Raw genomic sequence first — 144,179 nt, forward strand, 5'->3', positions numbered from 1 at the left:
TTCAATGAACGAAATACTTCTACTCAGTACTTGTTATAAAGATATGATAAACCTTTCTTGCATTAAGTGAGAGAAAAGTTTGTCTCACTAACTTCACTGTGCAAATTGTAAGCTTAATGTAAGCACAGATTTGTCAAAATTAATACGAGATAAATAAAGGTTGCTTCTTGAATTATAAGTTCTCTTCTAATAAGACTTGACATAACATTTAACTTGTATTAAACAGAGTAATCTATTCTTCCTTGAACAAATACTTTACTTCAGGTGTGATTAGAGCGACAGTTTAGATTAATAGTTGCACCCATTATAATGATTCTTGGAAATATACGAGGTCTATTCATAAAAGTATTGGAAATGAATATTTTTTATTTAGTTGTAGAATAGTCCATGGTGTTTCTTCTTTCGCAGGTGAATTATCCTTAAGCGTTTCTAATGTTAAACACATAAAGCACAGCAGCAACTGCGAATTTCTCATTTTGTAAAGAAACTATTAATGAGGTAAGTAATAGTGAGCATCCAAATTTGTCATCACTTTATACTTCTCGATACAGCACTTTGTTAATTATTATGCAGTAATTATAAGTCTTATATATAAGGATTAACAAAGTGTGCAGTTTTTCCTGATCAGCTTGATCTTCAGAAACAGTTTTGTTAGTTCCACGAAACTTTACCACGAATGCTAACTTAAAGTTAATTTACTTCGAATTAACTGTTAAATTAAACAGTTAATTCGAAGATAGTTTACCGAATGGAAATTCATCGAAAAAGCAATTCGTCTAATAAACAATTAATCGAACGAAAATTTAACGAATGGCAATTTATTGAATGAACAATTCGTTGAACCACAGTTCATCGCACGACACGTTGCAAATGCAACCGATCGAAAAAACAATTCACCAATAAATTTTCGATCAATTCTTTCATAATTCATTGAAAAAGTAATTTTCTTACGAACTATTGTTTAAAAGTGTTCTATAACAATACCTAACGTTACTCAAAATACAGACAAACATACTGAGAAGTAATAATTATTTTCTTATATTTCAGAACAAAATTTTCTGTAAGTATACATACTGCTTAATTGGGTTCATGGTAATTTATCTCTAGATGAGAAATTTGATTCTACCTAATTTTTTCACATTGGTCAGCATGAAATCAAAACTGATAAATTTTAATTAACTAATGCCTTTTTATTCCCATATAGGGAGTAGGCAAGGCCATTTTAGACATTTCTAACTTTTGGAGGCTGTGTGGGAAAGAAAAAAAGTATTCAGAATTAATACACTTTTTAGCACAATTTCATATATATATATAAAAATTGACTGGCATATTTTATTAAAAATCAACTAATTAATTAATCCCAAAATCCTAAATTAACTTATTTCAGTTTAAAAGCAAAAAAATCACAAAACTAACAAGTAAAATATTATTAAATTACATACACTTACTTTTTAAAAATGTATTTTCTTTTTACATTTGTTTCACTATAAATTTACAATTTACACTTCACTCAGTGACTCAGTAGACACAGAGGGCAAATGTACTGGTCTCGCTGTTCACAAATCAGAAAAAGATGAACCAAAACAGGAACATATGTTTTATTGCTGCAATAAAACACATATTCTATGGCTACCCTGCCATGGGCCGAAACAGGGCAACTCATAATAAAATTTTAAGACAGACAGAGCTTTCCATGGTCGACGGTTTAAGGTTACATATCTCAATCACTTTTATGATTAGAATTTGGGAATTTTTTACTCGAGCAAGGGGGAAGTTCCCCATTCCCTCCCTCCTTATGCAGATGCCCATGACCGTATGATTGCATTTTATCGAGGTATGAAAGTTTTGAGAGTGCATAGTGCATCAGCACTCATCTTAATTGGTCCAATGCAATTAATTGCAGGATAACTTTGTATACTTCTGCATAGTGTGGGAGAACAATCTGTTTGTTTTAAGATTTAGAAAAAACAATGAAGGAGAATGCTATAGTTGGTTGGTATATTTGAAATACTCAAAGATGAAAATATGTGAACCATCATTTATAAGACATGTTAGAATAGGAAATGAAAAGAAAGAATAAGTGTGAGTAGGCAAGGCCATTTTAGACATTTCTAACTTTTGGAGGCTGTGTGGGAAAGAAAAAAAGTTTACCATTAATGAAATACTTTCATTAATGGTAAACGAATTATTAATAATTAACATTTGGGATATGTGTGTCTTATAAGTTGTTGAGTAGAGAGAATAGCTTGATCCTATAAAGTCTAGACATGAATAAGTGAATTTATGATGGCATAATTAAAAAAAAAAACTAATGAGGAGACAGAGAATGGCAGGAATAAATATCGTTTGATGAAGCAGCAAATCATCTCATAAAATTTGTTGCCAATGTTGTGTGTATTTCTCTGGTTTGTGTATATTTTGTCCGTTTTCCAAGAAACTTCTTTTGTTTACTGAGACTCAGCATACATAACATCTGATCATTATCGGAATTATGCACACTTTCGAGAATCCTACATTCATCAGTTGTTGTTTTTTTTTAGTATCAGGGGTTCTTCTGTCTTATCAATCTCACACATGCTGGTATTTTGTTGTAGATGAACAATGTCTTATAATACACAGAATGTTCATTTTTATTCAGGAATAGATATTTTTTTACTGTCTATTGTTTCTGAAAAATAGAATAAAAATGTGTCTATACCATTAAAAAACTTTGCAACCTCAATACTGCATAGCAAGAGAAACATTTTGGTTTTTTCTCCTAACATCCACTTTCAAATTTTCAGTTCCAGAAAACATGTGTACCAGCTGTTTGTAATACAGCCATCGGATACAGTAAGCACTCAACGCATGACAAATGACAACATTCAATTGAATTGGGTGACACAATAACCAATCAGAGCAGCTAGGTGATGGGTGAGCTCAAAATGTTAGCTCACCCAGCCTTGCCTTCTCAGCAGTTTAAAAATATTACAATGCCAAGAATTTGATCACCTGCACCCTCTTTACATCTTTTTGAAGGGCTCAAAGGTGTATGCATTTTGAAAGCACACCCGGGCTATTAACGCGAATGTGACACGACGTTTATGTGTCGAAAAGTGCGCTCTTCATGAAGCACTAATGCTTTATTACTCTCGTGAAGAGGACAATGAAGCATTAGTATATTGTGTTCGATTTTAGGAACCGCACGAAATCTGCAAGCAATTGGGGGAATAAATGCAAATAATTTAACGGGAATAAATGCAAAAATATAATATCACTGATACTGATATTTCATGGATGAGCACCGCACACCTGGAATATTCGCCCCTGATATATATATATATATATATATATATATATATATATATATATATATATATATATATATATATATATATATATATATATATATATATATATATATATATAGTATACCCAAGGTAAAAACTTTCTACATCTTTCTCTCATCCTGAGATTTTTATTTAATAATATCAAAGCACCTTGTGCCAACTTGTTTAGGTAAAATGTATAAGCTCTGCATTACTACAGCATTACTGCATTACTCTGCATTGGCATTTTGGGGTCTGGCTCCCACTGATGAGACCTCAATAAAGGTCGAAACCGGTCTGGGTAGTGGCCCTTACGTTTAATGCATAGCATCATACATCTCCACGAGGGGATGTGCTTTTCATTAGGGGAAAGTGATTAGAGCTTACCCAACCTTTACTTTACCACGAGTTGCCTCAGAACTGAAACTACAGGGTGTTCGGGATAAATTTGACATATTTATAATTAATTATATTTTTCCGTAAGTTACATGTATTAACACACACTTCTCTTCATTTAAAAGTTTGGACCCTTCTTCATTCATATACAAGATGTCAGAAAGGATGGATAGCTGGAACCCACCTGAATCATGGAAGAGAATAACTTGTATCATGATGATTCGTGCCCGCCATCAAAATAAGGATATTACGACTGCTGCCCAATGCTCCCTGAATACAGTAAAAACAATCAGGCATGAACTAGAGACTTGCAATGGTGACTACGAGGATGTAGCAAGAAGAAAGATCCCTAGCAGACGATCTGATTGCGTTCGTACAGCAGAATTCCTCGCAAATCTGCAGGAACAGGTGTTGAAGAACCCTGGCATTGGAATTCGGGCTTTGTTCGTGGAGTTGCTAACTGTAGTCAAGCCCTGGATAACAAGGGTAGCCAATGGTAGGCCGTATGTATGGCAGCAGGATTCGGCCCCTTGCCACACCTCTGGGAAAAGTCAAAAATGGTTGTCTGAAAATTTCTACGACTTCACCAGTCCAAATGTTTGGCCTCCAAACTCCCCAGACCTTAACCCCATGGATTATTTTGTATGGGGCGCAGTTGAAAAAGACACCAATCGCACTTCCAGTAATACAAAAGCCCAGTTAATGGATAAAATTAAAACAGTTTTTGCGGCCCTTCCCAGGGAGACTGTAGCATCAGCTTGTTCGAGGTTCCGAAGCAGAATTGAAGCTGTGATCGATGCTAATGGTGGTTATTTTAAGTAAATCTTGTTGATAGTATTGTAATTAACTCTGCCTGTAATGTTTTTTTGTCAATTCATTAAATTTAATAGATACAAAGAAGATTTTCTTTTTCCTTACGAAACTGTCAAATTTATCCCGAACACCCTGTATGTTCAGGCGCAAACTTGACTTTCTTGTCTTTTTGTTTACTTGGGAAAAAGGATTAAAACTAAGTTTAAAAACTTGCTTGGTGTCTTTAACACACACACACACACACACACACACACACACACACACACACACACACACACACACACACACACACACACACACACACACACACACACACACACATATATATAATGGATGTGTAGGGAAAAGAAATCATAACTGGGAAAAACTTGATACGTCATGAAAAAGCGACAAAATATCTATATCTTCATCTCTATACAGAGAGCCTTCGTGTAACTCCGTTGGTTTCGGCGATACCCGTTGATTAGAAAGATGTGGGTTCGAATTTCCCGTCTAGGACGCGAAGAACCTTTATGAACTTTTTTCCAACTTAAGAAGTGTTAACAGGTCTCATACAGAGAGAGCAGTTTTTTTTTTCTCCCGGAAACTCTTTTTTTTTTTTTTTTTATCCCGCAGAGCAAGCAAACCTGCCATTAAATCAAACGCAATTTAAACCAAACTTCTGTACTCAAGCTACGAATGTTTAAGGTAAAAGGGAAGTGAAAAAAATAGGATGATTCGCATGTGTGGATAAAAGCAACTGACACTGGCGTCATGAGTGGCACTGGCATCCCACATGCAGACACCCACACAAACCTGATGAGTGCATATGTTATACATCCAAAATAGCCTTCATATGATATTTATCGTTTACCTCACACAATGTAGGTCACGAACATCGGTATCCCTCTGCTTCTCTTTTTCAGTTGTCTGGCAAATGAACTTTTTACAAAAAGGAATATACTTCAGCCCCCCCCCCCCATAAGGACTGATATTCGTTTGTTATACTAAGACCTTCATCATGGCATGCTTACTAGCTTAACAAAGAGAGAGCATCTTGCAAAACAGGTTCCATTTTCCCGGTATGCTATTCATTTGACGTTTTATTTAAATTGTTTATATATATTTCTTTAATTTCCTTGAAAATAGCGAGGTTTTCACTTGAGCTGAACATTGCAGATTCCATGTCACATTCAGGTAATACACCTTTAAAAATGAACGTTTTTATTTTATTGTTAAATTGTTTAGCTTAACATTCTGTAAATTTTGATTGCTTACTCAGTTTTCATGATCCATTTGGATTATGTTTGCATTGCTGTATTTCTCGTATCTGAAGTTTCATAGTTTACAGTATTTCAATTTTGGGAAGTCTTTAAATTTTCCGATATATTAACCATTATCACGGCGCTAACGATAACATACGTAGAATGCATCTTGTAGTACGGATATGAATTTGTTTTTTGATTGTTTTATTACTTTCTTTCCCTCGTTTATAGGAAATGTGTTAAAAAATAATAATCGGGCTTCTTTATAGCATGTGCTGCCCACCAAGTTTAATGTTTTCTTTGTATAGTATGAAATGATAGTATGATATGATCGGGACATTTTCATGATTACATTTATTGAAATTTATGTAGTCAGGTTATTCCTTGGTATGTTTTAACAATATGGGTACGTATCTATTATATTCGTTTTGTCCGTCAATCCGTCCATATGTATGTTATACTTTATTTCGGATCTTGATGAAAAATGAAAACTAAAAATAAATAAAAAAAAAAAGATGTTAACTCATCTAAATTTTTGCTTCCTCGAACCATTTTCAGAGGCATAACGTTTCGAACATTAAGAAAGTAATTCACATAGAAAAATATTGATATGACATGCTTGAGAGTTGATTTTCACATGACTGAATTAAAAAAAAAAAATACGCAACCGAAAAGTAATTTTTTTTTTTTAAACATGAAACAAATAGAAAGCAGAAGTTTCTTTCTACTCTCAAAGAAAATCCCGAAGATAAAATAATAATGATAACCGTCGAAGGATGGTATATAGAGGATCTTGAGTAATTGGTTGTTTCATTATACTATACAAGATTTATGTTCTTGTCTAACTTTGTAATCAAGCGAAAAAAAAAATTTTTTTTTCGGCTGCTGGTTGTTTCATTTTAACTAACGTACTTCGATAAGTCTGCATAATAATAAAAGTGAAATCTGATAAATATCAAATATATAAACCTTCAAAAAATCTAATGGCAGAGTTTTCAGACAACAGAAGAAAGGAAAAAAAATCCAAATATCTTAAGAAGAAAAACTCGAAAATTCCTCGAAAAATGCATTCACTTGCACCTTTCTGGGAATGCACGAATTCAGCTAGAATACAAGAGATAAATGAAAACTTCGTAGCCAAGTATAAAGAACTGCACAGAACTAAATAATAACCTGTCATGTTTCGGCTTAGAATCAACGAGCTAACTGTAACTGTACGAGTTAACTGTAAAGTTCCAATTAACTGTAAAGTTCCAATTGGCAGGTGGGCCAGTGACTCGTGAGATGTGTTGTGATCAAACAATGCCCTTCCCTTCCGGAGCTTCCAACGGCATTTTCTTTACAACGCTACAACACTGACAACATACATAGTAGTCAATCGTCTATCTGATAAAATAGAGGACTTTGTCCACCATTTTTCTCCGGTTATAGCAGTTGACGGACGACCGAAACGAAGGTCATTTTCGGAGTAGTAACGGCCACGACAGAATTTGGCTTCTTATTTGCTGCATTTGATTTTCCTGTAATATCTGTAATAACTGTGCCATTTAATGGATGGCCTTTAATACAGGGTTCTTTTTCTTCAGGCATTGAATGATGAGAAATTGTCCATTCTCGAATATCACCACTCTTAGTCACTTTCAGGATCTGGAGAAAATAAATAAATAAATAAAAGAACTTCGAAGTTTATGCGATTATTTGATACTAATAAGAATTTCATCCTTTATGGATGGAATTCTTATTAATGAGTTTTCTAAAATTACAAAAATATCTTCTGTATGAATTCACAATTTGGGAAATTTTCGTATAAGTTATATTTTTAAAAGAATGAAAATTTAAGCGATAAGTTAATGCAATATGAACAAAATATTGATATCTGGAATATGCAACTTATCTTGTTGCTGACTTAGAAACAAAACTGTGCGATAACTTTAAACTAACGAATATTAGTTACACACTAAGCAACTGTGCCTACATTCAGAGAGCGTTGTATTTTTACTAGTCACCTGTAAAACAATTTAGTTGAGAAATATATCAGCATTTTAAAAGCAAAGTTTGAGAGGAAATCTCCTAATTCGATGTACTTGATTAATGTTAAGATTAAATTTCGGATACTTTTGTTTAATAACTACAGTCAGTGCTTCGTTATGGTTAATTATTATGAAATTTCAGAAATAAACTATCATAAAAAATAAGTATCATATTTGTAGAAATAAAAATGACGCTTCTTGTTTCAGAATGGATGTGTAGCTTATGATACACACATCGGAAACAGCATTATAATTGCGAGTAAAAAAAGTATGGTCAAATACATCATAAAATAGTCTTTACGAACCAGTTGATAACAAGAAAGCATGCAATTTTCCTTTTGACAGAAGAAAAAAAGAAAAAAAAGACTGATATCAAATACCAACAGATGGTATATGACACCACTGTTAACAAACAACTTCTTCGCTTTCATTTATGGGGAAATCCATCCTCAATGGAAGACAACTTTCCCATCTGCTACGTGTCGACCTGAGCATTCAGCGTCGTTTATTTCTTTACTCGATCACGTGAAAGCCTGATATGTTCACATGTTCAATGAGTTCCTGACGGCGGCTCTTGTAACCACACAAAGCACTCTACGAAAACTTTATCAAGAAAACGTTTTTTCGACTTACAAGTTGGGTGGAGCTTTACGACATCGGGATGACGATGTGAAATTTGAGCTGTGACCTCGATTTGCTTTAGTTTGCTCTTCTTTCACGTGCGCAAATGCACATATATATTCGGCTTGAGACATCAAGGGCCTCCTTTAGCAACCAATTCGCGAGAGCGAAGGTTATCTAGGCTCGTATATAAAAACGACCGCAGGTCTTTCACCGCCGTTTAGCGACAGCAGCCAGCTGGTGATCTGAATGTTCCTGTAGACTGTAGGCAACGGATTATTCTGAACATCTTAGGCTTTTTATCGAATTATAGCATTGCTTTGCTAATTTGAAAACCGTGGCGAGAATTAATTTTATGCCATTTTCCTCTTCAAAGTTGTCATCGTTGCCAACCTATGCGAAGTGCGACGGGACTTAGTTGGAACTTGGAGTTCGTGAGCCGTTTCCTGGATAATTTGAATACCTCTAAAGGCAGTCGACTAGGTAATAGCGGTAACGTTTTAGAACTCCGAGTACTCACACAACTTCATCACGTTCCCTGAAGTGAGTAACGTTTATTTTGAGATTTTATCTATTAGATCTTGTTTATTGTCCTGCATACCTTATCATTAACAAATCAAACAATATAAAAATAGCAAACGAAATGTTGCAATTATTCAATTACTTTGGCATTTAATAGATGTTAATTACATACCTCTATTTTTATCAGAAAATTATCAATAGATTAAATGAAATAAAAATCTCTTTAAGTGGGTAAAGTAACAAATTTATTATGCATTTCAAACGGTCACTCGTCACCTGAAGACACAAAAATTCAGAGGAAAACGCAGAAAGCCCTCTATCTGGAAAAGCCTACCCACCATATGATAACGAACTATACTTACTACCAGATATACGTTATTAAAATAGAGCGGAGAAATACATGGCAGGCAAACCAATCAATAAACTTCTCGTGCGCTCGCTTATCAAATATTTTTGAAATACATGTACTTTAGTAGAAACTTTCCATTAAAGTACATGTATTTCAAAAAAAAAAAAAATAATAATAATAATAAATTATAAACCGTGTTGTCCCTGCAGCAAATTACATACAACACATTTTTGTTCGAGATTAGATCAAACATACTTGATTAGATCAAGTTAACGCATAGGCGATGTGGCACACGCGCTTACAAAGGAGGAAAGGAAATCTGAAGTCTTGGTAGGAAACATCCAGGAGAAATGCAAAGAAAAGTATATAATAATAGTTAAGATAGAAAATTCCATCAATTAATTTAAATGTGAGATTCGACGCGAAATGTTGAAATAAAATATGGCGGTATAAAGTTATACACTACTTCACTGTATACATCAAAAGATTAGTCACAAGGTCGAATCGAATTATTAGAATTCTTTTAAGTCACTTTATAAGAAAGGGGAGAGAGAGAGAGAGAGAGAGGGGGGGATTATCTAGGAATGATATCTAGGAATTTCTTAAAAGATGCAAGTATACTGAAGTGATAAAAATTATAAAAAAATAAACATTGTTGAAGAGAAAATCTGTGATGAACAGGCAGGATTCAAGCCAAATATAATTGCTAGAATTCTCACAACGTCTGTTTAGTTGCCAGATGCAGAACCCACCTTGTTATACAATTTCTCCTAGAGTATATACACACTTTTTTTTTTACTTTAAACTAATTCAGGCATCCAATTAGTAGAATGGTAGTTTTATTCTGGAGAGTAAAGTTCATTTATTACACAAAATGACATTTAGAAAGATTAATGATACAGTGTGTCTCAAACTCGCTACTTACATGATGGAAAGCGAAGATGCTACCTACTTGGCGAACCATGTCAGCATATGAGCATTCAATCTTAAAGAGAAAGATGGAGAAATATTGTAGATGAATGCACAGAGTCATTGGATATCCTGACATTGAACAACCAGAGAGGAAGTTGGCGGTTAATCACAAATGGTAAAAAACAGATCATAAGTTGAGAATAAGCACGTAAATTGACCTCTATGCTAACTTGATGGAATGGCCAGGAAATGTCAAGAATTTCATCTTTTCTAGCAAAGCCTATCACGTGGAAGGTATGACATGCACACCAAGCCAAACTCCTCCCATTATTTGTAGTACTTGATGTGCTTCTCTGCGAATCTCTCTAACTGGTCAACGTAAGATAAAACACAGGCATACACGGATCTTATAAACACCAGCTGCTTGCTCCACTAATTAAGTTTGAGTTTTGAGAAGAACAAGCTACCTCCATCTTCTTGAGAAGTTGAAGATAGAATAGCTTTATACTTGTGTATGACCTTGTTGACGATGATATCACTGAACTCATTAAATAGAAAAGTAGTTTTATTTCTTGTTTATAGAAAATAGTGGACTAAAGTGAGGTTAATGGATGAATCCTTAATGTGCCAGAATTTCATGTGCTTGATAGTTAACTGGAGCATAAATATAGCATCCCATGTGTCTTATTTCGAAAAATGTAAGACCTTAAGGCCTCTTTGTTGGAGAGGAACAAGAATGTCTAAGAGAAGAGATGTACTTGTTCTCTTCACTTTCAAGTATAAGGCTGCATTGTTGAAATGCATTAATTTTCTTTACACCAATTATTGGAGCACTGCTCCAATATTTGGAGCACTGTTCCAATATTTGAAGAAATGGAAGTCTTGTTTAAATAAAATTAGGGAATACACTAACCGTATGTTAGTAAATAATGAAGCAATATCTCAGCTAATTATAATATTTCTGCATACATGACAAAGTATAGCAGTTAAAGTGCAATATAAAATGCTTGATATATGATAGAAATTTACCAATAAAAGAGAATGATAATATCCATTACATTTTGCAAAATCCTGTGATGTTTGGATTTCGAAGCCTTAATAGCTCAGTCTGTAACGACGATGCTTTATTTTGGGGTCTGAATACCGATTAGAATGCGAAGAGCCGTTTTTTCACCCATAAGGCTGAAAAGCCTGATGAAATCAGCTAATTCACCTGACAAAGGCAAATCAGCTGCTTTCATACGGAGGTGGAGGGTTCCCCTATAATGCGAAACACTCAAAAGAAAACATTCAAATTAAGAGACATAACACTAACTAAAGTTTCTTCGGCTGTAATTCAACGCAGCTCATCACAACCGAACTCCTTTTGAAGTCTGCAAGCAATCTGCTGACTTCATAATGATATCTGTTCAGTTTATTAATCCGACTTTGTGTGGAATCGTTGGTTCTTCTATATGCTAAGAATTACCATAAACATCCTGTAGCACTGATTTTGATGTTGAGCTACGTCTTCTGTTATCAGTTTCACAGGCTCCACTAAAAAAAAAAAAAAAAAAACTTAAAAAAAGCACTAAATTTTAGACAATTAGACAATATTATTTATTTATTTATTTTATTTTATTTATTTATTATTATTATTTTTTTTTTTTGTGTGGAAAAACTGTATAAAGAAGGTTCCTAAGTTTTATTACATCGTTCGAATTTGAAAGAATCCAATGAAATACACATCCATACTGCGGGAAATATTTAACATTCATAATTTTTTTTTTAATTATTTATTTTTGTACGATGTAGCCCATGCTTTACACCTACAATATCGTCATAGTATACCTCCCTTGAGCCTCCGTAGCTCAGTCAGTACAGATGAAGCGTTTTAGTCGGAAAGACCTGGGTTCGATTCCCATCAGTGACGTGGGGAACATTTATCTAGGCTCTTTCGAGGTGAGTTAGCCGGTCTCGTACGGAGGTAGGGTTTTTTCACCCGGATACTTGGGTTTTTCGTTCCCAAGAACAGGCAAACCGACTCCGTGAACACACATGGATACATTAAATTAAGGGAATAAAAATCTCTTATTATTTTACAGCCAGTACGCAAAACTCTGAGATCGAAAACTACGATATAAGAGTTTCATGCCTAAGAACTATCAGCGAATCCAAGCGTAAGTGAACACCTGGTAGTACAACACCAAGGTAACTCAAAGCAAAGGTGGAGCAAGCTCCCTCACTATCCTTGATATTTTCTCATAATGTAAAACACAGCTCCTAGGATTCACATACTGGCTGTAAAATAATAAGGGATTTTTATCCCCTGAATTTAATTAACTTCCCCAGAAAAAATAGCCTTTAACACATGTGTTAAAAAGCCTTTAGTAGCTTTTTAACACATGGATACGGTCATGAATACATTCCAGCCATATGCCGGTCACGAGCCCCGATAAAATTGGGGGGTTGGGGAAAGCAATGGTGAACTACCCTGTAAAAATCTCACCAGAAATACTTTGTGGGCAATGCCTTCAAAAGTCACCTACTGTCGGAAACGACTGAATGGGAAAACCAGTAACCAGTAGTTTTGTGCCATGCAGGCGGATGAAAAGAAATCCGAGAGAATAGGAATAAGTATTGCATGTGTTATTCTGGCGCATTTGCCTGTTTTGCGGGACGAACCCGAGTTTCCAGAAGAATCCCCTCTGTGAGAGACTGTCTAAGTCAGCTTCCTTTGAAAAGTCCTGACAAAGGTTCTTCGCACGTTAGACGGGATTCGAATTCAGTGTTTCCAACCAAAGGGAATCTTCGGGAACCCGATTGAGCTACAAAGATCCACACCATACTTTCATTGCTAATTCTATACTGCTGATTCATTACTATTCCACCATTTAAATCATAATAAAGGTTCCATGAAACGATGCACGGAAATGAAGATAATTGATTTTTATTAGTTATCCTAGTTTTAGAACTAGATGTGCTGTTACTGATAATGCAATAATAAAGTTGTAATGGATAATGTGCTATATATAAGTATTATATTACAAACGCACTTCTTATGATAGCTTAAAAGCATATCCATATTTGTTAATATAAATAAAAATATTGTCGTAATATAAGAATTTTCTTTAGGGTGGATCTTATGGCCTTCCCATAAGACCCACTATAAAGAACCTTCAATAATAAGAGATTAATTTCCAAGTGAGCTACGAAGTGTCGTTCCATTTTACAAATGTTCCACCTGATGATACACTGGTACTTCTTTCCTTAATCCCCCCCCTGCATTTGAGAATTCTTTAGCACTGCCTTGCCTTAAATAACGGTAGTAGTAGGGGTGTCACTATGAACAAGATCAAGATCAAGATAAAATAAGGATCTGTGACGTCTTGGCTGATAAGATCATTGACGTCATTGTGTATGATTCGTTGCATGACGTCATGAGTGTGGAATCTTTGGAATTTGGGTGGGGAATGCATCTGTGTGTGTGACGTCATGTCGTGTCTTTTTGTTCGCATATGGGATTGTGGGTGATGGTAAGAGATAAGACAGAGTATGGAATTCTTGAAATTTTGCAAAATAAAATTCAGCAAAATAAAATATGCAAATTGTAAACCTAAATGAACAATGTTTGGTGTTGGATATTTTCCATATTTAAATTACACTACAGTGAAATATTTACTCAGTTATTCTGTTTAGAAGTTGATATATAAATCCAAAATTTTTTATATCTAATAATCGGTTAAGAATTTAAACTTAACAACTGTCCGAAAGTAGGTCACCATATTTCTTGAACAATATACCCTACTTTCAGACACTTGTTAAAGTCTTAATTTCTGCTTAGTTATGAATGAGAAAGAAACAACTCATTTCACTTGTCAGAATTCCATACTCTAACCATCACCCATAATTCCAAACACAGGAAGTCACACATACGACAAACACATCATACTGCCACTTCAAATCAATGATGTCAGTTTGAACAGAAACTTAAAAGGAACCTAGCAAATAACGTAACTGTGGGTTTTGTAGAAAAATATTTTCCAAGACTTCCACAATTGAACCAAAGACTCCAACACATGACCAAATATTCCCCAGAATTCCATACTCTAAACATCATTCGAACCAAAGACACAATGTGACATCAATAACGGATGTGTCACCCTGCGAAATTCCAAGGATTCCATACTCTATCTTATCTCTAACTATCACCCACAATCCCTACATGAACAAAGCATACAATGTGATGTCACACACAGATGGGTCCCCCACCCAAATTCCAAACATTCCACTCATGACATCATGCAACGAATCACACAATGAAGTCACGAATCCTTATCTTATCTTGATTTTGTTCATAGTGACACCCCTACTATTAAAGGTACCAAAAGTTCACAGAATTTGACCATTTAAAAAAAGTCATCCCAGCAGCTTTTCCATGATTCGATGCGCCCTGGAAATCCTCAAGGTGACTACATCCAGCATCTCCTGCGATTCTGACTAGATCTCTTCGATCGTGTCAAAACGACGCCCTTTCGACCGGTCTGGGTAGTGGCCCTTCCCATTATGCATTGCATCATGCACGGCTGAAAGGGGGTGTACTTTGCATTATGGGATACATACTAAGGCAAGTGATATGAAGTCATTTGCCTCTCTATACACGTAGCTCAGACATGAATATATTTCACATGCAAAACTTCGTTTTGCTTACTTGGGAAAAGGATTAAAACCAAGTATATAAAATTTCTTAGTATCTTTAATGTATATTACATCCAAGGTAAAAAACTTTCTACACACACACACACACACACACACATATATATATATATATAATTTTTATATGAATTTCATACCTGGTGATGAAAGTCATCTGTCATCTAAAGATAATCAGACATCCATTCTTAGGATGGGAATCGAACCTGTAGTCTATTGGTTGGAGTGTGGATATGCTACTCACTTGACCAACAGGACTAGGCATTTCTTTATTTATTTCGTTTCCTCATGAAGTGTACCATAATGTACAGTATGTACTGTACATAATGTGCATAATACATAATGTACTGTATGTAAAACTAGCTCCTTCAGAACTAGTTTCAGCTCTTTTTAGTTGTTCATATAACTTACTGTTAAATAAATTGTTTTAAACGTTTTCCAGATATTCGCATTTGATAAGGAATTGTATTGTACATTTGGTGCGAGCATCGCACATGTTTCAAATGCATGATCACATCAGTCTATCACGTGGCCCGACAGGCTGCCATTTTGTCACCTTAAAGTTGATGGCACCGTTACAAGTTAGTCTTTGCAGAGTGTTCTGGTTGGTAGTTACGATAGCGTAACTACCAACTCTTTACTTACAGTAAAGAGTTGTATACCCTTCTTCAAAAATGTGCAAAGAGAAAAATAAAGCTTACAAGGAAAAATTTAGGAGGAAGTGATTGCAAATAGGAATGTTTAGTAAATGGTTGTGTGAAGTTCCTGGTTATGCTACAAAAGGCCACTGTAAGTTTTGCAGATGTGATATAACTGCTAAATATTGTCAGCTTACAAAGCATAGCGAAACTAAGAAACATCTTGCTGCAGTTCCATATAATGCTGTTACTATTACAAATATTAAAAAAAAAGAAAATCAGCTAACGCCTATTAATTCTCGTATAGGGAGTAGGCGGGGCCGTTTACCCTATCTAACTTTTTTTTGGAGACTGAGTGGGCAGTTCAATCTCCACTGGTAGTCAATCAGGGAGATAGCTGGCCCAAGGCTATCACTGATTCATCGGTACGTAGTGAAGAAGGCGGCAAGCTAGTACCGTCATCTCGTGGTCCCTAACCCTAACTCAATATTTTTAATGCTTGAAAATAGTGTGGGTTCGACGGTCGATTTTCTTGAGTTTACGGGACGAAAAACCCGAGTTTCCAGTAGAAAAAACCCGCTAGCCCGTGCCAGAGATCGATTATGCCAGAGATCGATTATCTCGGGAACCGGCAGAAAAAAGGCTCAGAAGAATTTCCTCAAGTCGGCGACTAGATTCGAACTACCAAATCCTTTCTTCATGCGGTCAAGCGCTAGAGTTCAAACGCCACTTCTAAAAATGCTACACAGGCTCTTATATGCTTGTGATAAAGTCTGATGAGAACGCGAACTTTGAATGTAGGTTAGCATTATTTCTTTGTCGTCACTAATCATTCAACAGTTGTGATCATTTAGTAGATCTTTGCGAAAATATCATCACAGACAGTCATTTATGCCAAAGGTAAAAATGCACTAAGTGCTCTGCAATTGTAAAGTGAGCATTTTGAAGAAGATCTAATTGCGGACATTGGAGATGAAAATTTCAGCTTGCTAATAGACGAATCGAATGATGTCACAGTGAATAAGATTTTAGGAATGGCCATCATTTATTATAGCAAGAAATTCAACAAAATTATGCATACATTTCTGAGCATGGTTGTTCTAGGAAAGTATGACGCTAGCGGTATTGTGGCTACACTGAAAAAAGAGCTCTTGACCAAAAAACTGGACATTAAAAATTTCATTGCAATTGGTACAGACAACGCCAGCGTTATGGTTGGTGTCAATAATGGCGTTTATGAACAACTGAAGGCATATATTCCCTCCTTAATTTTAATTAGATGTGTATGCCATTCATTACAACTGGCAATGTCTCACACTTGTGCAGAATCTCTCCCAAGAATTAGAATTTTTAGTTGCCGAAACGTATAAGTGGTTTTCACATTCTTCTTCAAGACAAGCAGCATACAAAGGGCTGTATCAAACTATCAACGAAAATGATGCTCCTCTGAAAATTGTAAGCAACTGTGCAACAAAGTGGCTCTCTCCATTGAACTTGCAGTAAACAGAATTCTCAGCCAGTGGTTGGAATTAGAAACTCACTTCGAAGTCGTGAGTGTGACTGAGAAATGTTACAAAGCTCAAATTTTGTGGGAGATGTACAAAGATCAAAGGAATCTGTTGTACCTTTTATTTTTGCATCCTGTTCTAGTTCAAGTTCAGCAAGTTAACAAAATTTTCGAATCTAACAGTGCGGATAAGATGAGATTATTTCAAGACCTTTCTCGTTTGATTCGCACTATTGCTAATATGTTAGTGCTACCATCATCCACAGTCGATCACGTAGAGTCAGAGATTGATGACTATTTGGATCCCAATCCAAATCTTGGTTACAGATTTGAAAGAAAAATTTCAGAGTTGATGATACAAAAGAAAATAACACAAAATGATGAACAAAATCTTAGAAGTAGAGCAAGACAGTTTCTTCTTGGTGTCTTCAAACAGCTTAAGCAAAGGTTGCCTAAAAACTTGAATATTTTAAGAATGATATCTTCTTTTTATGTTGACAATACTCTAAAACATATAAAAGAACCTATTACTCCCATCTTAGAAATAATGCTGAAAGCAGAAAAAGATATTGATGCTGCTGAATACCAGTACATTACTATCCACTTAAATAAATGAACACATATGCAAAACACTGAGGTATTCTGGACTGAAGTACGATAATATAAAGATATATCTGGAATGAATCCATTTAAACTAGGTGTGCAATAAATTTATTTTGAAAACAATTCAGCTAACGCCTTTTTTTATTCCTGTATATATAGGGAGTAGCTGAGGCCGTTTTTAGTCCTGCCTAAAAACGGCCTCAGTTCAATCTCCACTGGTACCCCATCAGAGATATCTGGCCCAAGGCTATCACTAATTAAGTGGCACGCAGTGAAGAGTGACGGCTCAACAAGTGCAGCCATCTAGTGGTCCCTAACCCTAACATTCGTATTTAATGTCTGAAATAATGTGGGTTCCACGGTCGATTTTCTTGAGTTTACGGGACGAAAAACCCGAGTTTCTGGGAGAGAAAACCCGCTTGCCCGTGCCAGAGATCGACTAACTCGGGAACCGGTCGAAAAAAGGCTTAGAAAAATTTCATCTAGTCGACGACTAGACTGTAAATCAAGTCTTCCTTCGTGCAGCCAAGCGCCATGGTGTGCAAACGCCACATCCACTGAGCTACACAGGCTCCAAATTTATTAATACTGCCAAATTGTAATGCGGAAATTGAACGACTTTTTAGTTCCATGAATGTAGTTAAAACTAAATTAAGAAACAAGATGGAATTCCCAATGCTGACAGCTATTTTGTTGGTCAAGTATGGCTTCAGGTGTAACAACAAGTGCTGAACAGGCTATCATTTACCAGCATCTACACTGAGTAATATTGGAACGATGGCCACATAATAAAGCTGAAAATCTAAGTGAAAACGTGGATGAATTAAGCATCCACGTGGAAGATGTATTTAGCCATTTATATGCAAGTATCACTTCAACTTGAATAAAGTAAGTAACTTAAAAGTATCAGCTACTACTTTTAAAATTTTAGCTTCAAATTTTTATTTTTAAATCCTTATTAGCTCTTTTTTTTAAAAGATTTAGTTGTTTTTAGTAATTTTCATTTGACAACACTAATAGTAGGTGTCCTCTTACGATGATTCTTCGGATTTCTTGGAGGTGTCACGAATAAGAATAAGAATAAGAATAAAACAGTACCAACTCCTCATGAGACTTGGCTAACTTCTCTTCAGTGAAAAGTCTTTATGAAGGTCATTCGCGTCCAACGCGTTGTCCAAAATTTCTTTCCATGCTACGACATGAAAGACATTTATGAAAGACAGGTTTTAGATTCCGCTGTTTCGGAAATATGTATAATAAATTTTCACATAAATGAGTTGGCAACAGGTGAACCCAAAAATACTTCGCAATGCACTTGCTTATGTATTGGGTTGGGTGAGATTTCAAAAGATCCTGCCGTTGATGATTAGCTGCAAATATGACGCTAACGGATATCACTTTAAAATAATAATACTAATAATTGTTATCTAAAGCAGTGGCGGCCGGTGAAAATTTTAAGTGGGGATGCTGCATATCCAAAAAAAAAAAAAAAATCTAATCAGTAACAAATTTATTAATAAATAAATTTACATATTAAAAATTGCTTTATTAAAAATATTTCATCCTCACCACGAACAAACACCAATAATAAAAGTTTCGTATCAATAGCAATCAAGTAGGAATTAAATGGATGAATAACACCATTAAGCTTGAGCTGCAAAAAAAGAAAAAACTGTGGAGGGAATTTAAGGTGAAAGGTGACCTGCAGGTACATGAACGGCATAAAGCCCAGGCCAGAAGGGTAACAAGTGTGGTAAGAAAAGCAAAGGCGGATTATGAAAGAACATTAGCCATGCAGGCTAAAGAGAATCCCAAACAGTTTTTTCGATATGTTGCAAGTAAAACAAAAATGTATATGGTAGATTGATTTTAAAGAATGCCAATGGTAGGGAGGTAACCGAATCAGTTGATATAGTAGAATTACTGAGCACTTTGCAAGAGTATATCATCCAGGTGGTGACATTTCAGCAATGTCACCACCTGGATGATATACTGGTGGTGACATTGGCGAAATGGAAGAACCAACAGCTTATACGGGAATTGTGGTGAATGAAGTGGTGGTGAATAGTCTATTACAAAACCTCAATGTCAATTCATCTGTGGGATTGGATGGTATACCAGCTCGTGTCATAAGCGGCTAAAGAATTGTCAGTGCCTCTGACCATTTTGTTTAATTTGAGTCTCTGGTCTGGGTTAGTCCCAAAGGGGTGGAAAGAGGGGAAAATAGTTCCACTGCATAAAGGAGGTTCCAAGACTGCTGTTGAAAATTACCAGCTGATCAGCATATCAGGAATTGTTGTCAAGGTCTTGGAGAAAATAGTCAATAGGAAAATACAAGATTAGACAGATGAAAATGGGTACCGTATGGGGGACAGCATGGTTTGGTGAAGAGTTCATCATGACTCAGTAACTTGCTCACGTTCTATAACACAGCGATGGCTGAACTAGATAAGGGTAACAGGTTTACAGTGATTCTACTGGACCTTGCTAAAGCGTTTGATAAGATACCACATGGAATTCTAATCAGTAAACTGCAGCATATGAGAATGGATATAGGGTTGGTGAGATGGATAGGAGTGTGGTTGATGGAGAGATATCAGAGAGTGGTTTATTCAGGAATAGAGTCCAAAAGACGGCCTGTGACTAGTGGTGTGCCACAGGGTACTGTTCTTGGACCACTACTGTTTAATTTGTTCTTTAATAATGATATAGGAAATGATCTGAGAGGAACTGTGCATCTGTTTGTGTATGATGCAAATTTAGGTAGAGCAATAGTGAATGCTCAGGATATCAAATTTTTGCAGGATGATTTGGATATTCTGAAGGACTGGGCTAAGGAGAATGGATGTCAATTTAATTTGGAAAAATGTAAGGTTTTGCATTTTGGGGTGAAATGTTTAGCAGCAGTATATCACATTGGTGGAACTGTACTCCAGGAGATTTGGGATTTGGGAGTGTTGGTGGACAGGGAGTTGAAGTTTAGGGGGACACATCGCAAAAGTGACAAAATTAGCTCATCAAATCACTTGGTTGCTGAAAAATACTTTAACGAGCAGAGACAAACAGGTTATTGTTCCTCTGTATTGAGCCTTGATAAGACCCCATCTAGACTACTGTGCCCAGATATGGGTGCCAGGGTTTCTTCTCGATGGGGAGGAGGTGGAGAGATCCACAGACAAGTGATCAAGATAATAGCAGGACTATGGAATGAACCTTATGAGAACTGGTTGAAGATTTGTGGTCTGCAGAAATTGGTTGATAGGCGGAAAAGGGGTGATATGATTAAGACCTTCAAATTACTGAATGGTTTCTATAAGATTAATTTTGAGAATAGGACTGATAGTAGGAGGAGTAGGGGCCATCCATGGAAGCTTGGTAAGAGCGTGGTTAGGTTTTTTACTTGGAGAGTGGTAAATGAGTGGAATAAGCTGCCAGTCTGTTGTGGGTGCCATGACTGTAAATGAGTTCAAGGTGAAGTATGATAGATACTGTGTGAATGTTGAATAGTTGTTCCTGATATGATGTTGGGCCTCCCTCGGTGAGTCTAAGGACTCCTTGGAGCTGCCCATAATAATAATAATAATAATAATAATAATAATAATAATAATAATAATAATAATAATAATAATAATAATAGAAATCAGCTAACGCCTTTTTGTTCCCATAGAGGGAGTAGGCGAGGCCGTTTTTTTATTTATTTTTTAGCCATAATAATAATAATAATAATAATAATAATAATAATAATAGCAATGACAAGTGCAAATGAATATCGGCATTAGATCGCAGTGCATTTGTTTCGTGTAATGATAATTGAAAAAATATAATTCTTTTCATATTTTCAACAGTGACACTCGTCATAATTCAGCCTTGTATCTATAATAAATAAATAATTATATGTTATTTTAACAAAAGACAAAGAATGTCTTTTTTAACGTGAAAAAGAATGTCTCGAAATGAAATTCCGAAATTAGCAAGTCGTGCTATTTCTTACCTTTCAGTAGGAATAGTGCAACTGACGAAAATTTCCGCTCGTTTCAGGTTTGGGAATTAATCCATTTCGAAAATCGGACTCCTTCCCTTCCAACGGCCGGTTCTTTAACATGGTAGCCTATGGGAGACCGCAGCGGACGCACTAATGCGTGAATTGGTACCTCGTCTTCGTTCGCGACCGGAAGAGACATCACCGGAAGGGGGATGAAACGGAAGTTACATCAGAGATGTCACTGTGACGTTTGGCTCTCTCTCCTGCTGCAAGTAAGATAGCGGCCGTGGTTTCCGTATGTCTCTGGTTACGATACGGTCGCTTGCGCGAATATGCGGTCGACCACACGCGGCTTGTTTACCGAGGCTCCCTATCTTGCTTTGGACGGTGTTTGACTCCTTTGGAAAATTGCAAGACACATTGCAGGTTTAGGTTAGGTTAGGTTCTTCACTAATAGGTTTTATATGTGGTGACATCCAGCAAAAATGCTTCTGATTTGTGTTATAGCTGTTTTCTTTATATCCTACGTACGTTCAGTTCCGCTGGTAAAGGAATATATATTTCAAAATCGGCAGGCACCATTATTCCAGAGAAGATTCCACTATTATTGTAGAGAAGACTAGCTTTGTGCTAGTCTTCTCTACATATCGGTGCTTGTGTGACGTCTGCCTGATGTAAAATCCGGTTGATCCCCCTCACATCCGCTTGCGGATGAGGCTAGGCGCTTGCTAACGCATCGCGACGTGCAAAGCTGTCTTCCATAGACTTCAATGTTAAAAAACAGACCATTGAGTCCCTTGAGAAAAAAAATAATATTCTAAAAGGATATTTGAATGGCATTGGGAATAAGGTAGAAAGAAAATACTGTATTTGAGCACGAGATTATTAATTAATTCATAACGACCCATAGGCGAGCCCCGAGCGACTACTGGAGATTTGACATCTTATGTTAAAATTCAATACTGATAAATAAGTTTTTATTGATTTGCACGTGTAGAATTTATATTAAAATAATTAAATTGTAGAATAATTTTCAAATAGTTAAATATAGTTCAAATAGGTTAAATTAATTATTACCATAAATATTTATGTAAAGCTTGCCTGTCACCTACTCGCAATGGGGAATAAAAGACGGATTGATTTATTTTATTTGCTTCCGAAGTATAAATGTGGCAAACGTTTAAAATTCGGTTTCCATATGACTTCCACTTATCTTCTTTCACCCATCCTTAGGACAAGTAGAGTCCCCTGATTAGGGGACACGCTGAATTAATGTAGCCAGTATATCACTCCTCTACTGCATCTCGTAAGGGTATTTTTTGGTTATAGATTTGTGTGTGTTCATGGAGTCGGTTTGCCTGTCCTGAGGGACGAAAAACCCTCTACCTCCGTATGAGACCTATTTGATTGAAAAGACCGATAAAAGCTCCTCACGTCAAAAACTGGATTTGGACCAGGTATTTTCCAAACAAAGGGCCCATCTATACAGAGGATCTATGACTTTGCAAAAGGAACTCCATTCATTCTGTCATAAAAGTTCTGTATGAATTTCGAAACAGTTTTGTCTTATTTTCATTTGATGTTATAAACAATAATTTTTACTTGCTTTTTCTTGTTCTTATTAGAATAATTTGTTATTATTATTATTATTATGTGATACCCCCCCCCCCCCCCCAGGGAGTCCAAAGACTCATTGAGGGAGAGTGTGCCAACAGCATCGAATGATTGAACTCCTTCCAACTACTAACCACGCTCAAACTTGCTTAACTTTTTTTGCATGAGCCATTAGTAGCAGAGGCTCTACCAATCGACTAACCTTTGCTGGCTAATTAAAAAAATTTCAGAGTTGACTGGCTGTGGCCCATTTAGACAATGCATATTACTCTGCAGTCTACTAGGCCCATACCATTACCTTTACTGATAGGTTATTATTATTATTAACAGACCTCCATGGAGTCAAGAGACTCATCATGTGAGGGCCCCACTCTCACATGCACAGCTCATCATACCTTGAATTAAATGTGTTCACTGTCCCTGCACTCACCACACTCTCAGGCAACACATTTCAGTCACCCATGACTCTCCATGCAAAACAATATACTCCCCATCCCCTTGCTCACATCCATCTTGTACAGCTTTCATGGATGGCCTCTTGTTCTCCCCATCTCCAGAGGCTTATGAAAAATCTCATCCATGGTACTCTGGTAATTATCCTTCACCAACTTATGTCTTAATGATGTCTTCTTCCCCTCTTCCTTCTATCCACTAGGATCTGTAATTTGCATTCTCTCAATCTGTCCTCGCATTCCAGAGACCAGAAACTAAGTTAGTCAATCATCTTTAGACCCTCTCCGACATCCCATCATACTTTTGAAACCAATCAACAAAATCTGTGCACAGCAGTCCATATTCAGCCTAATCAAAGTCTTGTACAATGGAATCAAAAGTCTTACTTTTACACGTCAGTGTTCTCTGCATCATTCCCATAATACACTGTGTCGTACTCACTGTTTTAGCATATCCACAAAATTTCAAGTCACTAACCCCCACAACTCCAAATCCTTCATTTCCTCCAAAATATTCCCACTAATCCTATACTCTGTATCTGATTTTTGCCTCTCTAATTTTAAAATCTTACACATTGCAACATTAAACTGAAATTCCCACATGTTCACCTATTCAGACAGTCTATTTAGGTCCTCTTGCAAAGTTATAACATCTGCTCTACTTCTCATAACTTGTCCCAACTTTGCATCATCTATAAACAACTGTATATCACCATTTAAGATCTTTCTAATGTCATTTTCATACAAATTAAACAACAATGACCCCAAAACAGACTCCTAGGGTACACCACTAGTGACTATCCTCTTCCAGGATATCACTCCCTCATACACAGCCTATTGATACCTATCAGGAAGCCAATTTCCAATCTAATCTACTATTCAACCTCATCTGTTACAATTTAACTACTAGTTTGTAATGTGGCAGTCTATCGAAAGCCTTTTAAAAATCTAAGGTAATATTTTACTATCAGATGTGAGCTTTCATATGTTATTCCTAAGTGCAGAATTGTGAAGTAGTTGATATAACATACACAACCTTAATATTTTTCAGTGGAAAATCAAGTTAAATTCAAGATTTTAAAAATTAAGATTAGCTTTCTCAGTGTAAGATGACAAAGCTGTGGCCAACTTAATGCACCACAACACATTTGTTATGTTGAGGTATGCAGCGTGTGGTAAAATATTATTATACTAAAAACAAATTATGTAAAAGTACTCTTTCAGTTAATACATTCTAAAAACTGTATCTGAAAATCTCTAAACTAAGATATATATATATATATATATATATATATTATCATTCATATTTACTCGGTAGATAATGTTATAAAAAATTAGTTTGAATGACTATATACCGAGAATGAAAAAGAAAAGGTTTAATGTTAAGATACTACTAGTTTCATTGATTTATTCAACGAAATTTATTCTTGGTATATAGTCATTCAAACTTATTTTATATATATATATATAATAAAATTCTGTCCTGGCTTTCTCACCAGAAAACTGTGAGGCCCACCACTGGTCTGTCAATCACACTTTGAGAAACACTGGCATGATGCTCTATTTTTTTGTTAATCCTGTTATACAGAGTAATTATTGACTCTATCTACAACATAGTGCTAAGGCCTTAGCACTATGTTTCAGTACCAATCAGGGACAGATTTAAAGTTGCTGTGATCCCTAAGCTATAACTTTTAAGAGACTCTCCTCTGTTAAGTGACTTTTAGGTTTTAGTTTTTTGGAGATCCTTGTAATGATGTGAAGCTGGATTTATGCATAAATTCAGTCATGGTACTGATTAAAAATGGCTTAATTTTGAAAAATACAAGTCTTTTTTTTTTTTTGGTAATATCCACAATTTGTATAGGTCAACGTTATATATTACTCACAAGCAAATTGAAATTTAAAACAAGTAAAAAGAGGTTATATCAATAGGTAAATCATTGCCCACTGCCTTGTTTGCAATGCATCTTAAAACAAGACAAGCAGCTTGTTCTGAGCTCGATTTTTGTCATAAGTGAGGAATTTGTATGTATATGTTTTTATACATGCAGATTACAAATGAATATTCATTTATATAGTCAGTCCTTGACTTATAACAGAGGAGTTGCCAACCTCATATGGGAGTGGCAGGGTTTTTCATCCTGAAAAGGAGCCACACCAACCATTAATTCACACGCAATTAAGAGACATAATATATGCCTCTCATAGCCTGAGTTGCTTTGGCCATAAATCCAAATAAATCAAACCAAACTTATGACAGGGTTCCATTCCGACTATCCTGTCATGTGTTGAAAAGGACATAAGTAAGTTGGAAATCACTATATGACCTCATACGGATATGTTAACAGTTAACATGTCTGAATTCTAAGAGTGTATCCATTTTGGTATAGTTTTAAGATATATTTTTACTCTTTGTTTATATTAAATTAATACAGTGTACAAATTATTACATATAATTATTGTATACAGTACTGTACTGTAATAAATGAAACATAAGTGTACAGGACTTCTGTGCACTTAACAGTAAAATAATTATTTGGGAACGAATGGAGTAAGAGCAGTTCTTTGAAGCTGTGGTTGCTTTATTAACTGGATGATTCATTTGAAAAAGTAGAGGAAAGCCAAGTAATCAACAACAAATTCTTCTGATTCAGAAACTGCAACAAACAAATCAGTCTGAGTTTGGTTCACCAGATGCATAAAAAAGCCTAGGCTCATCTTCAGAGATGAGGGTGACAGCAGAAGTGGGCTTTCTATAAAATTTGTATATTATGTCCAACTTACAAGCAAATTGATAATTGCCTTATTAACAGAGGCTTATGCCAATTTTTTCACTGTAAACCTTTTAGGGAATCAGCTTCTTGTTTTTTTACTCTCATTCTTCTTTTTTTTTTATGCAAACTTTCTGTGCTTGCATTTCTGTAAGGTCATCATTAGTTAGCAGCATTATGTCATCTCTTGTAAGGTTTTGTTTTTCAAATCCTATGAATATATGGACATATTGTTTCAGCAGCTTTCACCGTTTATAACTTCGCTCTCACCTGTCCATGATGCATCTACATTTCATGCACAGTGCAAAATATTGTATTTCTTCCAAAAGTGTCCTCTCAGGGTTTTCTACCCCCACCCCCAATAGTAGCAACAGCCTAAGAAAAAACAGTTCTTAAAAATGCCTTGAAGGCAGTAACATCCTGATCTGCAACCCACAGATCAGGGTGTTGTTACTGCCTTCAAGACATATTTAAGAAATGTTTTTTCTTAGGCTGTTGCTACTACTGGAGGCTGGGGTAGAAAACCCTGAAATGAGACTTTTTTGTGATGTCTTATTTGGTGAAAGTATCAATGAGATGTACAAGTGTACATGTGATCATAAGTTGCATTCCTATGAAAATGTGCTGGCACTACACCATGCATGAACTACATGCACCAGTGTATTGTAATGACATGTCCTCCAACAATGTTGATAGTTCCTCCTTCAAGAAGTGCTGGTACTGCTGGATGTTGAATATTTGTAGCAAGAGAAGTGGACAAATAACGTAGTCTTCAGTGATGCTAATTCAAGCATTCACATGGAATCTTTGCATGTCAAGACTGCCTAATTTCATGTGGCATGCAAACAATGTTTGTTTTCATAGTGTCATGCTTAATGCACAATTGTTTATACACAAGGATGGCAGTTTGCTCCACTTTGTACTCTGACACATGCTATATCTCTGTAAGAGAAAAAAAAAAGGTTCTAGCCCTGACTTTTTTGTCATCAGAGTTGGTGCTGTAGAACATTGATGCAGAATTCTATCATTTTAGAAATATCCTTCTATAATTGAATGTGAGCTAGCTGGTCTTAAATGGCAGTCACAAAAAAAAGGCCAACTGGCCAGAATACACATGCAGTTAATAGACAAAAATAAATTTGCAGCCTCCTGTGTTGAGTTCTGCCTCCTCAGAGTTACCATGGAATAATAATATGACAGTAATAATAATAGTAGTAGCAGCAGCAGCAGCTCAAAATGTCTGCTTTTTCATGGATACATATTTATGTGTGTAGTAATCCTCTGTGTTGTTCTTTCAATTGTTGGTTGGTCTTTTCAAATGTAATCTGCAGTTTGCTAACCTTTATAATGCAATGTACTCCAATCATTTACCTTTTGGAAGTACACGCAACACTGTAGCAGCCTCCAAAAGATCCAGTAACTCATACTGCAAAATAAAATAATATGAAATAAATAAAATAATAAATAAATAAGGCAGATTTCACTACTGAGGTAATTGTTGAGCATGTTTCAATTAATTGACTCCAATAAGTCCATACCATGCATTTACCGAAAATACATTGTAAATTCATTTTGACCATTGCATACAAGGACTTATAACTAATGAGAACTGGTTGCCATTATATTCACAGTCAGGCAGTAGTTACTTATCAGCCAAAGATAAGTAACTGTATGACTGTATCTTCCCACATGTCTGAAATCAGACTGAAATGAATTGACATAATTTTTTTTTTCTTTTGCAACTTCCTCTTGGGACATCCCGTACATAACACTCAAAAGCTCTTGTACTGCATGATTTATAGAATTTTTCAAAATTATACTGTTATCAATTGTGTCAAGCAACAGGACCTTTCATCAATTTAAACATGTGATTAAAAATCATGGAGTCACTCATAACAGAGTAGATTTTAAGAGAATTTTGAGATAGCAGTTGTGCCACTGGCCACTAGATCCATAAGGTGAGAAATTACTCCACAGTTTCTCCATCTTGTAGTAGTTGCACAGGACACTAGAGAGATCTAATAACTGATGTAATAAGTTATTATATTGCAGATAGTATGTAATAATGCAGAGCTTATAAATTTTACCTAAACAAGTTGCCACAAGGTGCTTTGACCTTATTAATTAAAAATCTCAGATTAGAGATAGAGGGCTGCTTAAGGGTCAAGCTGTATAACTGAGAGGAGACCTCCACATAGCCTTTAAAGGAATGCGGAGAACCGACCAGGGCTTCTGACCTGGTCGGTTCTCCGCATTCCTTTGGATCTAATGGACCTAATGTCCAATCCTCACCTTCTCGTAGTGCACCCTGTGGGTATCTACTTTGATACTGAACGAACGAGGATGGGCTGGCAATTTGGAATTTAGCCGACCAAATTGTATTCTTATTGGTTAAACCAAAATAAAAAATGATGGTACAACATGACAAAATTTCATGCCGGCTGGGGCGTCGCCCAGTTAAACAAGGCCCCGTTTTTTTCGCCAGGGAACCAGGGCGAACAGCGAAAAGACAGCTACTGGAACAAATCTGAAAACAAACCCCAACTCAACATCACCAGAGTTAAAGATCGGTACTATCAACGTAAGAAGCCTGAATGGCAAAGAAATGGAGCTAGCTGAGGAATTAGATAAGTACCAGATCGACATAATAGGGGTGACTGAAACAAAAAAGACCAAAACTGGTGAGATCTTTCTGAGCAATAAATACAAAATGTTATATTCAGGCAATGACAATCAAGGAAAAGAAGGAGTAGCCATAGTATTCAACACAAAATACAAGGCTAATCTTCTTGAATGGCAGTCAGTCTCAAGTAGAGTAATGTGGGCAAATATGAGAATGGGGAACTGGACAATGAGACTTATTTGTGCCTATGGTCCCACAGAAGGTTCTACTAAGATAGAAGTGGAGGAATTTTTTGATGCTCTAGAAAAAGCAACTGACACAATGAAAAAGGAAAAGTTGGGGATCTAAATAGCAGAGTAGGAAATGATTGTGAGACATACAAAAATATTTTGGGAAAATTTGGAGAAAAGAGCAAAGCTAATAATAATGGCAAATATCTGTTGGATTTCTGCTCAGGACTGGTTATTACTAACACCATGTTCCAACATAAAAATGTGCACAAATTCACATGGAGAGAAGAGGCTAGGAATACGAAAAGTCTCATTGACTATGTTATTGTTGATAGTGATGTTTTCTCCCTGGTGCAGGACACCAGAGTGTACAGAGGATTTGAAATTGGAAGAGATCACTATTTAGTCTTGCGCAGGATAAAATTGAATTTCATATTGAAAAGAATAACATGTAAGAAAGTTTTAAAGTGAATAAAAGTTGAGCAGCTCTCAGATGTGAACTGTAGACTGAAATACAGAAAGATTATTGAAAAGAAAGTGAAAGAGTTTGAGAACAGGAATCAAACCTTGGAGATTCCGTGGCAAACTCTGAAGAAAACATTGATTGATTCTGCCAGAGAGGCATGTGGTGAGGTTGTGTGCAAGGATAAAAAAATCAGAACTCCCTGGTGGACTCAGGAAGTTAAAGAGGCAGTGAAGAAAAAGAAGAAAGCATATCAAAAGTTCCTGGCAAATGAGTCAGCTTTTATTCTTACAGAATACAGAGACAAATGTAAGAAAGCTAAACAGTGTGTAAAACTAGCTAAACAAAAGTCATGGGAGGACTTGGGCAAGAATATAGAAAATAAATATCAAGAAGGTGGCAAAATATTCTGGAGGTTGTTGAAGAAGTTTAGGAATGGAGGAAAGAGTGCTGTAAAAGGAGTTAGAGATGATAAAGGTGACATGAAAACAGGAGAAAAAGATATCCTTGAAGTATGGAGTACTTACTTTGAAAAACTGCTAAATGAAACAAGCAGTGATGACAGCACAGTGATAAAAAACACTGACCAGGCATGCAGTTAGGAATACATATCCATACTTGAAGTAGAAAAAGCCATCAAAGGCTTGAAATGTGGAAAGGCAGCAGGAGTAGATGATATTCGACCAGAAATGCTGAAGTATGGTGGTATAAAAGTCTTACAGTGGCTGCACTGCATAGTTCAGAAGGCCTGGACAGAGGGAGGAATTCCCGATGATTGGACTAGAGCTCTCATAGTACCCATATATAAAAAGAGAAATAAAACTGAATGTGAGAATTACAGTGGTATTTCCCTGCTGAGTGTTCCTGGCAAAATCTATGCAGGTATACTTGAGAAACGGCTGAGAAGAGTTGTGGAAGAAAAGCTTGGGGAAGAATAAGCTGGATTCAGGCCAAATAGAGGCTGTCAGGATCAGATCTTCACTTTACGACAAATAGTCAAGAAAGCCTGGGAATATAACAAAGATCTGTATTTAAGTTTTGTTGATTTGGAAAAGGCATATGACAAGGTGCCAAGAGAGAAGCTATTCAATACGCTGCAGTTATACGGTGTCAATGGGGCATTATATCAAGCAATACTTAGTCTTTATTTGAGTTGTAAGTCAGCAGTTAGAATTGAAGGAAGTACAGGAAGACGGTTTAATGTTAAATCTGGTGTGAGACAAGGATGTACATTATCCCCTCTGTTATTCATTATCTATATGGATCACATTATGAAGGAAAGTGGTATTAAACCTGATATCAAAATTGGAGATGTTAATGTCAGCTCTTTGCTTTATGCGGATGATGTTATACTTCTAAATAAATCTGCTACAAGTCTGCAAGATTCTCTGACTAAATTGAATAGTTGTTGTAATAGATATGATGTGAAGGTCAGCAATAAAAAGACAAAGACATTGAAAATAGGCAGAATCATTGAAAATGTCAGCTGTGTTGTGAATGGAGAACCTGTGGAACAAGTAAAACATTTCAGCTACTTAGGCACGATTTTTAGTGAAGATGGTAAATTAAATATAGAAATAGACAACAGAATCAGCAAAGCTGGTATGGTGGGAAGTCAATTGAATAAATTCATATGGAATAAGAGAGAAATTAGTCGGAACACTAAATTAGCTGTATACAAGACGGAGTTCAAACCATTTTTAACTTATGGATCTGAGAGCTGGGTCAGAAGTAAAACACTTGACCAAAGACTAGAGACCGCAGATATGAGAGTCCTGAGAAAGATTAGAGGCGTGAACAGATGGCATCAATGGCAATATCATATTAAAAATGAGGATATTAGGAAAGAACTTGACATTGTCAGCATCCAGGAATGGTTTAGCAGAGCTAATCTCAGGTGGTATGGTCACTTAAATAGAATGGGAGAGGAAAGATTAGCAAAACAAGTGTTCATTGCCAGGTTGTTCTCTGCAGGAAAACGACCCAGAGGAAGACCAAGATATAGGTGGATTGATACGGTACAAAGTGCCTTAGACGATAGAAATATAATATCTGATAATGTTGGAGTCTTGACAAGTAACAGACTGATTTGGAGGAAAATTGTAGATAGGAAGTTAGTAATGATGTAATTTTTTCATGTAGTACTGTCATATCCTGTACACCCCTTGAGGGTACATGGCAGGAATTTGATGATGATGATGATGAGATTAGAGATAGATGTAGAAAGTTTTTTACCTTGGGTATGTTATATATTAAAGATACCAAGCAATTTTAAATAAAACTTGGTTTTAATCCCATTTCCCAAGTAAGCAAACAGACAAGTAAGCCAAATTTGTGCCTGCACTTAGTGCAAGTCAGGGCAACTCTGCTATAACATAACCAAGGTAAAAAACTTTCTTCATCTATCTCTCATCCTGAGATTTTTAATTAATAAGGTCAAAGCACCTTGTGGCAACTTGTTTAGGTAAAATTTATAAGCTCTGTATTACTTAAACCTTGGCATTTCTTAAGCCTGGCTCCCACTGATGAGACCTGAATAAAGGTCGAAACCGGTCTGGGTAGTGGCCATTGCCTTTAATGTATAGCATCATACATCTCCGCTAGGGGATATGCTTTGCATAATGGGTAGTGATCACCACGGATAGTGAGCAAAGCTTATTCCACCTTTACCACGAGTTGCCTGGACTTGCACAACGTGCAGAGTTGCCCTGACTGGCACTACGTGCAGGAACAAAGTCGAATTATTTGTCTGTTTGCTTACTTGGGAAATAGGATTAAAACCAAGTTTTATTTAAAATTGCTCGGTATGTTTAATATACAACATACCCAAAGTAAAAAAACTAGCTTCAAAAAAATAGATTTTGCTAGTTACCTAATACTTAGCACATCTAGAGTATTAACATACTGCAGGTGAGTTAGATAATCCACTGTTAATGCATTTCAGCTGTGCAACCTACTGTGCATATGTTTACAGTGACAAAGGAAAAAAAAGAAGTTACATAGTTAAAAGAGAAAGTAAATGGAACAGAAACTCAGTGTTTTGGCCACCTGGAATTTAACTATCAACAATGAGGCAGCAATGCTCAGTGAAGCCAAGACCTTGTGTCAAGTTCAAAAGGCATAATGCGGCTGTAGTTTTGTGAGAAAAAGTATGGAAGTTTAGCACCTCTTCAGGACTATTTAACTACCTAAAGCTAACTCAGACGGTAGTAGATCTATAAATGAAGTATGCATTTGTCAGAGCCTGCCACATGCTAAATGTGGCAAGAGCTTACTCTGAAAATGTCTATTACATTTGCAAATGCTTCACTCAGATCCACTACAAGAGTCAGTTGAGCACTGGTACTCTAATTGTAAGAGGAGAGTATTGAGAATTGAGAAAGAGTGTATATTTTAAGCCATGCTATCTGCATGTATTACAGTAACCATCATCTGCCACAAGATGAAACTGGTAATGTTCTATGGGGAATGGTTTTGACTGAAACTGATTAAGCAGTCTCAATCTGAACTTGATGTGACCACCTCATTTTCAGTGATGAGGCTACTTTTCATTTCTCTGAAGACAAAAGCAAGTTTTGTTTTAATTGAATTCTTTGGCCAGAATTTAATTATCATACTGCATCGGAAATCAAAAGTAAATAAATTATAATAAACCTGAATTTATATAGTTTGATGTGTAATTAACAGACTCCTATATATTGATTTAAAGTTAACATTTTATGTTTTTTTTTTCTTAATATAGGAATTAGTTAAGACATTCAGAGTTCCTCTGTTGTCAATTAAGCTGAATCAAGAACCAGGTTATTTACCTTCCGTGAAGGTTCACCAGAAAATTAGACACAACTTTTCATTGCAAGCGGCTCACAAATCTCCAAGTTTCAGGTGTGTTTCAGAAAACATTCTGTTCTCCTATTCAGTTGCCTAGATTTTGAAATTGAAGTCAAAATTTAGTAACATCAAAATGAGAGGCATGGGATATGACTCAGTTGCTAAAAAATCTGATGAACAGAATACTGACAGGTAAGTATACAATCAGGTGAACAATACCAGAATTAATTTGAGTGTACTTACTGTACTACCTTTTGAATTGTCAGAACAAAGTATCTAGTTATTTAGATTAGTAATAAACTTTCTTATGTCTATGTTTTCATATAATCTGTGTGTGTGTGTATGTGTGTGTGTGTGATAATATATTGTGCATGCGCACGCACACACACAATATATTAGAGTTCTTTGTAAGAAGCACTGTCTTTTTGAGTCTTTATCCCAATATTTTAAGTCTGTGATATGTAGATGTGCAGAGACATTGTCAAGAATCAGAAGTACCATTATCTGGTCATCTAAAATTTTTTAACACTTCTTTCTGATTCTTCTGAATTTAAGAATAAAGTGCTCATGGAACCAGTCCTTTGTAATCTCTTACATGATCTAGGAATTTTGCAAGTTGTAGTAGACAAAATGCAATATTCTCTATCCATGAATTCTTAAAATGGCCTTTCCATCACTTCAATCAATGGAATCTGCAGTGAAAAAAGAAGTGCAATTTTCCATTGTCTTTTCTGCCTTGGTATTGAATGTTCTCTGCTACTGGCATGTGTATTCTCTGGAAAAAAGGACTTTTTGAGTTCAATTCTAGTTGACAACTTTTTTTTTTGCACATGAAAGGATTTTTTTTCTTCCAGACTCAGACTTTTAACCTCATAACACAAAAAAATCAACCACAGAAATCACTCTTTTAGACAATAATAATGCTAGGGAATGTGAGAAGGCAGCAGTTATTTGTCATACTCTTTCCCGGATAGTCTGAAATCATTGGTGGCCCAATGCATGCTATCACTTTAGGCAAAGGCCAGAATTTGGCTGTCCACTTCAGAAAGTTATCTATAAATGGCTTTGTTCCTTTTGGGGATTAAAATGTGTTTAGATCGTTTATTATTTTTTTAAATAAATTGTCTTATTATTTCATTAATTTTTTTAAAATTAATGAATAATAAAGGATTTTTTTTATTATTGTGTGACACCTCCAGGGAGTCCAAGGACTCATCAAGGTAGGGCACTGCTCTACAGCCCTGTCTCCTCCACTCAACTACAACAAACCATCATCATCCATACCAGTGCCATCTACTGCTCATCACCATCGCTAGGGTTTTCAGTGACAATCACAAACATCCATGCCCACGTCAGGATTCGAACCCGCAGCCTTTTGGCTGGAGAGCGGATACGCTAACCACTCGGCCAACCAGGTTGGCAACATTCAAAATTTTACAACATTCTGTTTTTTTATTATTATTTATTATTAACTATACTGTCCTTTGTCTAAACTGCCACAGTTACCTGAAGTATAGTACAATTTCCCAGTTCAAAAGGTTTTACAAATTTGTCTGATGTTGAGTCCAGCTAAAGCATACATGCTAAAACCATTAAGTCATTTATGCATATACTACTTCTTCAAGCAACACTTCTTTTGGCCTCTAATAATTATTATTATATGGCATTCTACACCACACAACCCTATGCCTCTGCTACTAATGATTCGCAAAAAAGTTAAACAAGTTTGAGCGCAGTTAGTAGTTAGAAGGGGTCAATTGTTCGATGCTGTTGGCACACTCTCTCTCGATGAGTCTTTGGACCCCATGGAGGTGTCACATAATAATAATAATAACTACTACCCATAATTAGTACTTTTGTTTTATAATTGCATAATTGTTTTTCTCTGGAAAAAAACCAAAGTTTCTGGGTTTTATTATTATTATTATTATGTGACACCTCCAGGGAGTCCAAAGACTCATTGAGGGAGGGCACCTACTCTACAACTCTGTCTTTATCACTCAATACATCAACTACATCATCATCTACACCATCGCTATCTACTTTCCACCACCACTAGTATTTTTCACAGACAATCACAAACATCCATGCCCATGCTTGGATTCGAACCACGCAGTATTTTGGCTGGAGAGCGGATACGCTAACCACTCGGCCAACTAGGGTTGGGGGAGACTACTACCCCTGTATGAAATTAGTCAATTCAACTTCAGTTGAATACAGCTGACATAAATATTCCTTTCATCATATCACAAGAATCAAATTTTTCCATTATTATTATCCAGAACTCAATGGAGTAAAAAGAGTCATCATGGGAGGTTGTTTCTAGGAAACACAAAGTTTATCATACCACTCCTTGAACCCATTGACTGTTCCTGCTCCAACCCCTCTCTCAGGCAATGCATTCAAAGGTTCAGCCACCCTCCAAGCAAAGAAACCACTCCTCACCCTCTTGTTCACGGCCTCCTTTCGTAACTTCCAGGGATGGCCTCTTGTTATCGCTCATTCCACCAAGTGAAAGAACTCTCCAATGTCTACCCTGTAACTGCCTCTCAGCAGTTTAAAAGTCTAGATCATATCACCTCTCCTTCTATCCACCAAACTCTGCAGTTCACATTCCCTCAATCGATCCTCATAACTCATATTGTACAGTTCTCAAACCATCTTTGTTATCTGCCTCTGTACCCTTTCCACAGTCAATTTATCTCCTTCAAATCCTGAGGACCAAACTGAGAACAATAGCCTAAGTCTGCTCTGATCTGCTATGATCTGATTTGATCATACAACAGAATGATAACTCTTTTATCTCTGCAGGTCAGCGTCCTTCGCAGTATTGCATCAATCCTCTGAGTTACCCTCACCACCTTTGTAATATGCTACCTGAATTTCAGTTTTCTATCAATCATAACCCCCAAATCTCTTTCCTCCCCGACCTCCTCCAATTGAGTATGCATCCTCCCATCGATGGATCCCAAACCTCAAGACTTTACATTTTGCTGCATTGAACCGACACCCCATTCATTTGTCCATTTGTCTAGTTTATTCAAATCCTCTTGCAGGGCTGCCACATCTGCACTATTACTGATAATCCTTCCTAGCTTCACATCATCTGCAAACAACTGAATGTCCCCTTGCAATCCATTGACAATATCATTGATATAAAGGTTGAACAATACAGGTCCCAGTACTGAGCCCTGTGGAACCCCACTTGTAATCTTCTGCTTCCTTGATATTGCCCCACCATACACAACTCTGATACCTATCAGTCAGCCAATCCTGAATCCATTTGACTAACCCAACATTTAAACCCATATGCTGCAACCAAATATCAGCTTATCATGTGGCACCCTGTCAAATGTCTTTGCAAAATAAAAAAAAATGACAATGTATGCCTTTCCCTCATCAACTGCTCTTGTCACTTTATTATAAAAGGCAATCATTTTACTAAAGCAAGAGCGCCCCTTAACAAATCCATGCTGATTCTCACAGATAACATTACCCTCATCTGCCCAATGCTGTATATAGACACTCACTAATTTCTCCAAGACCTTAACAACTACTGATGACACACACACATTCAATTCAAGAATCAAACATCTTTTCCATTTAAAAGGCAACTGTTCCATCATTCTTCCAACTGTACTGTGGATGCAGTAATGTCTTCCTATTTTATACCCTGTTCTTATCAATCATTACATAACATTTTAAAACAAATATCCTTATTGCTTATTTTTGTTTCTTTATTTTTTTAATTAATTTTGTTCCTTATTTTTTGTGACAGTGTCTGTGGTCTTATCCCTAATTCTTCAGTAATTTTTTTCAGAAGAAAAAAAAAAACTTTTTTCGTGTTGTTCTGTTTCAACTTACAAATGAGTGCTAATGTATTTTCTTTTTACCCCACTTTTTGACTATTTAAGATCCATAATTAGTTTAAAATACTTTTAATTTAACTTTTAACTAAATAACACAACACAAATGCACACTGACTACTTTGATGTGCATTTGTATGTCACAAAGCTAGCAGCAATACCAGTAAGGCTAAGAGGTAAAGCCATCATGTTATTGCAAGTTATAAAGTTACTCTTCTCACTCTGCACAGTAAGCCATAATGTCTGTCTACTGATTTACTTATTATTTATTTATTATTATTCAGGCCTCCATGGAGTCAAAAGACTCATTGTGGGAGGTCCTTCCTAGGAAACACAGTCTATCATGCGCTCCTTGAACTCATTGACCGTTCTTGCTCTCACCGCCCTATCAGGCAATGCATTCCACAGTTTAACCACCCTCTGTGCAAAGAAACCACTCCTCACCCTATTCCTCATAGCTTCCTTTCATAACTTCCAGGGATAGCCCCTTGTCATCGCTTCTTCCCACTGTTCCACCAAGCAAAAGAACTTCCCAGTGTCATCCCTGTAACTACCTCTCAACAGTTTAAAAGTCTCAATCATATTACCTCTCCTTCTTCTATCAACCAAACTCTGCAGTCCACATTCCCTCAGCTGATTGTCATAACTAACATTGTACAGTCCTGAAACCATCTGCGTTATTTGCCTCTGTACCCTTTCCACAGTTAATTTATCTCCTCCAAATCCTGTCTACTAAATTGATGAAGATTAGCTATGTACAAGACTGGCAAGGGTTTATGAGTAGCACTTTTTTCTCTTTCATTTGTAAATTTTTTAACTTAAAGAAATTCACACACTTATTCCAAAGTCAAACTAAAATGGTTCCAAAATTAAAATATATTGCTAGAATAGGTGAGATTGAAATACATCTTCTGTTGAATTTTTGAACTGAGTGAGAAACCAACTAATTGCATGAAAAGTGGTGAGTAAGTGGAATGGATAGCTAGAATTGGATGCAAGTTTCCTGATGGTGAATGGATTCAAGGAGAGGTACGAGAGGAGTGTGTGTGTGTGTGTGTGTGTGTGTGTGTGTGTGTGTGTGTGTGTGTGTGTGTGTGTGTGTGTGTGTGTGTGTGTGTGTGTGTGATGGTTGATTTCAGTCTCCCACAGTGAGCATCCAAACTCCAAGGAGATGCCGTAAACTAATAATAAGATTTTTTGAAATATACCACGAGAGAATTTGAGAAGTATTGATTTGATTTTTTTCATCTTCTGGATAGGACAGTTAATTCTATCTTTATACATTTTCTCTCTCTCTCACTCTCTGCAATTTATATAATTTCATGTGTACAAAACTACAAAACAAGCAAATAAAAATCTTAAATGAAATAAAACTATATATTTATGGGGTGATTGCCTGATAGACAGAAATTCATAGTGATCTGATTGATAGCAATATAACTGCTTTAGTAAGAATCACCACCACTGATTAAAATTCTTCTTTTTTAGGTCTTCTGCCTTTTCATCCTGGACGAATAAATCTACTTCTGAAAAACAGACCTTTAACTGGTCTGATTGGAAAAAGGAAAGTGAAAAAAAAGCCAGCAGTACAAGCAGTGCAACCAACGATAGTGGTAGCGGAAATCCATGGGGACCAGTTTTCAAAAGCCGCGAGAAATTTGTAGAAATGCATTTTCATTAAAAGGCTTTCTTTCTGTGTGTTGAATATTAATGAAATGTTATGTATTGGAATAAGTTCATATATTTTTGTTACCTTCATAACAATGAAAATTAGTCCCCACATTATTGTGATTGAAACATAAATAAAAACAATGCAAATAATTTTATTTCTGAATTTGTCACATATGAAAAATAAATTGATTATCTAACAATTGGCATTTGCTTGGATTTTACTAAAACATCTGATTTTGCATTTATCTTCTCTTTTAATATTAACTTATTTTATTAAAATAATAATCAACATGTGTTGTTTAACTAAGTGGAACTTTGGCATACTGTATTAATAACAATAACTACAGAAGAATTAAATTATGAAAGATGTCTGATATTAAGCAGTAAAGTTTAACAGAATTATAAACATTAACATCTGATTCTAAATTTCAAGTTAATACCAAATCTGTTTTGTGGTAATGCAACTAGAGAAGTGAATTAAATTCGAAGGAAACACTATTTCATTAAATACATAACAGATTCACTTCTTTTTGTGGGTATGAATTAAATTATACTTGACAAGAAATTATATTCAGATTTTCATCCTTCCATATCATCTTGTAGTATTTTAGTGACTAGGCTACTTGCACATGGCATAGTTGATTTACATCAAATTGCCCTAGTATACCATAAGGCATGGCTCACCACCCAGAATGTGTAGGTATGAATGTGCAAATGTGTTGTAAACAGAATGATATTTCAATTAGGTCTTCCACAAAGGGGAGTGGATATGCAGATATCAGTGAGACAGTTGAGTGTAAGAATGTATATAATGTACCCGAGACAGTACTAAGGACAAAAAATTGGAATGGGATAGTTAGAATAACGCATCAAGATAGGGGTGGGACAAAGGGTCCACTGCATTTCATGTATACTAATACCAGGAGTATTAGGAACAAGAAGTAAGAATTTTTGGCCTTGATTGGCTCTTCCTGGCCACAGGTTATTGGCATTAGTGAAACATGGCTGACGGAAGATGATATAGTTAGTGGGATAGAATGTGTAGGTTATAGTGGTGTGTTTAGGAGGGACAGAGAGAATAAAATGGGGGGAGGGGTGTTATTGATGATAGCTGATTAACTGCAGCCAAGGAGAATTGAAGTTGTATCACAGGATAGTGAAAAGAGCTCATTTGACGCTATTTGGTGTGAGATTGAGACTGGCAGAATAAAATATACAGTTGGATGCTACTATAGACCAGGTGATGGAATAGATGGTGGAGATAGTATGCATAAACAAATTGATGACATGAGTGGAAGGAGGGTAATTATTATAGGAGATTTCAACTATGGTAATATTGATTGGAAGGAGGAGAGGGCACATGTGAGGAAGAAAATGGATTTTATTCAAATATTAAGGGATAACTATCTGAGACAGCATGTAATTGAAAATACTAGGAGTGTGAGAGTGCTTGCCCTGGTAATAGCATCTGAGAATTTGACTGTAATGAATATGACCATGTTGCCACCTATTGGTGAGAGTGATCATAAGGTCTTGACCTGGGAGGTGGCTAAAGGTGTGGAATTTTTGATTAAGACAGGGTATATGTGGAATTACTGTGCTGGCAAGTATGACAAGCTTAGGAGATTGCTTGGATCAGTGCCATGGCAAGTACAACTGCAAGGGCTGGATGTCGATAGAGCATAGGAAGTGGTCAAGGAGCATTTACAGGAGGTTATGGCTGATTGTATACCTAGGGTCCGAATAGTATAAAACAAGTAGGGGTTAAATGGATGAATAACACCATTAAGCTTCAGCTGCAAAAAAAAAGAAACAACTGTGGAGGGAATTTAAAGAAAGAGGTGACCTGCAGGCACACGAACAGTATAAAGTGCAGGCCAGAAGGATAACGAGTGTGGTAAAAAAAAGCAAAAGCGGATTATGAAAGGAAACTAGCTATGCAAGCTAAAGAGAATCCCAAACAGTTCTTTCAATATGCGGCAAACAAGAAAAACACTGTAGATGGCAAAATGATTTTAAGGAATGACGATGGTAAGGAGGTCACTGAATCAGTCGATATAATGGGGTTACTGAGCGAACACTTTGCAAAAGTATATCACCCAGGTGGTGACATTGAAAAAATGAAGGAACCATTAGTTTATACGGGAATTGTGATGAATGAAGTGGAGGTGAATAGTCTATTACAGAACTTTAATGTGAATACATCTGTGGGATTGGATGGTATACCGGCATGGGTGTTGCGTGAAGCGGCCAAAGAATTATCAGTGCCCTTGACCGTGTCGTTTAATCTGAGTCTCGGGTCTGGTTTAGTCCCAAAGGTGTGGAAAGAGGAGAAAATAGTTCCACTGCATAAAGGAGGATCCAAGACTACGGTTGCGAATTACTGACCGATCAGCATATCAGGAGTCGTCGTCAAGGTCTTGGAGAAAGTAGTCAAAGGAAAAATACAGGAATGGATTGATGAAAATGAGATACTGTACGGAAGACAGCATGGCTTTGTGAAGGGTAGATCATGTCTCAGTAACTTGCTCACAGTGATACTGCTGGACCACTTACAGTGATACTGCTGGACCTAGCTAAGGCATTTGACAGGATACCACATGGAATTCTAATCCGTAAACTACAACATATGGGAATGGATATATAGGGTTGGTGAGATGGATAGGTGGGTGGTTGATGGAGAGATCTCAAGGAGTAGAGTCCAAAAGATGGCCTGTGACTAGTGGTGTGCCACATGGTTCTGTTCTTGGACCACTGCTGTTTAATTTGTTCATTAATGATATAGGGAAGGATCTGAGAGGAACAGTTCATTTATTTGCTGATGATGCAAAGTTGAGTAGAGCGATGGTGAATGCAGAAGATGTGAAAATCCTGCAGGATGACTGGGATAGATTGGAGTTCTGGGCTAAGGAGAATGGATGTCAATTTAATGTGACAAAATGTAAGGTTATGCATTTTGGGGTGAAAAGATTAGCAGCAGTATACCACATTGGTGGAACTGTACTCTAGGAGATTGATGAGGCCAGGGACCTGGGAGTGTTAGTGGATAGTGAGATGAAGTTTAGGGGGCACATTGCAAAAATAGCTATATCAGCTCATCAACTCACTTGGTTGTTGAAAAATGCCTTGACAAGCAGAGACAAGCAAGTTATTGTACCTCTGTACCGAGCCTCGATAAGACCTCATCTCGACTACTGTGCCCAGATTTGGTCACCTCGGTTCCTTTTTGATAGTGAGGAGGTGGAGAGGATACAGAGGCGAGTGACTAAGATGATAGCGGGTCTATGGAATGAACCATATGAGAACAGGTTGAAGATTTGTGGGTTGCAGAAATTAGTTGATAGGGAGATATGATTGAGACATTCAAATTGCTAAAGGGATTCTATAGGATTAATTCAGAGGATATTTTTGAGATCAGGAGTGGTGGTGGGAGAACTAGGGGACACCTATGGAAGCTTGGTAAGAGTGTGGTTAGCAGGGATGTTAGAGCTGTGTTCTTTACTTTTAGAGTGGTAAATGAGTGGAATAAGCTGCCAGAGTCTGTTGTGCGTGCTATGACAGTGAGTGAGTTTAAGGCAAGGTATAATAGATACTGTGAGAGTGTCGTATTGTTGTGTGGACATGATGTTTAGGGCCTAGTAATTATGTCCATTTCTTTGTTGTCATTTCACAAAAGCAGAGTTGTATACGGTACACGAAAGCTGGCAAATATCTTTAGCTCATTCTTTTAAATAGCATGCAGTTTTAAAATATTGACTGAGATGAAATTTAAATTATAATTACATAATAAATTCTGTAATAATAAATTTTAGTGAATATTATTTTATAAATAACATAATTTTTATATCTGTAAATGAATCAATCGTGGTCCTACAGAAGTTAAAACCATTGTGGAGAGATAATAGAATGGTAATCACAACCAGACCAAGTCTAATTGACACTTGGGTGAATTCTGTCCTCTTGTATTGTTGTGAGCCTGGACTTTATTGAGGGAAGATGAAAGGGGACTTCTGTCTTTTGAAATGAAAACTTACAGATGAATTTTGAGAATTCCCTATACCGCTCACAAAACCAATGAAAATATCTGAAAACTGATTGATTCAATAGACAGGAAAGACAGGTGAAATGGTTCAAACATGTGGAGAGGGCTATTGGCATTCCAAAGCAAGCACTAGAAGGAACCGTTCTTCTGGGATCAAGGGTTAGGGGCCGACCATGATTAAAATGGACATAACATCAAAAAATGGACAAATTCCTCCCTTTCTCAATTGACATCTAGAACAAGAGACCGAGATGATTGGAGGAGGCTGACAAAGAATATCATCTACCAGCCATAAGAGATCCAATAGTCCATTTAGGACTATGGGAGAGAAGAAGAAGAAATGAAATAAAAGAGCCTCAAAAATAGCCATAGGTATCATAACTTAGAAATTCAGTCCTGAGAAAACCATCAAAATCACCATATTAGCATATGCAATAAATGACATTTTTTTCTTTTAAAGAAAAAAAATCATAATGCAGATGACAACAAAAACAAACTACTAAATCCACATTATCCTAAAATGATTTCAATCAAATCTCTCCTCAAGGCCAGGATAGTGTTAATGCTTGGGAAATGGTTAAGGAATATTTGGTAGCAGTAGTAAGCTGTGTTCCACGAGTGCAGAAATGGACACAATTTGGTGTAAAGTGGGTGACAAACAATATCAAACAGGAACTGCAGGTGAAAAAGAGATTATGAAAGAGATATAAGGAGAGGGTGGAGTGCAGATGTATGAAGAATATAAGACTCAGGCCAGGAGAGTGACTAGTATGGTGAGGAAGGCAAAACTGGAATATGAGAAGAGACTGGCACTAAGATCCAAAGGAAATCCTAGGGAAATTTTTAGCTATGTGGCAGGAAAAATAATTGTGCAATAATGATATTGTGGGATAAAAATGGGAATAGAGTGACTGATGCAGTAGACATAGTGGAGTTGTTCAATGAGCACTTTGTTGGAGTATTTCATCCTGGAGAAGAAAGTTTTAATACTACAGAGGTAGAGCAGGTTTGAGGTTTAGAGGAGAATGTGTTCCAAATACTGAGTACTCTAGATGTCAGTAAAGCAGTGGGACTTACTGACATGGTGATGGTATTTCACCACAGGTTTTGAGAGAATGTGTTAAAGAACTGACTGCTCCATTGACCTGGCTTTTCAATGAAAGTCCATGGCTATCAGAGTACCCAAGGAATGGAAGGAAGGTAACATTGTGCCATTGCATAAGGGTGGTAGCAGACTGGAAGTGTCTAATTATAGGCCAGTTTGTGTGTCATCAGTAGTTAAGGTGAAATTGGATAAATAGTGAGGGACTATATACAGCATTGTGCAGATGACAGTAATGTTATCTGTGAGAATCAACATGGATTTGTTAAGGGGTGCTCCTGCTTAAGTAATATGATTGCCTTTTATAATAAAGTGACAAGAGCAGTTGATGAGGGAAACACATACACTGCCATGGATTTTTTTTGGATTTTGCAAAGGCATTTGACAGGGTGCCACATGATAAGCTGATATTTAAATTGCAGCATATGGGTTTCGATGTCGGGTTAGTCATCTGGATTCAGGATTGGCTGTCTGATATATATCAGAGAGTTGTGTATGGTGGGACAATATCAAGGAAGCAGAAGGTTACAAGTTGGGTTCCACAGGGTTCAGTACAGGAATCTGTATTGTTTAACCTTTATATCAATGACATTGTCAATGGATTGCAAGGAGATATTCAGTTGTTTGCAGGTGATGTGAAACTGGGAAGGGTTATTAGTATTAGTACAGATGTGGCAGCCCTGCAAGAGGATTTGAATAAACTAGACCAATTATGGCAAATGAATGGGGGTTTTGGTTTAATGCAGCAAAATGTAAAGTCTTGAAGTTTTGGATACATTGATGGGAGGCTGCATACTTGATTGGAAGAGCTGTACTGGAGGAAGTAGGGGAGACAAGAGATCTGGAGGTGATGATCGATAGAAAACTGAAATTCAGGGGGCATATATTGCAAAGGTGGTGAAGGTAGCCCAGAGGATTGCTGCAGTACTGAGAAGGATGCTGACCTGCAAAGATAGAAGAGTGATGGTTCTGTTGTATAAGACCCTAATCAGACCACACTTAGACTATTGTTCTCAAATTTGGTCCCCAGGATTTGAAGGGGATAAATTAACTGTGGAAAGGGTGCAGAGGCAAATAACAAAGATGGTTTAAGGATGTTCAGTGTTAATTATGAGGATCAGCTGAGGGAATGTGGACTGCAGAGTTTGGTGGATAGAAGAAGGAGAGGTGATATGATCGAGACTTAAACTGTTAAGAGGCAGTTACAGGATGGACATTGGGGAGTTCTTTCATTTGGTGGAGTAGTAATGGGAAGAAGCGAACAAGCGGCCATCCCTGGAAAGTACGATAGGAAGCTGTGAGCAAGAAGTGAGGAGTGGTTTCTTTGCATGGAGTGGTAGTTGAACCATGGAATGCATTGCCTGATAGAGTGGTGGGAGCAAGAACGGTCAATGAGTTCAAGGAGTGGAATGATAGACTTTGTATTTCCTAGGAAAAACAAGGAAGGACCTCCCGCGATGAGTCTCTTGACTCCATGGTGGCCTGAATAATAATAATAATAATAATAATAATAATATCTGATTTCTGACTTCTTAATCAGCAGAAATATGAATTGACATGCTGTGTGGAATGAGATGTACAGCTCCATAACAAAAGGTAAACAGTTAATTTTTCTGCATCATATTTTACATCGAATATTTGCATAAAAAGCTGTATAAATATTTTTGTTCATGATACATCACGTGATAAATTTAATCACTCACTCTGCATTGAAATCTGAGGATTTCATCTGAATAACCTCAGTAATAAATTTAAAGTAATTTGTTCCTTTCAATAATTCTTCCAAAGAAGAGAGAGCAGTAAATTCTGTTATTGTGCCATCTCGAATGGCAGATGACCGAGTTCTTTTAGTCCACACCCCCATGGACACTATAAGAGAATTAACTGGAGAAATACCAAATTCATTTTTGCAGTCTCTTGATGCCTTCTCAAAGGTGGAGCCAGCAGATACAACTTTATTAAACTGAATTCGATTGTATGGACCCATTACAGCTACCATATCACATTGATTAGCTGTTTCCTTGAAGATATTGAAACATTCTCCTGTATTATCAATAAAGACAGCAAGGGCCTCATTTTTCATGTCTGAGAACACTGTCTGAAAAGAGAAAAGTAACTATTAATTATGTTGAATTTTTTCTTGACAATTATTCATAAGACTATTACACTTTTTTATAAAATCTTTATCAAGTAGCTTTATTTTTATCCTACTACATGTTTCGCCAATCTGTTTCTATTGGCATCCTCAGGGAATACAAATCAGTAAGCACAAAATGAAGGTTACAGACTAGGTTATAACCGATGGTTCTAAATCATACAAAAATTGGTATTGTGCGTGTCTCGTTAACGTGATTTATTCGTGATGACTCATGACGTAATTGTTATGAAAGTTCATTTCTTTGATATTTAATGATCTGATAAAAGATGAAAGAAAGAACACATAGGATATGTCAGAAATAACAGACAAGACATTTCAGGCCTTTCATGCCACTTTGCCTCTACTAACCATACATAGAAGATAACTACCATTCAAGAATCTTTAAAGAAGCAGCTACAGTCGTCCGTAAAACTGAAAACTTAAACAAGAATCAAGGTCTAATTTTACCAGAAATTTGGAAATCTTTTATCAGATCATTAAATATCAAAGAAATTAACTTTCATAACAATTACGTCATGAGTCATCACGAATAAATCACGTTAACGAGACACGCACATTGTCACGCACAATACCAATTTTTGTATGATTTAGAACCATCGGTTATAACCTAGTGTGTAACCTTCATTTTGTGCTTACTGATTTGTATTCCCTGAGGATGCCAATAGAAACAGATTGGCGAAACATGTAGGAGGATAAAAATAAAGCTACTTGATAAAGATTTTATAAAAAAGTGTAATAGTCTTATGTAACTATTAATTGTTGTAAAAAGGAGTGAGAAAATTATTGTTCAGCCCTATGAAGTTTATCATATAAAGAGAAGGATTTATTAGTTCCTTGATAAAGATAAATTATGAAGGTAAACAAAAAAAGATACTTCGTTGCACTTTATTCTGCAATTTTATGCAGTTCACACAATTTTGTCAATACTTAGGTATTGATGGAATCATTAATGATTTCGCAACTGTAGAAATGACTATCCCTGTTAAAAGAATGATCTATTCATAGTCTTGTCTTCTCATTTGTATCATGGAAAATGGTGTAAATGATGAAAAAAATAAAAAAAAAAACTTTTTGCAATTTCAAATGACAGAATTCTAAAACTGCTTGCCAATGTGTATGTATGTATGCGGGTTTTTCATCCCGCATACATACATACAAATCGGCCCTTCAGAACACACGCAATTTACAGACAAAAATTACTAGTTGTGGTGGTGTTGGAGGTGGGCGGTAGATGGCGTTGATGGAGATGATTCGTAGTAGAGGTTAGGTGTAGAGACAGTTGTTGGTGTCCTCCCGCGATGAGTCTTCAGACTCCTTGGAGGTATCAGGAATAATAATAATAATAATAAAAATTCCATGAATGAGTGCAGTTTAGCAGACTACAAAGTTGAAAAATATTATACAGTTCTCTTGCATTACTGGATTTGATTACATAAAAAAAAAAGAATAACATAATTATAATTTAATTTAAGACAGTTACTTTGTAGTATGAGTGATAAAGCTGATGCTTTTTTGTACATTAACTTTTACAGACACCTGTATATTTAAATATACTATGTACCTCTAAGGTAATTGATCATACAGTTGCTTATCTGAAGAAGCCAATTTGTTATGCTCTCAACACTTTTATCAGTCTTATCTTGTTGATTAGCTACCAGACATTATTAATGACATTTTTCAAACACTATTTAAATTTTTCTGTGCATATCAGTGATGTAACTATAATTTAAATCCTCCCCTCCTTGGAATATGCAATTCTCTCTCTCTCTCTCCCTCTCTCTCCCTCTCCCTGTGTATTAACATTAGTACAAACTCTATCATGGCTTACTCGAATCACCAATCCACCTACTTAGGGACATTGTCTTAACTTCTACTGCAACATGCTCATTACATCAATAAGAATTTTGTGTATTAAGAGTTTTTGAGTACATTTTCAAGTACTACACTAAAAGACCACAGTAAGTGTATATATATTTGTTATGTCCAGCTATCTTGATGTCTTTTTTTTTTTATTCAAATAGTCTGTATTTCTTTTTTTTTTTATTCAAATAGCCTGTATTTCTTTTTCTGTATGTTTTTTGATATTCACATTATTATTATTGCAGTAACCCCCATGGAGTTAGTAGGCACATCATGGGAGGCTCACTCAACCAGCAAAATGTATTGAACTTTGAAAAAATCTACTCCTCACATCCTTCTTTACTACATCTTTATGCAGTTTCCAGGGGATGACTTCTCATTCTTCCCATCTTACCATCCACTATTTTCATAAATCCTTCTGAATTAATTTGATAAAAATCCCATAACCAACTTGAAGATCTGCAGAGTTTGTTAGTTAGGAGGAAAAGAGGAAATCTAAATCTCCTCTTTTCCTCCTAACTAACAAACTCTGCAATCTACATTCCCTCATTAATGGACATACTTAGATCTTCTAGTGTTTCCAAATCACAATGAAAATTAGATGACCAAATCTGAGTGCAGTAGTCCCTATGTGATCTAACCAATGCCTTATACAAAAGTAGAGGCACCACTACCTCCTTATCCCTACATTTCTATGTCTTCTTATCATAGCAGCAATAAATGTTCAGTCTTTGCAATAGTTGCAATGTGCCCTCAGAACTTCAATCCACTGTCTATCATCACCCAAAGATCGCAAATCTCATCCACTTCTTAAAGAACAGCTCCACCAATACAGTAAGCAGTCTTATATATGCACTTCACACTGCAACACCTTGCATTTATTAATATTAAAACTACACTAACCAACTCATCTATCCAAGCTAAAAGTTATTCAGATTTTCCTGTGGAGAATTAACATCCTCTGATAATGCCTTATACAAAGGGAGGGTTCATATTTTTACTAATCTTCATCAGCAAAAATATGAAGATCTCCAGTCAGTCTAAATGAAATATCATTAATAAATACATTATAAACAGTAGTGGCCAAACAGCAGAATCCTGAGGCATGCCACTGCTCACCTTCCTTTTTTGAGCCACTGATCCATCAAGAATCAATTGACATGGATGATAACCACTTGTGTTACATTGTGGTCACACAGCAAAACTGTGGGCAGATGGTAGGGGGAGGAAACATCTCATTCATTTTGCTGATAATGACAATAAATATAAAGGAGTGCTTTTCAACCTTTTAAAAATGCCTTGCATGCATAAGTTTTTTTTTTTTAAATTATGAAAAACAATTACTAATTTTTATTGGTAATTGTTACCCTGGCTACATCAGGGTAAAAGATGTATAAAAATGCTAAAAACTGTTAACACTAAAACTATAAAATAAACCGAATACAATTGTATTTTTTATAAAAGCAGAAGAACGCGTACATCACACGCATAACGCATGTATGATCTGCTAGTTGTTCTGGCATGTTGAAAGATCTAATAAGGGTCTTCCAGATCTCGGACAGAATCAGTCCTTGGTTTCTATTAAGGTTTTGTTCTGAGCAGAGCACCATTGTGGCTTCTTTTATAATTTGGGAGCGGAAGTCCTCCTTGAAGTAGGGCAATGAGCTTTTATCCCATTCTATAATGTGATCAGTCCTAGAAAAATGAAAGGCTAACCCCGATTTGTCTTCTCTATTATTATTGACGTCTCCTACGTGCTCCTTCCTGATTTCAAAACTTCTTGAAGTCTGGCCAATATAATTCAAGCCGCACAAGCAGGGTATGTTGTAAACTCTGGCATATTTAAAAAATGGATGACGTCTTTTGGAGATCGTAAAAATTGGCGAATGGTCTGTGCAGGTTTAAAAGCTACTCATATACCATGTGGCTTGAGGAGTCTGGCAATTTTATTAGAAATTGTCCCTACAAACAGAATCCCAATGGTAGAATTATAATGTATATCTTCAGGTTGTCTTTGTTGGGGGTTCACAGAAAGGTATCTTGTGGATCAATTTCTTATGATAACCATTCTTTGTAAGGTCATTTCATATCTGGGAAAGTTCAGCTTGGAAGTCTTTATCATCTGTAGTAATGAGAGAGGTTCTATTTTTTAACATGCGTACAATGCTGAGTTTCCGAGAAATATGGTGTGAAGAAGTGAAGTCAGTGGCGTAGCTAGGGGGGTGGGGTGCGGTCCGCCACGGGTGGCACTTTTCACGTGAGAATTTTATTTTTCGATTATTCTTCTATTTATGTTAACTTAGTAATTTTATTACTTAATTAATAATTACTTTTCAACAACTATACTTACAACTAAAATAAACATAAACATATAGTGTTTCTGAGCAATAATTTCTTTCCCTACGTCGTTTTGACTTTTTGTAATCATATTTTTGGTATGTATTAAGAGGGGCGACAAACTCAGTGACCTCCCAGGGCAAATAAAGCTCTAGCTACGCCACTGAGTGAAGTGCAAGTATCTACCTGTATTGGTGGGTTTGCGATAAACTATAAGGTTGATACGTCCATCTATTGATTTCTTGATTAAAATGTCCAGAAATGGTAATTGATTATCTTTCTCAAGCTCTAGAGTGAATTTAATTTTTTGATGCAAAGAGTTAATCTTGCCTAGAAAATCGAGAAATCCTTTTCCGTATTTTTCCAAACAATAAAATTATCAACGTATCTCCACCAAACTGTGGGTTTAGGATCTAGTTGAGATAAAATTATCAAAAAAAAAAAAAAAAATCAGCTAACGCCTTTATATTCCCGTATACGGGGAGTAGGCGAGGCCATTTAGCCCTATCTAACTTTTGGAGACTGAGTGGTCAGTTCAATCTCCACTGGTACCCAATCAGAGACAGATGGCCCAAGGCTATCACTAATTAAGCGGTACGCAGTGAAGAGAGACGGCTCAAATGTGCCGCCATCTCGTGGTCCCTAACCCTAACACAATATATTTAATGTCTGAAATAATGTGGGTTCTACGGTCGATTTTCTTGAGTTTACAGGACGAAAAACCCGAGTTTCCGGGAGGAAAAACCTGCTTGCCCGTGCCAGAGATCGACTAACTCGGGAACCGGTCGAAAAAAGGCTTAGAAAAATTTCCTATAGTCGCCGACTAGACTCGAAACCAAGTCTTCCTTCGTGCGGCCAAGCGCGGTGGTGTGCAAACGCCACATTCACTGAGCTACACAGGCTCGTGAGATAAAATTATACTTTCAAATTTCTCCATAAAGAGATCGGCATAGGGTGGTGAAATTATATATATATATTATTATTAGACACCTCCAGGGAGTCCAAGGACTCATCGAGGGAGAGTGTGCCAACAGCATCGAACGATTGGTCATCTTCCAACTACTAACCGTGCTCAAACTTACTTGACTGAGCCATTAGTAGCAGAGGCTCTACCAATCGACCAACCTTAGCTGGCAAGAGGAGTTCCCCTTGAAAGACCTGTTAATTGCTGATAAATAGTTGTGTTCCATAGGAAAAAGTTAGATGTTAAACAATGATGGTACGAAGAAGTGATGTCTTGAGAGAATAAGCTTCTTAAACGTCGATCACTTCTTCTACTGGAATGTTGGTGAATAAAGACGTAACATCCAGGATTGCCAGAAGATCTGTATTGGAGATCGAGATGTTTTGTAATTTCTCCACGAAATGTTGTGAATTTCGTATATAAGTATCAGAATTGGGATGTGTGCTTTGAGGAGACCTGCAAAAGTATTTTGATAATAAATAGGTAGGCGAATTAATACCATCAACAATTGGGCGTAACGGTATACCATTTTTTTGAACCTTTGGAAAGCCATATAGTCTCGGTGTCAGTGGATGCATAGACTTCAATCGTCGTTTTAATTCTGTTTGCCAGCTATCCATATTACGTAATAAATCGTTGTTATCATTATGATTCTTTAAACTGTGGTCCGAATTTAGAACACGGTAAGTGTTCTAGATTCGGATGTATTAGAAAGTAAGTTGGCAATCTTATCTTTGTAATCACTGGTGTTTAAGATAACCGTACAGTTACTTTTATCAGCTTTTAATATGATGATTTCTTTATCTTTCTTTAACCTGAACATGGCTTTTTTCTATGGAAGAGTGATGTTTTGATGGGGAGCTCTTGAAGAAGAGAGAATGATACTGCTTTTAAGTCTGAGATCATTAGCTATGGGCTCCGGTAGTGACAAAACGGCCTTTTCTACACTGCATAATATGTCCACTTTAGGAATTAGATCGGGGGTAATAGAAAAATTGAAGCCTCTTTTGGGAATACTCATTTTCGGTTTAGATAGAACGCAATCAGAGTAATTACATATCACCGTGTTGTCTGGTAAAGCAGGTTTTGACTGAAAATGTTTATCATAAAGAATGATGGTTTACCCCCGATTTGTTTGTCCATGCTTTTGTTTTCCATCCAATCTGTTGTGCATGGAGATAAGCAGGGCCGTCTGAGAGTATCTGGTGACCCTAGGCAAAGAAAATTTAGGCGCCCCTATACATTGTCTCTCTCTATATATTTTGTCATACTCACACCAAGCACATGTACACAAGTCTTAGCGCCCCTAGGTGATTGCCTAGATTTGCCTTATGATAAAACTGGCCCTAGAGATAAGCTTCAATTTCTGGGAGGATAAAACGCTACCATATCAGTACGTATCTAGAAAACTCACCTTCAGTTAGATGGAAAAACTGTGGTAAAAAAAACAAAACACTATCAAATTTTAGTATTCAATTTAAAATTAAACTTTAACATTTCCTTTAAAATTCCATTTCATTCTCTTTAAGAAAGTAAGCAGTTCTCTTAGTCCTATAATCACAGCCTTTCTAATTAAAAGATTAAGACTAAATTTAAAATAAAACTGTAACATTTTCTCTAAAATCATTTCATTCTATTTAACAACCAAACAACCTAATCACCATGGTTTAGTCCTAATTTTGGAAATCTGTAGGCAGTTAGCGATTTTCAAAATTTAGCATGCTGCAGGAATATATTAATACAACTTAATGTATTCCTGCAGCACGCTATATTAACAAGAATATTGCAGACAACTGCCACTATTTCATGTACTTAACTGTAACTAGCATTAATTGTGTTTACTTCTTAATATGAATTTTAGGCCAGGTGACATGTTCTGGCCTCATGCCATTCTTCCTTGGTCCGATTCTTCTTTTACCACTTATTTTATATTTTTATAATATTTTCAGTAGTCTGCCGTCGTCCATTCGATTTAAATGTTCTATCCATTTTTGTTTATGCATGTTTACTTATTAATTTAAATAATTACCGTCGATTTTCGCTATAACAAACATGTACAAACTATAAGTTAACTTGTTTTAGCCAGCAATAATTTTACCAATTCTCTCTCTCTCATTAAAGTTGAAGGTTTAAATCCCATTATAGGCATAGAAGTTTGTGATTGTTTTTAGATGAGATATGAATTTCATTGCCCAGTGGGAGACCACCACTACTATCCCACTTGTTAGATGCCTAAAGTAGTATGGAAAAAAAAGCCCATGTTTGGTGTTTATAAACACCAAAATAAAATTTTAAACAAATAAAAGAAAAAAACATTACAAAATAGCAAAAAGTTGTTATAGCAAATTTTCCTTAACTAGCGTTGTGATAGCGAGTGAGTGAGTCTGCTGTTTGTTATAGTATGAATTGACTAAAAAATATAAATCCTCTATGCCTTTTTATTCTCCAAATGGAACAGAGAACAATGGAAGATTAATGCAACTTCCAACAGTCATATACATAACTTGTACATATTTGGTCTGATGTATTACAATAAATAACTTTTATTATTAAAAGACCAGAAGATAAATGATAAAATATATATACAAAGAGCCAACAAGTTTCACTAGCCACTGTCTAGCATTTTCAAGGCTGAACTGGCATTGAGTTACATTTCAAAAAACATGCACTTTAGTAACTGTTAGGCCGTTACATTTGATCATTTTGTTTGAAGGCGAGTCATATACATAAACAAAAGTAGCATAACAATATGTGTAAACTGTAGCATCTCATGTTCCTAAATGACATATTACATATTACCATCTTAGTGTATTTTATTTTCAGCTGTCTAAAGCAAAAGTGTTGTCTGTATCCCTTGAAATGGATAAAATTGAGTATCGTGCAGTTATAAAATTCTTTGTAAAAGAAGGTTTAATGCCAAAAGAAATTCATTCAAAGTTCATAAAAGTTTATGGGCACTCTTCTTCGTTTTCGACAATTAAGAAATGGGCTGCCGAGTTTAAACATGTCCGTACCAGTCTTGACCATGAAGGATATCCAAAAAGGGTAACAACACTAGAAATCATTGATCAAGTGCACGATATGGTATTGGATGACCGGCGATTAAACGTTCGTGAAATTGCTGAGACTATAGGCATTTCAAAAGAACGTGTAGAATATATTTTGCATGAAGAATTGCAAATGAAAAAGCTTTGCGCAAGATAGGTTCCTCGCTTGCTCACACCAGATCAAAAACGCACTCGCATGAAAATCTCTGAATAGTGTTTGGAACATTTTAACAAGATTAAAACTGAATTTGTGTGTCAATTTATTACTATGGATGAGACTTGGATTCACTATTACACACCAGAATCCAAACAGCAGTCAAAACAGTGGACAGAAGCCGGTTGTTCAGCGTCAAAGATGACAAAGTCGGTTCCATCAGCAGGAAAGGTCATGGCATCGGTGTTTTGGGATGCTAAAGGCAATTTGTTTATTAATTATCTTGAAAAGGGTAAAACAATAACGGGGGAGTATTATTCCGATCTTTTAACAAGACTAGACGAAAAAATTCGTGAGAATTTTTTGTTTTGGCAATTGGAAAATTAAGGGATCTGCACTATGAATTGTTGGAACATCTCCGTGATATTCACCAGATTTGGCTCCTCCCAAAACTAAAACTCATTCTCGCTGTTCAGCGTTTTTCTTCGAATCAACAGGTGATTGCAGCTGTAGAGGGGTATTTTGTGGATCTTACTGAGAACCACTACAGGGACAGGATAATAGCGCTAGAGCATCGTTGGAATAAATGTACAGTATTAGTCTTAAGGGAGATTATTTTGATAAATAAAAATAATTCTGAAATTATAAATTCGTTTATTCATTGTTAGGCCGAGAACTTTTCAGACCACCCTCGTATTACATTTTTATTCACTTCCATTTTATTCTCAGGCTGTACTATTCAAAATGCTACCCTTTTCACGGTGTGTTCAATGGCAGAATGCATTTGTTCAGAAATGATGTTGCGTGCATGCATTATTCTTTATTTCAGCACTGGCAAGTTATCAGGATGATCCCTATAAACCTTATCTTTGAGAAATCCCGAGATCTGACCGCAGAGACAGAAGTCTGAGGTAAACGAGGCTGCCATGCAGTGGGAAATGCATGGCTGATCACTCTCGCTCCTGTGAAATGTTCTTGCAGAACCTCCTGTATGTATGGACGATGTGTGAAGGGATCCCATCCTGCATGAAAATTACTGAATGTATTGAATTCATGCACAAGTGCTGTTGTAACTGTGACACAACAAAACTGTTTATCACATCGCGAAACCTCTGGATAGTAACTGAGCAGGTCACAGGATATGATGGTGAATGTTCTCAAAGATAAATCTGATAGAAAAATCTGATAAACAAAGATGTAAACCAGCATAAGACAGTAATTTTGAGCGAATGTAAAGGAATTTGTTGGTTTGAATGCGGATTTCGCATAGTCCATAGCACAATTTTGGGTATTTACAGCTCTGTTCGAGTGAAACCTCATCTCTGCGCAAAATCATCCAGGACCAAGCAATGTCCAACTTCAATCGAGCAAAGAATGTTAGTCAACTTTCCAAGTTCTGCAGGCGCAACTCCTGTGTCAGGGTTATTCAGACAGTTGTGGAAAGAACATTCGTGTCTTGATACAGCACGTGCGCTGCAGGGACCAACATAACGGGACCACAACTGCTCCACAACGGCAGTAGCAACTTCATTCATTTGTTGTATGATTGATTTGCTACCTCTGCCAGGTCTAACTCCCAACGATCCTGTTTCTTTAAAACGACAAGAGCATTGCAATTGTTTAGTTAGTACAGCTTCACGAGTAATGCATGTTGGGGCAAGGTTAGTGTCATCATTTATGGTGGTATTTACAACCAGAATAAAAAAAAAATCTTGTGTTCATCTTTTTAAACCCTCCCGGCACCCCCATTTGCGTGATATGCAAATTCCATGCATTTGCTGTTTACAACAACATCCCCTGGTAGTGAATTTTGGAACAATTCCCCCCCCCCCCCCCCCAGAGATATAGCTTCTGTATAATGCAATGCATTCTTGCAAAGTTTTGCAAAAACTGGATGATAACTGGATGCGCTGCACAAGGCCTTAAACAGGGATACTTTAATTTTGATCACCTTGTACATTAATTTCATTACTATTCAGTAACTGTGAATGAAATTGGCATGTACCAAATTGTCTGAGCTTTCAAAAGTGGAGTGTGTATGTGCGTGCGTGTGCGTGCACGCACGTACGCACGCACGCACACTCCAAAAGGTATTATTATAAATAATAATAATAACATATAGCGTAATAATTTGAACAAATGTAATAATTTGAACAAATGTAATAATTTGAACAAATGTAATAATTTCAAATAGTTTCCTATCAATTTTTAATCATAAATATATAGTAAATGCCTCAACAAATATTATATTGAATTAATATTATGTCTAAATAATGCGTGGGTCTTGGCGATGACCTGGGCTCCATGTTCTCAGATACCCAGTTACACAACAATAATAATAAATTGCTTACACTACACCGCTACGCCGATGGGCGATACCAATTTAAATCCATTTTAAATTGTACTTGTCCTTTTTTATTTATTTATTTAGCCATAGTTTGCTGAGAAAGGCTATATGAGAATGAATTCAAAGATCATCAAGCAGGATCAAATATTTATAGTTTGACGGGTCGGAAATAGACGAGATCAATGAAATATACGTTCAGGGTTAACAACGTTGCGGAGTGGTGCCACTGATCGCTCGAAGTCTAAAGTATAAAGTATTTATGGAATGTTATTTTCGAGTACCAAGCAGTGACCTTTGTTTCAAAGTGGGTTTGAAATGAATATCGTAAGACATAACAAGTAATTAACAGATTGTTATCAAGCTATAAGGCGCTCCTCGATAACCCTAGAGTACTATTTTCCACTAAGTAGTTTAAAATGTTGGCTTTTGATGGAGTTACGGTTCGTTAGTTGGTGGATTAATTGGTGGAGATACAGTTGTCGAGTAGGTGCCCTCATTCGATGAGTCTTTGGACTCCCTGGAGGTATCATGTAATAATAATAATAATAATAATGACTAGTGCATTAAACAAAACTTTTAATGAAAAGAATAAGAATACAATGCTTTTTTTTTTCATGATTGCCATTCGGTCAATGTGACTATTATCGTTGCGCCCCCCCCCCCCCCCAAGACTAAACGTTGTCATCTCTTGTTTCGAACCATCACTACGTCCAAAATAATTTTTTTTTTTTATTAAGCATATCTAATTTGCAACGGTTTTCCTCTCCATGCACTTCAACTTCGTGGGTTTAAGGACCCATGACAGTTTAGAATGTCTATAATTTAGTAAGAATTGCAGAACTCATCCAAACGTTATATGATGGTTGTATATGTGTACACACATAACAGTGGCGGCTCGTGGCTTGAAATCGTGGGTGTGCTGCAACTTTCGAAATATACATACACACTTTAAGTACAGTGTATATGTGTTTTGATAAAATATCAAAATTATGGTAAAAATTTAAAAAAAAATTAAACATGCAAAAAATATTGTTTATTATCGATAAAATTAAACAGTTTAGTATTATTCAAAATTACTTAAAAATAAAATCCATTATTATAACCCCAATAATGTCCTAAAATAAAAACTATAACAAATGTTATGTCTTTAATACTGGCACAAACTGCATATAAACAAACAGTGGAACTGCGCGAAGGACAGTGCTCATTACGCTAATAGCTCGCATCTCACTATGACGTGGATATGCTTGCACGAGTAGCAAATACTAGCAATATGACACTGTGGTAAACACAGTAGAGTGCAGTACAGTACAGTCATCATTAGAGATAGGGATTCGTGTCGTGATTGGTGGAGCACTTTGAACAAGATCAAGATCAAGATAAGATAAGGAATCGTGTCGTGGATCTGTATTGTTATCAAATGAAGATAAGTGACGTCATTTGTTAGTTGTAAATAAGTGACGTTATTGTATTGATTAGAAAAGGTTAGAGATAAGGAATCGTGTCATGATTCGTAGGGCAGTTTAAACCAAATAGGGTAGGGTGAATGGGGGAATGGATGTTAGTGTTGTGGATGTGTGTTGTTATCAGATGAAGATAAGAAACGTTATTTGTTGTAAATAAATGACGTTATTGTTTTGAAGGAAAAGGGAAGATGGAGGAAGCGACATCCGTGTTGTTATGAGTTGTAGATAAGTAAATGGTTTGTGTATGGCATTATGGGTGATGATTAGTGATAAGATATCTTGGAATTTCCAAGGGTGACAAACTTCAGTCATTGTCATCAAGTTTTATGTTTGGTTGTCTATAGATGGCGGTACTAATTTTCCAATATATTTTGGGGTATTTCTTTCATGCTAAAGGCTATGGGAATTCTTAGAGTATAGTAGAATGGATATGGCGGCAGCGTTTAGGATTTTCTGAATAATTTAATTATGTGCCGGAGTCCCTCAAACACACTTTTTTTTCCATAGCTCTGACATATTTTATTCTATATTCATATTCTAATTCAAATTCATATTTTATTCATAATTCATCCGAATATTTTGATTTGTCTACAATTAAGATCTTAAAATTCAATAAATAAACAAATCATATACGAATTAACTGTGATTTCAAAAGTGAACTTACTTAAATATGCATGACACATCAACGACACTGTTTGTTCATTTAAGTTTACACATTTATTTCACAGATATTACTTACATTTCTTTCCAGAATGGGATATCTTGGAACTATCGAGATTTTCTGAGTATTCCAAATTGCTGAATTTAAACATATATTCATTGCACAAAACACACAAACACAAGATCTGAAATGCAGTTGACTCTTTTTTTTTTCATTATAGGTTACTGGGGCATTTCGTTTTTCCTTCACTCATGGGTATGTTTTTTTTTTTTCCCCACACACTTCTGGAGTTTCTTTGCTTACCGAGAACTTTTGCATGTAGACTAGAAATTCTGATGATAATTTACATTTACTTAGTCTTTCCAGAATGACTCTTCTTAATGGAAATAGATATTCCAAAACTAGTTGAATTAAAGCATATATCCACACCACAGCACAACACACACACACACAAGTTTGAATGAACGAAATTTCTGTATAATGACCTGAAAAGCTATTTGACTTTTGTTCCCTCATATTTTCTGTCCATTTGGCAGTCCGTTAATTCCTTCACATTGGGATCATACTCTGTTTTTGTTCCCACGGTGGTGAATGTAAACTCAAACTATCTATTCCTGACTAATATATCTGCCAGCGATCTGTAATTATGCATCTCTCAATGCAGATTTTTTTATGTTTTTTTTTTCAAACGATTGGTTGTTTTTCTATTTTACTTTTAAAAGTCAGTTAACTACTTATTATTACCTCGATAAATGAGTAAAATAAATAAATAATTGTGTGTGTGAAGTTATTTTCCCCAATTATAGATATTTCATGTGTTATCTTAACTTGACTCATTTCCTGTTGCAATTTGTTGTACCTAAGCGAGAAATCGTGTGTTTAAGTTGGAACTCTTCGTTCCCATGGGTAATTGTTATGGTATAATTAATGCTTACATTTTATTTTTTTAAACTAATACATATAATTCTAATCAGAATAACTGAGCAAAAATAAATAAATAAATAAATAACTGATTGTCCTTTGCTGACCACTAATTTTAACTATGATTCCTTGTGCTCTTAATCTATTTCTATAACTGAAATTTATTTTATTTATTTATTTTTCTTTAACATTAGTAAGTTAAGTGACAGATTTTGAGACAAACAAGGTTTTGAACTCTCTATTAGCGTTTTCTTTAGAAACTTTTTTTCCCAGCACAACAAATAAATAGTTATTTCTTATTATTTCAAATGAATATTAGCCCAGTAGTAGTCTGTACTTTGTAAATAGTTTCATTTTCATGTTACAAATTTTCAACCATTTAAAACTTTACACTATGATATGTTTACATGAGCGTAAATGTATATTCCATTTTGATGTTTTGCGTGGTGCGTTCTTATGATGACACCATCATTCTATTAGAGATTATCAATTAGGGGTTTGAGCATGTGAACGAAATGTTTACAGATAACTCAAACAAGGTCAGTAGGTAGCATTAGACAATTTTCTAATCACCAAATGCTAACAGTCACACTTAAATTCAAAACGATGATCCAATATACTAGTCTGTTGGAGACATCTACAGATATTGTCACTATTTAATTCATTTATACTTTATTCATTTCCAAAGACACAATTACATTATTAGCTATCACACTGTCATTTTTATTTTCTACACCAAACTTTTTTTATGAGTTTGGGAAACGTGAGGGGTTTAACTATCTGCTGTCTCTCTGTAAAATAACCAAATTCTAACAGTCATACTTTAAGTACCACTGTTTTTTTCTAGTCTGGTGGAGGTATCTAGAGATATAGTAGCAAATTGTCACTTTTCAGGAGAAATCTTCTCCGCTAAAATTCTAGCTATTAATTTAATACCCAATTCCTTTTGCTTGCAAGAGTTGATACAGTTTCTTGAAACATTTGACATGAACAAATAACACTTTTAATTCACTGAGTCGATTTTCAAAAAAAAAAAAGAGTGTCTGGTTAGTTTGTTTCAAGAAATTTTACAAGAAAAAAAAATTAAGCGAGACCATATGTGTATATATATATATGTTATGGTTAAAGTGATAAATCCAGTTATTATTAATAATTACTGGTTAAAGTGAATAATTAGAAATAATTACTTTAACTGGTTAAAGTGAATAATTCCTAGAGGAGTCTGGTAAATGTAATAAAAACATGTTTATAGGTTTTCATTCTCAATAGAAATTATAACAGCTTAGGTTAATTTAGGTTAGATTAGTTTATAATGAAAAAAAGTAAGGAAAGTATTTCTTTTGTACTCAATGAAATCAGAAATCATTATAAACTAATCTAACCTAACCTAACTTAAACTAACCTGGATGTTGCATGTTGAACCAGAGTGTAGTTATAGTTTGTCATGAGTAGATTAATGGGGATGAAAAATAAATGTTGTTGTGGGCCGAGCTTAATGATTGCAGGCGGATAAATGGGGATAACGAATAAAAGTTGTAGTGGGCAGATGAATGAGGATAATTGGTAAACGTTATTGCAATACCTCTTTCCTTGTCAATGGATAAAACCACTGACCAGTTCCTCTGATTTATCTATAATCCCCATTCATCTGCCCACAACTTTTATTTTTTATCCCCATTTATCTGCCCGCAATAATTAAGCATGGCCCGCAATAACGTTCATCTTTCATTCCGATTAATCTGTCCATGGCAAACTACGACTGCACTCTGGTTCGACATGTGACATTGTTTGAGTAAGGAAAATCTGAAAACATTACAAAGATTTGTGCTTTTGTTGTGTTTTTCCACAGTGAAGATTTTACTCAGTTATTCTAATTATAATTTGATATTTAAATCTATAACTTTATAGCTTATTGCAATTCTGCAAGTCAATTATTAATAATAATAATAATAATAATAATAGTAATAATTAACTATTTATTTATTTAATTATTGTAAAAAAATCACTGGTGTGAAATTAATGCCAGGAATGGGGGAAAAGTGGTGAAAACTTATATCAATGTAATTGATTATTTTAGAAATTGTCTAATGCTACCTATTGACATTGTTTGAGTTATCTGAAAACATTTCGTTCACATAATCGAAAATCTGAACTGTTAGAATTTGGTGGTTTTACAGAGAGACAGCAGATAATTTAACCGAAAAATGTGATTAATCTCTTAAAATTTGGTGTAGAAAAAATGTTTGTACTCTCCAGATAACACAAATACAAATTTTACCTTTCCCCACACAAAGTAAGATAAAAACACACCAACAGTATTTCCAGCAGCATGCAAAAAAGATGTCATTGAGTCATCTGCACAGTCAGGGTAGGGCATGGTAAGGGTAAACAGTACTATAAGAAAAAACCACAGTCAAGTGACTTTGGACTTAAGGTAATCGTTCATCCACTGCAGTTGCTGTATTGTGTTGTGGTGTTTTGTGTCCTTTAATGTAAAAATAATGGGTAGCCACAAAATTCTTTAAAAGTTTCTTTGTGAAAAGTTGTAATTGTAACAGAAAGACTTTTGTAACAGAAAGTTAACATAAAATATAAGATCAGAGGTAATAATCAGTGCAATAATAATAATAATGATAATAATAATTAGCTATTTATTTATGGTGCCTAATGAAGTAATGTAAGAAGAATGAAGGAAAATTATTATGAAAAATCGACAGCAGGTAAAAAACAGAATTTTCAGTTATCATTGGTATAATTGATTGTCAATTTCTTTTAAATAAGAGTGCAAATTTATTTCCTAAAGAAATTTGTACTTCTCATGGAATTATTTTAAGATATTCATTGACAAAATCACCTTGTAGTTTGAAGGAATTACCTGAAACAGTTAAAAAACAGAATTCTTGATTAATAAAATATAACCATTAGCTGAAGTGAGAAATTGGTTCACTATCTCTGGACACACTAAGAACTTGGATGATAGAATCAACATGCAAATATCAAATATTACTTACCAAAGGAAGAGAAAAATCAAAAACATTAACCAGGTTAATAGGGAGGCCTGTTCTTGATTTAAATGAAATTGGATTTCCAAAACGTTAAAACATAATGTGTACTTTTAAATGCTTTTGGAAACATAGAAAACGTGTCTGTGCTTTTAATAATGCTCAAAAATATATGTATTGGTTTCAAAAAAATAAAAATGTGACCCTTAATTTTACTACAGTAATAAATTTCCAATGACCACAAATGAAGAAACGTTCAGATGATGGTCACATTGTCGAAAACCACATGATGGAAATTCCTCAACCATGCAAAGAACCTTTGAACAACAGCTCAAAATTAACAACAAGCAGATTAAGGACCAAAAAATAAGAATGTATTTTCCACTTTTTTATTTTCTGTATGTTGTTAATTATTGTATTACATTAATTCTGTATGTTGTTAATTATTGTATTATATATACTGAATACATTGTGTTATTTACAATGTATTGAGTAAATACATTGTAAATAATATTTCACTCAAATAAAATTTGTAAATTAAAATGAGCAAAAGGTTGTCGTTGATGTGTCATGCATTTTTAAGTAACACCTTGGTTTGATATGTTTTTAGTGATTTATATTTTTGCTTATTCATTAGTAATAGTAGTTAATTGCTTGCTACCATAAACAGTCACTTTATTTTCCATAGTGCTTTATCCAGATAAGTCATTTGTAATTACAAGGGCGATTCGCTAGGCCTACAACCGCTAGTATCACCTTTGTTTGTTTCTTATAGTGACATTTTATTGCTGATAGACACCTAAGAGTGTCTATGGAATTTGCTAGTGGACCCTCAAAAGTCCACAGGATTATCTTTACCTGCTCAGGACACCTGAGAAATCTCTACTCTTTCTCCATCTGTGTCTTGAAATGGCTAAACTTGTGAATGAAACCAAATTCGATGAAGTATATAAGGAATTTCTCAGACTGGGAAAGCTACTGAGTGATAATTGGCTGGGAAAAGTGAAATTGTATGACACATTTCCCCCCGAATGTGTCTCAGACGTTGCTGCTGAAGATCATTTAGAATCAGTGCCTTCGATTTCTTCAGACTTTGTAGAAGTGCATGCACGCAAAAAGCGAAGAACAACAGATGAACCACAAAATGACAATAGTGAAATGGAACAGGATTCTCAGGGTTTGGACGCCGCTATTTCTCCCAAAGAAAAGGTGCCTCCGATCATCCTTAGAGAAAAGCATAAGTGGGCAGCTTGATCGACAATGTCCAATTTGCATATTGGCATCATTAAGGCCAAAAACATGGATGAAGGCATAAAGATCCAGCCAGCAACAGTGACAGACTATAGAAGGTTGTCCAAAGAACTGGACGACAGAGGCATCCAGTATCATACCTTTGCGCTCAGCTCCAAAAAAAAATTAAAAGTAGTCCTTTGTGGTGTCTGTGAAGACATTGACACAGCAGAAATAGCTGCTGACCTGAATTCTCAGGATCTGCTCCAGTCAAAGTGAGCAGAATGTACAAAGCTGACAAGACTCCCATGCCATTGGTCCTTGTTGAGATTCATAAAATAAAAAAGGATATTTACAACTTAAAAACAGTCTGTGGTCTCATCATCACACTGGAACCACTCCCTAAAAGATCATCTTCTGGGCAGTGCCACAGGTGCCAGAAGTTTGGCCATGCCCAGAATGTATGCAGAGCAGAATATAGATTTTTAAAATGTGGAGACAGCCACCCAACCAATACCTGCACAAAGCCGAGGACTACCTCGGCCAAATGTGCCAACTGCAGTGGCTCTCATCCTGCGAACTACAAAGGATGTACTCAGCACCCAAAGAACAGATGGATGGAAGCAATCAATCAGACCTCCTCCTTCAGCACAAGAACACCAGAAGCCCAGACACCAAAACTGGAGACTCAGCAGCCACAGTCAGAGACCTCCAATAATAGAGACACCCGAAAGCAAACAAGAAGCTATGCTGATGTGACCCGTACAACTAGACCAAATCCAGAACAAAATCAACCAACAGCACCTAAAAACCTAACAGCTGTTATTATGGCCTCACTAGCAAACATGCTACAAAATTTCAGCCTATCAAACCCTACTGAAACCTCCACTAAAAGATTTCTTTGTGAAACACAGGTCATCCTCACAGCTCTCATAAATGAATAGTAACAAACTCATTCCAGCATCTCTTCAGATAGTTGCGTGGAACGCAAATGGCCCTAAAAACAAAATTCTGGAACTCCGACACTTCACATCTAGGTATCAACCAGATGTTATTTTAATCAGTGAAACTCATTTAAAACCCTCAGACAATCCTACAATAAGGGGCTATCACCTATACAGAAATGACAGACTACTCTACAGAGGCGGTGGCACTGCCATCTTTATAAAAAACTACATTGAGCACCACTCTGTGAGTATTCCTTCAACCACTAACCTTGAGATCACAGGACTGGAAGTAGTCACCAGCTCCACTGGCAAACTGAAAATCTACTCAGCTTACAACCCTCCCCAAATATCTCTACTTCACTCTGATCTAAATGCCATCTTATGCACCAGAGAGCCCACCATTATTGCCGGGGATCTGAATTCCAAGCATCCTGCGTGGAATTGTACAACCACAAACAAGAATAGTTGCATTCTTTACAATTACTTAGGATCAAGCAACACTGTTGTGGCAGGCCCCACCGAACCACCTCATTTTGGTACGTTCAGCACTGCTGACATCCTGGATATAGCTATCCTTCAGGATATTAAACTTCAATTCAGCATCATATCTATGGATGAAATATCATCCGATCACAATCCAATTCTACCACAGCTGGGAAATCAAGAATACCTATGTCCTCCTTCTCACTCCTACATTGCATGGGAAAGACTATCAGCAGCACTGAAGGATTATATTGGACATGTTCCTCACATATGCACAAAAGAAGAAGAAGAAACTGCAGTTACAAATCTCACACAACAAATTAATTCTGCTATAAAGGTAGCTTCCTCCTACAAATCTGCCCGCAAGCCAGATCGTTTGCCTGAAGACATCATGAACTTGATCAGAGACAAAAACAGAGCTAGGAAATGATACCATAACACGTGTGCACCACAAGATAAAATACATCTAAACAGATTAAATGGGGCAGTAAGAGATGCAATCAAAGCCCATAGAGTGATAACTTTTCATCCCAAGTATGGAATGAAAAGTTATCCTCCATTTCACCTACTGATCACTCCATCTGGGGACTACTGAAAAATATCAAAAACAAAGACAGATCCCTTCCCCCAATATTCTCTGACCAGGGCCTTGCACACACAGATGTAGACAAAGCAGAAGTTATAGCACACAACTTAGAGGAGCAATGCAGGCCTTCGTATGGAAACCTTGACTTTGACCACTTATATAAGATTCACAGCAAGGTCAGACACTCACTCAAACTTCCTATCTCCAGCACTGACCATATTGCACCAACATCACCTGCTGAGTTATATGACATTATTAAAAAATTAAAGAACAAAAAAGCTCCTGGGCCAGACGGCATTACTAATCGGGTGATTAAACTTCTGCCCCGAAAAGCAGTAGTGCACCTGACCAGTATAATAAATGCAATTTTAAGATTTAACTATTTTCCTTCCACCTGGAAACTGGCTGATGTAATTCCTATACATAAGCCAGGCAAAGATCCACACCTACCGCAAAATTATCGTTCAATCAGTCTTATCTCAAATCTGGGTAAGGTTGCAGAAAAGGTCATCCTCTCACGACTCCAAATCTCAGTAAATGACCTAAACATCCTGCCTAAAGAACAGTTTGGTTTCAGGCAACACCATCGTACTACCCAGCAAATCCACAGAATTGTGGAATACATCACCACCAGCTACAACTGGCACCAGTGCACAGGCACTGTTTTCCTAGACTTATCCAAAGCATTTGACAAAATCTGGCATTTTGGACTCCTGCACAAACTTATCTCAGCCGGTACCTCACTAAAAATGGCTCACTTAATCCATTCATATCTTCAGAATAGATCAATGCAAGTAAAAATCAACATTTCTACATCCTCCCAGTGCCACATCTTTGCTGGAGTGCTGCAGGGATCTCTACTGGCTCCATTGCTGTTCTCTATATACATGTCAGACATCCCACACAATCCAATGACTTCCGTTTTGGCCCTGTATGCAGACGATACAGCAATACTAACCAGATCTCTCAAACCCCATTTCATTACCAGAAAGCTTCAAGAAAACATTCTAAAGCTGTAGGGTTGGTTCTCTAAGTGGAGATTGGAAGTCAACCCCCAGAAAAGCTCATCCGTTCTTTTCTCAAAAAGGCCAATGTCTCCTGTAGGAGATGTGTTACTATGCAATACTAAAATTCCCTGGCAGACAGAAGCAAATTACCTGAGTGTGATTCTCAACAAAAAGCTATATTTCAATCAGCACACTAAGTCTGCATGCACAAAGGCATCTAAAGCCATAGCTCAGATCTATCTGCTAATTAATAGAAATAGCAAGCTCAGCAACAGAATCAAATTGCAACTATACCTGATGACAATTCATCCTATAATCACCTATGCCTCTCCGGCCTGGAGCCACACCTCTAATGCTAACATTATCAAAATACAGCGAGTGCAGAACAAGTGCTTGAGAATGATTCTGAATGCCCCGTGGTATGTTAGAAACAATCAACTCCACAGAGACACAAATATTACCTATATTTTCTCTTTTCTACAATCCTTAGCATCCAAGTTTTTCCTAAAGACGTCCACACATCCTAACGATTTGGTTCAGCAAGCTGCAGCATACGATCCAACTGACATATTCAAATATAGAAGACCAAATGCTATATTAGCCTCCTCTAGTGATGCATAATCTCCATGCCCTTTTAGGTCGAGCAATCTGCTCATAAATTTTACCTTCACTCTAACCACAACAGATAGCAGGGAATATGAAAAGCATCTTACTTCACCCCTAAAGTCATAAATGTCAATTGTCAATTGTCAAATTTATTAATTTTTATTGTGAAATTTTTGCCACAAAGTAATGAGACTTTTTTTTGAAAATCCACTCAGTGAATTAGAAGTCTTATTTGTTCATGCAAGCTTTCAAATATTTCAAGAAACTGTTCAACTCTTGCAGCCAAAAGAAATCAGGTACTAAATTAATAGTTAGAATTTTAATGGAGAAGATTTCAGCTGAAAAGTGACAATTTGTTAATATATCTTTAGATACCTCTACCAGACTAGAAAAAAACAGTCATATTGAAAGTACGACTCTTAGAATTTGGTTATTTTACAGAGAGACAGTAAATAGTTAAATCCATCACATTTCCCAAACTCTTAAAAAAAGGCTGGTGTAGAAAAAAAAGACAGATGCGATAGCTAATAATGTAATTGTGTGTATTTGGAAATGAATAAAGTGCAAATGAATTAAATAGTGACAATATCTGTAGATGTCTCCAACAGACTAGTATATTGGATCATCGTTTGGAATTAAAGTGTGAATGGTAGCATTTGGTGATTAGAAAATTGTCTAATGCTACCTATTGACCTAGTTTGAGTTATCTGTAAACATTTCGTTCACATACTCAAACCCCAAACTGATAATCTCTAATAGAATGATGGTGTCATCATAAGAATACCCCGTGCAAACATCAAAAGGGAGTACATGTAAATATCTCATATAGTCTAAAGTTTTAAATGATTGGAAATTGGTAACATGGAAATTAAACTAATTACAATGTACAGAATACTACTGAGCTAATATTCATTTGAAATTATAAGAAATAACTATATATTTTTTGTGCTGGCAAAAAAAGTTTCTAAAAAAACGCTAATGAAGAGAAAGAAAAACACTAATGCTAATGAAAAATAAATAAATAAAATAAATTTAAGTTGCAGAAATAGATTAAGAGTACAAGGAATCGAAGGTAAAATTAATAGTCAGAGAAGGAGAATCAGTTATTTATTTTTTTATTTTTGCTCAGTTATTATGATTAGAATTATATGTATTGGTTTTAAAAAAAAATAAAACGTAAGCATTAATTATGATAGTAACAATTACTCACGATAATGAAGAGTTCCAACTTAAACACACGATTTCTCACCTAGGTACAACAAATTGTGACAGGAAATGAGTCATGTTAAGATAGCACATGAAATGTGTACATAAAATAACACATGAAATTCAGGCACACACATTTATTTATTTATTTTACTTATTTTTCTGGTAATAATATATAGTTAACTGAATTTTAAAAGCAAAAGAGAAAAACAACCAATCATTTGAAAAAAAAGAACCATATAAAAAAAATCTGCAGAGATGCGAAATTAGCGATCGCTGGTAGATATATTAGTCAGGAAAAGACAGTTTGAGCTGACACTCACCACTGTGGGAATAAAAACAAAGTATGACCCCAATGTGAAGGAATTAATGGACTACCAAACAGACAGAAAATCTAAGGGAACAAAAATCAAATAGCTTTTCAGGTTATATACAGAAATTTCATTCTTTCAAGCTTGTGTATGTGTTGTGCTGTGGTGTGGATATATGCTTTAATTCACTAATTTTGGAATATCTATTAAGAAGAGTCATTCTGGAAAAACTGTAAGTAAATTTAAATTATCATTAGAATTTCTAGACTACATACAAAAGTTCTCGGTAAACGAAGAAACTCCAGAAGTGTGTGTAAAAAAACATACCCATGAGTGAAGGAAAAACGAAATTCCCCAGTAACCGATAATGAAAAAAAAAGAAGAGTCAACTGCATTTCAGTTCTTGTGTTTGTGTGCATTGTGCTGTGAATATATGTTTAAAAACAGCAATTTAAATATTCAGAAAACCACAAGAGTTCCAAGATGTCCCATTCTGGAAAGAGATGTAAGTAATATCTGTGAAATAAATGTGCAAACTTAAAAGAACAAACAGTGTCATTGATGTGTTATGCATATTTAAGTTTTAAGTAAGTTCACTTTTGAAATCACTGTGAATTCAAACACGATTTGTTTATTTATTTATTTATTTATTTATTGAACTTTAAGATCTTAATTTTAGACAAATAAATATCAATATATTTGGATGAATTATGAATAAAATATGAATTAGAATTAGAATATGAATATAGAATAAAATATGTGAGATATGGAAAAAAAAGTGTGTGTTTGAGGGACTCCAGCATGTGATTAAATTATTCAGAAAAGCCTAAACGTTGCCACCACTAGACTTGACTATACTCTAAGAATTCCCATAGTCTATTAACAGGAAAGAAAAACCCCAAACTGTATTGGAAAATTAGTACTGCCATCTATAGACAACCAAACACAAAACTTGATGACAATGATGGACGAATTATGAATAAAATATGAATTTGAATTAGAATATGAATATAGAATAAAATATATATGAGATATTGAAAAAAAATTGTGTGTTTGAGGGACTGCAGCATCTAATTAAATTATTCAGAAAAGCCTAAACGTTTCTACCACTAGACTCTACTATACTCTAAGAATTCCCATAGTCTGTTAACAGGAAAGAAATACCCCAAACTGTACTGGAAAATTACTACTGCCATCTACAGACAACCAAACACAAAACTTGATGACAATGATGGATGTTTGCCACCCTGGGAAATTCCAAGATATCTTATCACTAATCATCACCCATAATGCCATATGCAAACCATTTACTTATCTACAACTCATAACAACACACATCCACAACACGGATGTCGCTTCCTCCATCTTTCTTTTCCATTCAAAACAATAATGTCAATAATCAAAATAATAACGTCACTTATTTACAACAAATAATGTTACTTATTTTCATCTGATAACAACACACATCCACAACACTAGCATCACTTCCCCCATTCACCCTATCCCTATTTGGTTTAAACTGCCCTACCAATCATGACACAAAACTTTATCTCTAACCTTTTCCATTCAAAACAATAACGTCACTTATTTACAATTAACAAATGATCTCACATCTTCATCCGATAACAACACACATCCATGAGACGATTCGTTATCTTAGCGTGATCTTTTCAAAGTGCCCCGCCAATCACGACATGAATCCTTATCTCTAATTCTCACCCATAATACGATATGCCAACAAAACAAACAACGTGATGTCACACACACAGATGGTCCTAGAAAAATTCCAAACATTCCAAACTCGTAAGGCATGCACACAATGACGTCATCATCTCAACAACCAATCACGTAACGATTCCTTATCTTGTCTTGATCTTGATCTTGTCAGAAGCGACCGGCATACTACTAAGGTGTTCTACTTTTGTCACGTCGTCTGATAGTAACGCTGACTGCAATATTAAACGCAACATAATACAGTAGTATATTATTTTAAATGATTATGATTTTTAGAGCCCCCCCCATAGCGCAGTCAGTATAGACAATTAAGACTGATAGCGGAAGAAGAAGGAAAGATAACAATAACACCTATAAAGGAACCTCCTCAGACTTTAAAGAGAGAGAGAGAGAGGAAAAAAAAAAAAAAACTGGCCCACCCCAACACAGCATACGTGTAAAATAATGAAATTAAAGTCACGAGTTAAAATACATTATATATGTGAACACATTGTATTCTAATAAATTACAGACCATATAATCTTTAATATGAATTTTAATATGAATTTGTATGCCATTCATTATCAATGAAAATGAATGCCATACAAAACAATGTGTAGTGTACATATAGTATGCACAAATTGTTCAATAATATCTGGTATAACAAGTCTTATATTGTCACGCATATCATAATGTATATATATTATAATTAATAATATATTATACTATGTAATATACTAGATAAATGTTGTATGTTATATGTATCATATTACATTGGGTGTGCATGTTCTATGTATAAGATAAGAGAAGAAAAAAATGTTAATATAACACATGCAGCAAGAAATGTATATACCATAAAACAATGTATAGTATAGGATATATATATGTGTGTGTGTGTGAATGTAGGTATATATAAATATATGTGCATGTAGATTATACCTACATATTATAGAGAAAAACTCAATGATTAAATAACAAAGAGCTGTTTCAATAACGCAATACATATTGGAGATATGGAACGAATGTCTGCAAGTTAGAAAGAAGATGTAAATATTTAATCCACCCCAAGTGTATAGCTGTCGGAATAGAAATGACTGATGTAAAACAATGTATAATATATATGTATATATGCGTATATATGGGTATATAGAAATATAATGGTATGTGTATGGATATATATGAATGTATATGGTAAGGATATATTATTAAATATGCCATTAGCAAAGATTTGTTACAATAACGCAATGTATATTAATGGTATAAATGAATGCCTGCATATTCGAATGTAGATGTAAATATGTAACTCACCAGCTGTATAGCTGTGGGAATAGAAATGAATGATGTAAAGAGTAAAAATAACATCCAAATACAAAAAATAGTAGAAATATAGAACTAATGTAATTGGTTAGTAACATATATGAAAATAGATATATCTAAAATATTATTGTATTATTATTAAATATTATTAATATATATATATTATTGTAAAAAAAGGGAAAAAATGTTAAGTGACATGTTAATATGAAGTAAAAAAAATAAAATAATAATGTACTTGCAAACTGATATTGTCAGTATTGACGAAGCCCTTTGGTCGGAAAGACGTGGGTTTGATTCCCGTGAGTGATGTAAGGAACCTTTATCTGGTGTTTTTCGACTAAAGGTGAGTTAACCAGTCTCATACGGAAGTAGGTTTTTCCCACCTGAAACTCGGGTTTTTCGTTCCCCAGAACAGGCAAACCGGCCCCATGATCACACATGGATTACAGTCATGAATACGTTCCATCCATATGCCGGTCACGAGCCCTGATAAAATTGGAGGGAGGAGGGAGTCGGGGAAAGCAATCGTGAACTACCCTGTAAAAATCTCACCAGGAATACTTTGTGGGTAACGTCTACAAAATCACCTACGGTCGGAAACGACTGAAAGGGAAAATCGGATCAGATTTAAAAATATATATACAGTACAACAATGAAGTTTTATGTAAAAATTTAACTAGCGACATCCCGAAGTCTGGTTTCAAGAGAGAAGGAATAAATGACTTTTTTACTATTTATTTTTCGCATAGTTTAGGCCAATTTGCCTCCCCAAAAAACTTGTCACCCGTGCAAATGCATGTGCTGCACCATCGGTAGACCTGAGTCTGAGAACAATGCATATCGGAGTGACTTTTTTTTTTTTAAAAAAAAATAGTTCATTTCTGGACTCTAGAGCATGATCAGCGTACTAAATGTTCTAGATTTATAATCTCTCACGCACCGGATTGACCAGAAAAAAGGGGGAAAAAAATCACAGCAGCATATTGAAAACAGTGTCACATTTAGATGTCGCGATATAATTTATATTATATCACGACACTGATAATATGATGACGGTTGGCCAAGTAGTTAACGTTTCTTCTCGTCACCAACCAACAGGCTGTGGCTTCGAATCCCGCCATGCCAGTGGCGGGATTCGAGGCAACATGTTTGTGAATGTGTTAGGTAGTAGATTAATTTCATCACCCAGAAAAAAAGTTTCATATTTATCAACAAATGAGGTTCCCAGATTACTGAACTCTTACTATACCCGAAATTCTATAAAATAAAATAAATAAATAAATATAAATAAACATATAACAGAGTTTTGCGATTTTTCGTGTGTTGTGAATTCATATTGTATACATCTTCATAATACTCAACTCGCAAATTTCAGATCTCTATTTCCATAGATTTCTTAAATCAGGATGTTCGTGTTTGAGTTTCTGAAGTTGATGCTTAAAGATATGTGCATAGTTGTATTTATTTTGCTTACACATAAAGGATTAGTGGAACGAAAATATATTCTGCATAGTAACTTCCAAAATAACGCTTTCAGCATGATCTTCATAGCAGACTCATGTTTGTCCAAAGATTAATTGTTTGTTTAGGCGCACGTGAACACCCAAATGAGAAAACCCTACCACAGCAGAAGATTATTTATACAGTAATCCCTCGATTAATGCGCCCCCGATTAGTGCGTTTTTCATTAGTGCGTCATTTTTTTTTTCGATACCCAAATTCGATTAGTGCGCCTCTAAAATTCGATTAGTGCGCCTCTAAAATTCGATTATTGCGCCTATACACATCTTAAAAATAAATGTTAGAGATTTTAAAAATTTCCAATCTGTACATTTTTATGGCTAACTATTTTAAAAAATCACTCACAAGAATGAAATAATTTAGTTACCGATTTAAAACATTTTACAAATTTATTTTTAATGGCATACTACACTACTTCCATGTACACTATGTATACTATGTTCCAATTTTTTACCGCAAAAATTTATGTCGTCTGCTACAATACACCCACAGATTCGAGACCCTTCGACACTTCTGCACATGTCACAAAAAGGAGAATCCATTCCGATAATAGGGTAATCAATCCGTCTTCTGGGATCAGTTGTTTATTATTACACGTCGGAAAATTAACTTTTCTTTTATGATCAGTGTAGTTTTTAAAGTGGTAACTATTTTGCTTGTATAGCAGTTGGGAAAATTTATCTATAAAGCACGTGATTTCGTGTGTTGGCGACCAATTCGTACGTCCTTCATTTCTTTCTCCCTTTCAATGATAACGTCCAACAGTTAATTAAATCTCATTTTGAAGAATTAAGTGATTCCGATCTGCTAAATTTAGATGCACGGTGGGAAGATCCCGAAGAATATGAAGAAAATTTAACCACTGATAGTCAGCCAAAAGAGATTTCACAGAAACAATTTTAAAATATTTTTCGCACAATGGAAGTTTTCAAGCAACAATGCTTAGAGCCTGACCCTGATGAAGAGAGAAGCAGAAAAATTTGCAGAAGAGTTGAAGAGGCAATAGGGCCATACCGGGTCCCTATTGCCCGCCAAACTATGTTGGTGCAATCCTTTGTTAAGAAGTAGAATAATAAATTTATATTCTGAACATGTTTTATTGTCTTTCATCTTCATGGTTTTCCTTTAACTAGACACCGAAACATATTCTATTCTTTTATATAAAAGAAAGCAAGGATCAAAAAACAAATCCGAGGAACGAATTATACATTTTCCCATAGGTTATTATATTCGATTAGTGCGTTTTCGATTAATGCGCCGTTTTAAAGAACGCATTAGGCGCACTAATCGAGGGATTGCTTTATTACCCAGTTCTGATTCTTTAGCATGCATCATCATTTTTATGAACTCATTCATTCACACATTTCAAGGATATCTTTTTAAAAGTGAAGAAAAATATCACATGAATTCCAGGAACCAGTGAATTAAGTTTATTATTATTATTTAAGAAAACCTTCTGAACAGGCGTGAATACATATACAGTATATCATCATCATTAGTGTTCTGTCTCTTGACAGGTCCAATGGTATAACTCAGCAGATTCTCTTCTCCCAGTTTCCTCTGTGTCTTGCTTCCTCCTTAATTTCCTGATATCATCTTGTTCCCATTATATAATCAAGCATCGTTAGTCGTCTTCTTCCTCTTGGTCGCTTTCCTTCAATTTTCCCTTCTATCATTCTTTTCAGTAGGCTGTCTCCTCTTAATACATGTCCTATCCAGTTATGCTTTCTTCTTCTTATGGTTTGTAGTAAATTCCTTTCTTCTTACATTTAGAAAGATATTTAATGACTAAAACACCGAGAATTAATTAAAACCTTCAATGATAAAAAAACACAACTAGTTTTGGCTTTTAACAGACTTCATCAGGTATCTTTTTAGGAAGAGGAAGCAATAATAAAAACTGAAGATTCTAAAAAACTGAGAAGCACAGATAAATTGCAGTACATAAACGTTGTATTAACATTCAAGTTGTTCTATTTTACGTGCCATTGTTTGTTGTATGCGTGGTAGCAGACTCTCGGAACGCCAGTATTGAATAACATCAGTATGGCTATCAGGAATGTTATAGCTTAAATTGTTGTTTAAATGTTCAGGATTAAGGACGATCTCCCTGGACTATCTTTCTTTCAAATTCATAATGGCAGTGGAAAATGTTTTCAGATCTATCCCAGGAAATTGAGTGACCTTGAAAATCATCATGAGGATTGTTAGAGAATAGAATATGGCTGGATAAGGCACTGGCATGTGATCTTTTATAGGAGATGTCTCTTTTATGTTCCTCCATACGAAGTTCAATAGACTTATTAGTTTGACCATAATAAGGAACGTTACAGTCACACCATAGTTTATATACGCCAAGATATTTCAGATTGTGATGCTTAGGATGGCTTATAAGAGATCGGTTTTTGGAAGTGTAGCGAACAACGTCCTGATGTACTTCTTAAGGATTTTAGCCAATTTTTGGAAGATGGAACTGATGTATGGGATTGAGATGCCATCTTTAAAATTGGTAGTTTCTGTATTGCGGTGCCTAGGAGGATCTATAAGAAATTTCTTAATGGGTTTTTTATAATATCCATTTTGTTCAAAGACATATGTAAGGTGATTAATTTCTTTTTTAAGTTCATCTGGATCGTTTAAAAGAGAGCGTACTCTGTGTCCCAAGGTGGAAATAGTTCCGAGTTTTTGTGGTGGAATGATGTCAAATATTGTGAAGATATCTATTAGTATGCGTTGGTTTTATGTACATAGAGATTCTAAATTTTCCAGAGCAGCATGCGAGTTTTATATCCAGGAATGGTAGGGAGTTTTCATTTTCTAATTCTGCTGTGAATTTTATATTTGAATGTTGGTTATTGAGATGATGAAGAAAATCCATGAGAGTGTTTTTGCAACATGTTTTTATTACATGTTTTTGACTCCATGTAATAAAAATGTCATCTACATAACGCTTCCAAACTTTTGGTTTAAACGAAAAGGACGATATAGCTCTTGTTTCGAAGTCCTCAAGGTAAATATTCGCCAGAATAGGGGATAAAGGGTTCCCCATCGGCAAGCGCTGGTTCTGTTTATAGATGGTGTCTTGATATAGGAAGACGAATAAAACGACTGCCAGGAGACGAATGAAACGACTGCCGTGTAAAAATGCAAACCTTTCTTGCTAATATAGCTCCAGTAATGCTATGTATGGATCTGAGTGGTTAATTTCGATGCTGACTGCGGCATAGGTTTACCTTCGAATGTCTGCAGAATACAAAATCTAAAGCGATTGTATTTTAATTAACTGTTTGCAAAGCAACGAAGTACATTAAAATTAACTTTGGTTCACTGTATGCCCCTTGAAGAAGACTCGGATGTACGCCAGACATCATCGTTGGCATGAGTAATCGATAACTAAGAGAAGTGAGATAATAAAACACCAGATTAAAAGAGAAAAAGAACAATGATAATATACTTCGACAGCTAGATTAAATTATATATTTGAGTTATATAGATTCCGTGCTGAGAATAATGGCATTCAAAATTCACTTTAAAAAATTCAAACGGATTTCAGTATAGATCTTTATTTAAATATTTAAATAAATAACAAAAAATTCAGAATTTAAATGTTTTACTTTGTTTAAGGATGATTTTAAATCACAGTTACATTTTACTGCATAACTCAGGAGTTATATTATTATTATTATTATTATTATTATTATTATTATTATTATTATTATTATTATTATTATTATTATTCATCTTCGTTCGTTTATTATTGGTGCAAAATCGGTAGTAGCCAATACGTACAAATAGATTTTTAAAAGTTAATCGGGAAGCTCTTTCAGAATAATAATAATAATAAAAAAAAAAAAGAGATTAATTTGAACAGATGAAAACTATTTGTAAATGAAATCATTTGATATTCATTTTTAAACAAGAAGTATTTACTAAATGGACTTTTGCTAACATAACATTGCATGTTAACAATGATTTTTGAAACCTGACTGGGTATGAACATTTCTTGGTCAAAACTTCTTACGTGCAGAATATTTTTGTACCACGCATACAATGCTAAAAGCCTATGGTACATGATTAGATAAAACGGGAAATCCTGCTCTTGAGACCAAACATCGACTTTTTCAAGCCACTTCAGGTCACTAATGAGCAAGGTAGTTCACCCGGCAAAGCAATATATAAAGCAGAACAGAAGCTCCAAACTGTACACTAGTTTATATTACTTGTTTGGTTAAGATTTTGGAGAAATTAGAAATTTCTGTATACAAGACAGAGCTTGTTGACACTTGGAGAGCTTTTTTTTTTTTTTTTTTTTTTGTAGAACAATAGGTGGCGGTACGCATTCTTTGCTAGCAGAAAAGTTGAAGGTTTATGATGTTACCGAATGGATACGAGAGAGATTTTTCGGATAGTGAAAAATAAGGAAGGAGCAAGAACTTGGGGCCATCCTTGGAAATTGTGCAAGGGAGTGGTGAATGAATGGAATGCATTGCCTGAGTATTTTGTGAATGAGTTTAATCTTCGATATGATAGATATGTTGCGGTAGGAGAAAATTTCCGTAAGTCTGTGGACTTTGTAATATATGTATACTTATTTCACATTGTAATGTAATACAATGCATACTTCTTATACACATACCAGCCACTGAATTAGAAACTTTTATTTAATACTGTGGTGGACCTCTTTTAGCTCCAATTGAAGCAGATATGCAGTTTCGCATATATTCCATAAGGTTTTAGATTGCACCTACGTCTACAACATGCCAGGCGTTGACCAGACAGTCAGGGGCGGATTAAGCCAGTGTGAGACCCTGGCAGTAAAATTTAAGGGGCCTCTAAAATTTTTACATTTGGAAAAGTTGACATTTCTCTTTCAGCATAGTATACTTCTGTGGCAATATTGAATTTGTCTTTATCTTATTTTAAAAATAGTAGAAACTATTCCAATTCATCATTAAAATGCGTAATATCTGTAATTCTTGTAGATCTCTTTTAAATTTTCCACATAGCTCGGGGCTGCTGGCTGCCGCCAGGTTCGACACCCGCTTGATCCTCCTCTGCAGACAGCCCTTTAAATGGCTCAGATTTGACAGAAGAGAAAGAGGAATGGAACCACTCCTGAACAATTCTTGCTCGATGGACAGTAGCATTGTCGTTCATGAAACAACCGCCACCTACTGGATAAAAAGTCAACATTACAGGATAGACTTGATCAGCAGTAAAAAATAAAAATAAATTAGCTAGCGCCTTTTATTCCATTATAGGAATTAGGCGAGGCCTTTTAACCCTATCTAGCTTTTGGAGACTGAATGGGCAGTTTCATCTCCAACGGTAGCCAATCAGAGAGATAGCTGGCCAATGACTATAACTAATTGTAAGCGACAACTGATGAAGAGACTGACAAACAAGTGCTGTCATCTCTTGGTACATCTAATGTTACCAAGAGATGACATTAGATATACTTGGTATAATAATGTCATCTAATGCTAAAAGGATACGTTACAGGATATATGAAATAATGAGGGTTCTACGGTCGAGTTTCATGAGTTTACGGTACGAAAAACCCGAGTTTTTCGTCCGGTTTTGTTAAAATAAAACCGTATCATTTTAACAAAATAATCCAGCATGATACACACAAAAACACGTTCTTATTCCTTATTACAGAAGATCTCAATTATCTGGATACTAAATGTTCTCCATCGAAGTAATATAACCATTGAATACTGCTGAAACGACATGGATATGAAACAGTAATTACAGTCGCATGGTAGGAGACAGACCGCAGGATGTTTTAATGGATTACGTTTAGACTTAGTAAAGCAAAACAAGGTTATAGTATAATAGTTTGAATTTATACTCGTTGAGGAAATTCATGCTGTTTTGATATGGACGGGGTTTATGACGATAACAGTGTGTATACACACATACATATTATATACTATATAATCTTGTTTGTTCGAAACAAATGTAGGTATGGTTTTTTCGTTTATAAATGATATTTAGTTTCGCATTTTAACTGTTCAAAAGAATGTGCAGAATTCAAATACTCACCATAAACAAATAGATAAGTAAAGAATTAAGCTATATATATATATATATATATATATATATATACAGGGTGTTCGGGATAAATTTGACAGTTTCGTAAGGAAAAAGAAAATCTTCTTTGTATCTATTAAATTTAATGAATTGACAAAAAAACATTACAGGCAGAGTTAATTACAATACTATCAACAAGATTTACTCAAAATAACCACCATTAGCATCGATCACAGCTTCAATTCTGCTTCGGAACCTCGAACAAGCTGATGCTACAGTCTCCCTGGGAAGGGCCGCAAAAACTGTTTTAATTTTATCCATTAACTGGGCTTTTGTATTACTGGAAGTGCGATTGGTGTCTTTTTCAACTGCGCCCCATACAAAATAATCCATGGGGTTAAGGTCTGGGGAGTTTGGAGGCCAAACATTTGGACTGGTGAAGTCGTAGAAATTTTCAGACAACCATTTTTAACTTTTCCCAGAGGTGTGGCAAGGGGCCGAATCCTGCTGCCATACATTATTATTATTATTATTATTATTATTATTCCTGATACCTCCAATACATACGGCCTACCATTGGCTACCCTTGTTATCCAGGGCTTGACTACAGTTAGCAACTCCACGAACAAAGCCCGAATTCCAATGCCAGGGTTCTTCAACACCTGTTCCTGCAGATTTGCGAGGAATTCTGCTGTACGAACGCAATCAGATCGTCTGCTAGGGATCTTTCTTCTTGCTACATCCTCGTAGTCACCATTGCAAGTCTCTAGTTCATGCCTGATTGTTTTTACTGTATTCAGGGAGCATTGGGCAGCAGTCGTAATATCCTTATTTTGATGGCGGGCACGAATCATCATGATACAAGTTATTCTCTTCCATGATTCAGGTGGGTTCCAGCTATCCATCCTTTCTGACATCTTGTATATGAATGAAGAAGGGTCCAAACTTTTAAATGAAGAGAAGTGTGTGTTAATACATGTAACTTACGGAAAAATATAATTAATTATAAATATGTCAAATATATCCCGAACACCCTGTATATATATATATATATATATATATATATATATATATATATATTAGGATAACCAAGCAATTTTATATGCTTGGTTATTTTAGCTCCTAATCCCAAGTATGCAAACAATTAAGTTTGCGCCTGAAACAAATTTCAAGTCTAAAGATGGTACAACACCTGTGCAACTCATTGTAAAGGTGGGTAAAGCTCTGATCACTATTCTTAGTATTTTCCCATAATGTAAAGCACATCTCACTAGAAGATTTGAGGTCTCCTCAAAAAAGGTTGAAACCGGTCTGGGTAGTGACCCCACCCATAATGCATTGCAGTATACATCTTCTAGTGAGATGTGCTTTACATTATGGGAAAATACTAAGAATAGTGATCAGAACTTTACCCACCTTTACAATGAGTTGCACAGGTGTTGTACCATCTTTAGACTTGAACTTTGTTTCAGGCGCAAACTTAATTGTTTGCATACTTGGGATTAGGAGCTAAAATAACCAAGCATATAAAATTGCTTGGTTATCCTAATATACAATATACCCAAGTTAAAAATTTATTCCCATCAATATCTCCTCCAGAGATTTTTATTAAAGCTTAATACACCTTATTGCAACTTATATAGGTAAAGTTGATAAGGCTCTGTATTACTAAAACCTTGGTATTTAGGGTCTAGCTACTCACTGAGGAGACCTCAAAAAAGGTTGAAACCGGTCTGGGTAGTGACCCCACCCATAATGCATTGCAGTATACATCTTCTAGTGAGATGTGCTTTACATTATGGGAAAATACTAAGAATAGTGATCAGAGCTTTACCCACCTTTACAATGAGTTGCACAGGTGTTGTACCATCTTTAGACTTGAACTTTGTTTCAGGCGCAAACATACATGTGTTTATGTTTATATATATATATATATATATATATATATATAAACACATGTATGCACCGTTGACTCAATTTCTAATTTTCTTAAATTCTGTCATCAGCAAAGTTTCAGTTTTGGGTATATCAGCACTTTTCTCGATTCCTCAAATATAGGATCACGTTTTGTGACGGTGTTTGCAAGATAAAACTTGAATGTTCCGTGAATTTTATTATTTATCTGTTTATGGAAAAATTAGATTCTCCAACATTGGAGAACTTAAGTATACCAGGACGCCAGAGGGAGGGAATTTTAAAGCATTTTATATATAACACTATATTTCTTTTAAGAACAATTTGTAGAGTATTGATTCATTTAAGAATAACTATTTAAACTTGACAAAGACCATGAATTTTTTGAATAAAACAATACAGAAACACTTTCGAAAACATTAAACAAGGAGTTGGTTTTTTCGCGGACTAACGAATTTGCCTATCAGTTCAGGTCCGTGAAATGCTACTGCTGTGTAGAGAAAATTATGAATTTCTTTAATAATTTTTAACAACTTTAATAACAATAATAAATAATAATAATAATAATAATAATAATAATAATAATAATAATAATAATAATAATAATAATAATAGTACGCACTGCGAGTAGTACGCTGAAATATCACGAAGATCTCGTGTTCTTTTCGTGCGGCAGGCTGTAAAAGAATTTACTGTTGCCACGGAAACACAAAAGTATAACATCATGTTCATTTTTGCTAAACTAAAATGGTGACTAAATATGGTGACTGGACGTACGCTGTTTCGCTTCAAATTTTCTCAATATTTTATATGTTTACGCATATTTCTAACATTCTCGGTTGCCTTACATAAATCAGTCCTCGACTTACGACGAAGTTACATTGCGAGTGTCGGAAATCACTATATACAGGGTGATTCAAAATTCCACGTACAAACTTTGAGGAGAGGTAGAGAACATCAAAACCAACCATATTCACATAGGAAAGCATGACCGGAAACGCCACCGGACGGTACTAACAGGGACACAAAGATACAGAAATAACAGAAGGCAGTAAGTAGTGTAAAAAACATTATCAGGCTTTATTTAAGTTAAGGGGTATTATATCCCATATTGTGTCTTAGCCGAATAAGAAAGTCAAAGAGTTTCATGCCGAATATAGAAACTGTATGAAGTTCGACGATTCCAAGCGTAAGCAAATACCTGGATAGAGCAGCAACTGACCCTCGAAGGTAGTACAAGCTGAGGCAACTCATAGAAAGGGTGGAGCAAGCTCCGATCTCTATTCTCGATATTTTCCCATAATGTGAACTTAACTCCTAGGAGCTGTATTATTGTTCAACATTATGAGAGAAGGTCACTACCCAGACCGGTTTCGACCTTTTTTGAGGTCTCATCAGTGAGTAGGTAGACCAAGTTAATACCAAGTTTGTAGCGAACAGAACTTACATCCCTTCTATGAGAAATAAGTTCATGTCGCCGAATTGAAGCCTTTGGCTCTCCATTATAATTAATTATTAGGCGTAACTGAACAGTTAAATAGTACTTGGATACATAATATGGTTTCACGTCAGGTGCTCAAAGTTACGACTTTGAGCACCTGACGTGAAATTCTTAATTCATGCTGCTAATACATTTTCGATAATACTCATTATGATTTCGTATTGGTATTGGTTCAGATTAAAGAAATCATAATTTCTCTTTTTTTCTAAATACCAACCTCTTTTAACGCAGGAGCTGAAATAAATAGAGAACTAAATGCCTACAATATGCATCACAGAAGTCAATCCAACGGTTAGTTAGGTTGGTTGGAATTCTGTTCGAAGCAGTTAAGGCTGTGAAGTCAAATGTAGGATATCTATTAATTGAAAATGTGTTCCCGGCCGATTGGTTTGCTTTGCTGGGAGAAAAATGTTTCTGAGAAGAAATGCCTGCCATCCTTGCTCGCCTTCAGTTGAAGACGTTCTTCAGATTGAAACTCAGTTCTTTCTAACTGAGCGGACCAACATTGCTACTTCCTCGCTATTGCATACTTGTCTAAACAAATACATATGGTTTTAATATTGGATCCAGTTCGAGGATACATTGTGATTGGTAGGTGAATTTAGCGCTCCTGAAAAATTGGTGGTTTTTGTCTATTTTATTGATTTTAGATTTTAGTGTTTTATAGCGTATTTAGTATTTTATCACAACTTTTTATTAAGATATGTCAATATTTAATATATGTTTAAAATGGCGCCAAAAAGAACAAGAAATGTACTGCTAAAAAAGTGCAGCAGACGAGAACAAGAAGATTATTAGCAAAATTGAAGCAGATCATCAAAGAGACCACGCGGGAATTGCAAAAATTCGAAAGGCGTTTAAATGAGTATAGGGAGAAAAAGAAAATTATGCAGGAAAATAAGAAACAACAAAGCACGGAAACAGGTAAGTCAGGAAAAAACCGAAATCAGGTAAGTGATGTTGTTCATAAAAGGAAAGAAGTTATTTGGTGTGGTGACTCTGTAATAAAACATGCTATTGATGAGAGAGTTATAACTTCCAGTTTTCCTGTTGCGAAAATTAAGAATATAAAGGAAACATTTCAAAAACAGAAAAGAAAAGTAAACGAAATCGTATTTATCGTAGGTACTAACTAGTGATAAGTTCAGTATGAGAGAGGATATGAAAGGGTTGTAGGAAGAGGCGAGAGTGAAGAGTGAGAAAGTGAAAATCGTCAGTATTTTATCTCGCTATGATAACAATGAATTAAGAAGAATGGCTATGATGGCAAACGATTCGATGCAAACGATTCGATGATTCGATGTGGAAGGAATGGATGCGAGTTTTTGGATGTTTGGATGTTTGAGGACGGCCTGTATCAGGAGTCTGGAAAAACTAATGATTGGTATGAGACCTAACACGGAGAATCAGGGAAACTGCTCGTAAATTATACAGGGAGGAATGGTGAGAATGTGAGTGTAAGAATGGCAATCGTTAGAGGTGAGACCTATGATTGTAGTCCTTCTACTAACAGTATTTCATGTGGCAATAAGTTTGACGCCTGTGAGAGGAGGAAACTAACAAGATCAATTACATAGTGGGGTGTTGTTACAGACCTGGTGGATCGATTGCTAGTGATGAAGAAATGAATTGCCAACTAGAAAAGATGACCGTGAAAAGAGTAATCATAATGGGAGACTTTAATTATCCATATATTGATTGGGTAACAGTAGAATGAAAATGAGAAGAATGAAAATTCGTTTATTGAGCTGTTGCGGGACAACTTCCTCAAGCAGCATGTGACAGAAGGAACTCGAGGTCAAAGAGTGTTGTTAGATTTGATTATATTGTCAGAGGGCGTTTCAGTTAAAGACGTAACTATTCTGCCTCCGGTGATCATGCGGCACTCACTGGGGAAGTGACTAAGTTTATGAATGTTCCATTCAGAAAAGGTTACATGCTGAACTACAAAGCATGAAATGATGACCAACGGGGTATACCGAGTAAGGTGGAATGGGATTTGGGTGGAAAGAATATCGGCAGTGCATGGAAAGCATTTAAAAAACACTTAAATGATGCGATATCAGAATGTGTCCTGAGAGTTCGAAGAATAAATAGGGTAGGAGTCAAATGATGTGTAATCTTATTAAGCAAGAAATTCGTAAGAAACGGATGATGTGGAAGGAATACCGTATGCATAAGGAAGATGCCCGTTATGAAAGTTATAAGCAGCAGGCTAGAATAGTAACAACTGTTGAAAGCAAACTCTGAGAATGAAAAGAAACTGACTCTGAGTGCTAAAGACAACCAACAAGAATTCTATCGATATGCTGCAAAAATAAAAGAAAGAATGAACTTGAAAGAATAACTCTTCTAAATGCAGATAGCGTGAGAGTTACAAAAGAGGTTGTTCAACTAATGAGTGCCCATTTTGTTAAAAGCTATCAACCTGGTGATGACAACATTGTGCTCACTGCTACCTCTTCACTGGATGAAGAAACTCACATGTATGAGGACGAGTTATTAGAACTGTTGCACAATCTGAATAAGAATTCAGATAGGGACTGATGGGATATCAGCACGTAATAAAAGAGTGTTCAGCTTAACAGGCTATTCCTTTGACTAAGGTGTTTAATATGAGTCTCAGAACAGGAAAGATTCCGCAGGAATGGAAAGAATATGGTAATTCCATTAAACAAGGTTGGTGCAAAGACCGATGTATCCAACTATCAATCAACTGATATCTCAGGGGTAGTGGTGAAGATTTTGAAAAAAATGGGTTAGGGCTTGCATTTAGAAATGGGTTGACAGTGAATCTCTACTTTGCAATGAGCAACATGGGGGAATGGATACACCATGATACTTTTGGATTTTGCTAAGGCTTTTGACAGAATACAGCATAGTAGACTGTTGCATAAATTGGAGAATATGGGTTTAGATTATAGAATATTAGCGTGGATAAGAGGATGGCTGACTGATAGATATCAAAAATGGTATATGGGGATGTGAGTCGGCAAGATTTAAGGTAACCAGTGGTGTACTACAAGGAACAGTGCTTGGTCCACTGTTATTCAATCTATACATTAATGATATTGGGAAGGATTTGACAAGCAACATACAGCTATTTGCTGATGATACCATTGATCCGGCCTGGTTGGCCAAGTGGTCAGCATATCCGCTCTCCAGCCAAAAGGCTGCAGGTTCGAATACCGCTGTAGCATGGTTGTTTGTGATTGTCTGTGAAAATACATGCTGGTGGTGGTGGTGTTAGTGGGCGGTAGATGGCGTTGGTATAGATGATGATGATGGTAGTTGCGGTTCGTTGTAATTGATGGACTGAGTGGTGGAAACAAACTGTAAAGTAGGTGCCCTCCCTCGATGAGTATTTTGACTCCCTGGAGGGAACATGTAATAATAATAATAATAATAATAATAATAATACAAAGATTGGTAGGATAATCAGGAATGCTGCTGATATGCAGTACTTGCAGAATGATTTGAATATGCTGTAACTGTGGGCATGGGAAAATAGATGTCAGTTCAATGTCAGTAAATGTAAAGTCATTCACTTCGGCGTTATTAGATATCCAATGTCGTATTATATTGGTGGGAATTTGCTAAAAGAAACTGATGAGGGTAGGGTTCTTGGAGTGTTAGTAGATAGGAAGTTAAAGTTCAGGAGCCAGGTAGCGAAGATTGCAAATACAACTCAAAAGATAATTGCAATGCTGAAAAGAACATTCACATATAAAGATAACGATGTCATTTTGTCTCTTTACAAGGCCTTGATAAGACCTCACTTGGATTATTCCTCACAAGTCTCTCCTGGTTTCCGTTATGATTCTGATATACTGGAGAGAGTGCAAAGGAGACAAAAGACATCAGGATTATGGAATGCTGATCATGAAGACAGATTGAGAATTTGTAGACTTCAGACACTAGCAAACAGGGGAAATAGAGGTGATATGATTGAGAACTTTTGATAGGTCATACAGAATTTCAATTGATGGAATTTTTCAATTTATGGAAGGTGGGGAAAGGATAAGAGGGCATCCTTGGAAGCTAGGAATGAATATCGCTAAGAAGGGGATAATGGCTAGATCCTTCTCTCATAAGGAGGTCCCTGATTTGAATGGATTGCAGTGGATGTTGTGAGTGCAAGCAGTGTGTATGAATTCAAGAATAAGTATAATAGCTAGTGTGTGTAGTATGTGGCCTCCCTCGATGAGTCCCTGACTCTCTGGAAGTCTCTCTTAATAATAATAATAATCCATCTATCTAAATGTTCACTGGACATCCACAGATGCCGTATGGTCACGTCGATGCTCAGCGATGTAGCACATCAAGCCTCGCCATGTAGTACTGTTGTTTGCTTTTCTGGAGACATCAATTCACTGAAGATTACTTGCCCCCCCCCACACACCATCCATCCATCTCATTGATAGTCTACCCCTTTCTCTTTTCCCAGGAACTTTGCCTTCTATTACTGTTCTGAGAAATCCTTCTTCCATCCTTTCAATGTGTCCAAAGTATTTTAACTTTCTTTTGTCAATATCCTTAAGGAGCCTTTAAGCTCTACTGTTCTTTTCTAATACCCATTCATTTGTACGCTTTTCAGTATATGATATCCTCAACAGCCTTCTGTAGCACCACATCTCAAAAGCAGATATCCTTTTCTTATCTGACTTCTTTTGGTTCCAAGTCTCACATCCATAAGTCGCTGTTGGAAAAACAACTGCATTAAAATTCCCCAACTTTGTTCCCATGGAGATAGATCAATCCCTCCAGATTTTAGACAATTCTCTGACTGTTGTTTTAGCCATTCCTTCTGAATTGCAATTCTTCGCATTAATAATGGATCCCAGGTACTCAAACTTGCTGACTTCCTCAATTCTTTTTCCCATTAAGGTAAACCTGTTTCTCAGAGAGCTTCCCTGTTTGTATTTCCTTTGAGAATAATAATCTTTGTCTTGCTAGGATTTAGTTGAAGTCCTCTGTTATTACTGATCTTGTTAATTATCTCAAGAATTTGTCCTAGTTCTTCCATGTCATTACAAAGTCATTACATAATAATAATAATAATAATTTTAGTCTTTGCATTTGAAATTAATTTAGATGAAGCTTCGTTTAGCAACAGTTTCGTTGCTTAACAGTAAGGCAAAACCCTTCCATACCTCTCACACATGCAAGTGTGAAGCAGACCTTTGATCAAAAAATGTCCAAGTTGATTGAAATCAGGACTACATTGGATTATTTATAACGATTTAAAAGAATGGTATTACTAGGAGGTTCTACCAAAACATTATGGTAATGATACAGGGTAAGTAGAATGCTGGTATGATGGGAGAAGACGTTGGTTCTTCAAAGAGATGAGCGAATAATGCGTACAAGAAGAAAAAATACGTATAAACACATTTAAGTTTGAGTTTATTTCTAACATAATTTTTCCCCATTATACTGTAAATATAGTAAAACATGCAAGTGTTTGCTATTTTGGCTGTTCATGTTAATTCTAAAATATAATACCTTACATTCCCTAACTGGCAATCTTTCTTTCTCTCTCTCTCTCTCTGTGTGTGTGTGTGTGTGTGTGTGTGTGTGTGTGTGTGTGTGTGTGTGTGTGTGTGTGTGTGTGTGTGTGTGTGTGTGTGTGTGTGTGTGTGTGTGTGTGTGTGTGTGTGTGTGTGTGTGTGTGTGTGTGTGTGTGTGTGTGTGTGTGTGTGTGTGCATTTTCCTCCCAAAAGTAACCCTACCAGGAGGTAATTTATTCCTACATGCTCCATTGCATACAATGTTTATATTATGTAGCTTACAAGTACTGATTAACATTTATATTTATCTTTTTGTATCAATATTCATATTTGCATATATATTTTTATATCAATATTCATATTTACATTTATATTTTTATATATCCATATATTAAGACAATATAATTCACACAATATCAGTAATTTATGCTAGATTACAAGCACTGGAAGTTGATCTTATTGGCAAATTTAATTAATTCTGAGTAATACTTTTCGATAAGTCTCTGTTTTGATACTGGCCACTTGTCTCCGGAAGTGATGACATGTTGTATTAGCGGCATTCGGGTGGAGTCCAGTAGCTGACAGTCGTAGAGTATGTGGTCAACTGCCTAATGAAGGCGTGGACTACAAGTGCATGATGGCGATTCCAGGATATGGAATCTGTGTAGGTAGTGTCTTAGTTTTCCATGTCCCGTTAGTAGCGTGATTAAATCTGGAGAAATGGCGTGTCTTTTCAGCCGGAGTGTCTTTTCTGCTTCTGATGCTTGGCAAGAATTCTTTTGTTGTTGATCCGTTTTTTGATATCTTCCATTCTTCTTTCCACAAGTCTAGGCTTTTCTCTTCTGCAAGTGTTTTTATATCAGATTTTAAGTACTTTTTTAACTTATTTCTAGCCGTTCGTTACTAGCTGATTCTTTAGCCAACTGATCCGTTCTCTCGTTTCCTTCTACCCCAGTATGAGCGTTCATGTGTGTGTGTGTGGCCTAGCCATGCTTATGTTTTGGGTTGCTTGAAATTAGTGCTTTTTTTTTTCCCTCTATTTTTTTCTTTTCCTTTTTTTTTTTTTTTTTTTGTAAAAAAAAAAATAGGTACTGGTACCAATTCTTTTTAATTTCTTTGCAAGGAATAAAAGAAACTAGTAATTCTTTTCATTAAAAAATATTTTTATAGTTCAGACATTTCTTATTACTTCTTAAATGAATATGCGCAGAACGAAAGCTGATAAAACCTAGTAAAATCATTTAATTAACACGTTCGTGAGGCGCAGCGACATACCGTCTCGTGCTGTGCTGTCCTGTATTAGAGAGGAAAACAAGAATTTGTCCGGCGATTCTTGTTTGCGAATCCGATATACTGTACATTAATAGCTTAATACAGGAATGAAAATTATCCTATATAGAAAATTACCCTATACAGACCTATATAGTTTAAATATATCATACACCTGCAGACACCATACTTTTTGTTTGTCTTTTATGTTGTGCCCATACACGAGACCAACCTACATGTTGGTCAACCTATAGTATACGTTAGTACCGTGTACGGGAAATACTGCACAGATGCAAGCAAAACAAAGTAAAGTTTTAATGTGGCACTAAAAATCGACCATAGACGCAGTCAGTGTATATTGTATTCAGCGTACTTTAGAGATAACTCAAAAGAAAATTACCCTATATAGTGAAAAACATCATTCTCCAATGAATACCATAATGGCAAACCAAACACAGCAAAAGTTTTACAGTAGCACGAAATAAGGGTTCCGCATGAGGCGCAACTCGCGTGAGGTAAAGTTTAATGTGAACGTGTTAATATATAAACGTGAAAGTAATTTAACACTTTCATTGCCAAGCTGAAAATTGGAATTTCGTGTGGTGGCCAAAGTTTTTTTTATTTGTTTATTTAGTTAGCGACGTCCACGCGATAACGCGTGATCGGCCGTTTGGTGAAAGCTCGCATCCGCGCGATATCGTTCATTGCCAAGCTGAAAATTAGAATTTCGTGTGGTGGCCAAATTTTTCAAATTAGTTAGCGGCGTCCACGCGATAACGCGTGATCGGCCGTTTGGTGAGAGCTCGCATCGCGCGATATCGCGTGATTGGCAATGAACGTGTTAAGCAATATCGTAAAAGTTTTATATAACAAACATCTTAACAATAATGATATAATCAAGAAGTTAAAGAACAAAAAGGCTCCTGGACCTGACGGAATCACCAACAAGGTGATAAAACTATTGTACATCTGACTAACATAATAAACTCTATCCTCCACTTTTTCCCTTCCCACTGGAAGCTCGCGGACATAATGCCAATCCTTAAGTCTGGAAAAGATCCCCGATTACCTCAAAGTTACAGACCAATCAGCCTCATCTCAAATCTGGACAAAATTGCCGAGAATGTTATTCTTATCAGACTCCAAGTATTAGTATACAAGCTAAACATTCTTCCTGAGGAGCAGTTTGGGTTCCGTCAATTTCAAAGTACCACACAATAGATATACAGATTAGTGGAATATGTCACCACGGGATTCAACTGGCGTCAATGCACTGGGGCTGTTTTCCTTGACATAACCAGTGCATTAGATAAGGTTTGGCATTATAGTTTGCTATACAAACTAATATCAACTGGAATACCAATGAGAATGATTCAACTAATCAAGTCATACCTCTACGATAGGTGCATGCAAATTAAGGTAAACAGTACAATTTCAACACAAAAACGCATCTTGGCTGGAGTCCCCACAAAGATCATTACTGGCACCGATTCTGTTTTCCATATACATGTATGATATCCCGCACAACCCACTGACATGATACAGCGATATTAGCCAGATCTTTAAAGCCACACCTAGCCATCAAGAAACTGCAGGAAAACCTACTGCTAATCGAACAATATTTCTCCAAATGGCGACTCCAAGTGAATCCTCAGAAGAGCGTAGCAGTGCTATTCTCCAGAAGATCTATGCTTTCTAAAGGAGACATCCTCCTATTTAACATAAAAATCCCATGGCTAAAACTGAGATCAAATATCTTGGCGAACTACTATACAGAAAGCTGACTTTCAGCTCCCATATCAAGACTCTCTGCCTAAAGACATCAAAAACCATAGCCTAGCTCTATCCTCTAATCAACAGGAACAGCAAACTGAACACCAGAATTAAACTACTTATATATAAATTGATGATTTGTCCTATACTCACCTCCGCTTCTCCGGCTTGGAGCCATACTGCTAATAGAAATTTACTCAAGTTACAACGTGTGCAAAATAAATGTCTAAGAATGATCCTCAACGCACCATAGTTCTTATGAACTATTCAACTTCATCGGGACACAAATGTCCCCTATATTCACACCTTCATGCAGTACTATAGCAACTGAGTTCTTTTTAAAAACATCTGTGCACCCTAACAAACTGATTCAACTAGCGGCAAATTACGACACAACAGACTACTTCAAGCATAAAAGACCAAAAGCTATGTTAAACTGCAACTTCAATGATTAATACTCAAGCCCGCTCATGGCGATCAACAGGCTCATAAATTTTTCCCACTCACAGTTTCCTCATCAAATAGCGGGGAATATGAAAAGCATCTGCTTTTCATATTCCCCACTATTTGATGAGGAAACCCTTCAGGTCAGTAACGTTGTTGTTATAAGCGTAGTAGTGAACATGAAAATTTCAATAAGTTCTTATATATATATGAAGTATTTTACCTTCGGTATAATAAATGTTAAAGATACCAAGCTATTGTAAACATGGTTTTACTCCATTTCCCAAGTAAGCAAATAGACAAACAAGTCAAGCTTGCACCTGCACGTCGTATTGGAAGTCTAGCTGACCCTCAAAGTAGTGCAAGTCAAGGCAACTCATGGTAAAAGTAGAAAAAGCTCTGATCACTATTCTTAATATTTACCCTGAATGCACAGCCCATCTCCTTGAGGAGATGCATTAAAGGAAGGGGCCACTACCCAGACCGGTTTCGACCTTATGAATAAGTAAAGCCGTCTCTAAAAATTCGGACGATCCCTAGGCCACTCAATTGTGGGCGAAAGACCGTCCATCTCAGCGTTGGCTCCACTCAGTGATGGCCTTCTACCCACCACCACCACCGAGCAGAACCGCTCATATTCCAAAGAAAAGCTTTCACCGACAAAGCCCCTCACCGGGCCGGGCCGGAAAACACTTACTCCAGAGACTCAAATTGCTCCCTTAAGACAAAAACCTTAAGAGAGCGAACTCATAATAGCCCCCAACCGGTTTCGACCTTTATTGAGGTGTAGAGCTAGGTGTAGAGTAAAGACCTCTCTAAAAATTAGGACGATCCCTAGACCACTCCATAGTGGCCGAAAGACCGTCCAACTCAGCGTTGTTCCACTCGGTGACAGGCTCACCCCGTCACTGAGAAGAACTTCTCAGCGTTGGCTCTACCCAGTGGCAGGCTCACTCCACTACCAACCAGAGCCATAATCTCAGCGGTGGCCCTACTCAGAGACAGGCAAAAACCTATCCCCAAGCAGAGCCTCTCAAAGCCAGCCCCCACCAGTTCCGACCCCTATCGAGGTCTCATCAGTGGAAGCCAGGCTAGAAATACCAAGATTTTAGTAATACAGAGCTCATAAGTATTTTACCCGAACAAGTTACCATAAGATGTTTTAACCTTATTAAATAAAAATCTCTGGATGAGATATAAATGTAGAAATTATTTTACCTTGGGTATAATAAATGTTAAAGATACCAAGCCATTTTAAACATGGTTTTACTCCCAAGGTAAAATACTTTCTACATTTATATCTCATCGAGAGATTTAAAACACCTTATGGTAACTTGTTCTGGTAAAATACTTATAAGCTCTGTATTACTAAAATCTTGGTATTTCTAGCCTGGCTACCACTGATGAGACCTCAATAAAGGTCGAAACCGGTCTGGGTAGTGGCCCCTTGCCTTTAATGCATAGCATCATATATCTCCTCAAGGGGATGGGCTGTGCATTAAAGGCAAGGGGCCACTACCCAGACCGGTATCGACCTTTATTGAGGTCTCATACAGAGCTTATTCTACTTTTACCATGAGTTGCCTGGACCTGCACTACTTTGAGGGTCAGCTAGACTTCCAATACGTGTAGGCGCAAACTTGACTTGTTTGTCTGTTTGCTTACTTGGGAAATGAAGTAAAACTATGTTTAAAATAGCTTGGTATCTTTAACATATATATAATATATATATAAAATAGCTTGGTATCTTTAACATATATATAATATATATATAAAATAGCTTGGTATCTTTAACATATATATTTTATATTTTTCATTTATTTCTTAATAGTCCAGAAACCGTGCTCTAGAGACCAAACGTGGTACTTTTTCAAGCCGCTTCAGACCTCCAATTAGCTGAGCGGTGGTCTCACACTGAGAGATGAAATCCATCTCCCATCTAAAAGGGTATGGTGACAAATCGTCTCGTACTGTACTGTACCAGAAATGGGGAACAAGAGTTTCACAGCCATGGCTCATACATGCACAAAAGAGAAAGCACGCTCTTGCAATTTTCGTAGATAAACATTAACAATAAAATGGAAAGAAATGAAAAGTTATTGTCCAGGTTTACTACCCAACAGATCTGTCCTGTATATAGAAATATAAGGAAGCAAATTACTACTACATAAAGGCACATCACCAATAAAGCACACGCACAACTAACTACAGGCACAACTAACTGGCAATCTATTACGTTCATTCACCACTCTCCAAGCAAATAATCCAATTCTTATTCCTTGCTAACCATAATCTCACTCGATTTCCATGGATGACCTCTAGTTTTCCTCACATTATTCACGTACTGAAATATTTCGTCCACATCAATACTGTAAGCTCCCTTCCCCCCTAAAGCACCGTATATGTATCTCTTATATATTCCCTTATCCGCCGATCAACCAGCTTCTGTAACCCACAAATCTTAAATCTCTCGGAGCAGCACACAATCCTGCCACCATCATAATTATTCACCACTGAATCTGTTCCACTTCATCCACATCTCTAAAAAACCTAAGCGACCAAATCTGTGCGCAGTAATCCAGATGAGGCCTTATCAAAACCTTATAAGGAGGGATAATAACCTTATCTCTGCATGTCAGTGTGTTTTTTAATAACCAAATATCCCTATGAGCTATTTAACCACTTTTACAATGTGCCCTCTGAATTTCAACTCCCTATCCACCAATATTCCCAAATCCTTAGCTTCATCAAGTTCCTGAAGTACAGTCCCATCAATCTGATGCACAGCTGGTAATCTTTTCTCTTCAAAATGCTAAAATGCATAATCTTACACTTTGTCACATTAAATCGGGATCCATTCTGTTTTTCCCATACTGCCAATCTGTTTAACTCATCCTGCAAAATATCAATATCGCCTTTATTGACTATTACTCTACCTAATTTTGCATAATCTGCAAACAACGTGCTGTATTCCCTGAGATTATTTCCTATACAGTAGCCCCCCCCCCCCCCCCCGCTGCTAGTACCGAACCGTATATACAGTACTATGTTTATTTATTTTCTGTACATACATACTTATGATAATTTATATATTAGGTGCATTAAGAAATTAACAGAGCAATTATAACAACATACTGTAATAAAAGCTATCTGAATATGAATGGAATCTTAGCAACCTCAGCATGCGTTTTCTTTATTATTTATTTTATGAAGTCGAGAACTTTCACCTTTTCACTTAAAAGGAAGCACTTTACGACTTCTCTTTGGTATATTCGAGTTGCCAGCATCACTACGTTTCGCTTTTGGGCCATTATTAAGTAAAGTAAGGGTTTACTTGAATAAAAGCACTGCGATACCGCGACAGTCGATCTGATAAGCGAGAACTACTCAGAACGGCGGGAATTTAAACTTATGAAACGTTCGTTTCTGGAATTTTCCATTTAATATTTTCGGACGGCTACTAAGTGACTAACGGGCGGATAGCATATATGAGACAGAGTGAATACGCTAGACAAAGGGGTGATTCACGTCCCGGGCGTGACGGCGCGAGATTTCATCACGCTACCCAAAAGGGCGCGCAATTTAAAACTTATAAATTGTTTATTACTAAAAGAAAGAGTCACAAGGCTTCATTTTGGCGATGTAAAATTATATAGGCAAAGTGGATATTAGATCCAACATTATTTCAAAGCGGATGATTGTAGAAACTATGAACGTTTCCTAAGTTAACCTGAGAGCTTACGAGAATACAATGCTTGGTATACCCGAGTTGCCTTAGCTAATTAAGTACTGCAAGCTAAGGCATCTCGGGGATGCTTAGTAGTATTCTCGTAAACTCTCAGGTCAACTTAGGAAACCTTCATAATTTCTACAAACATTCGGCTGTGAAATTATGTTGGATCTAATATCCACTTTGCCTATATAATTATAATAAATAATAATAACATTTATTTCCAGAATTTTCCATTTAATATTTTCGGACCAGGGTTGACTGCGGATAAGGGGGGACTACAGTATCGTTATTAAAGAAATTAAATAGTTGTGGTCCAAGTACAGGATCCTGTAGACGCCACTAGTCACAGGTCTTCCACATGACTGTGCACCTGCATAAACTACTGTCTAGTACCTCTCCATCAACCACTCTCCTATCCACATCACTAGCTTCATCCATACCCATTGGATATAATTTATGCATCAGGATTCCATGTGGTATCCTATCGGATGCCTTTGCGAAGTCCAACACTATGACGTGTTAACCATTACCTTTATCCAACTCAGCTCTCACCTTACTATGCAAGTAAGTTACTGAAGACCAACCCTTCACAAAGTCATGCTGTTCCCCATGCCATATCCCATCCCTGAATTTTGTCTTTAACCAACTTCTCCAATACTTTGACCACCACTCCTGAAATGCTAATTGGTTTGTAGATAGCTACTTCGGTCTTGGAACCACCTTTATGCAATGGAACTATTTCTACTTCTTTCCGTTCCCGTGGGATTCTACACGAGCTGAGAACCAGATTAAATAACTTAGTCAAAAGGATGACCAATTCCCTAGCACAATGTGGTAAAACACGAGCTGATATTCCGTCCAAACTCATAGATGCATTAACATTCAGATTCTGCAATATTCTTTGTACCTCGACTTCCTTACTTGCACATCAATCCCTGTCATATCGACAGTTTTACTGTAATATCATCACCTGGATGATACTCTCTTACAAAATGATTGCTCAATAATTCAATTAATTCATCAGAAATTATTCTGCTGTGGTCGTTCTTTCTTTTGCTTACCACATGCTGAGAGAACTCTTTCGAATTATTCTTGGCTCGTTCAGCTAATCTCCTCTTATACTTCGATTTTGCTTTCCTTACGATACCACTCACTCTTCTGGCCTGTCTTTAAACTCCTCGACCACTCCCCATGCACTACCAACATCTAATCCTGAAGTGTATATTCTTCCATGGCACAGCTCCAAGCAAATTTCTAAGTTTCGCAGCATTATAATTCCATTTGAGTTCTTTACTGGAAATTCCACATGCTTAGCCACCTACCAGGTCAAAATTGAATGATCGTTCTCGCAGATTGAAGATAATAAATCCACCTTAGTTATATACATGGTGACATCTTAGTTATATACATATCCTCAGATATAATCGCAACATTGAACACCCTCAATCCCCTTATACCTTCCATTACATGCTGCCTTAAGTAATTATCCCTGAGAAGCTGCATAAATTCCATTTCCTTCCGCCCATACTCCTTCTGATCTATATCCCCATAATTAAAATCATCCATAATAATTACCCACCATCTACTTACTGAATTTATTTAATGATACGCATTGTCCACATCATCCCTTGCATTCCCTAGAAACTGAACACATGCTAAAAAAAAAAGAAGAAAAAAAGCGTGTTTAATTCTTCTATTAGTAGTAATAGTAGTAGCAGGATGAGGAGAAATTGTGATGGAATGAAAGCTGGAAAGAAAATTTTTATATTATGATCAGTTTTAGTCACATTTAGTAAAATAAGTGAAACGTACAAAAATAAGTACAAAAATGTTAATAATTGTACTGATTAAATATCGCATTCATTAGAAGAATAAAGATATAAACGGTTGTATTTTTTATTATTATTAAAATCAATAAATTGTATTTAAGGTTTTCTCTTGTTGTTTTAATGTGTATAAATTATTGTTATTATTTTAAATTGCTATAATGTGAAGTAACGCCGCATTCTTTTGTGCACCAGAGAGAGAGAGAGAGAGAGAGAGAATGAAAGGTGGGGGAGAAGGAGGGGATTCCCTAAAGCGAGTTTTGGCCCTCCAACAACAAAAAAGTTTTTTCAACTTCTGGATTAGAAAGACCTGCCCGAGCTACCTTTATTTTTCGAAGTGGGAGTTTGTACTCTCTCTCTCTCTCTCTCTCTCTCTCTCACACCCTACATCGACATTCTTCATGCTTCATCTGATTATAAAATCAGTTCCTCGAAGGGATTTTGCCATTTAATAGTCCCATTCATTTTACCTCTCATATTCTCTTTTAGAAGAAAGCACCGTTAGCTTTAGAAGTTTAGGATAGAGTTAACTTAACTGAGTATGGGTTCTGTCCATTGTTGAAAAGGGAGAGGAACTATTCTTGTCCTCCTGCTTCAGGGTTAGTTTGTATTATTATTATTATTATTATTATTATTATTATTATTATAAAAACCTCCATGGAGTCAAAGACTCATCGTGGGAGGTCCACTGTTATACACACGTTAATACAAACATCATTGTATTAACGTCCTTATTTGAATACGCGTATTTAAATTTGAGTTTTCCAAATACACAATTCATTTCTCCATATTTCTCTATCGTTAGTAATAAATTCCACATTTTTTTTTTTTTAGTCTATTGAGACGTTTCCATTTAATGCATATACAATTCGTCTATCAGCTTCAATTCTCGGTTGTTTTGTGGATACTTAAGGTGATTTACATGACGGAAATATGTGATGAGACTTGAATAAAGAAACATGATATAACCGGATTACCATTAGCCTGTTTGAGCAGACAAGGCTTAGCATCCGTCAAGATCAAATTAATATTACGGAGACGACAACAAACAAACAAACAAACAAAAAAAAAAGGCAAGGGAGAACGTACAGAATGCGTCGCTTGTGTTATGAAGAGTTCGTATTAAGTTATTGTCACATGTCTGGAAGCCATAACTATAAAAATTCATCCAAAAGAAACGATATGTGACACTAAATAAGTAAACATCATTATTATTAATTCCTTACTTTAACAGTAAGCATTAATTTCTTTGCATGTCTTTTCTTTTGATATCTTCACACCTCATGCAGGAGTCGAACTTTTCATGCAGAGCTTATCTTAATTTTCATGCTCCTCACTATTTAATAATTACGACTTTTTATAATGAAAAGTATTTAAATAAAGATAATGAATTATGAAAATATTTATTGTAAAACAAAATTTTATAATTAAATTTATAATTTAAAATTATTTTATAGTTTTAAAAGTATGAAATTATAATTTTAAATATAATTTAAAAGTATATTTAAAATTGTGAGATGCTGGAGGAGAGTACAGCAATCCCTCGATTAGTGCGCCTAATGCGTTCTTTAAAACAGGCGCATTAATCGAAAACGCGCTAATCGAGTATAATAACCTATTGTAAAAAGTATAATTGGTTCCTCAAGTTTCTTTTTTTACCCTTGTTTTTTTTATAAAAGAATTAGGGTATGTCTCAGGGCCTAGTTAAAGGTAAACCATGAAGCTGAAACGCTATAAAACATATTCAAAATATAAATCTATTATTCTGGGGGGCATTCTGTTTCTTTTTTCTTTTCTTTTTTTTTTTTTTTTTTTTCATACAACTGATGGTATGGCTCTATTTTCCTGCTTCTCTCTTCACAAGGGCCAGTCTCTAAGCATTGCTACTTAAAAGTTTCGGTTGCACGAAAAATATTTAAATTTGTTTCTGTGAAATCTCTTTGGGTTTGTCAGTGATTAAATTTTCTTCATATTCTTCATATTCTTCAAATCATTCAGTTTCTCAGAATGAGATTAATTAACTTAGATTCATTTGAAAAGCCTCTTAAAATCATTTGCACAATGTGGAAGAATGTGCTTCCAAATGGATCGCATAATGCTAGCAGTAATTTCATTCGCCTTTGCGACTTTATAAGCAGGCTGAGATTTCTCTGATTAGAAAAGTCTTGGAAGGCATTCGCTTCGAAAAAAGGCCAGTTTAATCGACATTTAACATTTGTTGGTCACAATAACACCCTTATACAATTTTCTTCAAATCTGTGGATAATTTGGGCCCACCACCTTATCGGCACTTGCAGCTTCGCCTGTGATTAGAATATTATGTAGGCTATTTCTCAAACCACCCAGCACTAACGTGGAATTCTTCTTTTCGATCACTGATAGCCCTTTCTTTCAAGGTTGCAAAGAGACTTAATGCTTTTAATTTAATAAGGTCAGTTCTTAGCAGGATCCGTTTTTGGTTACAATCGTCGATCCGTGTACAAAGAAGTCTCTCTAATTCAATCATTATAATACTTTGTATTCAGCAGCTTTGCTTAAAATTGCTCTTATAGTTGATTCACCCATTTTTATGTTCTTGTCTTATTTTTGCTCTGGACTCGCTTTGTTCACTTTCTTTATTATTTAAAGTTTTTGTTCCAATGAGATTATTTTTCGAATCATTTTCAAACTTTCGCTTTTTTGCTCATTAATTCTTTTACTCATGATGAAAGGTTGGGAAAATACTTTAAGATAAAATAAAATAAATGTAAAGAATATAATTGCAAAGGAGGTACGAGATATGATCAGGAAAATGTTGTGTAATTAGTAGACGACATAAATTTTGGCGGTAAAAATTTGGATTATAGTATACATGGAAAGAGTGTGGTATGGCATTAAAAAATAACTGTAAAATGATTTTTAAATCGGTAACTAAATTATTTCATCCTGGTGAGTGATTTATTAAGATAGTTAGCCATAAAAAATGTATAAATCGAAAATTTGTAAAATCTGTAACATTTATTTTTAAGATATATACAGTATATAGGCGCACTAATCGAATTTTACAGGAGCACTAATCGAATTTGGGTATCGACAAAAAATAACGCACTAATCGAGGGATTATTGTATCTTGTTGAGCAATGACACCATTTTCTCTAGAAACATTTGTTTTTAGTTTTTATTTTGTTTTTTAAATGCAAAAGTTTTGGCTTGATGTATGCTACAGATATATCTTGAGGCATACTAAGATTGTCCTCCTGTTCTTTACCTGATTTTTTTTTCCTTCCACTATTTATTGGCTACACACTTCAGATTTTCTTTTCACTCTGTCAAAATTCTATGATTTACTGTTGTTCACAGCAAGAAACGAAAACGTACTACACTATTTCAAGATTCACCAATAAGCTGAATTTGGAATACATGCTCAATAATTCGCGGTTAAATTTGTCAGAGAAAAATCAAAGGAATACCTAACTTTAATATCTTGCAATAAGAAGCGTATGTATATATATATATATATATATATATATATGAGAGGATTTCCTTGGGAGATAGAATAAAAGGGCAAATATTATTTTTCTGTTCTCGCCCTTCCTTTCTTCACAGATAAAAATACATCATGACCAATTGCACTTAATGGCTATAGACTGAGGAAGAAAGTCACTGTGGAAAGATATGTATCCCCAGCAGTTTTATTATTATTATTATTATCCCTCCCACACCCCCTCCCACCACCACAAAAGTCGACAAAACTGGATCATACTAAAGAGCATTGTCGATAACCAAGTAAAAAATACAGACTGGAATTCCCTACTTAAAATAAACGATCCTGTAGCATTACACGAGAATTTTCAACTAAAATTCACAGAAATATACAAAAAAAAGCAACAAAACCTACACAAACGAGGCGACAAACAGACAACAATCCATGGATAAATGACGACATACTAAATACTATCACTGTAAAAGAAAATCTATGGAAAAAACTTAACTAAATTAAGGAGGCTACTACTTCCAAAAATTCATGGAATATAACAACATTAAGCAAACATGAGCTACACTCAACGAATTAACAAACCGAAAAAAGAAAACTTCCGCACAAGATTTTATTGCAAAAAGCTTCGGTCAGGACACAAACCAAGAGGAACCAGCAGACTCATTCAACCATGCTTTCGCAAACAACATCACACAACTCAAAAAAGACAAACTACCAACGATCAACAAAAAACTACCGACACAAAATCAATAACGAACGATGTATTTTCCACCCACAACAAAACAGGAACTGAAAGAAGCAATCCTACAACTAAAACCAATGACCACTCCAGGAATAGACAAAATAAGACTCACAAACTTTATAACACACTTTGAACAAATAAATCTAATACTTTTGAAACTCGTGAACATAATATTCGACACAGGCATTATTCCACAACAACTAAAAACTGCAGTAATTACGCTAATATACAAACACGGCAAAAGAAACGATACTCAGAACTACAGACCAATAGCTACACTACCAGTCATCTGAAAAATTCTAGAATAAATAACACACACCAGACTACAGAACTATTTACAGTACAACATCATCTCACAAAACCAATACGGCTTTCAGTAAACAAAAAGCACCATTACTTTATTAGAAAACATCGCCGACACAATAAACAAAGCTCTCGACAAAATCCAGTACGCCGTCCTTATACTGCTAGACCTAACCAAAGCATTTGACACACTTGAACATGACATACTACTCACCAAACTATACTCAATAGGTATAAGAGGAATACTGCATACATGGTTCAAGAACTACCTCTCAAACAGAACACAAGTAACAAAAATAGGTACATGTCACAGTCGGAGTATACAAGTAAAACACGGTGTACCTCAAGGTGCCATATTATCACCCACTATATTCAACATATACATTAACGATGTTCATAACATATAGATAAGAAGTCAAATATTTCAATACGCAGATGACACTGCACTATTAGCAATCCACACAGACATTAACACAGCTCTCTGCAAAGCACAACAAGACCTAAACGAAATCGCAACATACTTCCAACAAAACGCAATTCTAATCAACGGCACCAAAACACATATGTTGATAATACACAACCCAAGAATCATACGCCCAGCATCACTAGCGATACATTGTCACACATACCGCTGCATTAACAACAAAAATACCTGCCAATGTTCCGAAATCAAACCTGTAACACACGCAAAATGCCTCGGTCTCTACATAGATTCCCACCTTAAATGAACAAAACATATAGAATACCTACACACCAAATTCCGGATCATCACAGCAAAACTCTTCCAAGTTAAAGACATTATTCCACCAACATAAAAAACTCCTATACCACGGTATCTGCGAATCCCTACTCAGATAAGGACTAACAGTTTATGCAAATACATCAAACAGCCACCTAACAAAATTAGAAACACTACACAGGAAAATCGTGTCAAGCGTGATCTGGACACCTTACACGCAACAACCAATATCCGACAAGCACATGGCGATAGACAGAATTCTGAGCATTAAAAACCTGAAAGACTACATGACATTAACAAGGAATTACTTTAACATCACCTATCGAAACAACAGAGATACATATCGTATAACACGACCTACAACAACTCTCTACATCCCCATACTCTTCAACAACTCATACGGTTCTTTTGTGAGATTGCATGAGATACCCACGCAATTCAACAACCTACCAAGAAAGTTAAAACACGTAGATTACTAAAGAACATTGAAAAACAAACTCTGTAAAATATACCAACAAAGTTAAGAAACCATCAGAACTAATATATACATCACAAATCACTAGCATCCACTGCCTACATATCATACATAAACAGTAGCAACAACACAAATAGTGAAGGCTAAATCCTACTCTCTTCATAAAAGCTAACCCAAGCTTCGAAGTAGGAGGGATTAACTGCCTCACTCATCTACAAGTAATCCTTATAAGCAAATGCAGAAATTCGTATCTATAATCACTCTTTCTCAAACCTTAAAAAAAATAAAATAAAAAATTATTATTATTATTCTCCTCAGATAAGCTCTGCTAAGCTTTGAGGAAGAAAATTATTAACTTGCAAGTATCTGTTATTCACAATTGTAACGTGTTATAAATATTATATATATACATAATTATTACAGCATCTAAGTATGGAATTTATCTGAGACATAATAAAAATAAATAATAATAATTATTATTATTATGTATATTCTATATTCAAAGATTCTGTATAACCTTTATTGTTATTAGAAGAACATGTGTTGAAAATACATAATATAGAGGCAAAAAGGTATTTTTAAAAATTTTAATTGAAATCCAATGTAGAAAATGTAGCACTTTGTGCTGAATTCTGTAAAATTATAAGTTGCAATGTCACTCAAGATGTTTAATGTATGTGTAAATATTCTAGCAGATCAATAAAAATATTACCATATAAAAAATATTCTTCTTCTTCTTCTTCTTCTTCTTATTATTATTAAGCATTTTCCTTTAATTTAACTTAATATTTTCCTTAATATTTTCAAGGTGTTGTGATCAAACTATTCTATTGGTAACAGCTTCATTTTTTTCTTCAGTAAAGAGAAATCTCCCCTTAAATAAATCTGTAAAATGTTTTAAAAATTCTCCAAAGGGAATATCGGAATCTTTTTTTTGGCCCTGACTTTTGGAAATCGGTAGGCAGCCAGCTTAATTATCACCAATAGTTGAGTTTACGACTCCAGATATTTTGAAGACTCATGGGAGAAAGTAAGACAGGCATCTGTTGTCGCTTCTAAACCTTAATTTGTGTTACACCCTGATACCTTAAGAATGTAGAATTCCCAGTTATCATGGTGTAACATGAAGAGAAAATAAAATAAAACCCCTGTATAAAAGCTAATAGATGAATTATTTAAAAGAAAGAAATATATTTTTGCATCCAAGTAAAATATATAACAAAAAAAAAGTGTTTGTTGAACTAACTAATAAAAGAAGGAATATATTAGTGTTGTGATATAAAAAAAAATAGCTAAGTAAGACAGAAAGGATTAGTCATAAGAAATTGTATGTGATAGGCTAGAGATTAAAATATTAAGTAAATTCTTAAAAATATGGAAGGGGGGGGATTAATTTAGAGGCGAGCAAAAATAAAAAACAATAGACTATCGCTTAGGGTCAATTCCCAGATTTGAGACATCGCGATGGGCTCGTCGACCAAAGGATGTTTGGCAGAAAAACACCACCCTAATTGGTCGGTGAAGTCGAATCAAGTAAGGGGCAGAGAAAAGAAATTAAAGGTGCCGTTAAGAGTCAAGGTATAAAAAGGTTAGAAACGCCCCCCCCCCCCAAGAGGCTTTTTCCCGGATAGTTTCTTCACGAGCTCACGGATAGTTTCTTCGTATTGGTTTCACGTCGTTTTCTTGAGTGGCGGGATTGGAGTTAATCTCCATCGTCACAACAAGGAAACAAAAAGTGAGCGGGATTTCGATTCCGTATTTCCTATGGTAAGAAATGAGGAATGCCATTTAGCCAAAGGAAAGAAGGTATTATCTATGTGTTTCATCATCCAGTGACAACTACGAAAAAGGGAAATCTGTAAAGAAGTCGGTGCCCACATGGTGAGTTTCACAGCCATAGTATAGATGATTCTAAAGTGTGTTCCTAATTCAAGTACGAAAAGTAAAGATCGCATAAGCACAGTTTAATACCAAAAGAACTTAGGAGTGACCGATTAGAGGAGAGATCATACCAGGATAGTTCAATCGGAAAAAGGTAGAGGCCGATATAGAAAACTCAAGAGAAAAAGGTACTGTAAAATCTCGTGTTAACTGAAAATCGTCTGTAATTGTAATCATTATTCTATTACTGAACTTTGAAGAGACTAAGGAAATTTATACTAGGACTTTAGTACATGACTGATTATAATGAAAGTATGCTTGTTAATGTTAATATTATATAAGTAGTTATGTGTCCTGAGATTTAGGCATGTGTATTGTAACTTATAGGAAAGTTTTAAATGTCAAAGTTATGTGTTAACACAGTGAAAGGATAATTTAATTTACATAGTTTTAGATAGTAAAATAGAGTAAGTTGATCATATATGTCCATGTGCTACAGCATATAGCGTATATTCAGACTAATATAGGGTTAACTAAGGTGTTAATTAGATCTGCAATTATACATATGATTGGATGTGTTGAATTTGTCATGGCGGCATGATCGCAATACCCATATAGGGTCACAGCCAAATTATTTGTGATTAGCTAATGTTATTTTGTAAATATTTTCTTAGTTTTGAATTGAATTATATTAGAAATTGAATTGTACCATGCTAATGAGTTTAATAAACCTTTGTTAATTGATAAAACAGTTGTCTGAAATTGCTGCCCAATGCACCACGTGAAAAACGTACGAACCTAATCACGCGGGAAATTAATGTGTTAAGAAACGAGATAAAGTGTCACGACTGCAATATTGTTTCACATTCAGACATATTTTAGTAATTGCTCCTTGTTTTTGTATTTAATAGCTCAAACTAAATGTCCCAAAAGGCACAGTATAATATAAACATTAGGGACACTGAGGGGAGAAATTGCTTAAATAATAGTTGCATAGATAATAGTTGAATATAGATAAGTAGAATTTCACTAGATAGAATAATAATCATAAATTGGGACACAACACTTGGCATTGTTGATCTTTAAATGTGTAGGTGCTATGGTCGATTTTTTATTTATTTAATTTTCAATTTTTTAATTTTTTATTTTTTGTTAAAAACTTGAGTTTTCAGGAGCGAAACCCTGTTTGCCTCCATAACTGTTGCTATGTGATTTCACTAGCAACAATTATGACAGCCCAAAAATGCTGGTTCTTCCTCATCAAAATATCAGGCTGTTTGGAAACTAACAAAGACGTCACACCCACTACTACAATTAGAAAAATCAGTTTATACTACAAATCATTAAAGTAATTTTAATAATAATAATAATAATAATAATAATAATAATAATAATAATAATAATAATAATAATAATAAAAAGGACATATGGAGCCAGTCGTTAACAGAACGTAACATTTTATAGTCTGAGAGTTCAACTTTTGTGACAGCAGACCAAATCTCCCTCCTCCATATCAGATTGTAATAAGGGGAAATAAAATTGGAAGAACATTACTGTTTTACGAAACCCCAATAAATTTCGTCTTTAAACGATGTACAGGAAAATTACAGGCATAGATTGACACTTTAATATCTGTTATTATTTTTTTATTTTATTTTTAATGGTTAAATTAATAGAATTATTAACCTAGAATCAGCTTACTTTAATTAATAATAATTGGATGATTCAAGTTAGTACTGACTTACTTATATATAGACATTATATTGTTGATCGATACGTATCTGATCAGGAATTTGATGCCATGGAATTTGACTGAATATAAAAAGAGTGAGCATTTTTAATTATATGACAATAAAAGACCAGAAGAGTCATGCAAGTGTGAAATAATAAGCGTTGTATTTACAATTGGTAGAAAAATGTAAAAATCCTTTATATAAACTGTATTGCTACATCTCTTACCTTTAACATACTAATGCTTTCATCTTTCCTCCACATGACAGCTGACAGAATTTTCAGGAAAGTAACTATATCACTCTCTTTTATTTCTCTACGTAAATCTTCTGACAGTGGTTCGAGTAGATCGGCATGAATAAAATTCTTTCTAAGTAAGCATTTCAGTTCTGTAATGCTAACAAAGGCTTCAGTTAAGACATTGCTGTTGGTAATTTCCCAACCATTGTTTCCATCAACGGTCACGATATCTAACAGCACATCCTTAAGACTTTTGCTAACTGAGTTGAAAGCCTGCAGCAAACCAACGATATCAGAACCTGGTCCACCGCCTAAGGCACTTATTTTAAGTCGACCATTTGCCTTCGCTAACTTGAACCACTGTAAAAAATGTGTCCGATTTTCATTCCAAAATTTCAGCATGCAACGTTCAATTAACCTCGCATGTGAAACAGCATACAGCAGAAGATAAGCACACCGGTAAACTGCAAAACTGTAGTTACAGTACAATTGCCCTCGTGCGATTGCTGAAGTCGAATACGTTTGTCTTACACCTTCACCGGCTAACGGAATAACAATACGGGCATATTCTCTTTCTCCGACATGTGAGCATTCAATTTCAGCGCTTAACCGGAATATTTTGAACGTCGCAGCCATCCTAAACAAATTCGTTGTGTCGATAAAGTAACTGCTGAAACCAAAAGTTTCCTGCTAATAAAGCATTTGTTATCTTGACACCACGTGAACTAGGGGATTCCCGAGTCAACTGTAAACAGGAAGTCACTATTACCATAGAAACTGTGGCTGCTTGCGCCATCTAATGAGAGATAAATTGCGAAAAATATCCACCTATCAATCGCTTTAGATAATAGCCGAATGAAAATTATTTTTATTAACTTTCTCATCATAAAATCAAAAGTATATTTAATTTTAAAGCTTTCACTTTCATTTTCGATATATGTATTCCTTTTCTTTTATAATGAAATTCCTTTTAAAAAGCAAAACTAATAATTATTTTTAAATGTATACAAAACTTTTGTTAATATTGCAAGAAAAGCATCCCGATATAAAAGTAGTTTTGAAGATTTTAGTGCTGGATTAGAAATAGAGCAGGCAATCGAAGACTAGAGATAGCAGATATGGAAGATTAAGAAAAAATAGAGGAGTGAACAAATGGCATCACTGATAGAATCATATTAAAAATTAAGACACTTTATTATTATTATTATTATTATTATTATTATTATTATTATTATTATTATTATTATTATTATTATTATTATTATTTTGGTAACCTCCTTGGAGTCAATAGACTCATCGCGGGAGGCCCACTCCACATCAACATATCTATCATAATGAACTTTGAAGTTATTTACACTCCGAACATTCACAATGCACTCTGGTAATGCGTTCCACTCACCAAGTCTCCATATAAAAAATAAAATAAATAAATAAATAAATAAATAAATAAATAAATAAAATATTCCTTACACCCTTCTTCACCACATCTTCATCACTCTGGAAGTGATGAAGATGTGGTGACTCGTACTTCCCAACATCAAAAATTTAAGAATAATAGTCCATGTGTGGTCTGACCTTATATGTAGGCACCAGCACCACCTCCTTATCCCTACATATTAATGTACTTTTTATCATGGCAGTAATATGAACGATGTGCAGTCTTTGCAATGTGCTATCGGAACTTCAGTCCACTGTCTATACCATCACTTCGAGATCTCGAATCTCATCCACTTCCTGATGTGCAGCTCCACCAATATAGAACGTAGTCTTATATCTCTATATTCCAAAGTGTAACTTTGGGATACAGAGATATAAGACTACGTTCTGTATTGGAGATATACACACTTTGCATTTATTAATATTAAAACTGTATTCCCACTCATTTGTCCAAGCTATAAGTCAATTCAAATCTCCCTATAGAGAATTAACATCGATACCACACCTGGTAATTTTACCTAACTTTGCATCATCGGCAAAGATTTGAAGATTCCCAGTCAATCCACATGAAATATCATTAACAAATAAGTTAACCAGTAGGGACTCAAGAACAGAACCCTGAGACACTCCACTGGTCACCTTTTTTCTAAGACTCTGCTCAATCATACACAACTATCTTTCAGAAAGACAATCGTCAGTCCATCTAACCCATATACTAACTAATCCCATCTTCTACAACTTATACCCTACTGTCATCTGGTAATTTATCAAATTCCTTTTCATAGTTCAGGAAAATCACTGTACCTGAATCTTCCTTATCCAACACGTTCATAACCTTATCATAAAACGTGAGTAGATTGCTAAAACAAGACCTGCCCTTCACAAACCCATTCTGGCCATCATAGAGAATTTCATGTCCATCAACCCAATTCTGTAATCTGTTGCTAACCAATTTTTCCAATACTTTGGTCGAAACTCCAGACATACAGACCGGTCTATAATTGAAACTTCTGTTCTCGAACCATGCGAGTGAAGCGGTATTATTTTGGAACCTTATGAACTTTCCTCGCTACAAGACTATCATTAAAAAACCAAGTCAAGGCCATGGCTAACTGCTTTGCACATTAAAAAAAATATTTGATAATATGTCATCTATTCCCACAGCCTTATTAACATCTAACCCAAACAACACTTGATATACTTCTGATTCTTTCACCTTTAACTCTCCTATTCTTTGCTTCTCTTCTACATGTTGCAAAGCATCCTTCACACCACTGTGATATACGTTGATGAAGTGTTAAAACTAAAAGACTAAGTAAAAACTCCACTATATTATTTGCTGTGGTTACTCTGCTACCACAACTAGCCACCAGTGTCAACCTGCCATAATTATTTTCCCTATTACTTGCCCCATAGTCCAAGCAGAAAAACTTCGTTGGATTAGTTTTGACGTGACTGGCCAAACTCCTCTTATATTCTACTTTTTCTTTTTAAACCATGATCGTCACTTTTCTAGCCTGAAGTTTACATTTTTTATATATCTGTTCACTACTGTCTTGCACTTCCTCCTAAACTTATTTTGTACCACTGCTTGCTTGATTTCACTGTTCATCCATCTCACTCTTACTCTATTTATTCTCTTAACTCTTAGTATTAACACTGCTTGTGTTAGATATTGCTTTATCATTTCTCATGCACTATCAACATCTTTTCTACACTATTCATCAACCCAATGTATTGATGCTAGTTGACTATGGAGCTTATGATAATCACCCACCTTATAGTTTCACATATAGACCTTTTTGAAAACAACGTTTCCTGTTTGACTACTTTCCAAACCAATAGCTCATGATCACTTTCATCAACAGGCGGCAGTGTCGATACCTCATTCACAACCACATCATGTGAGGGTAATCACCGAATCCAACACTGATAAACCTCGTGTTGCTTCCATCACATGTTGTTTTATTTAGTTATTCCGTAGAAACTCAACAAATTCACGCTCTTTGTTACAATACGCTATCTCTTCTTTCCAACCTACATTCCAATAAATAAAATTTCTCATATAATCATCTTCCTTTTACTTGCCCAACTAATTTGGATAAAAATTTCACCATCGATACTCTCCACATTCACTGGACTATAACAACATCCTATCAGATATACTGTTCTATTGATATCAACTTTCGCCAAACAGCTTCAAAATCTTCATACGTACTACTACTATTTTGCACTTTTGTTTTGTATTTTGCTCTTGAAGCAATTCCTCTGTTACCGTTAACAATACTCCCTCTCCTCTCTCGATCTTCCTATCCTTTCGGAAAATTCTACATATTGCCATTTCATATCTCAACAGTATCATCAGTCAATCAAGTTTCATTTATGCGAACTATCTTTGGGCGTATTGATTCGATTAATGCTTCAAACTCAGCCTCTTTATTTCTGATACTCCATTCATTAGTCTACAAACATGACAATTTGGATAAAAATTTCCTTCAATTTTTGAGGCCACCCCCATCAACACATCACTCTGTACTCTCTCTCTCTCTCTCTCTCTCTCTCTCTCTCTCTTCGTTCTAACCATCCCGTTTTCCCGAATCCTCACTCTGATTCTTATTCATATCTTTACGTTTTGCACTGCATCACTCTCATCATTAGACACTCGCTTCTTCCTATTAACCTTCTTGTCATTTACATCAGTTATTCTTCTTTAAACGTTCAATTTCATCCTCCATACGTTTAACCTGGCTCTTCATTTTCATTAACTCTTGCCTAAACTCTTCCACTTCACTTTTCTTATTACCATTCTCATTTTTGTAACTCCCTAACCTTTCATCGCACTTCTCGCACACTATAATACCTTCCTTTTTATCATTTCATCTAACATTCCATAAATCATTAATGTTTTTTTGTGCGCATACATAAAACAATTGTTTTATGTATGCGCACAAAACAGAGAAGAAATGAATTTGGGAAAAAATTGTGCATAGGAATTTAATGATAATATAAACTTAATCACGCAGAAGTTCATAGTATGTTAAGTTCATATAATAAGTTCATACTTATCAGATATGATAAATAGAAGAATAAATGGATAAAAAAAGTTAAATTCGTTCCCGAAAATTCTTTTTTCTCCTAATGTTTTCAATGGTTCCTATAGAACAAACTTCACATCTACTCTATTTGAGAGCTGTTTCTAAGAAAAGTCTTGCATTAAGCAGGAAACGATGTCTAACATTAAACACAGACGGCCTGCTGACGATAAAGTTCTATCGTCCAGAAATATTTCATGGAAAGAATCGCTATTAAAATAGAATACCGCTCAAAGATAAGAGTAAAAAATATAATTACTATAAGCAGAACTGAGCAAAATATTCCAAACGTTTAGCTCAGTAACAAATACTCGATTTCAAGATGAGTTGCAATTGAGTACTTATTTACTTTGCATAGTTACATTTCAGTTATTTACATAAGAATAGTTTCAAATACTGTAAAAATCATTTGATTTTTACAGTATTTGAAAACTATAAAAATCATTTGATTTTTATAGTATTTTACAACTGCGTGGCAGATAGAAATATTAAAGAGAATGGGATTCTTAATTGATTTGAAAGTTGATTAATAGACTGATCACAAAAACAAAATAAATAGCAGAGCTGCTTCCTTAAACGAAATTTGAGTTTTATTCGTCGGCGATACGTGATACGCTGTACTGAGCTTCACTTCCAATTCTGCAAACGAAAAACAAACTATTGAAATTAAATAAAGTACTTAGTATAGTGGCAAACTGTTTTCTCGTTCCTCGTCTAAATTTATTCCCAGTAACACAAAACTAAATGTATTCTGCTAAATGAAGATCAACTTTTAGTCAGTACCTGTTTCATTAGATGAATTGCAAAATTATTTAAATTGCATCTAAAGATATTAAAAATATGAAGGCCGTTAGTCATTTCAGTGGCTTGCTCTACTGAAAATCAGAGACAATAATATCTCAGCAATTCAAGATTTTCTTCCCCAAAATTTTTCATTTCCGCCTCTGTTTCCTCCAGATAAATATTCCCCCCCCCTCTTAGTTAATACATAAATGTCCCAGTTTTAATGTAAATTTTAAGCCTAATTCAGCCAATTAATTTTTTGTTCACTTTCCATTATTCGAAGGCACTTCTGTTTTGCCAACTGCCGCTGTCATCGCATTGTTTTTTATATTCATAACTGTCTGAGATCTTAGTAAAGATATTAATTAATATCCGAGTAGCATTACCAGATATCACATTGCGCTACAGTCCTGAGAATATCCATGATTAATTTCTACAGGGTTGCAATAAAGTCATGTAGACGTTTGTGACCTCTCGTTGCCTAACCACTGACTGCTCTGACGTAAAGTATTAAATAAATCATATTCATATAAATTCTATACTGCACACTTTAAGAGTTTTTAAAACATGTGGTCTGTCGCAGTCAATGTAATTTCACCCAGTCTCTGTCAAACAGTGATCTCCAATAATTTCGATTAATTTTGATCTGAGAAACAAATTCATTTCGTTAAAATGAACTGAGTTAAAAATTATATGTAACAAAACTAGGAACACAGCCTTGTGTTGGCTGGATGGCTTGCGTGCTTCGATGATATGGAAAGCATTCTTCCAGTAGTGTAGTACCTGAAGGATCACACAGTGAGACAAGTTTCAACTGAAACCAGACTAACAGTTTTCAATCTTTTCACTCCATATTCTTAATTAAAGGCAAGAAGAAATCCATAGCCAATCAGTAGGCGCCATGGTCATCAAGGACGATGTCAGATGGTGGGGGATCCTAGGCAACCAATGGACTACAGAGCCCAGCTCTCCTTGCTGAACAAGGAAGCTGAAAATCGACTAAAAGAAACCAAGTGAAAGAGAGAGAGAGAGAGAGAAATTATAAAAGAAAGGAGCTGCAAAATGATTTTATGAAACAACACCAGAGAAACGGGGTTTTAGAAAGCGTACGTAGATGATTTAGAAAAAAAAAACTACCAGAATCTGCAATAGGATAACAAGGACTACCAAAGGAATTCTATTGTCCGCACAAAATGTTCATTGCACTCGAGTCTCAAGAGTTGTAATAAATCAACAGCTCAAGTAACAACAAACCATAGTAAGTAGCAGAATCTAGCTTTGAAATTGATTTAATAATTATCAAGATGGCAACATGATTATTCACATTGTGTTGACAGAAATGCAGAGTGAACTGATGGCTGCCATTTTGGAACATGTCAACTTCAAAAATGTGCGACAAAGACTACCAGCATTAAAAGCCCCACAAAAGTGTAGGCAAAAACAGCATCTGTAAAACGAAATGTGATAATAGAAACAGTAGCAATTAAAAGCTTAATGGGAATCAACCAGCTCTTATATGACATGACCTATATGATTACAATGAAGATTGGTTGAAAATTCAGATATTTGAAGCTAAAGATGAAACAGCCTGTACTACAGAAAAGGCAGCTGATAAAGGAAAAGTCAACAAACAGTGGCCATGATCTGTTTTGCGTTTACACGTAAACTGCACTGTACTCTGCAGGGTTTCTAAATGTGATCATTGCACAGAATAGAATGTTTAATCTGTATTCCCGTTATCTACAATGTCTGTATATTGCGTGCATTCTCCTAGCTAGTTTGCCTGTTTTTCGGAATGAAAAATTCATTCCCAAAACATATAAACAACACCTGTTAGACGAGTTTAGTCTAAGAAATGCTGTTTAGAAAAAAAATCAACGAACACTTCCATGGGCATCATACCACGTACCACGTGAGGTATTTGTAGTCGGGGTATAAATTGGAGGAATATGATGCTCCCAAGTCAGTGCAACTGTGTTTGAGTGAAATGGCTGCGAGAAGGGAACTAACGGAGTTTGCAAGAGGCTTGTGATAGGATGCCATGTTGTAGACCTATCAGTTCGGTAAATTGTTGGCAAAATGCTGAGATAGAAACGCAAGGATTAAACTGCAAGTGCTACCCTCAGTGGACGACCCACCACACTCACTGAACGTGACCGTAGGATGCTACAAAGGATAATATACAAAAACCGTAATTCATCGGCGACACGTTGAAAAATGCGTGTGATATGTTGAAAAAGTCCCATATTACCCCCAACCAACATGCAGCATCGTCTTGAGTGGTGCAAAGAGCATGTGCAGTGGAACACGGAAGCTTGGAAAGCTGTGTTATGGAGCGACGAATCAGGCTATACCGTCTATCGAGCAGGTGGACGGGTGTGTCGGATGCCTGGTGAACGTCTCTTACCTAAGTGTGTAATACCAACTATTAAATTCGGAGGCGGCGGTATGAAGATATGGTCCTGCTTTTCATGGTTTGGCTTCGGACCTTTCTTTGTGGTGCCAGGAACATTGATTCTGGTCAATGCAATGCTTCTTACTTTGTGGAACTTATCTGCTTCTACGGAACTGACCATCATCTCAAGGGTAGTGAGTTACGTCACTATCGTCCACAGATTCCTGATTTCAACTCTATTGAACATCTGTGTGATGAATTGGAGCGAAGGGTGAGGTTAACGGACTCCCGTCCCACAACAGTCAAAGACCTCATTACATACCTACAGGAAGAATGTTCCAAAATTTCCATTGATCGTTATCGTACACTTGTGTAAAGTATACCCCGAAGAATTGCCCTACTCATCGCAGCGAAAGAAGTTCCTACATCAGAGGTCTTCAACACATGGCCCGCGGAGTTCTTTGCCGTGACCTGCTGGCCATTTTGAAGAAAATAAATACTTAACATTAAAACACAATTAAATAAAAATTAATTTCAGTGAAGCCCGCGGGCCACTAAGCTTTACTGCGGTATTTAGAATTGTAAGATGCTTTCCAGATTCACAAAGAACGCTGTGCATTTGGTACTTTACATAAAATCTTCTAAAAATATAAATATTAAATAGACATGCTTCTTCTACCAGCGCCAAGCGGTACTTAAGTATTAGTACTAACGTCGCAGGTAGATGACTGAAGCAGTAGTTCGTTCCAGTGCGCTATCTAGTGCCTTCCAGATACATCTCGAAGGTTCTCGATACTTCGTTATTTTCATATAAATACAAGAGGATCTCATCCACAGTCAGTCAGTCGTGAACAGGGTGATATTTGTGTATAAGTGCACGCAGGTTCGTCGTGTCAGCCATAGCCTATTGTGGTTTTATATTGTCAGATTTTTTTTTCATTAGTGTGAGACATATTCAGTGGATAATAACCGTTACACGGTCATTTTGGATCATTTTTTAGGTTCACCTTCCATCACTGACTACGAGTAAAAAGCGTAAATCAAGTGATTCTTGTCGGGTTTTTAATGAAAACGGGACCAATTTGTACGTTTTTGTGCCGGTTGACGATAAGCCAGTGTGTTTAATTTGTCAGTGACAGTATCAAAAGAATACAATATAAAACGTACCATGAGACAAAGCATGCGTCTAATTTCGATCACCTTCAAAGGCGGCTTCGTGTAGACAAAGTGAACTGTCTCCAAATCGATTTAAAATGCAGCAGGATTTTAAATTTTTTAAAAAACGTTTAAAAGGCAGAGAGAAGAGAGCGAAGCATGTGTCAAAGTAAGGTTATGTAACAGCTGAAACAAACTGCTAAAAAAAAAAATCAAAAGCCTTCTTGGACGGTGAGTTTGTGAAAGAGTGAGTCATCGCTGCTGGGGGTATTCTGTGCCCAAATAATATGGAAATGTTTAAAAAACCGAGTTTGTGTGGGGTAACTGTAGCACGACGTGTCGAAGAACTTGCCAATGACATTGAAGGAACTTTAAAAAACGGTCGCCAGAATTTAAGTCATATTCACTTGCTTTAGATGAGAGCACAGATGTAATGGATACAGCACAACTGGCTATCTTTGTCCGTGGCATTGATCAACAATTCAATGTGACAGAAGAACTGCTAGCTCTCGGACCTATGAAGGGAACGACGAAAGGCACTAATATTCTTGAAGTCGACAAGAAAACGCTCCAGCTTTTCGACCTCAGCTTAACCAACCTCGAGGGTGTGGTAACTGATGGTGTCCCTGCTATGGTGGGAAAGAATGAAGGGTTTGTTGCGCTGCTACGGAAAGAACCGGAACTAGGAAGTAAAGATTTTGTCCATTATCACTGTTTAATCCACCAGGAGAATTTGTGCACGAAAACTATTGGATTTCAGAATGTCATGAAAGTTATTGTGGCTATCGTCAACGTTATTAGGGCAAGAGGATTGAATCATCGCCAATTCCAAGAGTTTTTGCCCCAAGAGTGCGAAGCGGATCACGGGGATGTGGTTTATTATAGTCATGTGCGTTGGTTGAGCAGAGGGAAGGTTCTTAAAAGAGTCTTTGACTTAAGGAGCGAAATACAGCAGTTCATGCAAACCAAGGAAAAAAATTGCGGAATTTAACGATCTGAAGTGGATGACACACTTTGCCTATGTGACCGACATCTCGTTGCATGTGAATGACCTAAATTATGCTGCTACAATCCAAAGATCAACTGGTGTACACTCTGTTTGATCACATCAAAGCTTTTGTGACCAAGCTCAAACTTTGGGAGGCACAACTCGCAAAACAAAAGAACACTTAACTTACGATAAAGAGCCAAGAGGCTATTTTTTTTCCGGCAACGTAAATTAAGTTAAGGGGATAATAAATCCCTCATTATTTTAAAGCCGGATAAGAAATTCGGAGATCGAAATCTAAGAGTTTCATGCCGAAGAACTTTCGACGAGTACAAACGTAAGTCAACACCTGGTAGTACAACACTAGGACAACTCGGAGCAAAGGTGGAGCAAGCTCCATCACTATACTTAATATTTTCTCATAATGTAAAACGCAGCTCCTAGGAGATGTATTACTGTTTTACATTATTAGGAAGGTCACACTGGTTTCGACCTTGATCTACACACACGCTTGGACTCGCCGAAAGTTCTTCGGCATGAAACTCTTACATTTCGATCTCCGAGTTTCTTATCTGGCTTTAAAATAATGAGGGATTTAATATCCCTTTAACTTAACACTTAACTCATTTTCATCTTCTCGCTGAGTGCAACTGTTTGTCTCTTGATGAATACGCTTCAAAATTAGCCCTGTTGAGAAGTGAGTTTGAAGAGAGATTTAGTGATTTTCGTAACCAACAGTCTTCTTTAGATTTATTTTCAATGCCATTCAATGTCAATGCTGCCGAAATGCCAGGCTCAGTACAAATGGAGCTACTTGAACTTCCAAAAACTCTTCTTTGAGAGAAAAATTATTTATACAAAGACTATATTTCTGAGGATGCATTCCCTAATCTTCGCCGGCATGCTTTGAAGATGTATGCTTTGTTAGGAAGCACATACATATGTGAGCAGTTCTTCTCCAGAATGAAGCATGTGAAGACCAAGACAAGAACTCAGATTACGGACCAACATCACGAGAATACTCTGCGCATAGCGACTTCCAACATTGAAGCCAACATCGACAAGCTGGTCAAGGAAAAACATTGCCAAGTTGCCATTGACATGGTAAAAAATGAATGTTTTCTTCATTAAATTATCTTTTTTCAAGTATTGATTGTATTTACTTATCATGAAACTGACTCCTACCGAAGCTCTTAAAGCTGAGTTTGTTTATTTTTAAAGGATTTTATGTAAAGTATCAAATGCACAACATTCCTTGTGAATCTGTAAAGCATCTTACAATTCTTAATACCACAGTATAGCTTAGTGGCCCGCGGGCTTCATTGAAATTTTTAATGCGGCCCGCACTGTCTCAAAGGTTGAAGACCTATGTCCTACATCTTATTAAAGTGGACATCCTCGCTGTCTATTCCACCCACTGTGGTGTCCATTGGCTTCTTTCCAAGTATTCACACACACACACACACACACACACACACACACACACACACACACACACACACACACACACACACACACACACACACACACACACACACACACACACACACACACACACACACACACACACACACACACACACACACACACAATCTTTTAATATTAAGCAGAGTTGCTTTTCTTATGACATTTCTGTTCATTTTCTCCTCGGGATAGTTTTTCTCTTGTCTATTCAGTTTCTTTAGTTTGCCCATCTGCTATTCTGCATCCTTTCTTTATGAACTTGCCATTCTTGATTTTTTTAATTTATTTATTTATTATTTTTTTTGATCCAGCATTGATTGGCTATATTTTACAATTTTCTCTGATTTCCGAGTTCTGATTTTTTTAAACTATACATATTTAGTCGTTTTATAATAGAAATACAATTTTATTAATACAGACCATTTTAAAATAAAACTTATATTAAAGCCTACCAGTTTCGCTAGCAGACTGTATGTTTTTTTCAAGGCGTTTATAGAAAGACATGAAACCTAGTAAATGCAAATTGAAAGGAACATAAAAAACGTTGTTAACCAACTAGTAGCTAAGGTTACACGTTCGCGTAACAGAGAGGACTTATTGTTCTTATTCATTATCACGCATGCGTCTTTGTTGTAAACGTGTAATGTTTACAACAAATACTGGCTAGTTGTAGTTCAGATTGATTGAGAGAGAGGATCAGGTTTTTCCACGAACTGTTTAGAATTACACCCTGATTTCTGTTGAGGATTCCGCCGGTTATTGACACTATTGTGGCTTCCTTGAATAAACGATGTCTGTAGTCGTCATCGAGATATGGCATGGAGCTGTTTTCCCAATCTACCGTGTGGTGCTAAATGATGTGCTAAGCCGGAAGAGATGCTTCTGTTGTGGTTTACATCACCAACATGTTCTTTTTGTCTAATTTCTAAACTTCGTGAAGTTTGTCCGATGTAGGCAAGACCACAGAAACAGGGAATGTAATATACTCCTGGATATTTGTAGACCGGCACCTTATCTTTTGGGGATCGTAAAACTTGCCTAGATCGGACAAACTTCACGAAGTTTAGAAATTAGACAAAAAGAACATGTCGGTGATGTAAACCACAACAGAAGCATCTCTTCTGACTTAGCACATCATTTCTGTACGTCTAACCACACGATAGATTGGCAAAACAGCTCAATGCCATATCTCCATGAAGACTACAGACATCGTTTATTCAAGGAAGCCACAATAGTGTCATTAACCGGCGGAAACCTCAACAGAAATCAGGGTGTAATTCTAAACAGTTCGTGGAAAAACCTGATCCTCTCTCTCAATCAATCTGAACTACAACTAGCCAGTAATCACATTACACGTTTACAACAAAGACGCATGCGTGATAATGACTAAGAACAATAAGTTCTCTCTGTCACACGAACGTGTAACCTTAGCTACTAGTTGGTTTACAACGTTTTTTATGTTCCTTTCAATTTGCTTTTACTAGGTTTAATATCTTTCTATAAACGCCTTGAAAAAGCCAGAGAGTCTGCTGGTGAAACTGGTAGGCTTTAATATAAGTTTTATTTTAAAATGGTCTGTATTGATGAAATTGTATTTCTGATTTTTTTTTTTAAATATTGTCATATCTTCAAATATTTTTATTGTTTTTATCTCAGTGGTTTCATTAATTTCTTCAATATTTCTAATTGTTGCACGTGAGTCTCCTGCATGTGAAGGAGACTCACGTGCAACAACTCGTTAGTATGGGTATGATTACTCCATTGCAGTGTTATTTTAGTCGGCTGGGTTAACCTAGTGGTTGTGTGCTTTGCAACCATATGCCTTGGGAAGGAGTGTTCTAGGTTCGAATCCCGTCGGAGACGTGAGGAGCTCAAGGATCTGCCACAGCCAAGTTAGTTGATCTTGCGCGCGGACAGTAGGGTATTCCCCTCAGTTTAGCTGGTTTCTTTTCATCCTGCTTGCAGGATGAAAAGAACCACGCACGGAACTACAGTCATGAATTCAAAACAACAAAATTGTTTGTTACTTTATAATAAAATAATAACGGATGTTTACTATCAGCCCTTTTAGTTAATATTTATAATCATTTATATTATGTTTTCTTATACGTGAGCTGTTCAATGAGTAATAAGACTAATTTTACTGTGGCGAAACCACTCATCACAATATTAATTTCTGTGGAATAAATAAATGCTGCTGTATGTATTAACAAAAGAGGTTGATAGATGGCGTATACGGGCTGATGTGCCAGAGCGTCACGTGACTAAACTCAAGTGCTCATCGGCGAGCCTACGAGGTGCTACCAGTCTTCGAAATGTAAGCGTCCTTGGAACAGCTTTATGCGATTACATTTTGTGTGCGTTTGCAAAAATCGGCATCGGACACATTTAACATGATACACGAAGCTTTCCACGATGAAGCAATATCGAGGGCAAGTGTTTTTCGCTGGCATAAAACTTTTAAGGAAGGAAGGCAAAATGTGGAAGATCTTGAACGTGAGGGAGAACCTTCAACGTCCATCACAGAGACAATGATCAACATAGCAGCGATTATCATCAAGCACGTCAAAAGGAAGCGTCCATTGCTGAAGAATGGCATCTTATTGCACCACGATAATGAAAGGCCACATATTGCTGGTTGTGTAGTGGACGTTTTGCAGAAGAACAACACAGATATCCTACGACACCCTCCATACAGTCCTGATCTCGCACCGTACGATTTCTGGCTGTTTCCTCAGCTCAAGAAACCACTAAGAGGCGGCCATTTCGAAAGCAACAAAGCATGTGTAAAAGCTGGAGGCGGTTTTGAAAGAACTCTCAAAAAACGGACTCTCACATGTGTTTAAGAAGTGGACGCAACGTTGGGACAAATGCATAGCGTCTCACAGTAGTTACTTCGAAAAAGACCATGTAAATGATGACGATTAAAGGTAATCTGTTTTCTGTATAAATATAGTCTTATTACTTATTGAACAGCCTACGTATATTATAAATCTACAGGAGCAAACTTCCAAAATATATTTAATAAGCACTACCATGGGAAAGCTTTTACTCTGACGTAGGTGGCACATTTCTATGCGTGACTAAGTGTATGATTACTCAGCCAACATGCAATTTATGTTCCATGTAAATCATCTTATAAAAAAGCCCATGTGAATTCGAGATACAGTCATGATTACAATTACGAGATTTTGATAGGTGAAAGTAGTGGTTTGCACTCTCTTGGCTTAAAAATGAGAGAATTTAATTCTCTTCATATATTTGAATTTAAGACTTCTAATTAGAGAAAATGAAACATATAGCGATTGGACCATTTCTATATTTATTTCAAATGAGCTTGTTTAAGTCTGTTTCTAAACAGAATGCCAACCGTTTTTATAGCACACTTCCAGCTGCCTTTCAAATACTCTACTTCATGTTATTTTTTCCCCTCCAGGCTCGAGTTCCTTATATAAGTGGAATTCTTCTCACACTTTGCACTATTTTGAACCTATATTCTGCCATAAGCGGTTTTATTCTTTCTACTACCACTTGCAAACCGCCCCGAGGTTTGCCGAATATAAATATAAAATCATTTTACGGTACTCCTCAGCCGCTGACACCAGAGAAAAGACCGACCGTTCTTGCTCCACAAACTTAATTTACGACATCGGCTTGAATCTGCCCCGCGGAAAATCACTTTCCCCATATGGGAAAAGATGGCATGGAGATCAACTTTAAAAATAAAACACTAACAGAATAGAATACGAGAATGCCGTCCCTTCTTGCAACAGAACGGCTAGGTGCTCTTCGGTCTGCGAGGTAGATGATGCCTTTCACTATTTCAGAAACAAATTCGTCATTGCTATTAATCTCCAGTCCATTTCATGCTGTATATTCTTGATTTCACCATTTCTTTGCTTGTATATAATAGTGGAGCCGATATAATTATAGATTTCGCATGGAAAGAATAGTAAAATAGTTACGATTGCAATAAGTTTGTATCACTTTCAATACTATTGTAGCAATAGTATATGCTGTGAAATAAATGATGCCTTCAGGTTTGAAATATAATTGAAATAAAAGACAACGATACATCACAAAGACAAATTACTGATATTAGCTTGTGCATTTAACACACACACGTATAATTTTTTATACCTTAAAAATAAATATTATGAATATTATAATTTTGATAATTCCTCTAATTTTATTAAGATAGTTCGGAAGATGACTGAGGTAACCCTCTGAACTACTCAGCCCAACTTTATATTGAATGAAATGGATATAAGTGGAATGCACAGCTTCGGAAAGGGGATTGGTTTTAGTAGTTGAATAATTGGATAGTTAAGTTAGTTATGACAATTCATTTAGTTAAAAGAATGGCTTAGTTTGGTTTATAATATGGCTGAAGCAACGAAGGCTACAAAGACATCGTGTTATATATGCTAATTGCGTGTGTTGGGATTCGAACCCGAGATTGTAGAATTAGGACGCAGAGCATGTGGAATAGTCTTCAGTTAGGGAGACAGTGAATTTCCGTAGCTTGTGGAATAAACTAAGAAAACACGAATAAAAGAAATAAAAAAATAATAAAGAAAGAAAAGAATAAATGCTAATCTTTATGAATCGATGGTACATTTATTAATAAGAGCTAAGGTACAACAATTATACATAATCAGCTATTTTATTATTATTTTTTTACATATTGGTATATAAATATATATGTTATATAAAAAGTAAAAAAAAAAAGAATTTAAATAATAAAAAGTATTGAAGGTGAGAAAAATGAAAAATAATGCAAAGTTTGATACGGAAACCATATACTGTACGTACATGTGTAAGTGAGGACACATTGGATTTCATATTATAGGATAAAATTTGGAAGAAAACATGAATATGATTTCTTTTCAAGTATGGTATTTAATCTCCAACACTTTTTATTAGGTGGTTTTATGCTTTGAAATTTAAAGCATAAAACCTTTACGACAGACCCGCGGATAACTTATGTGTTGCTTTTCTTTTGTATAAATTGAGAAAACTCAGAAGAATGCATTATGCTCTCAAGAATTGTCCTAGAGTCATACACATTGCCGTTTATAGTAGCAGAAGGAGTTGGTATAAGAGCTGGCAATTCTTTCATTTCCTGAAAATTCCCGCTTGCTTTTGACCACACTCCCATAGACACAGTTAAGGATTTTACTGGTGAAACTCCGTATTGTTCTTTACAATACTCAGTAGACATTGCAAACAAGGAGTGTTCTGGCTTGAACGCAGAATACCGAAAATATGGGCAAGGTCCAAATACAGCTTTCATCCCACATTTTTTGGCAAGCGAACAGAAAACATCAAAACTGGCTCCGATGTTATCCACGAAGATAATAACAGCATCCTTCTTCATATTACAAAATACTTCCTGTTGGAGAAAAAGAAACATATCGTTATAGAAAATAGACTGAAACACACGCACACAAAAAGGATGTACACCCTCTGTCCAAAAAGAAACCGAAGTTTTCGAAAATAGAAGAAACTAGTGGAGCCACCTGTTGTATCTTTTTGTTGTCGAAAGCGGCAACCTTCATTAGTGTTGTGTCAACTGTTTCTGACATTTGTTTCATTAGAAGTCGAGTTATAGTGCCAAGAGTGACAGTGTGTTTTGACGAACGGTCGGAAAATGAATTTTAAAAAACAGCTGTGATTGACTTTAGTGGGAAACATGGCAAACGTTTTACCGAAACGCATGAAATGCTTCAAAAACCATACTGGGATGAATGCTTATCCCGTACTCAAGTTTATGAGTAGTTTAAGCGATCTCTAAGTGGTCGTGAGACCATTGGTGTAGCTAGAGCTTTTGCCTCCCAGGGTGGTCCCTGAGTTTGCCGCCCCCTCTCAATACACACCAAAAATCTACAAAGAGTCATAACGACATATAGGGAAATAAATTAAAACACTATGTTTATTTTTTAATTAAACCTTTAATTTCAACATTCTAAAATGTTATTTTTATTGCTTTTCTGTTAGCAAAATCGTCGATGATATTGGCGAAGTCTATTTCATAGTAATGTAGGTAATTCCTAATCAGTTTTATTTAGATAAACTCCCCTCACAGCTAGGCAACACTTACAGCAATTGTGAGGAAAACAACTGTGCACAACATTTTGAGTTTGGGCCTTCATAAATTGAATTCGCGATTTGTTCCCTACAAGTTGACCGATGACCAAAAAATGTATCGAATAGAGCACCGCAATGACCTCATTAAAACCGCTCGTAAGGATTCAAACTTCCTTGAAACGATCGTTACTGGTGAGGAAATGTGGTGTTTTGAGTATGAGCCCCAAACAGAGTGCTGAGTGGAGATCACCAGAAGAGGGGCATCCGAAAAAAAAAAAGTCGCTTGAAGAAGTCAAAAGTAAAGACAATGCTAATTTGTTTCTACGATTCCAAGGGTATTATCCACAAGGAATTCGTTCCGCTTGCCAAACGGTCAATGGTGAGTTTTATGTCGAAGTTTTGAAGCGATTGTTAGCGAGAATTCGTTGCGTACAGTATGAATATCGCGATGCAGGCAGCTTTTGCACGATAATGCATCATCTCATCGTTCGAACATTATGAGACAGTTTTTGAGCAAAAACCAAGTTTGTGTGTTGGATCACTCGCCGTATTCACCTGATTTAGCACCCTGTGACTTCCTTCTCTTTCCCCGACTTCATTTGCCGATGAAAGGAAAGCGATACGACACCATTGAAAACGTTCAAGCGGCAGTAACCACGACCCTCAATAGTATCCCAAACACTGATATTTAAAAAATAAATAAATAAAAAAACCTCATTTAACGACTTAATTGACCGTGCCAAACGCTGTATCGAAGCTGAGGGAGAGTATATTGATTGAAATAAATGATTTGAATAATTATAATTGGCCTGTGCTTTATTTTCTATCAAAAGTTCGGTTTCTTTTTGGGCAGAGGGTGTATTTGAAATAAATATTTTCTAATACAAATAAGAATAAGTATGAAAAGACTTTACACTTTAAATACAGATGAGCAGTTTCTAGCCTTGTGGAGGAGACCACAGGCGATCTAAGACTTGTTACGTGGCCTAATTTGGAAAGTACTGGAATTAAGATCATGTCATTGATATCAGTAATTAGATGTTATGCAAAGGATTCGAATTGTTCGCCTAATTCTTTCCTTACCAGATGAAGGCTGATAACACAAACGAAGATGGCATGCAATATATAGACGCGATACACACCCACAGTGTTTTAATGTTGGATAAATCGGGTGTATGATGCTTATCGTATACTGTAAATGAAACGTGAGATATGCAACGATGAATGGAATAAAAATGTGAATCCGACTGTAAAATTGTTGCATGAATAAATTGCTTCTGTTGGTCACAGCTAGCTTAACAAATTTTAAATTGAAAAATTTAACTGTAACAAATTCTCTATACATTATATTTCGTATTATTCCGAATAACACTTAGATAACGACTTCTTAGATAATCGATGTTGGTCTGCTTCTTTATAACGCTCAAGTTTCTGTTGCTATAAGATAACAACACAAAGTGCCTCTAAGTGTCACTTAAAATAAACTGTCGCATAAACAAAGCACTAAATTCCCTTGTACGAAAAGTATTTCTTTACTGTAAGAAAATTATTTCTTATAAATAAAATCCGACCAATTACTGATCAGATGAATATAAGAAAATGAATTAAAAATTATGTCTTGGTCTCCGATATACAGTATATATATATATATATATATATATATATATATATATATATATATATACATATATCTGAAGAAAATATAGATTTAATGACTATAAAACCGAGATAACATATAAAGATTTTAATGATAAATACTCTAGTTTCGGCATATGGCAGCCTTCTTCAGGTATTTATAAATGAATACTAATAAACATTGAATTATTTAAACAAACTGGAAATTACAGGTACAAATTGCCTCACATAATCGTACATAAAAACGTTGTATTTTTTCAAGTTGTTCCAACTGATGTGCCATTGTTTATTGCAATCGTGCGTGCAGGTTCACGTGAACGCCAATATTGAACAACTGCAGCATGGCTATCTGGGATGTTATAACTTAAATTGTTGTTTGAGAGGAAAATTGTAGAATCAAGAGAAATCCTGCTGAACCCGGTCCATTTAAACAACAATTTAAGTTATAACATCCCAGATAGCCATGCTGCAGTTGTTCAATATTGGCGTTCACGTGAACCTGCACGCACGATTGCAATAAACAATGGCACATCAGTTGGAACAACTTGAAAAAATACAACGTTTTTATGTACGATTATGTGAGGCAATTTGTACCTGTAATTTCCAGTTTGTTTAAATAATTCAATGTTTATTAGTATTCATTTATAAATACCTGAAGAAGGCTGCCATATGCCGAAACTAGTAGTATTTATCATTAAAATCTTTATATGTTATCTCGGTTTTATAGTCATTAAATCTATATTTTCTTCAAATGTACAACAACCGAGTAAAAGCCGATCACCACACACACATATATATATATATAAACGATCAATGTAGTAGGCAAGCTTTTAAAACTACTTGTTTGAGAGTATGCGTGTGTGTGAATGAAAGGAGGACTTGCAATTCTTCACACGAAACTGTATTCCCTCGCTCTCTCGAGGTAGATCAATCAGCGGAAAAATTTACGATAATAAAAACAAGGCTAACTTGTTCAGTACTATCATTAATATATCTATCTATCCTTCTCATCTGTCTGTCTAGGACTGGTTGAGTCCCCTCCTAATGAGGGGTTTCTGGCGTATTAATGTAGCCGGTTCGCCACTCCTCTGATGCATCCCCTGAAGACGATATTCATGACTGTAATCTGCGTGTGTTCACTGGGCCAGTTTGCCTGCTTACGGGATGAAAAATCCCAGATAAATTTGGGGAAAAATCTCTTCTGTCCACGCCCAAGACCAGCTAACTTGGCTATGACTGAGGAAGATCCTTGAGCTCCTCATGTCGTCGACGGAATCGAACCTAGGACACTCCTTCCCCAGATATATGGTTGCGAAGCGCATACCCACTAGGCTAACCGCACTGACCAAAAATAAAAACAGACTACCATAAAAATAAATATAGCAACGTGATCATTGATAAGTCACCTTCTAACGATATAAGTAATGCTTGTATCAATACCGTAATAATATTCGCTGTTATTCAAAATGTATAATATAATTTTATTATAATCAATAATAAAATCACGTAACTATCATAACAACTCCAGTATATATTCAACAATATGATAATTATTTATATTAATGGCTTGCATTTAAAATATTACCATTAACATCCGGGTACAACTGTTGCGATCCCAAATAACTGCCGATAAAAATTTCGTTACGGTAATCACATCAGCTTCTTTCACAGCAGAGAGTAAACATCGATCGAATGACTGGAGTAAATCGGCATGTTGGAAACTCCTGTTTAATCCCGGAGTGCTAGCGGCAAGCAAAGTCAGAATACCACCGTTGGTGTCCTTCCATCCTACGTCTGCATCGACTGTCAAAACGTCTATTGAAATACAAGGAAAGTCGTTCGGAAGGGACTTCAGGAAATTGATCAGTCCCACTGCATCTGTGCCTGGCCCTCCCCCTAACAAACACATTTTCAGTTTTCGTTTTGATGTCACCGAGTTGTACCACCTACAAAATTCTTCCGGTTTTTTGGTGTAAAATTTCTTCATGCAGTGAGCAACTAGTGTGGCGTGAGCCGTAGCGTATGCTAAGAGATAAGCACATCGGTAGAATGCATCGCCATAATCGCTGTACGTTGATCCGTCATCTAGCGACGCTTGCGAATACGTGGCCTTGACACAGTCGTAGCCTAAAGAAATCATAGAACGCACGACTTCTCTGCTTCCTATTTGAGAGCTCTCCTGCTCCACCCTGTCTAGAAAGATTCTAAACATTTCGGCCATCGAAGTAGTATCCTCTAGCAGCAGAATAAGATCTCCAAGCCAGCTTTAGCGACACGCAGTCTCGTTCATATATGACTGTAGCAACAGGAACAGGGCAATGTGCGTCACAAAGAAGAATAATCTTTTCTCGACCACCTGTCATTTCGTGATAACAGCAGCCGTAGGTGCACGCATCGAGACGTCACTGATTGTCCGCCTCTTTTCACAGGAAGAGAACGATTTTCGCTACCTTTACTTCTTCTTCCAGTTATTGATCTTGCGTGGTCTACAGTAGACCATTGTTTTATAGATGTGTTTAAGGCAACACCTTTCGTCAGCAATAAATGCATTTGTTACAACGAGTTTTCCCATTTGTCTATCTATTCTTTATGCTAATTACGAATTCGCATATAGCAAAGAAGTAGAGTTTTTTTTTTTTTTTTTTCATTACATTCAGCCATAGAGATCGAGGATAATTTGGAATCACAATCGGTAAATTTCAATAGTTGCCATAATGAGCAGAATTCTCCTATTGGAATTTTATCGGACGCTTGTTCAGTATTCCGGACAACTATGTCGGACTGCACGATCACGTGGGAGATATTTTGGAAGAGTGGGGTAAAAGCAGTTTTAAAAGGCTAATTAAATCGGGAACCACTAACTGTAAGGTAAATAGGGTTGACACTTGTAATAATATTTTCATAGCTTTCTGTTCACTGTTTGTTTTAGCCAAATGTTTATAATTAGCCTCTTCGATATTTATCCGAAATTCACGATAAACATAAAACGACCAACAGACAAGGTATTTAGACTACAACAAAGAATACAATAAACGGAAAGAAAATAACCTTGACTGCAGTATTAATGATATCATCCGTGGTTATGCGGCGGGTTTGCATAATGACCAATTTCATGAAATCGTTTCGGACTGGTCCATTTTTCTTATGCGTTCTCCATCAAAACCACTGTTCCTATTCACAAGATGACATAGCAGCGAACTGTAGAAGTGTTGTGTATTGTAGAACGAAATCCTAAGCAAAACTTGTGAAGCCAGGCATGTCAGCATGAAATCGCGGTTGGGTTCGCTTGTTTGGAATTATGGCAGAAGCGCCTAAGGCTATGAAGCCCATGTGTTATGTATGTAAATTGCGTGAATTCTTCTGGCTGGCTATACTGTTTTTTCGGAATTAAAACCCCGAGTTTCAGGGAGGAAAACGCTGCCATCTACGTTTGACACCGGTTAATTCACTTCAAGTACAAACGCTCTGAAAAAGGTTGTAAGCATCTTGGACTGGATTCGAACACAAGACTTTTCATTCAAAGTGCTTTGTTAAAACTGACTGAGCTACGGAGACTCAAAAGTTGGCAAATCAATTGCAAAATAATTAGCAATTAACGATCTAACTTGTTAGATGATTAACTTTCATTTTCTTGTTGATATTACGAAATGTTATAGATCCGTTTCAAGTTCAAGAGAGTGGGATTTTTTGCATATTCCTCTCTTTCCAAAAAAAAACAAACAAAAAATCATTCAGCATTATTTACACATTTAAAAAAGCTACAAAACTAAAACGTTTCCTCAACGCGTACTGCTTTACTTAAACAAACAGAAATATAACTGGAAAATAACTTTGTGATATACTTCCTTTTTAAGGCTTATGAAAGTGAATATTCAAACTGAAAATAAAACCTAATAATAATCTATGATATGGTCAGTCTACTTACTGCCAAATATGTAATGGTCTAATCCTTTTAACACACACTTATCCCTTTTTTTGTTATCCTCAGATGAACAGAATTTTGTGACAGCATATTATAACGGAAGTAACCTCTTGGAAACTGCCATGATATTAGGTGTGCAGAAATAATAATAATAATAATAATAATAATAATAATAATAATAATAATAATAATAATAAAAGTAATTAAAATAATAATTAAAGTAATTAAAATAATAATTAAAGTAATTAAAATAATAATTAAAGTCATTAAAATAATAATTTTAATAATTAAGATAATAATTACAGCAATTAAACATCAACGAAGTGACCCCATATGACCTACAAAAAACAGCATTACTTGGAACAGTCCATATTTTGCGACGCTACCGGACGAACTATTCTTAGATTCTTGGGTAGAACCTGAATTGTTCTGTATCACCAGTCAAATTGTTATTTAAATAATGTTATTTAAATCTTGTTTTGACTGTGTATCAATTATGTGAGTAAGTAATAATAATAATAATAATAATAATAATAATAATATTCTATTTCCAAGACAGTTTATCTTTGGAAACAGGTTGGCCGACTGTTTTTTTTTTTTGGGGGGGGATAAATAAGAATACTAAATAAGTATTAGAATTTCTTTCACGTTAATCATATCTGCTTTGAAGAACTTTTTTTTTTACGTCTGATACCAGAAAAAGTATAGAATCCAAATCCGGAAGACTGAAAATAAATATTCTAAAATAAGTATTTTAGAATATTTATATAATGAATATTTTATGTTACATTCACTCCTTCCCAGTAGCGCCTTTTTTAAATAAATGATGTAGACACTGCTTTATTTAGGCCATTTTTATATGGATAGATATAAATTTTAATTATATTAGCTTTATATTTGCTCTTTTCTTTTAGGGTGTTCATGGAAACCAAATGACTCTCCGGATATAAAAACGACACGCATTTTTTTTTTTTTTTTTAATTCCAACAATTATCCTTTTTGGATTTAAATAACAATCAATAAAACAATGAACGAAGAAATAAAATATCTACTATTGGCTTATAGCAGAAGTAGCAACTGATTTTTTTTTTTTTTTTTTCTTGTTCAACATGCCAAGAACAAAAAGAAGCACAGCAAGAACAAAATTAGTGTTTAGATACGAAAGGGGCATAATTTTGGATGCAAGCAATGAAGTCTACAGAATCCGAGTGTTTGTGTGTATGTTCGAACAGACGAACAAATACGTAGTCATATATAAATTTATATATGAGTAAACTGTTATCTGTAATAATCACCTGAGGCGCAAGTTATTTTGACACATTTGATAACATTTTATGCAAGCTTTGCTGCCATTCAAAACAGTGAGTGCTTTAAGTGCTGTAAATATGCTGTGTAATATTTGTCTACTATAATGGCAAGTATTTGTTTTATGTTCGCTTTTAGCTCAGTTTAAATGACAGAAATTAAAATTTAACTAATGAATGAATTTAACTGTGATAATAGCATTTCATTATTGAAAACATCTGTAATATAAAAAAAAAATATTTATTGCTTGATTTCTGCAAAATAATTGTAAAATATCTTCCTGCAAATTTATGTTTGACATATGAAACGTTCGCGATCCAGCATAGAAATTAGGAGGGAAGAAGAATGAAAAAACACAAATTACCACCGTCAACTAGACGTTCAAGAATGCAGTCAGAGCTGCTGGAATTCTATTCCGCGTGACAAAGTTCGTCTACGCAAATATTTCACCAAATATCTAAACGCAAATAGAACGTAAGCAATTTGAATTGTGTTTTGTGCGCATGAAGTATGAAGAAATAAAAAACTTCTAGTTCGTTTTCATTAGTGTGTTCATAATCATATGTTATTGTACTTGCGTGGTTTGCGGTACATAAATTTTACTGCAAGCTTCCTTTGCTGTTATGTCTGTAACTGCTTCAGGCTTTTAATAACTTCCAGAGTTTTAGTTTGATTTTTACCTGGTTTTACTAATGCCACAATAAGGAACGTCCTTTCCAAGGCATTTCTGAAATTAATAACCAAGTTAATGGTACTAAAAGAAAATATCCTGAGTCAGTCAACCTGTGGATAAAAATAAATCAAATAATTTAACCTAAATAATACTGCACTCCCCCAACTAAAATGATAGATTTTGTGTGCTGAAACCTTTAGGCATTGAAAGTTTACCATTCGTCAATTCGTTTAACAAACGTAGCTTCATTAATAGGTTAGAACAGAACCATTAAGTAACAAATAAAAATTGTTTTGACTTTTGTTGTTAATTTCGATTTAATTTATAGCTGCTTCAAATAAAAAAGCAAACCTTCATATCCGAAACAATAAGCAATAGTTTATTACTTTCAAAGTAATTGAAAACTATATTTAATAACAAAACCAAGTAAACATGCCGAAATTTAAGAGTGGTTCCTGAAAATATTATCCCATCTGGTTGAAAGCAGGTGAGTCTTAAGAACTACCTTAATGGGTGAGTGACGCAGGCAAAAATTATTACGGTGTGCTATATAAATTAGATAGCGCTAATATTATTTTAATTTTATTCCTTTACTACTTTAATTCAGATGAAATTCCGATGTGTAGTAATTTGCAATTAAATTTCACATCAAATTGGCAAAACAGAATATGAATGAGATAGTTGAAGAAATGCGGGCATAACACTTAATATTTGTATAAAGATTTAATTATAAATAATGATATTGTATTCGTTTTAACACTAACATTCCATAGTTTAGTTGACTGTATGGTGTGAGAAGTTATGTGCAAGCGGAAGATATTCTGGTTGCACAGGCCTTGTTATATCCTAACCAATAGCAACAGATCATTCTGTTATTATTAAAAGCTCAGTAAATAAATAAATTTAAAAAAATGTGTGTGTGTGGGGGGGGAATAAGTGAATTTAGATATATATTAGCAATTTCGACATATATTAGCACAAGATCTATATCAGAATCATTTCAGTTAGCATTTAGCATAAGCAAGAGAGTGTCACATATGAATTCCCTGGTGTCATGCACACTTTCCGACTTTTTTCCACGCACTCCGAATGTGGGTGTCAGGTACACACACACACACACATCTTATGTCAGTCGCCTGGGCCATTAAATTGCCGCAGCTATCACAGTAAACAGATCTATCGTGTTCATGTGGTCGTTACTTCGTTTCCTTTTGTGCGATTGATCAGATGAGACTGATCATTGTCCTCTTCAAATGAAGCCAGAAAAAAGATAAAATTGCAGATGTGTCAATTAAAAACAAAAGAGAATTGGTATGGATGGCTTAAGGCACCAAGATTATGACGACAGTACATTAAGTCTATTAATTGCGTGTACACTACGGCCCTATTTGCCTGTTTTATGGGAGAGTTTCATTGAGGGTGAAAACAGCCATGAATCACTCGATGATTGCCACTTTTACCTTAAGGTTAATCAATATCCATAGATTCAGATGAATAAAAGTATTTCATAGTTGAAAGTATTCGCAATTTCTAAGGAAATGGAAACGACAGTGTCCCTTTCCCTAGAAATTACTTTTTCCTTGCATCTTGAAAACCCGATGCAAGGAAGAAGTGGGAATATATTCAACATGTATTATTGTGGGGAATAATAGATGAACGAAACGTGCCCATCGTACAATCACATTGTCATCGTTCGAACATACTATTCAAGATGGCAGGGAGACCTGAGTTCTGCATTTTAAGAATACCAAACTGCAAACATTAATTGCCAGTTAGTAAACGTATATCCCAACAAGTTAAAATTCAAAGTAACGTCATCGGGAGAGTGGCAATATTTTGATATCATAACAGTGCGCAGTTTGTTGAGTTTTTTAACTGGGTTTCCCAGTATGAATGTTAAATGCAATTGTGTAGCATTTCTGATTATTTACGAATGGTGCAATGCATAAATGCGTCATCAAACCACACGATAATATGCCGTACCTCAAATGCTTATTACGACGTGACAACTTGGACAACCCACTTCACAGTCCTGATCTTTCACTTAATGATCTCTACATTAGGCGAAATTGAAGCATTGGAACATCGGCGAAAAAGCCATATCATTAAAGACACCACGCCGATTTTTGTTGGTGTCATGGCGGAACACACGCATTAAATGCTGGCGGCTGTACAAAAGCGATGGATGACAGTGTCAACATGTATGCGTCACGTAAGCATCTGTGTCGGAATAAAGTCTTTAAGTAAGACATTATTTTTTGAAACACTTTCATAATAATCACACGAATAAATACGCGTTCTTTGTTACGTGTTCCTTGTAAAGTATCGCTCAATGGCTTGTCAAGACAAAATTGCTTGCCCGATTGGACAATCCATACAAAAGCTGGGAGTTCTAATTCCTGTGAATTCATGCTTGGAAAATTCTTTAAGTGTCATACGATTTTCGTTCGTTCCTGGCGGGATCAACCTATCCACTAAACAGTAAGCCTTAAGTAGTCTCGATAGTCCAATAATATTAGGTTTCCTGAAGAAGGGAGCTCAGGTTATGTAATTTTTAGCCAGCTCAAGTACAAAATGCGTTCTAGATTATCAACCTTTCATGGATTTAGGTTTAGTTTGAATTACAACCAAAGCAACTAAGGATGCAAAAGCCAACCCATTATGTCTGTTAATTCTGTGCATACTTATTACTGATTTAGCGTGTTTTGCGGGACGAAGAAATGCTACCACTTTTCATGAGACCAGCTAATTGATCTTCAATTAGCTAAATGTGAGTCAGATGAAGTGAGGAACCATTCTGATGAAGGCTCCTCTTCCTCCTGGATAGGACTCGAACTGAGATGTTTTCAAGCGAAAGGCAGTTATCCTGACACTGCTTAGTCTTTCTCTTTAATAAGGAAATGGCTTGCACTGTAAGTTAAAAATAAATTTCTTCAGAATGAAATTGAATTTCGTTAAGAAAACTCCTCCGTTGTTGCTGTGCAGATGTTACATTTTCTTTTCCACTAGAAAGACATTCAATCATCTAGAGGAGGAGAAGAGCTTTTTTTAATGGGTTTTGAAATAAAGGCGAATTAGCCGGTCTCTCTACAGAGATAGAAAGAATTTCATCCTTACAGCAACCAAACGTCCTGAGAAACACTCCCATTAAACAGACATAATGCACCTGGTATCCTTAACCTTTGTTGTTTTGACCATAACGGCATGTAAATCGTTTACTACTTTAGTTATCTACGCCATTTTACGCGCATTACAAAGGATTAGAAGACAAAAATTTTTACAGAATTCAAGGTATTATTATTATGTTTTTTATGAATTACTGTTTCTCTCTGTAAGTAAATGGTAACCAAAAAAAAAAAAAAAATCAAAAATCGGGGAATTTTTGGAATTTTCCAAAAATTCCCCGATTTTGTTAGTTTACAATTCAGCTGATGATACGATTCGGGAATTACCGCATTACTTTATCAGTTCATGAGCTCATGTCGATTACAAGGAAGAAATATTATTATCATAAAACACCTGGAAATAATGTAACTCGAGCTATCTAAGTAATAAAGGAATGTTATGGGACACTACACTACACAGCACTGTGTGAATGTATGTGTAAGTATGTGTGTGGGGGGGATTGGGGTGCGCGGACGAACAAAATAGAATGTTTTTAGCACACTACAAGTTTCATTGTTTGGTCTATAACATGGAACTTGTTAGAGTCCAAATATGAAATTTTGACCACCTGGATCTGAAGCTACTTTGCGTCAGCAGTAATCAGGGGTAAGAGGCTTATAAGAATAAGTAAAAATCAATCATTTTTACTTATTCTTGTAAATGGAAAAATGATTTTCCACCAAAAGACGTACAGTGATGGCCATGCATTGGTGGATTCGAATTGTCTCACAGTGGTGTCTGCTTTTATTAAAATGAATAGCAGCACATTTTAAATGAAAAACGTTATCATATTTAAAGTAAAACCGCAGTTTATATTAATATTACAATCTGTTTACAGGTATTTACTATTTTATTTCATTTACCTGCATTTGTGCATAGTTTCCATTTCTTCTTCTCTTTGTCTGTCTTAATCTTCATCGTTCTCATAATAATTTTTTTCCCTTCTTCTTCTTGTACTAATTTGAAACACTTCTATCTTCAGCATTCGGACACACGAATAAATTTGGGGCTTGTTTCTATGGTAACTTTCGGTGGAAATATAAGAGTGGGTTGATGCAAGAAGCACTTAAAAATAGCTTCTACATTTTTGCTGAAGCAAAAATATTGGTTCTTGTTGTATTCTTGATGTCTTTATATTTTTTCGATTGCCTCCTTTGATAACATACACATATATCATGAATAATATTTTATGTAAAATAGGAAAATGATATCACGGATGTTTAGATACAATCGTTTAGCCGTTTCAATAGCATAATTCTTAAATTTGTTGTATCAATGTCACCAGGGCCGGATTAAGACCCACAGAGGTCCTAAGCACTTGAAAGGTTTTGGTGCCCCATATATATGTAATTCAAAATATAAACAATAATAAACCATAAAATAAATTTTTATTTTTCGAAATGAAACAAAACATATAGTAAGATAGGAAATAATAATTAATTTGTATACTTCAACTTTATTTAGATTTGAAAAGTTTTCTCCTACTTTTCTTTAATTGCAAAGTCTTTGATTGGATCCTCAAAATTAATCTTATGTAACACATCTGCTTCTATTCTTAGTAGAGATAAGGCATTCAACCTGACTTGTTGCATAGTTGTTCTAATGGGGTTTTTAATATACTTCAACTGAGAAAATGAACGTTAAGCTGAGCAATTTGCCACCATTAATGTTAAAAATATATGAAAGACAATGTCTACATTCATTTGGAACGGCACACACTCAAGATTGTCTTCTACAATTATTTTATAAAGTTCAGCATGACTGAATCTTGTTTCTACATTTTTTATTGCACTGAACGTATGGCGCACATATGAGTGAAACTGCTGAAGCTCAGCTGCGAAATTAATGTTCAAGTCCTCTGAGTAAGCATCAATCAGCTTTTGACAAGACTGAGAATATATTTCAATTTCAGTAGATGATGAAGTCACCGAAGTAGCATTATGTGGCACATCACTTAGAAAAGAAAATCTCTCTGATATTTCTTTGTATATCTCTCCTCTTCTTCTCATCTCAGTTTCAAGTTTGCCAACAATTGTGTAAAAGGTGGTGATACGAAATTTATTTCTGCAATTCAGATATACTTCTGGAGCATCTCTGCCATTGGGTACCTTCTTTCTGTACGTTTGCGAGTTTGAGCTGCCTTGTAATCAACATCTGGTAACACTTCCTTTGTAGCTGCTTCATATCTTTCAAATTCATTTCGTGACGTGCACAATTGGTCAGCTAATGATCCATACAGATCTGCACATGTTTTTACGTTGACATCCTCATTCTGCAGAACTTGGCTTACTCTACGAAAATTTTGCAAAATTTAATCCCAAAAATTCAACATAAAAACTAATTCTAGCTCTTTCATCTTATTTGCAATATTATCTGCTTCTCTTCTAGTGTCTTCATTTTGTGACTGGTCTTCGGCTATACAGTCTAACGCTTCTAAAATTTGAAGGAAAGATTTCAAAATTGCTGCTGTTGCCATAGCATGTGACTTCCATCTGGTATCAGAGAGGGATTGTATGACATTTTCATTTTCAATACAACCTTTAAGAATTGTCCACCGGCTGGTTGATGCTGAAAAAAAAAGGTATAGAGCAACCGCACTGTAGAGAAGAAATTAACCGCCTCTTGACAGCACTCAACAGCACTTCGGCCTACCGAATTTAGTGAATGAGTTGCACAGTGCACATATATAGCAAACTTGTTTGTCTCTAAAATTTTTTGCTGTATCCCCTTATAACACCTAGACATGTTAGCAGCATTGTCATAAGACTGACCCCTACATTTTGAAAAGTTTAACTGACAAACTTAACGTAAGTACTGCAACAGCTGATTTATCATTTCCTTACCGGTATGGCTTTTCATTTCCAGAAAGGTTAAAAAGCGTTCAATAGGTTGTCCATCTTTTAAGTACCTAAGTACAACACTTAACTGGTCGATATGTGACAGATCTAGTGTTGATTCAACCGACAAACTAAAGTAACCAGAAGATTTTACTTCATCAACAATAAACACGGAGAACTTTTGTGCCATCAGTTGAATGAGTTTCTCACAGGTGGCTTTGAACAGATAAGAAGGATTTCCTTTGCCACAATTTCCATATTTCGCAATGTGACCTGCTAAAAATGGATCAAACTGGCTTATGAGCTCAAGGAGCCCTAAAAAGTTCCCATTTTTGCAATGATCAAAATCTTTCTTCTGTTCCTCGAAAAGCCAAGCCACGTTCAGCTATCGTACGAATAACAGCTATGACACGCCTCAGGACATGTTCCCAGTAATTACACTCTTCCTGAATTTGTTTTTCCAACTGTTGTCCCAACCCTACACCTTGTCTGCGAGTTAAGTATGTTAGCATAGATTCTCGGTGAGTAGTGCGTTTTTCATGTTGATCAATTACAATAATATTTCGCCAGTCACTGAACTCTTCTCTTGTAACAAAATGTGCGAAATTTTAGGAGCATACAGTTTACAAACAAAACAATAAACTGATCCCTTTGATGGTGAATACAATAACCACTCTCTCTTGTATTCCTCACCTTTGGCTTTTGTCCCAACAAAACGTTTCTGCGAACAGTATCTTACTGGTTTGCCACTACTGAAATGTCGGTAAAACTTGTCAAATGGCCCATTGTGGTGTTGACAGTCACTGGGTCTACAAGCAGTCCAATAAGCCACGTCATCAGCACAGAAATCAAGCTACAACCCTGGATCTTTTGCTATATTTATTTCATCTTTTGCAGACTGAATCATTTCACCACCATCACCATGGCCCACTAAATTTCAACCTCAGAATGTTTTGTAAAGCAACTTGCATTATCATTTGCAGCAGAGATATCAATCGAATTTACAGAGAAAGTGAGGTCAGTAGTGAGACATGTGGTAGATGAACCTGTTTGTGACACGTTGAAAATTTATTTATCACTAGGTTAGACTATAATAGATTTAGTTTAATCCTTTATCCCAGTGAGAGCAAACAAAGTTTGCGCCTGAAAATATCTTCAGGACTAAATATAGTGTTGCACTATCTTATCCAGTAAGTAGTGCAACACCAAGGCAACTCGTGGCAAAGGTGGAGCAAGCTACCAGGCACTTCTAACCCAGTATCTCCCATAATGCAAAACACATTTCCTATGTGGATATGTATACTGTTATGCATTAAAGGGATTGGCCATCTACCCAGACTAGTTTCGACCTTTATTGAGGTCTCTTCAGTGGGAGCCAGGCCCAGAGCTGGAGATACCAGGCAGAAGCAGTAGCAAGTCATCCATGCTTCTGCCTGGTATCTCCAGCTCTGGGCCTGGCTCCCACTGAAGAGACCTCAATAAAGGTCGAAACTAGTCTGGGTAGATGGCCAATCCCTTTAATGCATAACAGTATACATATCCACATAGGAAATGTGTTTTGCATTATGGGAGATACTGGGTTAGAAGTGCCTGGTAGCTTGCTCCACCTTTGCCACGAGTTGCCTTGGTGTTGCACTACTTATTGGATAAGATAGTGCAACACTATATTTAGTCCTGAAGATATTTTCAGGCGCAAACTTTGTTTGCTCTCACTGGGATAAAGGATTAAACTAAATCTATTACTGTTTGTGACACCTTGATGATTCCGATATCATCATATTTTGAGTTTGAAGTGATCAAACTGGTATTTGTGTCCTCTTCTGATGACAGAAATTCGCTCTGATTAGGAATTGATATATAATGTTGTGGAACTTGTGTGAAGAAATCAGTCAGCTTTTCAGTCTTGGAATCTAATTTCAAAGTTTCCTCTTGTTTCTTTTTTGACAGTTTTCGCTTTTGTGCACCACTTAACTGAAAATGTTTCATCTTGGTTCATGGGATCTGTTAAATACAGAAATGAAAAGATTATTTTGTTGAATATTAGGTGCCAATCAACACAGTTACACATATCACAGGCAAAATCATAAACAATTTAATTTTCGGCTTACAGCTGAATCTTCTGCTTTCGGGCTTTAATTAACTCTTATTTTACCGGAGTCGCACTTCTGCGACAGCTAGAGCTTTTACCGGAAGCGCGTTTCTGAGACAACCACGTTTGTTTTATATTTGCTTCTGGAGCCTTTTATTAGACATAAATTATTAAAACAAGTCCTAAAACAGACAGGAAAATAAAAAATAAAATGATTACATTAATTTAAAAAATTACCTCATTTGATGCAATAGAGTAGCCCCAGAAAGTGTCGTGGGCGATAATACGGTGTAAACGAACAGTCATGCACGTGGTTGGAGTTTTATTAGGCCTTCTACACGTCATTAGTTATTGAAACAAAGTAGGTAACAGTAAGAAAAGATAAAAACAACGAAAAACTAATTAAAAGTTAATTTAAATTAAATTCGTCATCTAACTAAAGCAGAAATTCTGTGTTGCCCCCTTTCCATGATTCCCTAAGCACGTGCTTATTTTACTTAATGGTTAATCCAGCCCTGAATGTCACTGCATATATTCACTGCAGAGCACATGAGATAAAACATGAAAACATAAAACATGAAGGTCTTTCAGCCAATTAACACTGGAATTTAATTCTCCCCCCCCTCTTCAATAGATAACGCGTTCCTATTAAGGAATTATAGTGCCCTGTAGATTATTTTACTTAAAAAAAAAATATTTCATCCTTCTTCTTCTTCAGTGCCATCTCCTATCGGAGGTCGGCGACCAACTTGGCAAATTTTGAGCGATTCTCAGCTATTCTGAGCAGTCTCTCAGAGTTCATGCCAGTCCACTGTCTGATATCTGCCAGCCAAGATTTTCTACTTCTTCCTTGTCCTCTTCTTTCATTTATCTTCCCTTTTATAATCAATTGAAGTATCTTATATTTTTCATTACGAAGTAGGTGACCAAGATATGCAGTTTTCCTTCTTTTTATGGTATCTAAAAGTTCACGTGATTTCCCCATTTGTTTTAGTACTTCCTGATTGAACGTTTTTGCTGTCCATGGGATTTTTAACATTCGTCTGTATAACCACATCTCAAAGGCTTCAAGTGTTTTTATTGATGTTGTCTTCAAGGTCCAAGTTTCTGCACCGTACAGCAGTACAGACCATACATAGCATTTAATCATGCGTACTCTAAGCTCTAAGTTTAAACTGCGGTTACACAGTGTTGATTTCATCAAGAGAAAATTTTTTCTTGCCATTTTAATTCTAACTTTTATTTCCATTTCTGGATTGCAATCTTCATTTAACCAGCATCCGAGATATTTAAACTTTGCCACTCTTTCTATTTGTTTCCTATTTAAAGAAAGTGCTAAATTAAGAATTGGTTTCTTACTTATGACCATGAATTTAGTTTTGGTGATATTTATTTTTAATCCCATTTTTACACTCTCTGCATTTATTAGCTCCAAAAGATTTTGAAGATCCTGAATATTGTCAGCCAGAAGAGCTGTATCATCGGCATATCGGATGTTACTGATGATTTCACCATTTACACTAATCCCTTCCTTTCTTCCTTCCAAGACTTTTTGAAATATGGCTTCTGAATAGATGTTAAAAAGAAGAGGTGACAGCACACATCCTTACCTTACTCCTCGTTTGATGTTAATGGAGTCTGTAATAATGTCATCAACTTGAACAGATGCCTTTTGGTTCCAATATAAGTTTTCAATGATCCTGATGTCTTTACCATCTAATCCAATTCTTTTTAATAGTACAATCATTTTAGCATGTTGGACTTTGTCAAATGCTTTCTCGAAGTCGATGAAGCAAATGAATATTACCTTGTTTTGGTCAATACATTTTTGAAATAAGATCTGAGAACAGAAAAGGGCCTCTCTTGTTCCCAAGCCGTTTCTAAATCCGAATTGGGTATCACTGATGGTGTCTTCACATTTCCTGTATATTCTTTTTTGAATTATTTTCAGAAACATTTTGAGAACGTGACTGATTAGGCTGATCATTCTATAGTCATTACAAGTTTTCGCATTTACTTTTTTAGGTAGCATGATGAAGGTCGACTGTAACCAGTCTTGAGGGATTATGCCCCTGTATCGTAGATCTTATTAAATAGCTTTACTAATATGTTAATGTTGTCACCTTCTAATAACTTTACTATTTCTGCCGGTATTCTATCTGATCCTAGGGCTTTACCATTTTTAGCTGAGTTCAATGCACATTCTACCTCTGATTTTAGAATGCATGGACCTTCCATATGTTCATACGTATTTTCTGGGTTCTGTCTGTCATCAGTAAAGAGTTCTTCTATATATTTCACCAATTCTTGTATTTTGTCATCCTTTTTGGATATAATTTCTCCCTTTATGTTTCGAAGGATACAGAATTGTTTTTTCTTATATATACCTGAGGTCTCTTTCATCTTTTTGTGTAGATTAAAATTGTCATGTTTTTCCTGTAGAATTTCTATTTCTTTACATTTTTCATTAATCCAGATTTCTTTTGCTTTTTTGATCTTGTGTTTAATAATTTTCTGAACCTCTGTATATTTTGTTGGATTATGATTTTTATATGATCTGCGTTGATCCATGAGAGAAAGAATTTCATCAGTCATCCAATCTTTCTTTTTCACTGTTCTATTAGGACATAAGATATTGGTACATTTCTCTATGACGACAGATTTCAATTTGTCCCACGATTCATCAACCCTCATGATGTCATCATTCTTGATAAGTGCTAGCTCTTGATTCAGATCTTAACTCAATTTGCTTCTTATCTCTGTGTTTTTTAATTTTCCCAAATCAAACCTTTTTTGTTGATGTTTCTTAAGCATAGCTTTCAGTCTAAGTTGTAACTCTGCCACCAGTAGGTTATGATCAGAAGCAATATCTGCACTAGGATAAGTTTTTGTACTCTTTATAGAACTTCGAAATCGTTGATTAATTAGTAAGTAATCAATTTGGTTTCTGACTATATTCCCATTATTATCCTGTGGTGATCGCCAAGTATACAATCTTCGAGGTGGTAGCTTAAACCATGTGTTTGTGATTATTAGCTCCTCTTCCTGGCAGAAGAGGAGGCAATTTCATCCAGGTTAGAAAATATTCGCACGCAAAAGTACTGCTTTCTGATAGAAAAGAACACGCAGAACCTATATTCAGTTGAGGTGGGCAAGGGAGGAAATTTATCAAATTCTTTGAAAAAATAAGACATGCATGTAACTTACCTCTAGTGTTGGACATGGTTCGAAACAAATTGAACTACTCATAAAGATAACCACTCTATTGAGTGGGCACTTTTGTATCAACCAGTTCACTTGTAAAGTGGCGACTGGTCATAGCGGCCCCTAAAAGGTGAAACTTTGAATGACTAATTGCAATTCTTGAATAACATGAGCTCATTGATAGCATTAAAATAGACATCTATTCTTTGGACCAAGCCAGTTTAGAA

At 35.8% G+C, this 144,179-nt stretch overlaps 2 protein-coding genes and 1 long non-coding RNA gene across 3 annotated transcripts; 1 reads left to right on the forward strand and 2 right to left on the reverse strand.

Moving 5' to 3' along the window:
- Positions 1–8,424: 8,424 nt before the first annotated feature.
- On the forward strand, positions 8,425–39,338 carry LOC150107119 (uncharacterized). The gene is made up of 3 exons (XR_016548232.1): positions 8,425–8,955; positions 33,516–33,793; positions 38,956–39,338. It is a non-coding gene; the product is annotated as an uncharacterized LOC150107119 (long non-coding RNA).
- Positions 39,275–108,362, reverse strand: LOC150107120 (uncharacterized). The gene is made up of 2 exons (XM_090391644.1): positions 107,707–108,362; positions 39,275–46,380 (listed from the first exon to the last, which is right to left on the reverse strand). Exons 1-2 carry the CDS (start codon positions 108,352–108,354, stop codon positions 45,982–45,984), a joined length of 1,047 nt encoding a protein of 348 aa, XP_090247770.1. The 5' UTR covers positions 108,355–108,362; the 3' UTR covers positions 39,275–45,981.
- A 15,389-nt stretch (positions 108,363–123,751) lies between these two features.
- On the reverse strand, positions 123,752–129,023 carry LOC150107121 (uncharacterized). The gene is made up of 2 exons (XM_090391009.1): positions 128,343–129,023; positions 123,752–124,427 (listed from the first exon to the last, which is right to left on the reverse strand). Exons 1-2 carry the CDS (start codon positions 128,976–128,978, stop codon positions 124,017–124,019), a joined length of 1,047 nt encoding a protein of 348 aa, XP_090247135.1. The 5' UTR covers positions 128,979–129,023; the 3' UTR covers positions 123,752–124,016.
- Positions 129,024–144,179: the final 15,156 nt, after the last annotated feature.

This window comes from Typopeltis vanoorti, chromosome 4 (genome assembly GCF_054136105.1).
Source record: "Typopeltis vanoorti isolate ZY-2024b chromosome 4, IOZ_Tvanoo_1.0, whole genome shotgun sequence".
Classification (NCBI taxonomy): domain Eukaryota; kingdom Metazoa; phylum Arthropoda; class Arachnida; order Uropygi; family Thelyphonidae; genus Typopeltis; species Typopeltis vanoorti.

Excerpts from the sequence above, each read along its gene's own strand:
- LOC150107120 (XM_090391644.1), bottom strand. The coding sequence starts at position 108,354 with ATGGCTGCGACGTTCAAAATATTCCGGTTAAGCGCTGAAATTGAATGC. Across the intron at positions 46,381-107,706 it reads AAAGCATTAGTATGTTAAAG|ACAGTGTTCTCAGACATGAA; the intron begins GTAAGAGATGTA and ends TTCTCTTTTCAG.
- LOC150107121 (XM_090391009.1), bottom strand. The coding sequence starts at position 128,978 with ATGGCCGAAATGTTTAGAATCTTTCTAGACAGGGTGGAGCAGGAGAGC. Across the intron at positions 124,428-128,342 it reads GTTGTACCCGGATGTTAATG|GAAGTATTTTGTAATATGAA; the intron begins GTAATATTTTAA and ends TTTCTCCAACAG.